The sequence below is a fragment of the Dermacentor andersoni genome, chromosome 11 (genome assembly GCF_023375885.2).
Source record: "Dermacentor andersoni chromosome 11, qqDerAnde1_hic_scaffold, whole genome shotgun sequence".
NCBI classification, from domain to species: Eukaryota; Metazoa; Arthropoda; class Arachnida; order Ixodida; family Ixodidae; genus Dermacentor; species Dermacentor andersoni.
Window position 1 is genome coordinate 66,772,966 of NC_092824.1, and position 127,121 is coordinate 66,900,086.

Here is a 127,121-nt window from a genome sequence, read left to right on the forward strand (position 1 = left end):
CAGCTGGACTGGACATTATGTACCCCGTTATATGAACCAATCATCAGCTTTGAGGCTTGTGACGTCACGTGCAAAACTTTGTTGGCATCACGACACGTGAAGAAGCGACCGCGAGAGAACCGCAATAGGAGCTCGCCACAGTTTTCCTTTTAATTATCAGCGGCGGTCTCATCGTCATCGGTAGCAGCAGCAGTCTATTTTTATGTCCACTGCAGGACGAAGGCCTTTCTTTCCCTGTGATCTCTAATTATCGCTGTCTTGCGCTAGCTGATTCCAACTCTCGCCCGCAAATTTCTTAATTTCATCACCCCACCTAGTTTTCGGCAGACTTCGACTGCGCTTCCCCTGGGTTAGGGTTAGGAAAGCTTTTGCCACAAAAGAGTAAAGTTAGATGCAAGGAACTATAATGTAACAGTGAATTTCCTGATAGTCCAATGCATTCGTATTATGCTAGAAGAGTTTTCATCTCTTCAAACTATACGCCATAAGCTGGCGAACGTGCAGTTCTACCAAACGATAATTACTAGAGACTTAGGCTTGGATTAGTGAATGGGTCTGTGTCGCGATTGGCCTCCTAGAGACCACTACTGACTAAGCCTACGCAAGCACAGAAGGGCCCTCAGGCTTGTCGACTGTGATGCGGAAACTTATTACGAAGTCCATAACTGCTTGGAGGTCATACAGCTCCATATCAGGGCAACCCGTGGTCTCCGCTGGACTCGACGGCGCATCTTCAGTGATACGGCTCCGTACATTCGTATAAACTGGATCGCGTGCCCTGGCCTTGTCGCGGACAGCTTGCCAACCTGGGCCACCAACACCCACCGGCAATGAGAGTCGACTCACTGCCTGCCCCCAGCGTAACTGAAGCTGACATGTTCGACTACGCTGGTGGTCAGTTTGTTATCTCCAAAGGGTGCATAATATTCTTGTACGTCGCGCCTCCGATGTAGCGTATTGCATTGCGCGTATTTTCCCTTGCTCGCCTTCTGTGCACTGTTTGAATCTTGCACTACTTCGATGAGCCTTGATGAGCCGTCCTACCTTTCCACTGAATAAATGGCGATAACAAATGGTCCGTCTGGACGGTTACACTAACATGTCAAAGCACATTGCCGTTTTCTTTTTTAACGTTTCGGGGTTTTACGTGCCAAAACCACTTTCTGATTATGAGGCATCCCGTAGTGGGGGACTCCGGAAATTTAGACCACCTGGGGTTCTTTAACGTGAACTTAAATCTAAGTACACGGTTGTTTTCGCATTTCGCCGTTTTCTTTTTTCAGTACTAACCTGCAAAGACAATTCTAGTGAACATCGCGCTGTCTTCTCGTAAGTTTTTTTTTTTTACTCGGCGTCAGAAAACTTCAAGGGATATTAAATCAGAACACTTAATCTGTTTAGACGAACAACGCGTCTTTGAAAACTTTGTTTTGGTTCATTTAGAAATAATTGCAGACGAAGGCTCCACCGTGCGAGTCCCCCTGAGGGGTCCCGAATTTCGGTCAACCAGCATGACGAATGATGGTCGGTCACTACTTCGAAGGGGTGAGCGTAGAGGTAAGGCCGGAACTTCATGGTGGTCCATACTACAGCGAAGTACTCTTTCTACGAGGTGGAGTAGTTCACCTCTGCGCGTGAAAGAGTACGGCTGGCGTAAGCTGTCATGCGCTCTGTGCCCTCTTGGTGTTGTACCAGGACGGTGCCAAGAACCACGTTGCTGGCGTCGATATGGACTTCAGTATCAGCGTCTTCGCCAGAGTGAGCAAGAACTGATGGTGTGTGCAAAAGCTCCCGTAGCTCTGCGAAAGCCGTGTCCTGCTCTTCGTTCCGGCCAAATGGTACATCTTCTCGTGTGAGGCGAGTCAGAGGTTCGGCAATCGTAGAAAAATTGGCGATGAAGCGGCGATAGCACTCGCAGAGCTCCAGAAAGCGACGGACTGCCTTCTTGTCACGGGGAACAGGAACAGAGGCTAGTGGCCTTGTCAGGGTCAGGCCGAACGCCATCCGCGCCCGCATGGCCGATAAAGTTAAGTTCTTTATAACCGAAGTGGCATTTTTCTGGCTTCATCGTGAGGTTAGCGACCCGGAACGCTTCCAGCACAGTCTTCAGACAATGCAGGTGTTCATCAAAGGTCGCCGAAAACACGACGACGTCATCAAGATAAACCAGGTAAGTATACGTCACGTCAGACCGGTGGGGACAGCGTCCATCATTCCCTGGAATGTCGCAGGCGCAGAGCACAGGCCGAAGGGGGAGCACTTTGAATTCATAGGGGCCATCCGGTGTAACAAAGGCAGCTTTTTCGCAATCTCGTTCATCGACTTCAATCTACCAGTACCTGCTCTTCAGATCTATAGATAAAAAATACTTGGCCCCCCGTCGCAGTGTGTCGAGGAAGCCATTGATGCGGGGCTGTGGATAGACTTCCTTTTTTAGTCACGCTGTTTAGCCTCCAGTAGTTAATGCAGAAACGTAGCGTTCCGTCTTTCTTCTTCAGGAGGACGACTGGTGATGACCAGGGACTTTTCTAAGGCTGTATAACATCGTCCTGAAGCATCTCTTCGACTTGCATATGCATCGCGTCGAGCTCTTTGGTCGAAACTCAGCTAGGCTGTTGTTTTACGGGCTACACGTCGGTATACGTATTGATTCGGTGTTTCGTGATGGGCGTCTGATGCACCTTAGAGGACGAGGCGAAACATTCTCTGAATTGAATGAGCAATTCATGCAGCGCAAAGCGTTGTTGCTTCAGGAGGGTCTACCTTGTCGAGTGATGCAATCGCAGCCCTCGGGTTTCGATTGGAAATCATTGTCCAGTGATGCAGACCTAAAACATTCAGTAATGTCCGTCATGGGGTAGGCGAAAACGATCGCAGCGCGCCAAGAAAGGTGGCGGTACTCATTGCTAAAATACGTCGCAAGCGGCGTAGGACGTTCGCCACGAAGCGTGACGAGGCTGCGAGCCGCGTAGATACCTCGTGTGAGCAAGAGCGACACGTCGCCATCAGCGACTGCCTCGTGGTCAGATAACTTGTCGCAGACGACATCGACGAGGACGCTCAAACGCGGGGGTAACGCGATGTTATCGGCATAAACGTGAAATAGGGCGAGATTGCTGTCGTCGGTTCTGATCAGCTGCTCTCTCTCTCTGTCGAGAAGGTCACGGTGCGCTCCCGAAGGTCGATAATAGCACCATATTCCCATAGAAAGTCGATTCCCAGGATGAGGTCTCGGGAATATTTGCGAAGTACAAGGCAACTGTAAAGAAACGTACGTTCACAGACGTTAACTCTGAGTGTGCGTATAAGCAGGATGACATGTCCGGCGGCAGTACTAATTTGTGTTCCGTACCAAGGCGTAACTACTTTATTCACGTGCGTCGCTAGTTTCCGGCCCGTGATTGAGTAATCAGCCCCTGTGTCCAATAACGCACTGACTTCATTGTGACCGTCGAGCAGCACAGGGCACCACCATCTAAATAGGGGCGGCAACAGTTCCGTTGCTGTCGGCGTCGAATCGTTCCTGGCACGTGCGCTCGTCGATGGCAGGGCTTGCTCGCGTCGACTGTCAGCGGCCTCGTCCCGCGAAGGTCGCTGTCTTTACCGGCGTCGTCACGTATCCTTTGCTTCGCCTATGGCGGTGAACAGCAGCGGGAAAACACCACAGAACAAAAGCGACAGCAGTAGCGACAGCTATGCCTGCAGCTGTGCTATAGAACCAGCAGTTTCCTTTTGCCGCGCTGTGGTCGTCATTGGCACTGTGCAGATCATTCGTTCGAATACACCTACAGTTGTCAGTAAAAATAATCTTATTTTGCCCAGGGTTCGTGCTAATTATGGTAAACAAGCAAATGGATTTTCAGACATAAAATTTTGGAATGATTAACCAGTTCGCATTAAAAGCGCCGAAAATGGCTGCAAAATACACACATCAATTTGTTACTATAAACTACACTCTGTTCCTTTTTCCATGTTTCGCTTTTGTTGGTGCATTGTTTTTTTCTGTGCTAATGGTCTTTTGGTGTTACTAATGATAATTCTGTATATTTACTACTTTTATTAGCTGATACTACACATTTATGCTTTAAAATTCATTATAAATAGAGGTCGCCTTACAGTGCTTCAGTTTGGGGTCCCCTTTTCTATCGTTCCTACCATACACTCTACTGTATTTGAAATCAATAAACTACACTGAACTGCAGTGCTTTGCGGCAGGTCGATAGACGGTGCTTTAAATTTTTTAATATACCCTATTATAAATACGTCTGTGCAACAATTGATTTTCTGGTGTAAAGTAATGGATGTAGAAGATTAGCACTCTTAATTTCCATAGGCGGGCTCATCACCTTCGTAAAGGCACCATGCTTCCAAAGCAAAAAACAAAAGAAAGACGAACACGCCACCGTATTCCATGATGGTTTCATTATAGACGACACGGCACGCATCAACGATGGAAGCTGCGACTGCCCGGCAGGGAAGCTCGCCTAAAACTTCAAGATTGTTTTTCTAAGGAATGTGATGCTTAGGTGAATTAATACTATGGTGGCCTTTGAAACTATGAACTGGCTCGGCAGATGGCTGCAAACCAATTTTTTTCGTCATATCTCGATCAGAGTGCCTCCGTCATGGTTGGAACATACTGCTATCTCAACAATGCTCTCTCTCGAAAAAAAAAAGAAAGAAAGAAAAAAACGATGTAATGCAACACAGATAAGGTTTCAAATACTCGACAAACATGCGCAACTGTGGTTTACACGCATGGTTGCGCCGTTGCGAATTTCTCTTCTTTCAGACCAGGTTCTTTCAAATGCGCATATGCGAGCGGCTTCACGGCAACAGAAACATCAATCGGATTTTTTTTTTTTTTTTGTCTGTCTGGATCAAGGCAGTTACAATAACTTTGGAGCAAAACTCAACCCTATATTCCGTTTCAGCTGCACACAGAGCAGTCGCTGCGCGTATTAAAGGTAAGTGCACGTGCTACCGGCGTCAAAGGAAACGCGAACAGCGGAGCGCGTGGCCAAAGCATAACTGAAGGTATATTACGCGCAGTCGGCCAGTCATCTGCATCAATTACTGTACAGGTTCCCCGAAGGGAGCCTACACAGTCACTCTAGTCATCACCATTGACAGGCACGCACATCCAGTCTGACTCCACTGTAGGTTGATGCTCGCCCTGTACTGCGACATTTTCGTTTCTGTTTTAGTTACCTTTCATTCGAAAGCGAGAAAACAGAAATGAAAGGAAACAGAAGCGAAGCTATCGCAGTATGCGTTGCAAGCACCATCGCACCCTGCAAGTAAGCTGAACGAGTGAATCGGTCTCTAATGACGACCGCTATACAGGCGCTAACTGTACCTTCGGATATCGCAGTATAGGGAAAGCACTATCACACAGAACACTCAAACCTCATGTGCGCGTCTGTCAATGACTTGTCGTAACTTTCACTCATGACTCGGTCACGCACTCCGCTGTTCGCGTTTCAGTTGACGTCGATAGTACACGCAGTAATCCGGCCGTCAGTCGAAATGCGAGGGTAAGTCTGTCATAGTCGGTGCACACAAGTTTAGATTTCTTAGTTTTCACACGGTAAAAAGGACGGCCAGCGAACACCTCGAATCAGATGCGTTTAACAGCCAACACATAGCAGCGAAAATCAAGTTTCTACAGCAGAAACATTCGCGGCGCTGTGCAACTCGACAAATGGTTTCCGCCCTTGAAGAATGTTACAAGCGCTCAGCACGATAAACAATAACGTTTGCTTTACTTTGTTTGTTTGTTTACGTTTGTTTATGTTGTGACATCTACTGATACAAGAACGCGATGGAAGTGCGAAGCAGCAAGAAAGCGCTTACTTGTTTGCCCAAACTTGAGAAGGCCACCAAATAGCGTGCGCAGTGGGACACAGTAGTTTACCAACATGGCGCCAGATCACAGTCGCCAGACGAGAGCATGAAGATGGATCAGTTCACCACAAACGTCGATTCAACAAGCCGCGTTGGAGATCACACGCGCCAAGCGCACGTGACTGTTCACGAACAATGTCGGCCACTGGCTATTTCCTGTGCACTCGTACAGATGGCGCTGCAACAGATATTGTTTGCTTGCTTGCTTGCTTTGCTTTGCTTTGCTTTGCTTTGCTTTGCTTTGCTTGCTTGCTTGCTTGCTTGCTTGCTTGCTTGCTTGCTTGCTTGCTTGCTTGCTTGTTTGTTTGTTTGTTTGTTTGTTTGTTTGTTTGTTTGTTTGTTTGTTTGTTTGTTTCACCCCCACTGAAATTTTCAAGACTGGGAAGAAAGAAATTAGAAGGCAAAATCTGTACGATGACACAAAGGGCAGTGCCTTGCTGTTTGAGACCCGAGCTGGTTGCCTAATGACAATAACATACCGGAGCAAATGTTCGCAACAAGATGACGCATGCGTAAGCTGCAGCTAAAATCCAGAGACCACTCAGCACATAGTAATGTAATGCGACGAAATTCATCCAATGGGACCCGTAGGAAACGTCCTCCTTCCAGATGCGATGGGATTTAAAGCGGACGGAAGCAGTAGCCAGTAAGCAGTCCATATAAAAAATAATTCTGTGGCTTTACGTGCCAAAACCACGATATGATTATGAGGCACGCCGTAGTAGGGGGCTCCGGATGCGTTTCTTTTTTTTTTTTTTTACCACCAGGGGGTTCTTCAACATGCACTTAATGCAAGATACACGGGCGTTTTTGCATTTCGCCCCCCATCCAAATGCGGCCGCCGTGGCCTAGATTTGATCTCACGACCTTTGGCTTACGGCTCACAGGCATCCCCAAAGCACAACGATCTGCTAATGTAATGGTGAATTATATTTACCCCGATTCTTTTATTTGCTTAATATTCGCTGATGTAGCCACTCAATGTCTATCACTGGGTTTCTGGCCAATCCTCCAGCATGAGCGTCTCACAATGTGGGATCCCTACATAAAACACGAAGATATAGTGTCGGCTGGCAGATATCTACATAGCACACCGATGTGTTTCAATACGGGTAGAATGGTTGAATATATTTCACGCATTCTTCGATTTACTTTACTTTACTTTGAGTTTAGACATTCTGTATGTGCCACCGGAGGCGTGCCCGCGTTCTTGGCCAAATTCTCCGGAATGGGTATGTCCCTCTGAGGCACAGGAGGTGCAGAAACCCAAAATGTTGCTTGATGCTTGCCGTATTTTACTGCGCATACACCTGTCATTGCCACATTGTTACACATCGCCATTAGCTGCAAACAATTTAATTAGCCATTTAACTTATTCTTCGCTTCGCATGGATAACAACATTTGCGTTGACTCTGTCAACTTTATTTATCTATTTTTGGTGAGAACCCTCTCCGTTTCAATCATAGCAGGCAACGCTACGAAGGCTAGAAAGACCCGCCGTGGTTGCTCAGTGGCTATGGTGTTGGGCTGCTGAGCACGAGGTCGCGGGATCGAATCCCGGCCACGGCGGCCGCATTTCGATGGGGGCGAAATGCGAAAACACCCGTGTGCTTAGATTTAGGTGCACGTTAAAGAACCCCAGGTGGTCAAAATTTCCGGAGTCCTCCACTACGGCGTGCCTCATAATCAGAAAGTGGTTTTGGCACGTAAAACCCCAAATATTATTATTATTAAGGCTAGAAAGTATTCTCTTATTGCTCGCATTCACGGCAAAAAAAAAAGTAGTTTGTCACACATATGACAGAAGGACATAGCTACGCGCCATGCAGTTCGACGTAACATTAGGTCTCATGCTATTATGTCTCAAATTATGACGCTTTGATTACATAGGAGCATTCGACGATCTCGACCCCATAATCGCCGAGAGAGCGGAGTGATACGTTTCTGCGTTCAGCGGCCACATCGCACCGCTTGCACTCGCGATCAAACATAGTGCGTTGCGCTGGAAGCACGCGTGAGCAAAATAAACAAATAAACAAACAAATAAATAAATAGATAAATAAATAAATAAGAAGAAGCGGTCGACCAAGTGTCGACGCCAAAAAAAGACAAGGTCGAAGTAAATTGTTGTTAAAATGATGCGATGATTAATTGCTAACTATATTTTTCCATTATGTCTCTTTTTCATGTTCGTTATTTACACATTTTGCATTTTATTCGTGCCGTATTTCACGCGCATTTGCGTCGACGTTGTTTCTTTTTTAACGTCGTCACTCAGTTGACCCATTCTTTTTTGACCAATTATAACCAATACCTTTAATTTTACCTACTCTACGACTAATTCTCGCTTTTGTGGGCCTTCTAGATACCAGTGTCTCCCGCAAGCCCTCCTTAGTCCAAGCGAATTTGCTCAATTTCCTTAACGTGTGCCGTAAAGTGGCTTTGCCTCAACATGCATGTTTCTAGAACGGTGCACCCTTTACAGGAGTACAGTTGAATGCGGATATTTTTTTTACAGCGAAGCTGTATATGGCTCAGATCCGTTGTTTCGTGGCGTCTGTGCTCAACAACTATCATCATGTGGGCCGATCCTGGCGATAGTGCAGAAAGGGTCCAAGCTCAATGGCACATACCCCTGTGGGCTCGGGGACCTGTAACGCGCCCTTGAACTGCCCACGTAACACGTGGGACCCAAAGAGGTCCCAAGCACGAGGGTAATAACGTACGTTTTTGAAAAAGAAGTCTTGTACAGCTTTTTCTGAAGGAATTGTTAAAAAAAATTATCGGCGCCAACCGCACGAACACGCTCGTGTCACTGTTCCCGCGTTCGTCGTCGTCATCGTCTTTTTCCGCAGCTGGCTCCGTCGCTGCTCACCATTCCAGCGTAGAGTTTCACTTCTCTTCTGTCGTCGTAATGGGGAGACCGCATTTAAGGGGGTATGAGCCATTGCCTAAGGGGGTATGAGCCATTCATTGTCTTACGTGACGGACACATTTAATATTAGATGTCACAGATCAGGACAATAAGTATGTTTGTACCTTTGTCCAAAACTGTGCGTCATCTCTGTGTCCTGCACTAAACAGCTTCGCTGTACATTCAGCTTCACAGAGTGGAATGGCTCATCTTCTTTTTACTATATCGGCACTGATTGACGATTGTGATGATATATGTTAAGGTTCTGTCTCGCCAATGACAATTTTGTATGCCCACACCTGATTAAGACTTGGTACCCAGGCTCGCAATAGAGCATAAATATATCACCCGGCGTGGTTGCTCAGTGGCTATGTCGTTGGGCTGCTGAGCACGAGGTCGCGGGATCGTATTCCGGCCATGACGGCCGCATTTCAATAGGGGCGAAATGCGAAAACACCCGTGTACTTAGATTTAGCTGCACGTTAAAGAACCCCGGGTGGTCGAAATTTCCAGAGTCCTCCACTACGGCGTGCCTCATAATCGAAAAGTGATTTTGGCACGTAAAACCCCATAATTTAACAGAATAAATAATTTCAAAAATGTCCGACGATTACGATACTCCCTAAGGTGAAACTTTAAAGCAGCTGCATACAGTTGTAATTTTACCTACTCTGCGACTGGTTCTAGCTTGTCTCGTTGAGACCTCCATATCGATACCTTTTTGCGACTCACTACGACACTCTAGAGGCGCGAAATGGCAGCTTTTTTTTTTCTCCGTAAGTGGTTACAAGACACCCAGATCCCAGATACGCCCAGCCCGTGTGAAGCCAGCAAAGTTGATCGTGCCTTCAGTACCTAGTTTGAAGTAATCTGACGTCTACAAGTTGTAGTTTAACAAGTAGTCATTTCGTAGGAAGCGTCGCGAATCAAAACGACAGCGAAACACGCGGAGTGAGACTTTTTTTTACCACACTACACGTAGCGCAGCTTCTCTAGCGTTGCCTGCTCGCTTTTTTTTGTTTGTTTTTTTCGTTCAGGCTCGCTGATGGGCATGCTTTCGACACATGGCGTTAGTGCACTGTGTGAAGGAATCTTAGTGTGCAGCGAAGACTCTGGCGCTAGGTTACGCCTCAGCAGATGCAACAAGTTATCCCTTCCATGAACCCTCATCCACCTTGCGGGCATCAGCGGAACTTATCTGCCGTATTCAGTATTCCTGTGCTTCGAGTTGGTCGATTAATTCATCCTCGCGCTGCAACCTGCTAGCCTCCTGGTTATCTGGTTATCCTGGTTATGTCCGGGGCTCGAGTCCCGGGCCAGGTCAATTTTTTCCAACTGCGAATCTTTTATTTCTGCGAAACCCGTAGGCGTATTTTCTTTAGTTTCATGCTACAGTCGGGTGGATGAGATTTTTTTCTTTCATGCAACGGAATACATGGACTCATTAAAAAAAAATAGAAAAACTACCGTCACTGTAGTGTGTTTAAAATGAAGTATCCTCGAGTGTCCCAAATAAAGTGGGTCGAACATAAACTCAGTATATGCTGGTTTTGCATCGAGGCTGCTCTTTACAAAATAATATGTGGCTTTCTCTCAATCCCAGGGTTTATTTTAAAGTTAAGATAGTGGATTGCATTGCGCCTTGCTATACCAACAGAAGAAACGCCGTGCTATGCTAACATTCATTCGCACCGAGTGTGCCTCTCAGCCGCCCTTTCCGCCCCGGGAAGCTGCACTGTCCAACTCATACCCGGAGAGCCAGAGGTCACAGGGACCCTGGGCCACCGTGCCCTGTACTGAGGGTTTCTCCCTCAGGCCCCACCCTCGGTTAGCACACTAAGAGTCTCCCTTCTCGAAAAATTGAAGAGAGAGATCATTCGCGTTCGACGGAATATTATTTCAATCTTTCGCGGGCAAGCTTCAAATTTTCCCCCGCTTCTTCGTTTTTCCCACTCAACCTAAGCGGTACACGTGAAGCATTATTAGCGTCCCAGCGTACGGCCGTGTCGGCAGAACTCGTGTCTTTTTCCAAGTTTTCAAGCGTTTCGAGGTAGTGGAGAATGACGATAGAAGCTGCCGTTTAACCTTTCAAAACGAAACTAAGTCTTTCAGCTGAAACCGTTTCATGTAAGCGCGAACTGGCCGGGCCACGCAAGCGTAGAGGCGAGCTCTGACAAACCATCTGCGAAGAGTGCGTTGACTCGCTAAACAACCCCGGGCAACGCGCATTCGACTCAAGCCAACATCCAAGCCAAAGTCAGCTCGCCTTCTGACTCAACCACCTTGCATCGAGTCCACGTAAGCAATTCAACAGTGGTACGGAGCAGAAAATCTTCGCCTGTGTGTCGCAAAATCGCGCGCCAGAGAACGACAATAAACGCGGCACTGCTTGAGGTGCTCGCCTAATCACCGGCAACCTGTTTCATGTGAGTACGTTCGGTAGAAGATCAACGATAGCGCGGAGGTGGCCGATTTGCCGCTTCACTGGACCGAGAAGTGTTTTACAGCGACTGCTGTTATCGCTAAAATAATCTATGCTGCAACCTGAACGCATAGCCAATATTAGCAGCCAGACTATCAGAAAATATCTAACGCCATTGAGCGTTGGGTCCTGAGTGTTACATTTAACATTTCTCTTTATTTGCAACAATATCGCTGATGACGTACGTTAGATATAGACAAGTAATTAGCATTAAAAAAAAAACAAAGAACGCATTGGCGATGGCGACGCCAAACGCTGCGTGGGCTCCACTATTGTCGGCGTCAACGTCGCCGGTGACTGTACCTGCAAACGCAAACATAAAATGGTCTGTTGTGAGAAAAGTGCAAGATCAGCGCGCACGATAAATCTGCAATGCTGACGCCGGTGCTCTTCTAGGCAAAAACAAATTCAAGCTTAACCTTTTTTTTTATTATTTACGATATATAGGATAAAACTTGTAGTTAGAGTAAACTCCTTAACTATTTTTGTTTAAGGAGTTGGTTAACTCGTTATTGTGAGTGAACTCCTTAACATTCAGTTAAAAAGTTAAGTAGCCAAGAATTATTCGATTGAGCAAGAGCATGCTTGACCTATACGATAAAGGGGTGCATGGCAAAAACAGTCACGTCGCAATGCGGTTGCATGCATCGCGAGGCAACGATAATTGTTAAAGCGCGCTATGCCTTTCTTTCGCCCACTGTCGTGTCAGAGAGGCGCGCTGGATTATGGTGCCCGTCATTATGTCTGTAAATGCGAAAAAAAGAAAGGCAGCCGTATTCAGCGATTCCACCGGCTCTCAACTCATTTGCTGCGACAGAAGCGTTCTCAGTTATGACCAGCGCCCTGATTTTTTGTACCTGCCTTGCACTGTGAGCACAGTGCAAGATTAGTTTGTACGCTGCTTTACTCGAACGATTATTGATTAGAGAGATAACTGGCGAGAACGCCCTGATGAGCTAGAAGCCCATAAAGCGTGGTTGCCCTTCTGCCAGAAAAAGAAAAGTGCGTAAGATTATCTGCTGCTACGTTGTTAGAACTTCAGAAATGCGTTTGTTGTTGTTGTTGTTGTTGTTGTCGTTGTTGTTGTTGTTGTTGTTGTTGTTGTTGTTGTTGTTGTTGTTGTTGTTGTTGTTGTTGTTGTTGTTGTTGTTGTTGTTGTTGTTGTTGTTGTTGTTGTTGTTGTTGTTGTTGTTGTTGTTGTTGTTGTTGTTGTTGTTGTTGTTGTTGTTGTTGTTGTTGTTGTTGTTGTTGTTGTTGTTGTTGTTGTTGTTGATAGGCACGTAGGGGAGCAGCCAGTAAGCAATTATAGAGAAATTATTTCATTTACCGGATTTTGAGTCCCGGAGTTGAATCCGGTTCGTGTCACTCCAAGAGTGGGACTTGGTCCAACTATCACCATTCCGAGGAGTTAGAGGAATGAAATTATACGGGGATCTGCACTCTCCTGCCGTTCAGTGGAAATGGAATGGAAGACTCCACACCACAACTCTGATCTGTGCACCGAAAATTGTCCCTTTATAAAGTTCAAACTCGGTGAGGTGCGACTTTAAGCTGAGGAGACATGTACGTTCAGACATTAGCACGACATTATTGAGATTTACGGCACATCGAACGGTCGCTCTGATCCTCCGAATACGAGCGGACATATTCCGTCGGCGCTCTGGATTCAAGTAGGAGCTAACTTGAGCCAACCAAACGGCTAGCTGTATTGCGGAGCAAACAGTGATTAAAACTGGGCACTCGCCCCCCTCGAAAATTACCGAACAGTGTACCTCTTCTGTGCTCGATTCACAAACGCGTCCACGGTGATCGCCCATCCCCTCTGCCGCTGAGCCCAGCCACGCAGCCGGTGGTTGCACAATCACTTCAGTCTCAACCGCACCTGCGGTAATACGCTTTGCCAATTCAGACTGCCGGCAGTACACTTAATGCCAATTCTTTTATATTGCTCAGAGCTTTTTCATTGGAGAATTATTTTCTTAACGGCACTGCCGACGTTCAAAATCGCAACACATTTTTTCATCGTTTGTTTGTATCAGTATGGGAGCAGTCTAGTTCTACGCGTTCTTATCCCCCGATTCAAGCTCGCATTCGTCTAAGTCATGCTATATATATATATATATATTCAGTATTAAAATTCGAAATACCCGCCGCGGTGGCTTAGCGGCTATGGTGTTGCGCTGCTATAAGCACCAGGTCGAGGGATCAAATCCCGGCCACGGCGGCCGCATTCCGATGGGGGCGAAATGCAAAAAACGCCCGCGTCCCGTGCATTGGGGGCACCTTAAAGATGCCCTGGTGGTCAAAATCAATCCGTTGTCCCGCGCACTACGGCGCACCTCATAATCAAATCGTGATTTTGGCACGCAAAAGCCCCGGAATTCAATTAAAATTCGAAGCACATTTACAAACGTTTAATCCTGTGTGCAGCCCACGTTTCTCTGCGCTACTTGTACGCTGCTAGTTCTCAGTTTCGTATAACACCTGACACCTCTAAGAACTTAACCTCACTGTACGGTCTAACGCCTTTATAACGAAACGCCTGGAGGCTCGAAAATCCTTCGTTATACGCCGCCCTTCGTTGTAAATAACTCGTATGATGGCACCGCTCGCAAGAGCACCTGCGGAGCACGCCCCAGCAACAGCGAATCCCTGAATTCAAGATGTGGTTAGTGAAAAAAGTGGTGGCTTATGATGTTTTGCGCACATCGGCCGGCAATATACGTGCGACTGCAGCCGACCGAGATGCGACGGGCTCGCAAGTGCTCGACGATGTTCACTTCGTTTCGTAAACTAACACTTGGACAGCCGCAAACGGCCCCTTGACAAGAGCAGGTTTCGTCGGCGTGCTTGAACTTGTAGTTGACAGAGTTCGCCGGTGTTATGTTCCATGGTCAGCTCCTACAGCTCGGTAAACTTAGCACGACCGCCGAGTGGGGGGCAGGAAAACTTTTTTTTCAACTAAAGTGTCGACTAAGCCTAGCACTGTTACCGTTATGTTGTTATCGCTGCATCATTACACACACAATGCGTGCCCCTCTTGCAGCGTTCGGCTGTTCGGGCCTGCTGGGCTTATTTTTTTTTTTTTACTTCTTTTTGCGTCATAGATAATGCGGAGCGAAGTGCATACGGGCCGATCCCTGCGACCGTTCGTTGTAAAACAACAAATCAGCCTTCAGGGATCCCTAAATGTATCCGTTGTACAGGTGCATTAATTGTAGTATAGTATTCGCTGTGGAGGTATGCACAATAGACATTAAGCATTGAAATTTGGCCGCGACGTACGGAATCCTTCGTTATACAGGCAATTTTATTGTAGTGACGTTCGTTAAAATGTGTTCGACCTTGCGTATTTTGTAACTCCCCCCCCCCCCCCCTTCCGTCATTCTATGATATCCTCGAGCCTGTTAGGTAATACGCACTTAAATGAATTAATGAATGAATGAGTGAATGAATGAATGAATGAATTGTTGTCTTACCATTACACGTAATCCAGCGCGACTGCTGACGGATCTTCTAAGCCGCTTATGTTCCTGGGTTCGACTTGGACATCTGGAGGCGCGTCATGCGTGCGAAGAACAAAGGGTTAAATTTCGGCGCCCTTCCGAGCTCGTATACTGCGGCAACGAGCACGTAAACATTTCCCCGGCCACACCTCAGCGTACCACTGCAAACGGTAAGACTAACATGGGCACACGACTGCGCCATACGACTGCATTCATTCGCCAATGAGTGAAACTGGTTTAGGCCGGCAACGTATTCTTTTCGAAAACTTCATTTTAACCCCATATATGGTACAAAAAACAACTGTCGCTTAGAAGCGGATAACGTCTTCCTTTCATTCTTTTTTTTTTATTTCGCGCCGACGCCAGCGCCGTTCGTCGTGTGACGTCACGGATTATAATGCACTCGGGCTACCTGGGGCGAAAAAAATTATTATTTCCACGGTTTTACGACGCAAGAACCACAACATGAATATGAGGCAGGCCGCGTTGGGAGCACTCCGAAGTATAATTCTAACCACCTGCAGAGTCCTTTAAGGCGCACGTAAATCGAAGTACACGAACGCTCCTGCATTTTTTTCCACCCCTCAGACGCGCGGTCACGTGGTTCGGGAATCGATCCCGCGACCTCGGTTGGGCGCAGAAACGGCGCTTTTTGAACGGGACGGGAAGAGACACAAAAAAAAATAATAATACCGCTCGTGCGTTTCGTCTTCCCTAATGTCCCTTATGTCCCCTTCCTAATAACCGTTTCTTCGCGCAGCATGCCGACCGACATTAGCACTACGTCGATTCGTCTGTGTGCGCCTTTCTCGCAGCAAGAAAAAGGTTCCCTAAACTCGCTACATTAAAGCTTTTTGTTCCTTTAGGCTGAAATGCGTTGCTTCTTCGGTAATAACCCGGCGCGGTACACAGTAAGTGGCTATGATGGAGTCGTGCTGCTGAACCCAACGTCACAGGTTCCGTCCCGGCCGCGGCGGCCGCATTTCGATGGGGAGAAATGAGAACGCACTCGTGCAGTTTGATTTAGGTGCTCGTCGCTTGCGAAATTTGTGACGTCATAACGTCACCAGAAAGTAGGCGCGAGTGCCGGTACCAGGCTTTTTTTCACTCCGACATCGGCGCGATCTTTCTTTTTTTTTTCCAAATCTCGTTTTACGTTATTCCGGCTACGCAGTTGCCGTCAGCCTGTCATAGGCGAGCTCGGATGGTAGTCTAAACGGTCACAAAGGGGCGATTTCATCTTAGGAGCGGCAGGCACACACGGAAACAAAAGGTAATTTTCTATCAAAAAAAAGATAAAGAAGGCTCGATTAGTCGGTGTGTTTATCTAATCAGCAAGAATATTGGAACATTTAACCTGTTCTCTGACATTCGTCGTTCCCATTAATCCAGCTTCTGAACAGTCGATTTTTCATCTCGAGATCTCTATTTCTAGGAGTTTGCTCCGCAGTCTTCTCAGAAACACCACGTATGAGCCGAAATAGCGCCCGACCAAAAAACAGCAGTCAGGCAGCCACGATAAACTCGGGAACGTTGGCAAAGAAAGCATCGCTTTACACTCAACTAGGCCCGAGCTGACAGCGCGAACTTCCAAGACGGTGTCGCCAACCGTCTTCCGTTATTGCGTCTTTTTTTTTTCTAGCTTACCAATCACTTCCCAGTAATTATAGCTCGTCTAGCATATTTTAGAAGGGTGATATTACTAACACAGCTTTTAAAAAAATATTTCGTCCCGAGTGCGTCTTCCAACACGTGCGCTCAAGACGTTTCACTCACTCTCTTCGACGCTTTCGGCGTCCTCTGCGAACACGATGGAGACCGGTGGCGTTCCGGAGCCTGACAAAAAAAAAGATGGCCGCAAGAAACAAAAAGATACTTCACAAGGTAATAACTAAATAACACATCGTAGAATTACGTCAACTGTGAGTGATTGCCACAGAATGCCGGCACATTCTCGGTCGTGACAAAGATAGCCACACGTGGGCTCATCACAGCGGGTGACCCGTGGGAACATCACAAGGCCGTGCAATTCGGAGCACGTAAGTTGTAAATGTGTAGGACCGCGCAAGTGAGTATTTGCGGCAAAGCAGGCGCCCGAGCTAGCTTGAGCAAGTGGCAAAACGTCGCAATGTTCTGCCCCCAGGTGACCACCTTTTTTGTCATGACGTCAAAAGAAAACGAAGCGGGGTTTTTTTGTTGTTGTTGTTGAAAGCCTATTAATGGGTCAACTTTCTAATTAAAGGCATTCCGAGGCATCCCAGTATCTTTTTTTCCTTTTTTTTTTTTGCGGTTTCGAGGTCACCAAATGTCGTGTCTGCTCGTTTAAAATGGCTCCCGTTGTGTCAGGGGCGCTATTCTGTTCGTGGTAAAAATTGCGCCGCACCATCAGATTCTGTAATGGCGGCATCCTGAGCCAATCACAGAGGCCGTAGAAGGGCTCTGGGCCAATCCGAGCTGGCGAGATGGCGAGTTTGACTACGTGGCGGAACGTGAGAAGGTTCAGAATAGCACCCCCAGAGCTCTTGCACACGCGGGCGTGCCGGAAGATCGCATGCCACTCACTGTCCCAGAAGTCTCCTTCCGGCATTTCGTGGAATGGAGGAACTCCTCCGCTGCTATTTTCCGCTGAAAGAAAAGAAAGAAAGAGAAACGTGCCATAAACTTAGAATAAAAATGGTGAATAACCACGGGAAAATGAAGGTTCAAGAAAACCCTTCCTGCGCATCAACCAAATGTAAGAAATTTATGATGGAGCTGACGACACAATGGGAGAAAAAAAATAGAGCTTTGTTGAATGCAGGAATATTAACGAAACACGCACACACGCGCACACGTCCGTAACTTGAGCCAAGAATTTTTGAAAAATCGGTAAGCCGCATCTGGGTGAAACCAAAGACGTATTCTCTGTCTTCCTGTGGCGATCTCCAGAGTATCTTTTTTTTCCCCGCTTAATCAGTCAATCATAACTAAGACGAGCTATGAAAAACGTGTTGATATTCACCTCATAGCCAAGCGCGTTTCGTTACGTAGTAGAGGAGGCTCAGAAACAGCCGATCCAGCTTTTGTGGCAATTTACCTCCTGCGTATAGTGCTTCTTTTCCGGCATTTAAAGAAAGCCCGCGAAATATTTAAAAAAAAACACGTGACTGCGTTCATGGGCTATCATATTGCAGCGCTCTCCCACCACGTTTCGAGAGAACGGAGCAGGTGCCTTAGCCTGGCTGTCGCTTATCATAGATGGCGGCATGTCACATTTTGCGCTACCAATCATGAACTTTCCCCTGCGTATCAACTTCATCACTTCCCACATTCCGACCAATTTTCAGCACAGGCTTATAATTCTTTGTTCGCATCGCTGCGAACATCTTTCCAAACGTTTACGTTTTCGAGCTGTTCTGTTGTGTCAACAAAATCTTCCATGTAAAAATGAGGAAAAAGATGAAGAAGGAAAAAAAATGAAAATCTCGAGCACTCACTTGCCGCGTCCTCGATCGGTGGTTGTTCCGCGGATTCGCTTGCTAGCAGAGGCAAAAAGAAAAAAATAGAAAAAAATGCAATGAATCAACAAGACACTTGTTTGCACAGACTACATATGCGACCGGGTCTAGCTGGAAGTTGAGCCTACTCGAAGCCAATTTACGAGCCTACAGCATGTGCAGTGCTCATACGTTAAAGCACGATCGAGGATTCCGAAACTACCGCAATGCAATTTCTTTCCGTTTTACAGATTCACCTGCATTCGCAACAGTGGCTTAACTCAGACTCCATAGCGTACACTCGAGACCACTCCATGCTTTGAAACCGACCACCGAGCGATTACTTTGTAGTTGCGCGTAAAAAGGGGGTCTTTTACTGTTCGCGTTTTTAATTAGAGCGCTCTACGTTAATGTTCCGTGTAATTTATTGCGAACTGTCACTTGTTGCTTACTGCTTCTTTTTTACTACATATGTCCGTTTCATACGCGATATTCGTAAAACATCCGAATAAGACCACCATGTTCGAGCTTGAGCGGCGGCAGCCAGCTACTGAGTGTACGTGCTCGAAGCTTCAAGACTCGGGCGTATCGGGCGTGTCGGGCGTAATAGGTGATGTATGGGTGGATGAGTGGTTAAGCTGTATGGATAGATAACGGACGGAAGGACGGGCCTATATGGTAAACGACATGAGCGATCCCCCTTCGAAACGCAGTGGCAGAAATTGCTAACGAGATCCTTTTAACAAGTTTCGCTTCGTGTTGACCTTTACGCGGGTGTAACATACCATAGAATCGTTAGAACCTTTTACGCAATATGCCACAAATTAATATAAAATTTGATGTTTCCTTCAATACGCGTTTTCCCGTTCTTCGCGCCACCAACTTTCGAGCCACCTTTATTCATTTACTATTCTCCTGTCGTTCTTCAAAGACAAGGACAGTCCCCGGCATATCCCTCGTAACAGATGCCCATACGACCCGTACGATAATCCCGTATGATCACATGGGTTTTTTTCTTTTTTTTTTATGAGAACGTGCGAATTCTTAATACAGGCTGTAATACAATAACGTAGGATTACAAATGTCAGGCACATTGTCACACTTGCATTGGATTACTTTTTTTGCCGGCGACCGTGTTACCCCAGATTTTCACCGTTATGAAGTTGTCGCTCAACGCGAGCCGCACCTGCTGTAGCCGAGTTTGCTTTTCAACACTGTTGTCAATTCTATAGCGAGACAGTCTCGCGTAAACGAAATTCGCGAGCGACGCGAATGGCGTCGTATTTCTCAAGCGTGAGCGAGTCCGAGCAATATTACTTAGGAATGCGCGGTGATCCTACAAGCGTAAGTAGGTGACCGATTTGTCCCGTGAGTTCGGGGGACGTATATTCTCGGACGATCACATTCGGCGATACCATCGCCTTCGCGTGACGTAGTGCTTAAACCAGCAAATCAGCTCGTCCGGTTTTGCTAAACCAGCCGATAAGCTAGCGCGCACCGAAGGTGATATTGCTGAAAGGGACCGTCCGAAAACACGTCCCTAGATTTTGATGACGTACGACCGTCCGTGATCGCTGCTGTCTTCGTTTGAGCGCATTTTCGGTTTCCTTCCGGAACCCGATTATCATCATCATCAGCATGGTTACACCCAGTTCAGGGCAAAGGCCTCTCCCATACTTCTCCAACTACCCCGGTCCTTCCGGAACCCGATTAAGCCCAATGCAAATATAAATTCTTTGTGGTCGCACTTACTGATAGTAACTGTGTTTCTCCTTCACCCATCACTGCACGGTGTTACGTTTCGCCTTCAACGCGCGGTAATGCCGGCGCGGATGCAACGGACGCCGGGGCTTTGTTCAAAACGGCGGACATTTTGGCCCGTCCGACGCCGCCGCGACGCCTACCCGCCAAGCGTGTCCAGGCGTGTTTCAGTGCCACGTGTCTTCGTGTGTGCGTGTGTGTGTGTGTGCCCTCGCTTGTCAAAGCGCGGCAGCCGGGGAGCGGAGTTCCCCGAATGAGGAGCCTGGAGGTCTCTCGGCCCGACAGTTCGCGCCGTCGTGGGCTCCTGCTGCGCCGTCCCGTGACCTTCATCCCGTGACCTTCCCTCCTTCCCTTTTGGACCGCGACGCCGGGAGTATAAGAGCAGCTGCCCCCGGACGCCAAGGGAGAGGCTCCGATTTGTACTGTTGAGTTACGTGCTCTCCCGTCTCTCCACTTCGGTCAACCTGACCGGCCGCTCTTTTGCTATGTTAGAATAAACAAGTTGTTCTGTTACCAGTCTTCTCATGCTTTGCCGGGACCTTCGGATGCTTCCAGTGCCCCAGGCCGCCAGGCCAACGCTACCCTTGGGGCTTGCGACCCATTGGCAATAACGGGCGTCAGCACCGAGACCCCAACAACTCGTGCCAGCGGTACGATTACAACATCTGGTTGCCAGCGGTGAGATCGCGACAACGGAGGCCAGCAGCGAAGAGATGCGGTTGACTGTATGCTGAGCAGCACAACGACCATCCGGGAGCAGCGCAACGAGCCCTGTGTGATGACTGGTTGCCTGCAGCGGAACGACTGCGCTGAAGTCTTGGCTGCGAGGTTTGGTGAGTGCGGGACTTTCTTCTTCTGAGTTTTGCCAGGCTTTTGTTAGTGTTAGAAACAGAGCTGGTAATTGTGGTTGTCGTTGCTACCGGGTTAGTTTGCGGCAAGACAATAGTAGGCAGTAGAGAAAGCAGCATTCAGAGCAGCCATGGATTTGAAGTCGTTGCGCAAACCGAAATTGTTGGAGCTTGCGAGAGAGTTGGGTCTGGATGTCTCAGACAAACTCAGAAAACCAGAACTGCTAAGGGCTATTCTTGAGTTAGAAGCTGAGGATGACGAGCTGTCGGAATGCCTTGAGACCATTGAGGAGAGGGAGACGGCAAAAAGACAGGAGCGCGAACGTAAAGAGCAAAAAGAGAAAGAAAAGGAAGAGCGTGACCGTCAACACGCTTTGGAAATGAAGCGTCTCGAGTTAGAGATGGAACGCGCTCGTAATGGAAGTCAGGCACACGGTGCAGGAGAACGAGTATTGTTCAAAATGACTGACCTGATGCGGCCGTTTAAGCTTGGAGAGGACATTGGTTTGTTCCTGGTTAACTTTGAGCGAACGTGCGAGAAGCAGGGGTTCTCTCGGGAAACGTGGCCACAGCGCTTGCTCACTTTGTTACCCGGCGAGGCGGCCGACGTAGTCGCTCGCTTGGAGAGAGAGGAGGCAGAGGATTTCGACAAAGTGAAATCGAGTCTGCTAAAAAAGTACCGGCTGTCAGCGGAGGCGTTCCGTCGGAAGTTTCGGGAAAATGAGAAAGGCAGAAGTGAGTCATATACAGAGTTTGCGTACAGGCTTATGTCAAACATGCAGGAGTGGCTCAAAGAAGAGAAAGTGTTTGGTGACCACGAGAAAGTTCTGCAGTGTTTCGGGCTAGAACAGTTTTATAGTCGGTTACCTGAGAACGTGCGGTACTGGGTCTTGGATAGGCCAGACGTTAGTACGGTGGCTAGAGCCGCTGAGTTAGCCGAGGAGTTTGTGACGCGTCGGGCTCGCGGAGCTAAGGACGGTCAAAAGGGTGAATTTGGCTCCAAGTTTGAGAGGCCGAAGTTCACACCCATGAGAGCAAAGGGGGATACACGTAGTGCGGATGCGAGTGAAAGCAGTCCGACCGAACGTAAGGAGACGGCGGCAACCGAAGCCGAACGCAGAAAGCGGTTCGAGATGAGGCAAGCGCGCGTTTGTTATACGTGCCAGAAGCCGGGTCACTTTTCGGCGCAGTGTCCAGAAACAAAAACACAAGTCGTGTTTTTGTCTATATGCAGCACTGACGAGAACATGAAGCTTCTCGAGCCTTACATGCGAGACCTCCTCGTGAACGGGAAAGAGTGCCGAGTGCTTCGCGATTCCGCAGCTACAATGGATGTAGTTCACCCCTCTTACGTAGAACCCGATATGTTCACGGGCGAGTGCGCATGGATCAAGCAAGCAGTGGAAGCTCATAGCGTGTGTCTGCCGGTAGCAAAAGTGCTTATTGAAGGACCTTTCGGAGCACTTGAGACGGAGGCCGCAGTGTCATCTATGCTGCCCCCCCAGTACCCGTACCTATTTTCGAACAGGTCCGATCACCTCCTGCGCGAGAAGGGGCTTTTGTTTGGTGAGGCTAGCGTTCAGGCCTTAACCAGATCGAAGGTTCGGGAGCTCGCAGCAAAGGCGGTAGTTGCGGGGCCGACGTTGTTGAACGATGAGAAAGGGTCAGAGGCGCAGCAAGCTAGTATTCAGAGCACGCCCGAACGGGATAAAATTGAGCCTGTAGCGTTAAAGGCACCAGATACTGGAGAGGAAATTCCCGATGCGGGAAAGTTAGAAGAGCTTCCGGTCGAGCTTCCGGGACTAGGCTCAGTGACGAACAGGAAAGACACCGATCAAGTCATTAGTGACTTAATAAGTAAAGCATCGCTGTCGCCTGAGCAGAAAACCGAACTACACCAGCTCTTACAAGAGTTTCAAGGTCTGTTCTCTGAGAGGCCTGGTAGGACTTCTGTCCTTACTCATGACATAGAACTTACCTCCCCAGAGCCAGTACGATCCAAGGCGTACCGGGTGTCACCCCGCCAGAGCGATATTATGGAGGCTGAGGTAAAGAAAATGCTACAGCTCGGTGTTATTGAAGCGGGTGAGAGTGATTATACCTCCCCTTTGATTTTAGTTGAGGTACCGGGCAAGGAACCTCGTCCTTGCGTCGACTACCGCAGGCTTAATTCCATCACTAAGGATCAAATTTATCCGATCCCTAACATCGAGGAGCGCCTTGAGAGAGTGAGTAGCGCTCAGTTTATTTCCACCCTAGATCTTGTCAGGGGTTATTGGCAGGTTCCACTTACAGAAGAGGCTAGTAGGTATGCGGCGTTCATTTCACCCATGGGGACATTCCGTCCTAAAGTTTTGAGTTTTGGTTTGAAGAACGCGCCATACTGCTTTTCAAGCCTCATGGATAAAGTGTTGCGGGGACAGGAAGAATTCGCTTTACCGTATCTAGACGACGTAGCGATATTCTCCGCATCCTGGCCGGAACATATGGCGCACTTGCGGGCAGTGCTAACCCGCCTGCGCGATGCGGGCTTGACAGTCAAGGCTCCCAAGTGCCAGTTAGCACAGGCCGAGGTTGTCTACCTCGGACACGTGATTGGTCGGGGTCGACGCCGCCCATCTGAAATAAAGGTGGCCGCTGTGCGAGACTTCCCGCAACCGCGCACGAAGACCGATATTCGGTCGTTCTTAGGTGTCGCCGGCTACTATCAGAGGTACATCCCCAGGTACTCTGATATCGCGGCTCCCTTGACGGATGCTCTAAGAAAGACAGAGCCGCAAACAGTCGTCTGGGATGAGACGAAGGAAAGAGCTTTTAGCGCCCTAAAGAGCGCCCTAACAAGCCAGCCTGTGCTACGATCGCCCGACTACACAAAAGGGTTCGTTGTTCAGTGTGATGCTAGTGAGCGAGGCATGGGCGTTGTACTGTGCCAACGGGAAAATGGAGAAGTAGAACACCCCGTCCTGTATGCTAGTCGTAAGCTGACCAGTCGTGAGCAGGCGTATAGCGCCACCGAGAAAGAGTGTGCGTGTATCGTGTGGGCCGTTCAGAAATTGTCATGTTACCTAGCTGGCTCGAGGTTTATCATTGAAACGGATCACTGCCCTCTCCAATGGCTGCAGACCATCTCTCCCAAAAATGGCCGCCTCCTGCGCTGGAGCCTCGCTTTGCAACAATATTCCTTTGAGGTGCGATACAAAAAGGGGAGTCTCAACGGTAACGCCGATGGCTTAAGTCGAAGCCCCTAACGTGGGAATCAGCCTCAAAATTGCTTGTTACTGATGTTTTTTTTCCTGAGGCAGGATTTTTTTTAACTTATTGCTTTTGTGTAGTGTTTCAAAGTGATGATGTGCTTTTTAGTGCAATTTTTCCGATTTGTGGACGCGTTCTGAGTGCTGCTAAACTACTGTAAGGAACTAGGCAGCAGTATAAAAGGGGGAAGAGCCTGGCAGGGCTTAGTGAGGGTTGCGCCGTGCTTGCTGACTGAGCGGTTGACTTTTGGCGTGGTTCTAACGCTTGCCGGAAACGAGAACAAAAATGTCAACTCTCCCGAAGTCACTTTGCAGTGTCCTGTGTGCACCTGAACGTGAGAACGAGGCCTTCTCTGTGCGCTGCGCTCAAGAAACGCCCAAGGACGCCCAACTTCGGTTATGAGCATCATCGAGCGACATCCCTCCGGACAGCGGATGCAGTCCCCTGACCATCGGGATCTCCTTCCCCCGGCGGGGCGGTCTGTTACGTTTCGCCTTCAACGCGCGGTAATGCCGGCGCGGATGCAACGGACGCCGGGGCTTTGTTCAAAACGGCGGACATTTTGGCCCGTCCGACGCCGCCGCGACGCCTACCCGCCAAGCGTGTCCAGGCGTGTTTCAGTGCCACGTGTCTTCGTGTGTGCGTGTGTGTGTGTGTGCCCTCGCTTGTCAAAGCGCGGCAGCCGGGGAGCGGAGTTCCCCGAATGAGGAGCCTGGAGGTCTCTCGGCCCGACAGTTCGCGCCGTCGTGGGCTCCTGCTGCGCCGTCCCGTGACCTTCATCCCGTGACCTTCCCTCCTTCCCTTTTGGACCGCGACGCCGGGAGTATAAGAGCAGCTGCCCCCGGACGCCAAGGGAGAGGCTCCGATTTGTACTGTTGAGTTACGTGCTCTCCCGTCTCTCCACTTCGGTCAACCTGACCGGCCGCTCTTTTGCTATGTTAGAATAAACAAGTTGTTCTGTTACCAGTCTTCTCATGCTTTGCCGGGACCTTCGGATGCTTCCAGTGCCCCAGGCCGCCAGGCCAACGCTACCCTTGGGGCTTGCGACCCATTGGCAATAACGGGCGTCAGCACCGAGACCCCAACAACTCGTGCCAGCGGTACGATTCCAACAATGGTGACAATATTTAGGAGGAATCTTTAGCTCGGGGGCTCCTACGTAAACACATGGGAAAAGAGCAACCACTTTTCTCGGCAACCACTGCACCAAATTTTATGAGGTTTGTCGCAGTTAAAAGAAAAATCACTCAAATGACTCTGATAACGAGAAGAAAGAGGGTTAACCGAGGGGCCCGATTTTTTAGTCATATCATAAGAAGCCAACAAACACTGACACCGAGGACAACATAGGGGAAATTACTTGTGCTTAATAAATGAAATAAAGAAACGATAAATTAATGGAAATTAGAGTGGATGAAAAAACAACTTGCCGCAGGTGGGAACCGAACCCACAACCATGCGAAGGTTGTGGGTTCGGTTCCCACCTGCGGCAAGTGAAACCGTAGTATCACCTGATCAGATAGACCAATGTGATGTAGCCTTGAATTGGGTCCTACCGAGCCCGAGTACGACGCCGTTATGCATACTGACGTTGCTGTTCCTTTCGTCGATCATCGTATTCGCGCCGCTCTTCAGGCGTCCTAACTGTGCGTGGCTTGTTTTGGGCAGGAACCGCTGCGTCCTACCTAGCCTGAGCACGACGGCATTGTGTATATTGACGTTGCTGTTCCCGTCGCTGCTCATCGTGTTCACGCTGCTCTTCCGAAGTCCTAACTATGCGTGGCATTTCCACAGCGCTATAAGAACACAAGTGAAATCAGTTGCTATGCTGGTTCTTCTTTTACATATGAAAGTGTAGTAACGTCATCCCCTGCTTCTTGTGCTACATATTTATCTTTCCCGGCAACTGCAGCTTATGCAACCGTAATCTTTACCAGCAAACGCTTGCGGCGAAAGGTAAGCACGAAGGCGACCTTTCTGGCTCTTTTTTTTTTCCCCACGGCCGGCGCCGCCGCTGACGCGGATGCACGGAGGCGAGCGCCATCTGGAGCTGTTGCAACGAACCCAGCGGCTCACGCGGTGCACGCCTCCCGCTTTGACTGTCTCGTTTTTGCTCACGGACACGGCAAATGCGTTGGTGGGTAGATGTATGTACAGCTTCGCTGCAAAGAAAAAAAAAACACTGACGTGGGCTCCATGTACTCACACGAAAAGAAGACCTTCCAGAAGACGAAACCGCCGACGCTGAGGATGATGATGACGAAGACCGCGAGACCCACCACAGTCATCGCCATTTGCATCTGGTCCGCGCCTTCGGCGATCTGCTGCGCGGCGATGCCCGCAGCTCTACGTCACACACCACAAGAGACGAGGCACAACTGTGTAAGCTGAACGTGCAAGAGTAAGTGGGGGGGGGGGGGGGGGGTAGCTACGGGCGAGTGCTCTAAAGACGGTATAATCACCGCTTTTGTTGGACCATTTTTTTCGGGAACCCTCGTACACCTCCACTATATAGAGTTCGAGGTCCTTATTCCCGCAGAGTCAGGGCGACCACGCGACCACGGTACAAATGTCCGTGTTCGTCGATTACTGCGCTCGAAAACCGGACTAGAAGGACACTAAAGCAAAAGTTGGGTTGCATCAGTAAATCGCCCGTTTTACAATAGCAAAAAAAAAGCCACTCTTGCCACGAGAATCAGAGGCTCGCGGCAAGCCAGAAAAGAAAGACGGGTGGCGTAGCCGCGTTCAAGTTCTCGCACTAGTTTTCCGTGACGTCATGGATTTTGACGGTGCTTACTCGGACCACGGTGTTTTTTGTTACCGGTACAGATGGGCTGCGTGGAATTCTAAACGAGTCAAAGGCTGAACTCACACTCTCAGAGAAAAAGGTCGTTGCAAGTACTAACCATATATTAGTAACCGTACGTCACGATATTCACAACCTCAGTAGCAAAGTCACCAACACAATGTAATTATAATTACCAGCAATACAGTGGGACCTATACAGATCATAAGTGCCACTTCTCTGGCACATTACGTATAGAGAAATACTCGGCGAAAGATCGAAACGTCGAAGGCTTTAGTGACATGTATGACGTCGCGCCTTGCGCGGAAATTTCGAAAAACGCATAAAATATTCCTAGTGATCTTGCGCCAATAACATTCCTTCGTGCGTTGATTCAGTGAATTTTGGCGTAATGAAAGTAATCTTTCATACGAGATGGGTTTTTTTTTTTTTTTTTCTGCTTGGTTTAAGACAACACAAAGGAATGCAGCGCATGATAAGATTTAACTTGACCAAGAAGACATTTCCCCACAGATATTGAGGGCGCATTTCGCGAAAGTGCACGATCATAGAGGCGTTGCAACGTCATCAAGAGGACAAAGTACATTTGTACCGTATGGCTTCAATTATGCAATAACAACATACCTTTCAAACTTGTCATTGAAAAAGTTCTTTTAGTGAACATTTCTTGGATAATTGTGTTTATGGCGAAACCCGCGAAACTCTTGATGTCCGCCACTGCTTATGAATCTGGGGCAGCAGAAGTTATCATTAGGACCCTAATCTCTCATTTTAATACAAACAAGTTGTCGCTGAAGCACCTCGCAACACAGGTGGAGCGGCGTAGTAGTTAACCAGTAGTAAAAAACCACTAAGTAAACATCTCTGGTTAGTAACGGCAGTACTGATTATCCCTGGAATTTCTTGGCTCGTACAGAGCTAGTTAGAAGGTAGAAAAGTATACATGGGTAGGTAGTAAACGTACGCACTTACTAGTTACTTACTAGCTTTACGTACAAGAGCACGGGTTCTCGGAGGCCACTCAAAGGGCACACCTTTGACGAGTGTCGTCTGCTATAAGACCGAAGAGGTGCTACAGAAATCCCTTTACGCGGGAGCATAATCGCTTGTCCCGCATTTCGCTCCATACTGGAGAGTATTCGTACAATCACCGATGAAGTACTTCCACTATGCGTGGGCACTAGGAGAGTTATAATGAAAAGTGTGCGAACAATCGAAACTTTCGAGAGCGAATCGAATATTACATTCGGTTCGGTTTTCAAAGCGAACAATCGCTATTTGCTAGCGCGAATGTCTTTCTTCGAATACTTCAAATCGTCAACCGTGCGTGGTAGAACATTATATATTGACACAAAAAGTGTTGTCAATACCAAGATGAAAACATAGCTTTATATTAGCGGCGAAGAGGGTTGTTTAGCAGAGTATAGCTTGCTAAGTGGCACACTTTTTCTCTGCCTTCTTACCATTTTTTTAAACCTTTCGCCACAGTACCTATCGGAGTGGTTGTTCACTATTCGAAAACGATTCTAAAAGTCTTCGACACTCGTCTCGATTTGCTTCTAGCGCTTTTGATTTGTATTCAATACGGTCTCAACCGCAACAGTTATTCTTCCCTCCCTCCCTCCCTCCCTCCCTCCCTCCCTGATTTAAAGCGCTTCCCGCGGGGGAGTACATGGGGGAAAGCGTTCGACGGACGGTGCGCGACCGAAACGTGACTCTTGGCGGTTTCATTGAGCTATTATCATCGCAAACGTGGTATTAAAGTGGACCCACCGCAAGTTGTGGTGGGTTCAGTTCGTGAAATTCTAGCCGAGATCAGCGAGCGATTATGAGTCCTTCATACCTGCCGCTCCTATCCGTGCGAAACTCGGTATATCAACTTATCCTGCCACAAGAGGTGCGCAGGTTAACGCCCATAGATCGACGGATGAAGTGCATCTAGACAGTACGAGTGCTATTCGCGTCCATTAAGTTCCACTAATTAGCCCAGCAAAACAAATACAGGTGCTATCTAGATCACGGCGTCTATGACACGTGTTCCGGTTCCCGAATTGCTTCCGGCGCATGCAATCAGCAAAAGAATAGCCTTCGAGATCTGTTTCTGTTATCCTTAGGAGATCCGTCGTTGGGGGCGCGCATTTGGAGACAGCAGCACCGCTGCGGTCACGGCGTACCCGGATCGGCTGACGGACTTCCTCTGCACCATCATGGAGTCCGGCGGCTTCTTCTTCTTCCCCAGGGCGCCGTCCTTGTCCCCGCCCGCGTCGTCGTCTTCTTCTTCCTCGTCCTCCTTGTGATCCTCGTCCTTCTTATCGTCGTCGCCCTTCTCGTCGCTCTTGTCGTCCTCCTCCTTGCTATCGTCTTCATCGCCCGCCATCTGCAACGACGCAGTAATCATGACCGTTAGAACCGGTCACCGTTTTGTGGTATACGCTGCTGCCACGTATTGCACTAACTAGACCTACTGCGCAAAAGCAGACGACCACGGAAAGAACAGACATGTATATCAAACGTGCGAGTTCTGTTTTTGTAGCCACCTGCCTTGGGCAATAATCTAGTTATTTACTGTCAAGCATCAACTAGGCCTCCAACATGTTCATACCCATGCGCCTGTTTAAACAAATACTTATCTATTTCATTTGTCTGACTGTGTTTGTGTTTGAAGTGCGGAAATAGCATTTCTTTTTCTTCATTATGTTTCACTATGCAGTCGTAAGTTTGTCCGCTAACTATATTGTCCTGCTACCATATATTCGGTAGAGAATACAATAACGCTTTTCTACGCACTTGTACTACTCGACACTGCACTATATCCCATTTTATTGAGTCTGTTGTAACGTGCTTTAAATTTCTTGTGCCCTTCATGCAGAAATTCCCAACGGTATAGGCAGTATGTTTAAATATTTAAGTAAATAAGTAAAACCGCCGCCTAAACACGATTGTATGCAACCTGAAGAACGTCACGCGCGAATCTCGGAGGCCATGGTCAGATATCTGGTGTGTGGGGAGGGTAGATTGGGGAGATAGAGAAGTAGCCGGGCGCTGCAATTTGGCTCGTCAGTAAAGTAACTCAAGACGTGTAATAGGTAAATTAAAAAGTTAATTGACTTACGCTGAGTTACGCTGAGCGTTACTGAGTAAATAAAGTGATAGAACAATTACAAAACAGGGAAAGAAATATTACAGGGAATTACATGCATTTCGCTAAGTACAATTACGGACGGATCACAGAGCGAAAGAAATAAAAGGTGAAGCATACCGTGTGTCTTGACCGCTAGATTCTTTCAGAAAATCTGTTTTAGATGGTGGTGACATACCTCAATAGATAGAAACAGTTATTCAATTTACTCATAAAGCATGCCTCCGAACTCTATTTTTGTTCATTTCCTAATAAGATGTCGATTACAACAAGAAACGAAGGCCAAACTTCTGTTCGTCGAATTTCGCGCCGCAACCCCAGCGTTGGTACGTCAGCGTGACGTCGCGAATTTTTAAAAAAAAAAGATTTCATATTAGCGTGATGTCACGAACTTAAAAAAAGTGAGATTTCACATTAGGGCCACTTTGGTTCAGTAGAAGTTCTCTAAACTTGCAAATTTCAGTCATTAGCTCATCCAGAATACTACGCAGTCAAGCTATATCGACAACTATATACTAGGTCCGAGCAGACGCCGTCAAAAATTCATGAGGTCACGAGGCGCTGATGCGGGAACTTGACGGCGGCGTCGCCACCTTTTTTCGTTTTTGCATCTTTTTCCGGCTGTTCAGAGTAAGACTGACTTCTTTTTCAATATTGTATAAAGGAATATAATAATACAGGTGAACTCACTTTTTTTATTGCTTTGGTGTCCTTCTAACGTGTGTGTGCGCTTTAGCCAACAATATTATAACCAAGCTAAAGCCCACATTATTAAACCATAGGAGAGCATACTTGTTAGTGAGACATTAGAGAATTTCAGACATAAAAACAATCCCTAAAACGAATAATTTTACAGAGCTAACGCACGTACAGTAAAGAGAGGAAACGAGAGACGCAAATAAATACTTTCGCTGAAAATCTAACGAGAAAATTGTTTTGTGACCTGAGTTTATCTATCCCCCCCCCCCCCCCCCCCCAAGAATCGGCCGATATGACTTCGCCGCGGCTTCCCTCGTGCTGCGATCGAGCTCCTCCCGAGCGACGTCCCCTTCGGCTTCGCTCAACCTACCCGAATGGCTTCGCTCGAATCGGAAGCTCTGCGCTTACCTCGCAGTGATCGGCTGGTGTGGGCGAACGTACTCACGACAACGACGAACCTTGTGCTGCTGCACTCGTCGCTTGGGCAAGGCTGGACTTGCTCGTCGTTCCTTTTCTTCTTCTTCTTCTTGTGCCCAGACGCGCGAGGCCGCGTTGCTGTGATTCTTTCACCCCATGGCTCATACCCACCATGGGGGATTAGTCGGCAATACGGTGGGGGAGGAGTCTTTGAGTGTGACACAAACACACACACACACACGCATACACACGCGCGCGCGCACACGCACACACACACACACACGCAACGAACGCACGCACCCACGCACACACACACACACGTTCTCACCCGTTCTTACGGGCATGCGCACGTGGGCATAACCAGCAGTACATGCACGTGCATACTTGCAAATAACAAAAGAAGTGCAGCGGTAAGTATAACTTAAGCACGATAAATGATGTGTACGAAATTATTGTATCGCGATGATTGTACACGAAGTTACAGAATGATATCAATTGCGACATGGCAAAACTAGGAACAAATTGACTTGCCACGGTCTGTCACTTCTGTACAGGAACATACACACATCAAGACATGGCAGAAAGGCACGACATTTTTCCTACGCTCTCGTTGATACCAAACATTAGAAATGCGATTTTCGTAAGTGTGCATCCTTCGTTTCTTCAACTACCTATGCACCGGACCTACAGAACTTTTCCTTGAATTATATATCGCCGCCATTACGCCAACAGGCAATGAAGCCAAGGAAATCATAGTGGTAATTAGCTGTGGTTAAATTTTAAAATGTAGAGAACAATGAGTGATGAACCGCTTTTTAACATGAAATTAGTCTTACAGTTTTTTATTGGAAACAGATACTCTCAAAATCACTTGGACAGGAAATGTTTAGCACACGACTAACAGCCCTTCTAATAAAAGGGCTCTCTTGAGGTTCCACTATCACTGTTATGTGTTGCCTTGTTCCATCATGTTTTTTTAACGAAACCCAATTGCCATCGTCCATGCCCTAATCAGTGTCATCATTTTAGTACCTATTTATTTTACGCCATTTACAGCGACAGTTTTTAGGCCTTTTTACAGCCATGTCACATTTACCATGATAAATCCACTATCCACTGCATTCACGATAAATTGTTAAAATTACCTTTTGGCATGGCGCTCTTTGGTCATACTTGGCCCTTGCGCCATTAAACACCACACATCATCATTAGAGAACAATGAAGGAATAAGCAATGAAAGTGGACGAAAAGATAACTTGTCGCCAGGTAGGGACCGAACCCACACCCTTCACATTGCGGGTGCGATGCACTGTACAGATATATAGTTTAAAGGAAGAGAGTATGGTCTATCAAGACGCTTCTTTCCTCGACGTTTACACACTATCTTCCATTTCGACAATCTTTAGTGGCGTGACCTGCAGTGACCTATCCTACTGCATGTGACATGTACTGAATTCTTCGAGATTTGTCATCTTGCTCTTTCTTTCCTCTTTCGTCCCCTTCTTCCTATTTTCCATTTCTATGTTCCTGTCTCTTCCTTTCTGAAGAGTAGGCAGTTGTTGTGCCCCTTCCGGTGGCGGTTGCCAGCCTGCTCCTCGCTTACCCTTTCCTGTCTAGTGTATATGTGTTTTAGAAATAAATAATTATAATAGACCCGAGGACAGGGCCCTTCCTCCGGTCCACCGGCCCAAGCTTCAAGTAAAGAAACGTCTCAATGGACCATACTCTCTTTAAACTACGCAGTATGTGTAGCACGCAACGACCCGTTGTCTTTATGACTATATATATGTACACACACATACATACATACATACATACATACATACATACATACATACATACATACATACATACATACATACATACATACATACATACATACATACATATATACATATATACATACATACACACATACATAAACGGCGCGATGCGCCACCATCTCGAAGGCCGTGCTTTCGGCGCACTGGGATGTCACCGCTGGTTCCCAAACAAGCAGAACGCGCCGCGCACGAGCTTCTAGAGCACGTGAAAAAAATTCGCGTCCGTTCGATCGAACCAAATTTAGAGCGTGAAATACGAGAACACTCAACAGCCAACATCAAAACAATCTTTAGAAACGAAGGGCGCCGAAAGCGAATGTTGACGTCATGGCCGCCCTTTCATTTGCTGATCATTGGCTGAGGTATTGGCTGAGATATGGTTGAGATAATAATTGCAGCATTCAAAATATGAAAGACAAATAAAAAATTTATAGAATATAATAATTTGTTATTGCAATCTCAGACATCAACATTATTCAAAGCGAAACTAGAGACCGTTCTTTTTCAAATCACCAGAACCAAAAACAAATGGCGCCATTTGTGCGGACATGTTATGATGCGGTAGGTCAGTTTGGCGGCAAAACATAATAAAACGTCAACTGACTCGTGAAAGTCAAACGTCAAGACAGCGTTTGTGAATACGTAGTCCTTCTCTTCCTTCTGTGGTTTAAGGAAGTTTGCTTGCGAGACCGTTGGGTCAACAACATGTGTGTGACCGTGAGCGGCAGCACCCGACCGTGTTTGTGAGCACTGCTTTTGTGATCAACGTGATACCACAGAACGATACCGTTACGTGCATCTGTGCGATGATGCCGCCACGCACTCGGCCCGGAATAAAACAGCCGACGAGCGTCAGGCGAGTAGCAGAGTACACTGCATGAAGTTCCAGTTGTACGTGGTTACACAACAGCAAGAGCAGCACTACAATCGCAACGATCGCAGGGCTGTTCGCTCCCCGAGTGTGAAGCCGACCTGCCGCGCGCACTTCGTTTCCGTGCAGTCCGCATGTTGGGACGGCGTCACTTGGCGTCTAAACGCGTCAGTGTGCTAGGAAGCTCGACTGAAGCTTCCATCGCGCACTGCTGCCAACTGGCAACGCCGACGGTGTCGTAGCGCAATCATGCCTGGAGGCCGCAGCGCTTCTGCGTCGCTGTGCCGCCGCATCGACCAGGACAAGTGTCTTGCGCAAAAGCACGGCAAGTTTCGTAACCTGTACGACCTCTGCTTGTACAAAGGCGACACGCTGCGTGAACATGGAGACTACGAAGCCGCGCTGGCCGAGTTTGATGAGGTACGTGCAATCAACACCAGCGTGATCTTGTCAGCAAGCTGAGCATTCACAAATGCCTTGCCTTACGGTCACCAGGTTGGTGAATCGCAAGCACGGCAAGCTGGAGGCATGTCTTGCCATCTCGTGTTGGTCACAGCCAGGTTTGCGAGAATCGAACAGGTGCGGTCACATAATCGTTATGTGGGATCCCTCCAGCGAGAGTTCAGTTTGCGGCTCATTACTGGACACGAGACAAGTTTTCATCAAACATAGACCCACCCTATGTGCTAACATCACGATAGCAGTGATGCTCGAGCTTGCAACTCTTACATTTTTTATAGTTAGTGTGAATGTGACAGCCAATCACGAGAAAGATTAAGAGTACTCGCCATGCTGGTGTATTTGCATTCCGGTGTAGTTGCGATGGTCAGGGAGAAAAGAAACTGCATAACTGCAGCTTGACTAGCCCCACCGGCTTCATAAACCAGGGAGCAGCAGCAGTGTAGTACATGGAAATTGAGATGATACATACTATGAGAAGTCCTTTAATACTCCAGTTACACGGGCAATTTAAATCGGTCCTGACCAAAATCAACTTTATCGACCACGGTTGGCCCCTTTAGGCAGCTTGCACAAAGCAGCCAATTGCAATCAAGAATGGTATCGCAGTCAGGCTTCATCACAGTCAAAAGTGCCCATGTGACACCGATATGGGTCGCCGATGGTGGCAACTACTTTCACAAAGTAGTGCAGAAAATATTAAAGGCCAATGTTTCTAACATTTCAGTGGTTTGTGCAATCCTGTTTTAATTCTGGTTATCTAGAGAACATCATTTGTCATTATAATTTTGTTACAACAATTTCAATGGCACATGTTGCTTGAACTTTTTTTTAATAGAACCACAAGTATGTACAGTCCCGAACAAAAGTTTGGAGACCGCGGCATCAGCAAAAAAAATATATATATATAAAAATTTCTAGCATGCCTCTGCAGGGTGGAATTGCTTCAGTACATTGCGTTGTTTAAGCACATAAACTGTGCCACTCAATTTCAGCTGGCACGCCCAGGCTTCAAAGAAGACAATAATTTTAGCAGCATCATTGGTCTATAAACTGTCACTCGTGACTGTACATATCAGCATTACATAGTGCTTAGTGTAAAGGTATCCGAATTGCAGCACACACAGATCTAGACATAGGCCATTACTAGCCACATTATTAGTGTCACTAACAGAGCAACTGGTGGATGCTGCTGGTTTGTGCAGGCTTTTCAAGTCTGCGAGGTGCTGCCAGACCAGACACAACTTGACAAAGCCGAAGTGCATCGGCGACGGGGCGAGTGTCTTATGCAGCTGGAACGCTTTAATGAAGCCCATGATAACCTCAAGAGCTACCTAGCATTGGCTGAAAAGGCTGAATCATATGTGGAACAGCAGCGTGCCCTGGCAACACTGGGGCAGTGCTACTTCGTTCAGCACCAGACAGAAGCCAAACCCAGCGAACGGCTCATCAGCAAGGCCAAGAATGCGTATCTCAAGTCGTTGCGCATAGTTGAAGACAACCTTGCAGATACCTTGAGTGAGCCAGAGAGAGTTGTCATGAAAGGCCGCCTGCTACTCAACATGGGCCTCCTTTACGATGCAGTGGAAGACCCCAAAGCTGTTGAGAGCTTTAAGTTTGCGCTTGTACAGTTTATGAAGCACCGCGAGTCCAAACAGGATCTTTGTCGATGTCTCTCAGCACTGGCCAACATCCATCTCAGGCAGGGAAACTCGGAAAATGCACTGTCGCTGGCAGGACGCCTGCTTGACATTGGTAGAGAAGCTAAGCGACCGGATATCAAATGTGAAGCACACCTACTTCGAGGAGCAGCCATGTTGCAGGCAGGAGACCGTGACGAAGCCCGCGTCACCTTCAAGCGTGCCATGCAGCAAAAGAGCCCCATACAAGAGGACCATGAGCGTGCTATTCTTTGCGTTAAGCTTAGTCAGGCACTGAGGACATGGGATTTGGACCTCAAGGAGACAACAGATCCTGCCACACGTGTCAGGCTCCATGAAAAGGCCGGTGATGCTTTGGTGCAGTGCTTGCTACCCCGGCCAGCCCTGAAGGAATACGAAATGGCCGTAGAAGAAGCTCTCTTCTCTCCAGAAGCCATCTCTTCAAAGAAGCTCGCTGATCTCTATGTCTCCCTAGCAGAAACATGCAGTGATGTCCGCGAATATGATTCGGCCCTCAAGTACTATCGCCTAGAACTTTCCCTGAGAGCTGACGAGCCCGACGAGATGGCATCGACAAAGCTGAGCATTGCTCGGATGCTTCAAAAGACATGCGGTAAAAGAGCTCCAGAAGTTCAGGATGCAATTCGGGAAGCTATTACATTGTCTCGAGCAGCAGGAAAGCTCGCTCTGGAGCTTGAGTCCCTAGAGGAGCTGGTCTCTGTGCAGGGCAGCACCGACAGTGATATTCAGGATAGGATAGAACAGCTCCGTGCAGCCGGTGCAGATGACACTGAAAGCTCCACCCAAAGTCAGCAGTCAGGCACTTTGTCTGAAATCGATCTAGAGGACATCTCAGACGCCAGCGACAGTGACCCCGAATTCAGTGACACTGTACGGAGGCCAAGGAAAAAGCTGGAGGAAAAGATCAACACAAAGGGGGAAACAAAGCTCCACAAGGCTTGCATCGACGGTTCTTTGAAAAAAGTAAAAGAGTTGCTTAGGATGGGCCACTCAGTGCACATCCGGGACTACAGCGGGTGGCAGCCTCTGCATGAGGCAGCAAACTACGGGTACCTAGAGATTGTGAAGTGCCTTGTAGAAGCAGGTGCGCATGTAAGTAGCCCCGGAATGAAAGGTGTCACACCACTACATGATGCCTTGGGAAATGGGCATTTCGAGGTTGCATTATATTTACTGGAGAAGGGAGCTCGCCCATCACTGAGGACAGCCGAAGGGGACACTCCACTGGACATTGTTCGTAAATGGAAACACGACAACCAGTCGACAATGAACCCCAGTGAAGAACTATGCCTGCAGAAGGTGGAACTACGGCTCAAAGAGGCGAATGCTACAAGCAGTAATGACGGCTTATTGTTGGGTTCTGCTGGTGAAGATGGTCCGTGGATATCTTCACAGTCCCTGAAACGCGGACAAGTTGGTCCTGCTCTGGTAAGGGAAGCAGACGACTGGCTTGAAGATGACCTTTCAAAACCGCAGCCAAAGTCCAGACGCCCAGCAGAAGCAGAGTTGCCTGCATTGGTGACTGAAATGGATGACTGGCTTGAAGACGACCTTCCAAAGGCGAGGTCTAAAACAAGGTGTCTGACAGAACCAGACTTGCCTGCCACAAGGAAACGAAACCGTTCATCTGAGCAGTCATTCTGCTCAAAAGTCATGCGCCTCGAGGAGGAGGAGGAGGAGGAGGTGAGCATCACTGAGGACAGTGATGGCACAGAAGTCGTCGACGCAGCCGACAGTGTTGAATTCGCAGCACCACCTTCTACAAGTTATCCTGCCTGTAACACTCTCACTGCGTCCTCGGCTTCTCCCAGTGGTGCCATGACTGCACCGTCAGGAAGTAATCTCTTAGTTAGAGTTCGTATCCTCAACACACTTTTTTTGGTTCCATTACCCAAGGGCACAGCTTCTGAAAGGACAGTAGGATGGCTCGCAACAGAAGCTTCAAAACGGTACCAAGATTTCCAAGGCACGCGACCCATACTTAGAATAACACTTCCCGATGGAGCGTTGCTTGATCCGTCGGACTGTATAGACGTATTAATGCACGGGCCACACGCTGAAGTCATCGGACAGGTGGAGTCCTGGGATTTGCCTCCTCTGGCCGAGCGTTACCATTCCGAGTGCGAGCGAAAAAATGTGTCGGCATGCATAAACCTCGCAACCGTTCTAGAGCCCTGTGTTGAGAGTGGAGACTTCACAATGCCGTGCTTCAACATCAAGAACGTGGAGTTCTTCTTTCGTGCCCTAAGACACCAAGACCCGCTTCACACCCTTGACATCTCTGGTACTGTTTTGACCCCCACAGCGGCGACAGCATTGTGCGACTGCCTCACTACACTCCGCTCTCTCAATCGTCTTTCACTCAAGTGTACAGGCTTCAGGCCGAGCTACCTCAGCACTGCCATTCAGACTTTACAGAAGGCACAGGTGGATCTGCCATGCACGGAGCTGGACTTGAGCTACAATCCTATCGGAAGTGATGGAGGCACAGCGCTGGCCTCACTGCTGACGCATTTACCTCAGCTGACAGTTTTGCGAATTGAATGTTGTGATCTCTCTGACCCTGGCTCCTGTCTGCAGGGCTTGAGAACATTAGAAGCTCTTCACATTGGGTTCAACCTTCTGAACAGTGACAGACTCACTGCACTAATGCCAGTGCTAGATGTGAATCCCTTAAAACTTTTGGACCTTTCTGGCTGCTTCACAAATGATGTAGCCAGACTAGGAGAACTGCTGGTTAGTTCCCTGTCAAAGGTTAAGTGCAAGCTTACGGAGATTGGGATCGGTTGCTGTGGTCTGACAGACAGTGACATAGATGCACTGGGATCATTGGGGAGTGGCACTCTGTGCAAACTTGATGTCACAGGAAGCCCTGGTATCAAGCATGAGAGCATTGAGGACCTGTCGCAAAAGCTGTGCGGTGTGAAAATCTGTTCCGATCACAGCGCTTATGATTGTTGTTTATAAAAACAGAAGTGCTTAGAAACATGTGTTTATATTATCAAACTGATGAACTGGTGGGATGTGCTAGTCATAGGTGTTAGGAACTGTAAAAAGGCATGTTGGAAGCAGTGACATGGCATTATGTAAATTCTTTCATTTTCAGCTTTGAAGTGTTCACATCTGCCATTTCAGTGTGACAAGAAAACTTGCAAGAATGGCTGCTTTCTTGATGTCTGCTTAATGTTAAGAAATTTCTCACCCACAAACAACTACCATATCTTTTTCTTTCAGCGGTGACAGTGTATAAAGTGTTACATATAACCTGTGTTGTTATAGAATAATGCGTAAAATAAATTTTTCGCCAGCTCATTTTGATGTGGAAAGGTCTGTTGTCAAGAGCTCGCAGTTAGAGATTATTCATTTTCTGCATGTTTTAGGGTTCCGAAAATTTGTTTAGAATGTACAGCACTTCTTTATGGTGCTTACGTGTAACTGCAAATCGTGTGACTGTAAGCGATGAATCTAAAATTTTGTTTTGCACAAGTTGTACCGCGTGTGCTGCAACCGTAGACCGATTTATTATGCAAGCTCTGTAGATTGTGGATTTTCACCGCTTGCACCTGACAATTATAATATTAAGGCATGGAGCTTTAACCTTTAAGTGAGTTGGGAAACACTGGCAGTATGTAACACACTCAAGGCAGACCAATAGCACCGTAGTTGGCTTAAGAAGATACATTAATGCTCAAAGGGACACTAAAGGCAAATACTAAGCCAACGTGGACTGTTTAAATACCATTCCAGAAACCTGACAACGCTTGTTTCATGCCAAGAAAAGACTTAATTTACGAGAAAAATCCATCTCAAGGGTCTGAATACCTTTTTCGAAATTCAAATCTCCCGCCACCCATTTGGGGGACTGGTGATGTTACATACGCCATCACCACCCTTTGTTGCTGTGGGAGAGTAAAACAATCACCGATAGACGGCGGCACTGAGCCAAGACAGATTTAAAGACAGAGCGGTGGATTTGCCCCTGCTGCTACTTGCAGTTTGTGCGAGTTTTGCAAGCCAGCAAAATCAACGCAGCACTACGCAAGAATGAAACTACTGAAACGCGAAAGTGTGGGCAGCACAGAGTCAAGCAAAAACGGAACGTTTCGACCGCCTGTGTCGTCAGGGGTAATTTCAATTAGTTATTTTTTCCAAAAATGAAATAGAAATGGACACATAGCATTTTATTTCGTCTTATAATACAAGTGTGCTTTTGCAACGAATGGTTGAGTACTAGCGACAGAATTTAACTGAGGAATGCTTTCGTCATCGGGCAAGTACTTAAATGTCCTGGGGGAGTCTCTAACCGTGTCCTGCATTTACCTCAATGGCTTGATTATTAAGGCTCTGTTCGCAATAAAATATTGATGCCTTAGAGATTCTCGAGCACTCATCACTTTAGCTTGACTTAACATTTCCCTTTGGTGTCCCTTTAAACTAGTTCAGACATTAATCAAGCATTGAACTGCTTTTCATCTCTGGACAATGATGAACATGTGCCAATTTCCACTTTCTTTTTTCTTCTTTTTCCTGTGCTAACAATCAAAGTGAAGGCATAACAAGCTACGTCTGAGCCAATGATGAAGCGAAAAAAAAAATGAATTGGATGGTTAGAAAATACACCTCCTGCTTGTATAGCTCAAATATCATAATACTGCTTAAAAAGTGTACATAACTATAGGATACTGCAGTCTTACAAAGCAAGTTCCTCTTTTTGTGTGTTTGTGGCTTTCATATAGCTAACAAACATTGTAAAATCATGAGTCATTGCCGTACACCAATTCTTTGGTGCCTTGTGTTGTGAGGAGAATTTCCATCTGATCTGCTCGCTGCAGTAGAAGCTTTACCATGTAAAAAACATTTAAAAGGACACGAAAAAGAACCATTGGATTAACCTAGAATGTCAAGTTGCTCTTTGGGAAGCTTCAACATTTTCTTCATGCCAACTAACAACTCCGGTGCAGCAAAATATTGCGAGTGAAGAGGCCCTATAGCTGTCTCATAATTCAGATCGCCTGAGATGAACAGAGTCACTTAAACAGTTTTTCCTGCACTGTGCCAGCAATCTAGGTAGTCATGTTCTGTTTGACTTTACTTGCTGCTTTGAGTCGGAGGCTTACATGGAGAAAGCATCGCTCTGCCACAAATACATAGTGCCAACAAAGTTCGGTAAAGGGCTAAGATCACTGAGCTTTTATATAATGAAATCAGCCAAATTATGTTGTCAAGGTGTAGTGGCAACGAAAACTCGAAGCAGGAAGTTCAGCGAATCGTTTATTTGGGCAAACTCATACCCTCGGAACCTAAAGAAATACCGACAAAAATTTTTATCTTGCTTTTTATGGCTTATTAGATAGCAGCTGACTTCGTAACGACGGTATGGCGGCAGAATTTTTCAAACGTGCAATAAATAATTTATAGTACCATCATCAATGCGGCCAGTTCAAAAATGTGTGCCAAAACCAGTACATCTTCACTGCATAGGTTGTACTGACAAGAGCATCTCATTACATCAAAAAAATGAAATTGGAAGTAGTTGTCAGGCAGTGTCACAAACAACTGACGCACGCATCAGTGAGCCTGGTCTAGTAACACCACCCCATGCAGTAGTCGCAAGTCATGTAATGGCTGTCACTGAAAGCTGAGTATGCACCGCATCTGCAATTCTTTCCTTTTTTGCTCTGTACTACTTTGCATTTGACGCGAGGTAAGCTTAGTTTTTCTGCTGCTGCTTCCCTTTGAATGGGCCATGTCCTCGTCGGCTCCTCTTCCCCCTGTTATCTCGTCTTTTGGCGAGGCACTCACGGTGCAGTGGTGACCACTGCATCACCCACATGGCAATGATATCACATAACCACAAGTCCACAACCCCAGTTTTCATGACGCTTTGAGAACCTCCGGTCAACAGCCCACAGCCGCACTGCATTCAGCGCATGTTTTCAGTTTGATGCATGAAACAATGGTATAATTCATGGTTTGTCGTACATTTGTGAAATCGAGACCTCATACCACTACTACAGAGCCAGCGGCTATGTAATGAAGCAAAACGAACGGAACTAAAATTTTATGTTGTTACCCTTTAAATGTTGTAAATGCACTAGCCGTGAACGCATTCATAGGTTGTCAAATCAACTCGATCAGTTATCATGATGTCCCCTGTTCCATAACAGTGTTGTACATTCTAGATTTCCTTGACAAGCCCGCTGAAGTTAGCAATCGCTACACTCTGATAGGGCAATCCCATCTTTGTACACGTGGCTGCAACATTCAAGATGCTCGAACACCTAGTATCGCAAGCACATATTGTGCAGTGACATAGCTGTCACAACGCTTGTCACATTTAAACTGAAAAGAACATGTGGCATTACAGCGGCACCTGGCAAAACAAACTTTCCATGGCCGATTTCCTTCAGCGAAAAATTATTTTTTTGCATTGTTTCTGGTGGCGAACCTATTATTTTAGTCCCAGATGTTGTTTAATCATGCGAGAAATGCAATAAAATATTCAAATACATTACAAAGGAATTATATACTTGCCAAATAAGGAGGATGTTTGCAATACAGAGGGAATTGGAGGAAGGGGAGCAATTCACACTAGTGTTTACACCCACGTGCACAATTGGAATGTCACGGTTCAGTCTAAGTTTGTCTCCCACTGCTAAATGAGGCAGAAGACGCTGATCGCCTTTTCTTCAGCATGTTTCTGAGGGCAAAACGAGAGGGACTCTAGACAATGGAAAATGGCGGCCAAGGAGGACATGGAACATGGAAGTACATGAAACATGCAGGTGCATTTGGTTCGTTCAGAGGAACCAGGATCGCTCTGCAACTTTCAGAAAAGTGGTTAGCCGCAGCTGAATGAAACCAGCGGCATATGGCTTGCCATAATGTGGCGCTCCGTAGAGTAGTTTTCATATTCCGCTGAATTAGTTAATTAACCAAGATGAATTATGCAATTTTTCTAACATTCACTTTAGACTCAATGGAATTTCGTTGTGTTGTAGAGAGGATTCGAAAACAACCGATGCAATTTTTTGTGGCAATGTACATGCTGCGTGGTGATTTTTTTTTTTTTCGCCGTTCAAAGAAATCCCGCGAAATATGAAGTAAAGTCACGTGACTGCGCTTATGCGCTGTCGTATTGCAGCGCTCTTCAACCGCGCTTCGTGCGAAAGGACCGCGCGCGGACCATGGCGAAGTGAGCGGCTCTAGGCATCGGCTTCACAGTGCGTCAGCATCTTTGACGGTGGCACACATAAAGGAAACGCCGTCGTCCCTGATAAGCGATAAGCTCGACGCAAGGTCGAGAGCGCTGCAATGTGATAGCGCACGAGCGAAGTCACATGGTTGTATTTTATATTTCGCGGGCTTCCTTTAAACGCCAAAAAAAATATATATATATATATATATCGCCACAAAGGATTGGATCGATCGTTTCGGAATCCACTCTACAATGCATCGAAACGCACTTGGCCATAAAGTGAATAATAAAAAGTTTGCATAATTCGTCTTAGTTAATGAATTCAGCGGAATATAAAAAACACTCTTAAGGAGCGCCACACGACGGCAAACCATATGCCGCTGGTTTCATTCAGCTGCGGCTAACCACTTCCTTTTTTTACATCCTTGGTTCAAGTTACGTGAAACACCCTGTGTATACCACCAGAAGCCAACAAACACTGACACCAAGGACAACATACGTTGTCCTTGGTATTGTCTCCTATGTTGTCCTTGGTGTCAGTGTTTGTTGGCGTCATTTGTGATATGACTAGTAAAAGTCGGGCCCCTCGGTTAACCCCCTTTCTTCTCGTTTGCCCTGTGTCTATGTAGTATTAAATTTATGCTCCGCAGATATTTTTGGGGGGGGGGGGTACGCTTTCTTCTTTTTGTTAACCTGAGCCGACAGCTCACCGGATTGGCGGTGCCTGATTACACTAGTGATTCTTTCATTTTTGTCACACCTGCTTGGGGCAACCGGCAACGCGTCATCCTTCCTACCCTATTCGCTCTCTATCACAATTAAATTATTTGCTTTTTCCTACAACCATGTGAGTGAGTGAGTGAATAAACTTTTATTGCAGGTCCGGCGAGGACGCGAACTCGTCGCGCACCCGGCTAGTCCCACGTCGGGACTAGCCGGGTCTAGCCCACCGGCCCGGTCGCGGGCACGCTGGACGGCCAGGATTTGCTTTTCTAGAGCGGGGCTACGCAAAAGCGAGTCCCACTCCTCCTTGATGAACTTGGGCTATGTCGACCCACACTCCCACAGCATGTGCGCTAGAGTGGAGGTCTGCCCGCAGGAGGGGCAGGCGTCGTCGCGATACACGTCCTTTAACCCATTCCCTCATTGTGGGCCATGTGCCACGTGTGAGGCTCATCATCACCATCAAGATGGCGTCTTCGAATTGAGCGCGATGATACCGAGCGCGGCCGGTGATATTGCTTAAAAGGTAAATCGTCCCTCTCCAGGGAAGCACAAAAGAATAAATCATGTTGCCCGCGCTGTCCCCATCGCATGGCCAAAACGTGCGATCGTGCGTTGTGACGTCGTGACCGGCTCCGTCGTCCTCGCTTCCCGTGTGAGGCAACCGGCCAGGCGACAGAGTTCAGTGGTGTGACATCGGGCCGAGCAGAGTTGGGATGCCAGCTACGAACGAATGCTTCGGGCTGGCTTGAAGCGATCCCACCGGGACATGCAGCCGACTCCACGCTAGGGAGATGGTACACCGATCTTCGTCTATCAGCATCTACGTTGAACAGCTCTGCCGAATCGCCGGTTAGCTCCAACGTTTCTACTTCTCCGTCATAATGCCAACGCCTGAAAGAACCGACGGAGCTGACGCTTTCCCGATTGTCGCCTTCTCGCTCTCACAAGTGCGTGATCACTTGTCACAACAATAAGGACGCTGCGGCAGACAAACTCGCCCGAGAGACTGCATGCTCGAAACGCGTTGCGTACAGATTCTCGAAGGACGCTTTGTTCTGCGACCACGCGAACGTTCAGACTTGCGCCTATACTCCGTCAGTGTCACGAGTGGAGAGCTCGGCGTGACTTTCGAAAACGCACCCCGGTGATGCGTGTCAGGTCCGCCCAGGCATCCATCGTGTGTGAAGCCAAACACGACAGCGGAGATCATTCGGAATCGCTTATAGGGCGTGTCAGGGAAAGGATATCCCCCCCCCCCCCCCCTATTGCAACGAAGACCAGAAACTTTGGGCGCAGAAGGAGGAGACCAGACGGCCAAGCATGTCCAACGCGACGGCGGTGTACGGGACGTCTGCTCCGTGGTACGAAGCCATCGTGCGGAGCTTCCTCGGTGCCGCGCACTGCGTGAGCGACAGGCTTCCGGACCAGTGGCCCGATTGTCCGCCCTCGCAGACGATCGTGGCGATGGCGGTGTTCGTCTCGGTGGTGTGCTGCTGCGTCTACGGCCTCCTGTGGGATGGTCGGGACGAGCGCCCCGACGTGAGCGTCGACGTCGTGTACACTAGGGTGGACTCGAGGTGGAGCACTGCCGATGACCGCCGCTACGAGCGGTACACCGTGCGCTCCGCGACCCCCGCCGGTGGCAGCCGCTTCAGCTTCCGCCGGATAATCAGGTGGTAGTGTACCTGACGACCGACAGAGGAACAAGTTCGCGGGACAGCACACTTATAGAGGCTAGGAGGTTAGAGAACCTTTCTAGCTTCTTTAGCACACTGATGTTTCGAAGCGTCATTCCCGACAGAGGAAGCTGTTGTTCCGTTTGAATACATATGTGGCCCTCAAGTTGGTCTAATTCTTTATGTCATCAATTTGTAAGCACGTAACTTTGTAATGGCAGATGGTTAACTCAGAAATCTACCTCATTATCCCTGTGAACCACGAACGTCTCTTCGTCTATTATTGATCCAAACGTCAATGTCTTGAAGTCGCATACATGTTACGTCTCACGTATGTGCCGTTTTTATAAGAAAAAGCTTGGCTGTTTATAGGACCTACTATCTACGTGATTGTTAGGCTACCAGACAACGTATTGTGGATGTACATAGGATATCACTCAAGCACCAACAGGTAGGTATATTTTATTGGTGCGCACCGTTTGAACAGTATCACCTAAAGTTCGGCCATATATATATATATATATATATATATATATATATATATATATATAATTGAAAAATGTTTCTTGCAACTGGTAAAATATTAGGGGAAATTTACTTTTGATAAAGGCCGGTGTTCGGCCGGTCACGTCGAAAACAAATTTCGATTTAAATATTAATCAATCATTATTGTTTTTGTTTTTTGCAAAGATTTCCTCACACACACACACACACACACACACATATATATATATATATATATATATATATATATATATATATATATATATATATATATATCATCTGACGGCCAATGTATTTTGTAAGGACCTGACAAAGCTCTTTCGACCACACGAGTAGTCCTCCCAGAAGCTTTTTTTTTTTCAATTTCCCTACTACAAACATGTTTTTTCACTTGCTCAAATTATAGTTCATGACTATCATGTTTGCATCTACTCTTCTATTTCCGCGTTCAACTTACTCTTGAAATGTGAGCTAATTCAATAATATACTTGTACCAGGTGTGAGGCCCTGAAGAATAGGGACTCTGCATGCCCGCGTCGCGGACGTGCGTGAGCACTTATGTGTTCATGCGAAGTATCTGATCTTGCTGTGTGGCGTTCTCCCCATTGCACCTGTCACATAGTGCCTACTGAGGACATAATATTCAACATAGCAAGCAATATGCAAAAGCCCTGATGCGCCAGGCGGTGTCGCGAGTTTTTATTTCTCAGAAATGTTACTGAAATTTTCCGTTCTATTTACGGTCAGTCAAGAACAATATGCTGAACTGTTCCCACACAGTAATGTGAATGTACAAAATCTCATCTTGGTAACGCGCAGTTATAACGCATTTCAGCCTAATATCCAAAAAATTTAACGAATATCCAGCAGAGACATTTATATAACGTCTTTTCAACGTAAAAAAAAGAGGACTTTTTGGCAGTACCATCAATGTTATTTTCACGTAAACTAACGCAACCTCAACCTGTAATGGAGGTGTTGAATCTCCAACTAATACATGTAATGTACCTCCAGGCAATGTTCGTGGTTTATAGAGAGAGTCAGTATGCTTTCAACATGAGCGATTAGATGGCACACCCGCAATATCAATTCTAGCTCAATCTTGCGGCGAGCAGTTTCTTTACAGCGGCTGTTCGGGGCTGAAAGTTCCCTGAAATTGCATGCAACCGAACCAAAGTTTTCTATTTGCAGGAGGGCTGTCGTGCATGGTGCCTGGTGTAGTACCGAAAACGAATTATCTTAAGTATGGAAATCCGTTTACCGATTATAGGATACGCGTGTGGCTTTAATAGAACCAAGGATTTCTATTCTCCCTTGATAACATTCTAAGCGCAAATAGCTGCTTAAACGCGAAAATACGTAATCGATGTCACATTGAGTTACTGGCACTGCGATTCTGGCGCGAAATTCAAGAAATGGAACTTCCGCTGGTTAATAACTGTTTTTCGGCAAATAAAAGATAATATGAAGAAAATTTTATTTGTTATTCGATCTTTCTGTCTTTTTAAAGAAGAATCGCTTCAGCGTCCACAACAAATATTCGACGCGGTGCAATCAATGTCGACGGTTATTTGCCGCGCCGTTATTCCTCACTTTGATCCACCTGAGGCACCTTGCGCGATATATATATGGCCTTTCTTGCAAATAGAAAACTTGGGTTCAGCTACAATTTCAGTGACCTTTCGAGGCGATATCTTATGTCGCAAAAATCATGCATCACTTTGCGCTCTTCTTTGAGGTGTACTTTGGCGCACAGAGACCACCACTCTAATTAACATGTGTTATTCCTGGTAGTTTTATTCCCTGTGCACATTAACACTTACGTGAGGGCATCGTACTAAAAGGAAAAGTAAAATGTACCGAAAGGAAACAACAAACTGCGCCGGGTGTTATATTAAGTTCGCTCGAATATGATGGCTTACACAATAAAAGGTAAAAGACACTGCATAGTGAAAATGTACACCTTTAATTTTTTAGTACAAAAAGAAAATAATTCCTTTTCGGTGCGCCGAAAAATTGGCAGTGGCCTAGCTCGGCTATGCCAGGATATACATAGTGAAAGCTAAGGATTGCATGGTTAGCCTTCGTTAATCTTGATTGCAAGTCCAGGTTAGTCTGGTTGTCTAGCTATGTTGCGGCGTTTCGCCAGTCTTTCGGCGCACTGTTCGTCTGTTTCCTGGGCGATTCCTTTTCTCTTCGTCTCGTTCCGATATCGATTCCAGGCATCCTCCTGCTTTAATATCAGAATTGTCGCCGTCCATACTGCCGCCTCAACTGTGGTTGCGGCGCACGCGAGCTCTCCTTTTCAAACCTCCGACATGTTATCAGGCATATGCGACGCAGCTGGCGAAGCGAGCGGAGGCGAACGCAACGACGAGGAACGCGGTGTGACGTCATGTGCCTCCTAGGAGCACGGCCACAGCGAAATCGCAAGTTCGCGGCCAGTAAAGCTTTCGCTTTAAAAGCGCCTAAAAGGAACCCACTGCCCCCCCGCAGTGGGTTGAAGCCATTGCGTGGAAACAAGATGGCGTCGCGGCGGTGACGGCCGCCGCCATGATGCCCGAACCGCGCCGGCAGTGACCGTGTAAACAGGATTACTCCCATCCGCTGTGACAACCTACATATATCCGAAAAGGATGGCGTCAACGATGCGTCACTTCGAGGCACACGATATGCCCGTCGCACGTGTTGGTAGCGCGGTGACATTGTGAACACTTCTGTACCATGTACCCTGACCGTCGCGGTCTCATCGGGCGGACTTGGCCTTCCACATTCACACATGTATACGCACCGTCGGCTCTTTCACGAGCACAAACTGAATCTAGCGGTAAGTAGCGTTCGACGTGGTACATGCACTATATGGCTACTCGCCGAACTTCATTTATGCATCCGACGTCGCTACCTGCAGGTCCGGACCCTGCAACAGTCGCAGCGTCGACTTGCGCACGAGAACTGTGCCGCAACGCTCGTCTAGCGAGTTGTATGTCCGCACGCCGTCTACGCGTTCGGGCACGTATTCATTGCGTGAGCCGCGAGCTGAGCGCGCAGAGCAAGCCCGTCGCGCAGACATGTCTAGCGGGGACGCCGAGACATCCCGCGACGAAGACGCGGCATCACACTTGCTGCGCGCCCTGCGCAACGTGCTCCCCGAGAATTGGCCCTCGTCGCAAGCGATCGTGGCGATAGTCGTGTTTGTCACCGTGGTCTGCTCGTTCATTTACGGCCTGCTCCGGGACCCGCCGGGAGATTCGGCGCAGCTCGTCTACTTGAGGTTGTCGTCCAGGTCCAGCAGCCCAGAGAGACGGCAAGCCGGCTTTGTCGAGCTGGAAGCGCGCGTCCGTACCCCTGTTGTGGTACAGACACCCGGACCAAGATGAGCGAAGCCCTAATATGCAATGTGCAAGTCGCTGCCCGACCGATTCGTTAGTTCAAGTGCCAATGAAAACAGCTGTGCCTTGAGAGACGTCGTCGTAGTGTGCTCCCGATTAATTCGGACCACCTGGGGCTCTCTGGTGCACACTGATATTCTCAATACACGAACGCTTTTGTGTCTGGCCCCCAATCAGAACGCAGCTGTCACTTATGCAAATCAAACCAGCGAACTCAACCTTAGTGTAAGGGAATGCTAGCTGCGAGGCTACAGCGTCGGCTAGGTTTCATTATCGCACAAGGAGTACGTCCTTTCACCTTGCACTGTTGTCCTTGTTTTTATAAAAATCATTTGACATGTCTAGCGCATTGAAATGTTGCTGTTGACTAGTGCTAAAATTTGGCTGCACATGAAATTTGCAGAGTATCACATATTTTTTTTTCCTCGATGTATGCATGAAAGGCATTTGCAATAGCACATGCTGAAACAAGACAGAAGTTGACAAGAAGGTCGAGGCTTGAAGTGAATAACTGTTTGAACAAAGAATGCCACTGGAGACAGCATTTCGACAAGGGGCTCAAGATGTTGGCTCCTATCTCGTCTTTTGCACTTCTACGATCTCAGCGGCAATGCTGCGCGAAGTCCTGTTGAGATGCATCCTACCAGGAGTTGAAACCTATGCTGACTGCTGTAAATAACGCCAAAATACTGTGCAATGCTTCACTACTGCATCACCATAGACAACGTGCACTTTCAATTTACTCTAGACAAAACAGGCAGGCCCTGCATCAAAACATGACATCAAACACAATGCATCATGGAATGCTACCTCTCTCTGAAATTTGAGCACAAATGAGCTGACACTCTGGCTGGATATGCGCCACCAATAGCTGGATTCCTTAGTTCAGAAGTTTTAACGCAGCCTTTTTCAATGAGAACTACAATTTGGCAAAAAAAAGAATTGTCGCCTGCACCACTGTTACCAAAGTATGGCAGGAAACTGCCTGAGCTCAGCATATTCCAGACAGGACTTGAGTACACGAGCACTTGCTTGAAAGTACTAGTAAAGCTGGAGCACCTGCCTGGCATTCGTCAAAAAAAAAAAAAGATACTTATAATAAAAGTGCATGTACTATGCTTGAATGAGAAAAGTGGATAGCTGTGCATGATACTAATGGAATTTGACAACATGACAGAATTTTACAATGTCCAGATTGAACAGCACTCACAGTAAACTTGGCAAGTATACTAAGAACCCACTAAAATCCGTGCATGCATGTCAGTGTTAGCCGGCAACAGTATCGGTAGGACAGTAGCACTATGCTAAAGCACTCTTAACACCCTTCTGAATTTTCTGCTGCTTTAATTGGGCACAATTTCTGTGGCAGCCCTCTTGAATGGCGACGGACAGTGACCTACACATAGCAGAAATGGTGGACAGCTATCCGGCATGGTGCTGGCATGCTGTATGGAACAGCAGACGTGATGACCAATCACCGAGCCGCATTGCCACCTAATCTACACAAGCTAGTTCATCTATACAGTCGGGTCGCTGGAATATGATTAATTCTTGGTGCCACGGGTGTCCACATGTACTGTTGTGCGTCATTGCACGCTTCTGGACAGCAGGGAAAGTACAAGTATTGCAAGAGCTCCCAGGCTGAAGTGCTCGTGCCTGTGGCTGGACGTGCTAGTTGGTACCGATATACTTTGTGTGTATAGGCCTAGCATAAGCCTAGGCTTGTCCTAGATCAGACCAGTGTTAGCAACCAGTGCTGCTGCACAACTCTCTCTGATCTGCTCTGGTGCAGAGCACTCCAGCCTGAGAGATATAGCGGCACGTATAGGTACACCCTTTGGAAGTTTCTCCTAGCATCAAGCGAGCAGTAGAATGACTTGGAAGGGCCACTACATCTTGTAGTGCTTACTTCATTGCTACAAATAGCAAACCTATGTACGTGGCTGTTACAAATGCCAACACATTGCTCCATATTGGTATAGCCTGTCTGGTAATCCGCTCGGTGGCAGTGAACATTTTTAAATACCTTGATGTCTATTTCACTTCAGGCTTATCTTGGAATAAACTTATAGGCTGTGTAACAGGTAAAGCCAATGGCATGTTAAATTCCATTAAACTTAGTTTGAAATCTGCCCCCCAAAACCCTTAAAGGAGCTCTGTATGTCGCTAATGTATGACCGGTCCGTGACTATGCCTGTAAAATATGGGTCCCAATGACCAAACACCAATTTATAAACCTAAACGCATACAAAACCATGCTGCATGCTTTGTCAGTTGCAATTATAAAATTAATTCTAGTATAACTAACATTAAGAGTTAACTAGGTTGGAAAGCTGTTCAGCAATGTGAAGAACATTTGTCATTAAATTTTTCCGTTCCATTACATTTGTTATGAAACAAATTTCTACATGACAAGTCGATACTACATATCGCATAGAAATGACCGTGCTAAAAAGGCTTGAGAAACAATACGTCGTACTGAGGTACGTGCACATTCCTTTTATTCTATTTTACAATTTAAGAGCGCAATCAGCTGGAATTGTGGATGTTTCCGCAAATATATTTTCCTCATCCTTGCAAGATGTAGTATGCTTCAGTTGAATGTACACATGATAGCTGTGCCAGTTTCCTTCCACGTTTTCATTTTGGTCATTCTTTCGACCGCCCTACGATAACTTCCAATTGCGCAATGCAGGTTCTTGGACAAATGAAAAACTAAACATTTAAGTGTGAAAACAACAGTTAACATCAAGGCCCCTATGCACAAAACTGTTCATAAAAAGTATCTTCAATGGCCAGTGCTAGGGTAGCCACCAGTTGAGAGAGTGATTGATATGTGATAAGACTATTCACCTTGGTGATAGCCAATCATGATCAGCAGCTATGGAAGATAAGTTTTGCAAATACAAAAGTGTAGATACAGTATCATGGCACTGCACGCGACATAAAGACAGATGAGATCAGAGAACAGGAAAATATGACTTTCACATCTTGCAGCTCAAGTGAACATTTAAAAGCTGTGCCCAAAGAAAAAGAAAGCAGATCATAAGGAGTAATAATTACTTTATTAGCTCTAATATATGATATAAATAAGAAATAAAGGTGGTTATTGCAGTACACGAAGTAGTCACTGGCGTGTAAAAAAGCACTGTGGGTTGAAGGGCACGCTGCCCCATGAGTGGCACATTGCATAAGAAAAGCATTTGCATAATGAATGAAAGGCACCACCATCGCCTGCAAGCGCAAACAACCGAAAAACATTTCACTCCTCGCACACAAATCACTTGAGCCTTTGGCCGTGAGGAGAGGAGCAGAAGCCACACACGAACGTGCATTAAATGCCATCTTGTTGAACGTGATCCCTCCCAGCCGTTCCTGAACCCTCCCAGCTGTAGCAACAGTTTGTGCCTGTTTCGTGTACAGTGTGGCCCATAGTTAAAGGGAATGCCAGACTAGTACTTCGGGATTGATTACAGCTCACTTATGACATGAAGGCCTTGGCAATAATTTCTTACCATTATAAGTCTACCAATGTGCCATATCAAGCACTTTTCCTTCTTATGGGGTTCATGATGTGTTCAAGTAACCTTGGTTTGAATATTAGTATGACGTGTTCCCTCCAAGAGTAAATTGTGCTGTGCGTGTCTACATGAAAAGGCGTTATCTGTATTTAGAATTCATAGGTAAATTCAGTCAATGACCACATTATGGTCTAGGTGTCCTTAAAACAAATGAAGTGAACTGCACTGTCAAAACTTATGCTAACTGCGCAATAGCTCCAATTTCTGCAGTGCATGAAGACCCAGCTAGCTTAACAGCTAACCATCCGGCTACTCCAGTATGGTTCCTCGGAACTAAGCCTTGAGAAAATTTTGCACTTTGCATACCATTGTATCAATGCGATCAAGCCATACCAAACCCATGAGTAAAATTCATTTGATGTAAATGTGGATGATGTGTTCTTCAGTGAACACTGGACACACCCTGCACGATTCAGGAGGCACACTTGAAACACCGATCCATGCATCTCAACTGCAACACCGCTTGCACGAACTGCTTAAAATGTCCGCCAAATGTGCCGTAAATGACGGTGGGCAGGTTGCAAACACGCACCAGCTGGACAACACACCAAGAACAATTCACTGTGACAGATAGTGATAGCACAAAGAGACGTCACAGAAAGCTGTGCCAGAATAATGCAACTCTCTCCTACTCCATTTATCATCATGGATTGCAGCAAGTCATCGATCTCAAAAAGTAACAATAACATGGTTTCACAGTGGAATCTCATTAATTCAAACCTGCTTAATTTGAACTTCCAGTTTATTCGAACTGACGTAGTGGTCTTGTCAAAACTATGTGCACATCAATGTGTGAAAACGCCCGGTGATTCGAACACGTAAGCGTTTCGGACACACTGCGCACCAACTCACGCTATGGCGCTTCTGGCCCGGCAGTGCGGCCACATATCGGCTGATGCTCCCACCTAAAGTTGCAAGCACCGTACTATGGCGCACATAACCTGCATCAAAAATTTTAAAGTGTGACAGTAAAGTTCGGGTGTGGGTTACATGCAAATTTTGCCTCGAGGTGCAGCTTCACAGCAGCAAATATTTTTCCTAGACATGCGGCTTCACGGCAGCATGTGTCACGCTGCAGTGAAGCCACACTTTTGGAATTCACCACTCGTGTAAGCTCAGCGCACATGCACCGCAAGCTCTGCACACAAGTCCTCCATTCAATTACCTTGCTTTAATTCGAACTACGTTTAGTTCAAACCGATTTTCATGCCCCTTCGAGTTCGAATTATCGAGAACCGACTGTGCAAACCTAAGGCAAAAGGGTCAAAAACATAATCGCACTGACAGAAGTGGAACAGAATCGTGGCATTATTCGGGCACAGCTTTTCACACTTGAACGTCCACTGCCTCTGGTGGTGCGAGATGGCTCCATATGATTGACACAAAGAATGCAATGATGTTCAGGGCCACAGTCGTAGAAAAAAGCTAGGGGCTTTTGGGCTAGAAAATTCTCTTGCTAAACAAGCTAGTACTTGTTTTTTCTTTGAACCTTATCCTATCACCAGTTGATTAGCACATACTCATGTAATTGATGCTAGCAAAATCACCCTAAATTGCTCTTATTAAGCACCTGGACATAACAATGCATGGCAAAGCTTGTCTGTGCAAAAAGAGTTTTGCAGGGACTTTGAAACACTAGTACTTTCACGTTGCAGTCATTACACGGGACAACACTGTGCAAAACTATAAATACCAAAATGCTAAGTACAACAAGCTTGTTACTGAAAACTGAGATAACAGCATTGTCTGTTAGAAACACTTTATAAAGTGACGCAACGTACCCAGGCGGGAAGTGGAACTAGAAAGCTGTCTAGCTTTGATATCACCACTTCAAGTTAAGAAAAAAAACATTTTGCTCACACATATTTTGGATGTTTTGGATGGGCAGTGACATAGCTTAGGACACTAACACAGGCTTCCTAGCAAACACTGCACTCGACAAATCGGTACCATTTTGGATCACCAGAGGCAACGGAACAACCCGCATATCTTTAAAATGAGTACACATGACAATGTAAAAGGTTCAAAATAAAATATGTTCCAAAGTCATATGGCACAACCGTGTGCGAGAGAGAGAGAGGAGCACCTCAGAATCTCTCCAGTTCCTTCGAGCAACGCAACGTGTACAAATGCTCAATGTTAAAAACATGGAACAAACACCGGTCTCTTTTTAAAAAAAGTAAGCTTGTTAAAAACTGGGTTAATAAGAAAAGATAACAAATGCATGATTTGCACATGGCCCAGCTTAGACAAACTTGGAGCATGCAAGCAGGGCAGGACGTGACTTCTGGACGCAAGCAAGGTGAGACACAAGTTGAGAACAGCTGCTGTTAACAAAAGAGATCGACAGACAATGCATGGGACACCTTGCGGCAACTATGTTGCACAGAAATGCCACGAGCGTTCATTTAAAATCTTGAAGGACTACTTAATTTATGGACTGTTTCAGGTATAGCTACATGTAGAAGTGCGTTAGGACTACTTCCGTAATAGCCCAGGTGTACCAGAATATACAAGTCACTGACTTGCTTTCAGCATTGTGGAAACATTTTACTGTGGGATAACTCCCGCAGAGAAAATTAAAAGACAAATTGTCAGTGCTATGTAGCCCAGTGAAAGGCCTTATTATCATTATTGGCCTTTGTTGTTCCAACTCGTGGAAGACACATTGGTAGTCACTGAAGTAAAGTTGTCAGTAGTATAATGTCATCCAAAAATAGACTATGCTAGCACACTCGTCTTCAGTATGCAAAGAGGACCAATCCCATCGTAGTATAAAAATCATTTGCACGACAACTCATCTGGTTCTGTGCATGCTTAAATCGAAAATCCATTCCAAGAAACTCTTGCACAAATATACGCTAAGGTTATGAGAGAGCCATGTGTAGTAACTACACTCGTATCGCACAATCTACAATCTAGGTGAGCTTAATTGTAAGTTTAGCGCGACATTTGCCAAGAAAGAAAAAGCTTTTCTTTTTTTTTTCCAGCAGCCAAGCAAGCACCAGCTAAGTGTTCGGTGGCAGATACCCTGTCTCAGATATGTTTTCATTGCCGAGTGGAGTGCACTAACTGCTAAGAAAACTTAATATCATTTAGCACAACATACTTAGACCACCTCATCACGGAAATCTTAAAAAGACACGAGGAAAGTGCTCAAGAGGAAAGAACAAGCTCTTCCACAATAGTCACCAACTAAAAATGTGGTTACACTTCGAACTTGAAAATGCAGCCAAAATTTTCAAATGAAATGTAGAGACCGTTATTGTGCGTATGACATAATACAATTCGAACTGGTAAGTGGGCTTGCCCTGCCTCGAGTTGAAGAGATAAAGCTGATTAGCAGGGTCAATAAAAACTCTCGCTGCACCAACAATGAGGTCAACACTACTAAGAACAAAGACTACACTACTTAAATGTAAACAATAACATAAGCGCAACAATGCAAAGACCAATTGATAACAAGAAACACCAAAGGAGAGATGCTAAAACAAAGGACTGCTAACGAGGTGCACCCAGAACAGCACTCTAGGGGTCGACGCAGAACTTTTCGCAGTGGCTGAGTCATTCCCCGTTTCTATTGCCGCACGACAATCACCTGCGACCAGGAACGATCGTGGCTCGCAGAACTCCACAGCTGCAATACCTGGCCTCGTTGCAGCAGCTTTCTCTTGACGCTGCTGCATGTTTTGCGGTAATTCATGCAAAGCAGCATTATCAAAGGGATGCACAGCAGAGGGATGATCGAAGGCTCTGCATTTGTGCTCTGTCGTGATCTGGCATCTCCGTCTGCAGTGCAATCAACAAAAGACGTCTTAGGAGTCTCATTCAGAAAGTGATTCGAAGGCTTAAGCATAATAGGTGCAATCATAGGCGGACATAGAACACCTCATGTACGCTGCCTTAACTGTCAGTGGCGCTGGCTAACATTCCCGGAGCTAACCCTTCACACAAGTACCCAAGAAAGTGGCCGGGTGGATGGCCCCATGGCAGCTTAATAGGTAGAGCACCAAACGTGTAATGTGGAGATGTGGGTTTGGTCCCCACCTGTGGCAAGTTATCTTTTCATCCACTTTCGTTTTCCTTTACCCTTATTAGTTCAAAGAACAAATTGAAATTCATGACGTCGCACAGATGTACCAGTGCAGGGGTTATGGCACATAATTTAAGATAGGCAAGTTTGAATTTCACCTTCTCTAGTAATCAACCTCTTATCATAAAGTTATAGAGAATAGAGTTTTGAAAGAATCGTGTATCAGTTTCAACTGATTTAGTGATTTTCTTTGGTGTCCTTTTTGGCCCGTGGATGCCAGTCCCGAGCTGTATCACAAACATTGTTTCACAAATGCACAGACCGCGCAGGCACTGATGCGTTCTGGCGGTGGCGGCGTGCTGTCACAGTATCAACGCACGTGCGTGGCCCGCGCATGAAGGTTTGAAGTTTTCTATAAATGCAAGAGATGCAGACTACGCTTAGCTGGGAAAAAAAAAAGAGAAAGCCAAGTCAATGCTCCCTCATGCGCCCCTTAATTGGCTATGCTACAATATTCTGCTACAATATTCACATTTCACATCAATCATCTAATCCAAGCAATGCCTTTCTTAGAGCTACAACTTTTCAGCACTTGTAGTGCATGCTTTAGTTTTCTGTCACATTACTTCTGGCCACATCAGATGTGACCACCAAAGCAGCCAAGCTCAGCTGACTTCAGCACTGTCCACGCATAACAAAGCCACTCAGCAAGCAAGCAGTGAACCTAATCTGAAAGCCAGTCAGAAGACCCTGGTAAACCAATGTCCTACCTAATACTGGTACCAGGGCTGCTTGCGGATCCAGCGGACACGCAGTCCAGAGTCTGTGCGGATCTTGATGGAGGCTGCCTCGCAGGCACGCACAGTCTCCTTGACCGACTGCATCAGGTTTTGGGCATTGCCAACCAACATGTCCGTCGCCTCCTGATCCTCCTCCGTGCCTGTGCGGGTGCGGACACCAAACAGAAGTTCATCTCTTCCAGTCCTGTGGCTTCATTTCAAGCTATGCTAGCTTGGTTCATGCACTCATAAACTTTTTTTTTAAAAAGAATGTGCACCCTTTAGGGTGCTATCCTGTCCCGCTACAATAGTCCTCATTCGTCTAATGCCCCATTTCTTGAATGTGTACTTGGTATTTTCCTGAAGGGTACATTATGAACATGCATAGTGTATCTGGCAACACTGCACGCATCCACAATCACGAGACATGCACCTCCTGAATGCTATGCACACACATGGTCATGGGACACACATCCTGGGACACAGTGTGCGTGTCTGTGCTACACCCTTAACGGTGTCAACAATGTCGCACGTCTAATACCCTGGTCACATGGGGCACTTTTGATCACTATTGAGCCCAGATTGAGATGCAATTATTCTATTGTGATTGGCTCCTTTGCATAGGATGCAATAGGGAGTCAATCGTGGTTGTGGAATTCGGACTAGACAGTGATCGAAAGTGCCCTGTGTGATCAAGGTACAGAAGCGCAGTCTTTGAATGATGCTTGAATCATAAACGTGTGGCACAATGTGCACAAGAAAAGGAAAAGGAGGATGGGACAGAGCACCGGCCTGTTGTTCACTCTGCGCTCTGTCCTGTCCTCTTTTTCGTTTCTTGTGCGTCTTGCACGGTGCATTTATAATTCAAGCATAAACCAACTAGTCCGCAAGAAATTAGTTTTGAACGATGCCACCTGCGTTAGTAATGTACATCTCCTGCCTGACAAGGCTCGAAAGAACCTCAGAGTACTAGCACAAGATTAGTAACAGTAGTTTGAGAGAACAGGTCGTTGAGCTGACTGGTCCATACTTGCAAGCCTAAACAAGCACGCACTTTGCACAAATGTCTGTTTCACTTTTGTTGCCCTGCAAAATGTACACTTGTTTAAACTAGCAACTGCAGTTCGATTCCTGTGCCTGTGAGGACCGTCCCCTGTGGCATAGCACACTGGTTGGCTGTGGCAGGAGAAGTGGTTGGGCCAGTTTCATTGATGTAAGAAGTTGCCAACATGCTGCCAGTGATGCAGTGATGCATTCAACAATGCCTTCCGTAGCCTTTGAGATTGAGTGATGCACCTTGGTCTCAAGTAGTGTTCTCCCACAACACCGCCACAATGTGAACAGTCACGACAGTTGAGAGATAGCCACAGCCATAATAATAACAATTTCTTTTTTTAAATGCTGTTCATCTTTGACTGCAAGCACTAGGTATTCAGAAAACTTATTCGCACATAAAAAAAAAAAAAGATTAATTCTGGGGTTTTACATGCCAGAACCGTGATATCATTATGAGGCATGTCGTAGTGGGTGGCTCCGGATTAATTCTGCTCACCTGGGGTTTTTTATACAAAGCAGGGCACATGAGTGCTTTCGTATTTTGCCCTCACCGAAATGCGGTTGCCATGGCCACAACTTGATGCTGTACCTTCTGGCTTAGCAGGGCAATGCTATAGCCACTACACCCCCACGGCGGGTAAAACTTATTCAAATAATTCGTCTGATTCAAACATAAGGCATTCCGGATTACAGCAAGAGAACTGAATTTATACAGCTTTTGGCACACTGCAACTCTCTATCACCAGGGTAAAAAGTGTGTTTGGCGTGTAAGCCTCTTTGATAATTAATAACAGTTCAATCACTTCCACTGGCCAGGTCAATCTGTGTGCACCACTCGGACAGAGTCTTCGCTGCACTGAAATCATTATACAGACCGAGGGAATAACGACAGTTAATTTAGAAGTACTAGCTAGAATGTCTCTACATCACATATATACTTCTACAGCTGAAACAAAATTAAGGCTCCACAAACTCAATGTTCAAATGATATTGTCAGCTATACTAGTGGGCTCCAGATTCACTCTGACCACCTGGGTTTCTTCAACAAACACCTAGGTTGGTATATGTGACCATTCTTGCATTCCACCGCCATGGGAATGCGGTCATTGTGCCGAGAATCAAGTCTGCATCTAAATGTTTAGCAGCAGAATGCCATAGCTGATCAACCACTATGGCAAGTCTTTGCCAAAGATCAGCTAATCTGCAGCACCATCTACATTCTTCTTAAACAACTTGCTATTCCTTTTTACGCTTTGCCTAAAGAAAGGATACGGTGTAGCACAATGAAACAAAAACACAATTGAAGTGAAAGAATATTAGCGAACAAATGAACAAGCCACACACAGTGCAAGAAACCATGCCATGTGACAAGGAAGCAGCAGTGTTCACAAAGGAACAAGCAGAGTGAACCACAACACAGCATCAAGAGCAATTTGGTTCACACAGCGTCATTCCATTCCATTCCAGCCAGTGACGTGCATTTGTGCGAGTGCAGGTGCAAAGCACAAGAGAATGAAATAAAAACGTGTTGCCCAAAAACGTGCTGCCAAACGAAGCAACATGCCGAAGCGTGTTTGCCAGTTCTTGAAGCGAACACAAAAACACTACTTACTCCATCTTTTTACTGCTTTTTTTTTTTTCAAGAAATGGAAGAAAGATGAACAGAGGAAAAAATGAGCAAGGAACTCGAAATTTGCATACAGGAAATAAGGAAAGAAAAATTTCCTGACTTGAACACAATACAATGCGCGTGTTAACAAACACAAGGAAACTGAATCAAGGAAGATGTGACACATACTTAGGGACACGATATTGTATGAGGTTTATGTCACTGTCTGTAGGGTAAAGTGAGAAACTTGCAGCAACATTTGAGGGACATTACCGAGAAATGTTAGGCTTGGCTGGATTGGTAGACTGTGCTTCTGCTATTGCAAGGGCAGTCAAACTATGCTATAAATGAAGTATCCAACACGAAAATACCTTCGTTATACCTTATATTCGTTATAAAGGTAAGAGCCGATATCAGCAGCAAAAAAAATTTTTTTGAGTTGATTTACTTTGTTGTATCTGTTGTCATTATACTGAGGTTCAACTGTACTAGATAAGTTTCATTATGAGTAAAAGTTTGGTATGCCAGAGAGAAAGGGTACAGAAACTTTTCTCGGCTATGAAGTGAGATCTATGGAATCAAAGTGTGCCTGTGGTACCACTGCTGGATGTAGCTCTGCAATTTCGTTTGTGTTTTCTTACATTGAAAATAATAAACATTATTGATTAGCTTTTTTACAGCACATATTTTAAAAGGATACGTAACGTTCAACAGTCAGCTACTGATATTTTAATGCTCTTCTTTCTTTGCCCTTATTCGGTTTTCACACACGCAAGGCTGCCACACGTATTACACAAAATTTCTGAAAGGCAAAATGAGGCCAACTTTTCCTGGCGAGTGTTTGTTGTCGTTTGCTGTCCTGCCTATCAGCTCTTCCGAGACTGACGACCAACTTCAGCTACAAATTGCTGTCGAAGCGCTCAAGGGGAGTGTGTGTAATGTTTATGCAGAAACCAGGGGAACTCATCCAGGAATCAAAACCATCAGATAAGTTGATACATGTGGGATGACTATGGATACTGATTAGCTTCACAAATTCACGTCGAATTAACTGCATCTGCTTTCACTAAAGGAGCAGAGCTATGCAAGATCAGAGGTATCGAAACTGAAACAGGTGCCAAGCATGGTCGGCCTACATTGCGTACGAATATGTGTGCAGAAGCTCCAACCCCCGTAGCCTCTGCTTCGTAGCCAAGAAAAGTTGTCCGCAATTATGACTTAAGGTGCCTCTACCAGCTCCCTGTGATGTCATAGGTTTTTGGCAAGGTCTGCTAGGGGCTAATCATTAGTGTACCAGTAAATTACAAGTCTTGCAATCATGAGCATGAGCTAGGATTCCTCCAATTTCACGAATACATCCTGCTGTCATTCTTCTAAGTTGCAACGTGTAAAACTCTACATCGTATCCCAACACTACTGCTGGCGTTCCTTGAATGTACATACACAGCATTACATACCTCACTGCTAGCAAGAACAAGCTAACATAAAGATATTAAATAAGGGACATGGTGAAAACATAGAACCAATGCCAAAGACAGTTAACGAGCACACACACATGCATGCAAATACTATGTGGAAGTACTACTGTTAAGATGGTCGAAACATTCAACAAGTCCAGTACATAAGCTGATGCCACTGTAGGACAAAGATTCAAGCAACTGTGTTATACACTGTGCCGTCTTCACTGGGTACGGGGCACTCAGTATCAGTCACAGAAAATCACAGCATCCAGAGATGGCTCCTCAGGACATCTAAGCACGACTGAAGATGGCCGCACTTTACACTGTGCTCCTCAATGGGAAAACTAGGCATGTCAATAAACCTGTCACATTTTTCCTGCATCCAGTCTTTTGTTCTGTTTCGCTACTAAAATTTTAGTTACTTTTTCGCCGCCACAAAGTACGGAGACAACCTTTACATGACCATGTTTGAATGGCACCGATGGCATGACCTGTATACAGGGGATGTGACTTTTGGTGACTGAATGAATGCACTACAGACACTCCATACTAACACCCACGTCATGTGGGCTAATTTAGTATGTTAAGACTTTAACCACTAAACGTCACTAACCTTGCCTGATCAACAGTGGCCACACAAGATGTCTCCGAGGCCAATGTTTTGGCAAGGGGACTTGCTTTTCAACTTGAGCCCAACGTTGCCTTAACGAAGACAAGACCCCTTGTCGAAATGTTGGCTCCAGTGACATTCCTTGGTAAACCACCAATTCTTCCTAGGGATCTCTGTCTTGCTTGGATTATTAACCTTGCCACATGAGATATGCATGACGTGCCACTAGTGACATAAAAGCATCTTTCTATTCTAGCAACCTCACCTGCAGAGAAAGGGAGATCAAAATGCTCGATGGCAATTAATGGTACATTGAAGAGGTTCCTACCACACTACAACGTGGTCAGCAGCGATGCAAAGGTCCCTCGACACGGGAGCCAGAGAGAGCACACCTGAGCTGAAAGCTGCTCCCAGAGCAAATGGAGGAGCTGTGTGATTGAGATATTGTTAGATCTCGGATGTGCTCCCAGCTTGAAGATGAGAGTGCCCCCAATCGCTCTCAATAAACCAGGCGAATGCATTCTGAGTGCCCGACCAGCTTAATGTTAGCCACCCTGGGTGAGTGCTCTAGAGCGCTTGAAAGTGACCAGTCCAATGTATCAATGAAAAGGAGCACCACTTGGGAAGAAGACATCATAACAAATAGAAGAAGGACATGGCAGCACAGATGCTGCCGTCTTTATTTGGAGTCTTTTCCTTACTTCTTGTGAGAGCCTGCATTTGATTAGTCTGTCAAGCCATGTGACCACAGCATCACCACAATTTAGTTCCACACTTTTTTCACACACACACACACACACACTCCAGAACAATGCACACTGTGCCTCTGACAGACAATAGTCTGGGGGCCAACGTCAAAACCGTGCACCAAACAGGAGAACATGCGGAGCTTTTACCGCAGATAATCTCGCTCCCATCTGGCGTCGGTATGGGCTCTGTGGGAAACAAGCATTGTACTCAACAAGAGATGCCATGAGGTCTTAGACATGACTGACCCACAGATTTCAATGCACAAAAGCCACGTCTTGGTTATGAGGAATGCCGTACTGTCGGGCTCCGGACATATTCCAACACGAAGAAATTATTAAGATGCACAAATGTTCCAGCACAAGGGTCTCTATGCACTTTATGACCACCCGAATTCAGCTCAAGGCAATACTTCTTGGTTACTGTCAACTGCATAAGCGCTGTATTGTGTGTGACCCCTTTTAAGTGCCAGCCGCACCGGCCAGGAAGGTTCACAGCACTCTCCTCCGTGAGTCAGAGAACGGAGAGATAGTCATGAGCAACATGGCCTCCAAGATAACATGCATTCCCTTAAGCCGCATCTTGGCAGCAGCTGCTACACCAGCTCATCAGAGGCAACAAAAGGACGTCAGCTAACAGGAGAATGCCAATCTTGGAGGACACACTACACATAGTCTCTGCTGTCTGCCATGTGGTGGTGCATGCGTCGAATCTTCCCAGTATGCGTAGCAGGCAACAGAATTGGCTCAAACTTCTGTGGAGCTCCAAGGTGCAGCTTGCAAATTGACCAAGTAATCTAGTAAAAATTGGTCCAAACAGCCGAGGATTGCACAGGACCCTGCTTCCACGACTTGAACTGGTGGTACCAACCCAAGTAACTGCTGAGTAAGGCCAATGTTCTACTTGGCACTATCCTGACCTTCACCAGCCAAGCCAGGCTGCACAAAATTATCTGATGTACCAGCTATTGCGCTGCCCCCAAAACCCCCTATTTCAAACCCTGTGTGCTCGCATGACTTGACAGGAGTAGATTCCACAACCTGCTATTCTTTTAATAAAGGCACATTTGCTACCATCATAGTACTATGGTATATATATGAAACATGTCAATGACTATGGCAGCACACTGGAGTCACTGAGAAACTAGCATGCCAGGACCTTATTCTGGGTTGATTGCATCAAGTCATGGTAGTTACTGTGCTCATGCTGACAGTACCAATAATAGCATGTGCAATGGTTGAATAACAGAAGGGTTAACTGATGAGGCAACCTTTGACAGTTGTTGACGAAGGTGTGTGAAAGAACTCTCTGAACTCTTGCAATGATTTCGATGGTTTGACTTCCATGAGCCAGAAACATTCCAGTATAGAAGCACTGACAACTACAGCAAACAATAAGAAACTTTCACAATAAACCGAAGCATGCTTTGAATTATCAACAGATTCAAACATAGGCCCAAATGCACTCATCACTTAAAGGGACTACCAAGGCAAATATTTAGGCACACTAAGGTGACAGGTTTCCGAGATGACCAAAGCATCACTTTTGCTGTGAAGAGAGTCTCCATAAGCAGAAAGACTGCAAATGCAACCAACGAAAATACGGTACCCGTAACATTTCCCATTTGTAATTGGTTAATTACAGTCAATAAATACTCATAAAAATGTTGATTAAACCACATTTCAATAAGAAGGAAATGTAGTTTGGTTATGTTTCTAGAGAGATTCATTGGTGCTACATCTTCACAATGCTCCATAGGTGCTTTCTACAGGAGTGTGCCGCCCTTCCATTTGCATGACACTAACTGAAGGCAGGCAATTGCACTCAGTGAAGCATGACATTTAATTTCACTAGCGGCGCAATGTAATAACATTGAATTGCAAAATATCATGCAGCCCCTTGGGTCACAATTTTCACTGCAACTGAGTCAGATCTAGGTGTGCACGAGCATTGCAAGATTTCCAGAAGGGCAATCAGAAAATGTAGATTCACTAAGACCCGAAGTCTCAAACCTCCCTTTCCTCAGACAAGTTCATACCTTACATGAAGAGCTCCGTACGCTTCCTTGCCAAGAAGTCTCGATGGAGAAAGCAAGTGCATTCTGAAAGCTACATTTCACATGTCCTCATGAAAGGAGTGCTTCCAAAACGTAAGGAATGGATGACACTCATCTGGGTTTGAGGGTACCCATCAAAAGTTTTAATGCACGTTCGTCAAGCAGACTTAAAAATGAAGTATCAATGTATGGACATGTGGGATACTGTTTGCCTGATATGTAAAACTGCCATAGACTAAGTGTGAAGTGTGGCACTCTGTCCGGCAACAGCGGCACCCAGTATCGGAACAGCTGTTTCGTGAAACGCTATTTCTTTCTTCGCCTCGAACTTTACCTCGCCTCGCCAGTAACACCTCGCCAGCGGAGGTGAGCATCATGTGGGCAAATGATGAGGTGAAGCACTTGTCCAAGGCCAGGAGCAGGGACAGAAAGGATGAAGGTAGCTTCGGGGTTACCTTACCAGGAGGAAGTGCCAAGGACGCCTTCATTAAAGGCCTCTAATAAGAAAGCTTTCGGAATCGATGTAAGGCAGCCTAACCACAACGAATGTTTTCTAAGTTAAGGAAGGTTTCAGAATCTGGGCCTCGATGTTAGCCTCTACTGTCCCATTAAGCCACGGTTCATTTAACAGAACCCTAACATGGAGATCCAACATGCTCAACAAACTAGTGCTTTGTTGAAAGACTTAGGAGTCTACACCATTTCCAGGAGACACATGCAAGGAGGGCACTCACCCTGGGCCCCAAGCATGGTGGCCTTGACGGTGGACAGTATTCTCAGCTGGGTTCCGATTGTCGGTATGCGCTCGCACACTTGCAGAATGTTCTGTGGACAGACAGCCAAACAAGGCAAAGAGTTGACGGGAACATGAAGGCCTCAAGTGATCCGACAGCAGGCAAACAAGGGAAGCTTCAGCCTGAAGGAAATGCTTACGGCAAGGGGTGTTTTGTCTTTGTGAGGTCTGACAGGCCCTGATGTCAGGGTCTCCCTCGTTTGCCCGCCGTCGATCACAGCAGGCAGTGAGGTCACACCAGAATAAGATATTATTCAAGTAAGCTCTGCAGGAATCCGCAAGGTAGATGGCGTAAGATATAACTGGCATTCACTCAACCTGAGGAGAGGGCTACAAGAGGATCAATTTCGGTCTCTTCGAAGAGCAAACTTTGCAATTTGGGAAAATTTCATTCTGATCAAGGCATTGAATGAAAATAAATGACTGCTTTTCTGGAGCAGTCGCTCTAACATGTGAGCCAACCAGGACAGGAAACCGCACAAGGCCTAAGTCGGTTGACAACTTGATCAGCGCTTTAAGCAACAAACTCCTTACCATAAAATCCAGCATATGCCGCTAAACCTCAATATAGCAAACTTCAATATAATTCTCACTATAACGAAGCATTTAACTTTTAAAAATTCTTGTCTATAGAACACCATGTATTTCAAACCTCAATATAAAGGAGTGTGTGTACACACAATTTCAATATTCACGACATTTCACTGCCACTGCGAAGGAATACCAACGCAATAAGAGGAAACTGGAGCAGTCGCAGATGGTCGAAGGGTTGAATTACATGTGGTTGCTTGCGAACACACCTCTCAAATCATGCGCCGCGCAACAGTGAACAGCTGCCGAAGCGGAGCAGCATAGTAACAAGACTGTCTCGCTGCAATATTCCATAATGTTCCTTACAATGATCCTATCGCGCCCCTCACGTCGTATGCTGCGAGCGTGAGGGAAAGTGCAAAAGGGTGAGCCAAAAAGGAAAGTGTCTTGATGTGTGCCATACTCCCACGTGGGCTAGCAGTGGGGAGTTCAAGGGGTATGGGTGGGGCGGGTGAGAACTCGTATCCTCTCCTATCCTGGCCAATGGCTACACAAGGTTGTCAGCCCGGCTGATCATTTGCATAGCCCGCACACACTATTACGGAGGTCATCTGCAGCGGGTACAAAGTCAAGATGGCCGCGGCTTCATGTGCGCTGTCTTACTGCAAATTTAGTGCTGGAGGATACGCAATCTCCATTGTTGGAGACGTGTTGAAGCGAGAGGCGGACGAAGCGTTCGCTCCCCCTCTAACTGCGCTCTTCATGATAGTGTCGTCTCACTGCGGCCGACACGATCAGCCATGATGACAGAATGGACGCGAAAGCTTCACCTTGTAGATACTGTCAACCCGGCATGAAACCATATTTTTGGTTGCAGATTCTCAAAAAAAAGAAAAAAAAAAGTAAGATTTTTTTTCCAATTGAACTTGTTTTTTACGATTGATCAATAATTCATTAAATTTTGCGGTCCCTTTTGTGTGTGCACGTAAAAATCCATCGGCAACTGTACTCACTCGCATAAGAGATTGAATTTCAATATAACAAAGTAAAGTACAGACTTTACTGACTTCGTTATATTGAGGTTTAACTGTAATACAAGGTTCCTTTCCAGATGTCGCCATGTTCAGTTTACTTCTCATACTATATTTGGGCAGCAAACTTCTTAGGTGTTTAAGTGTTTCTTTTTTTGGCCCTACTTGATGAACAACCGAGTATATTTTAGTCATATCATGGGCAGACATATCTTATTTTCAATTTTGCATACTTGGAATCACTCCTCATGTTATAGTATTTGGCTTTATACAAAAACAAGACACGTTACAGTTCTCAAAAAAAAAAGAAAAAAGGGAAAAATGATGGGGAAGAAAAGAAAAGAGGAGGGGGGTTCCAGAAATTTGCAAAGTAGAGAAAGCTAGTGAACTGCCTGACTGCAGATTGTGAATTTCAACACCTCTTTATAGTTGCATTAGTTATTGCTGCCAGTGCCTTGCATTCTGTGCAAAACTGTTTCTATTACTCCTCTGACGGCGACCCATCATTTCTGCAGAAAGGCTTTGTTTATGAATGTGGTGATGACATTGTCACACTAGACCTTAAACTGACGCGTGTTATTTGCCACTCACCGTCCTCATGCGCTTGTCGGTGCACATGCGAGCAAGCTCCTTGGCAAGGCGAGTCACCTCTTCAGAAGCTTCGGCAATCTGCTTGGCGCAGGCGATCAGGTCTTTTTTGGTGCCCCCTTCGCCCCTGCCAAGCGAACAAGCATAGAGCACAATAAACTACTGACGCCTGAAGAATGCATGGCCACCGACATGTTGCACATAAGAGGCAGGCCACAGTACACTATCCTTTGAACTATGTACCTTTCTGCTGTTTACCAACATAGATCTTCGACACCTTCCGTGGGCATTCGACACCGAATGCCCACGGACACAGCCAGCCAAATTTAGCGGGACAAATTGACAAGGGCAAGTAGCGGGACTGCGCTAAAACAGAAGTCCACAGGTTTTCAACACCTGCTTTCCCCTGTATATAACCACAATTTTACAAGTTTGCCTCAAGTTCTACGAAAAATTATAAGTGTTAGTCTTGAGGCATCATGTGCCTTTCTTTTATCTAAAAATGTAAAAACGGTTTCTGCACATCGAAACAACTTAAAAAACATGCTCTTTTCCCCGGCATGGTAAAGTGATAATGATAAGGCATGTGACTGAAATTTTGCCTGGGCTGCAGGGTTGCTGCTGTGATTATCACGCACGTGATAACACTGGATTTACAAATGACCTGATCATGCTGGCAACGCACGAACAAAATTTTAGCATGCTAAAGCCAACTTGAATGTAGGCAGCCTTATTTCTAGAAAGCGAATTTATAGTGAATGCTGAATCCATCAGAAAGGACTGAGTAGTGCAGAAGCAGTGATTAGTGGTGCAGATTCGGGATTCTTAAGGGCCATCATTCGGCTCTCTTCAACCACAACTAGATGACAGCAGACCAAAATTGAATAAATAACAAGCACACAAATGTTTACCAACAAAGCAGACACTCGCAGAGGCCAGGGTGAAAATTTGCAAGCATGAAAAATTGGTCCCTTGACGCACAGACAAGTGTACAATCGCTGTGATGATTTGAGATGTCGCTGCAGCTTTCACACATTTAGGGCCATGGCACTATGTGGTGAAAGGAGCAGCTCACCTGACCAGCTGGCTGAGCCGTGCCATGAGGATAGCCATTCTCTTGGCGGCCGCAATGATTTCATTGTCCTTGCTCGACCACTGGCGAACCTCCTGGTGCAAGCCGTGTGCTGCTATCTGCAGAGATGCAAATGCGCTCTGTTACAGCTTGCAGGCGGCGCCGTGTTGGGAGATGCTAGACTTTCTTTGTGGCCCCTGGCATTTAAATTTCACATGCATCCACGCAAACGTCTTGTGCCTCCTTAGGTGCACATTCCCTGCATGTCAAGTACGTAATGTTGGCAACCGATTTGTCCCGATTACAGCAACTGGTGACAGATGGCTCTAGTGCTCCGCTACAACTATGCCACCTCGTGACAGGAGTGACATGCTTCAGGACATCTGGGCACACAGATGTCGCATCGTCAGTTATGTGTGAGACAGACTGCGTAAATGATCGGCTGTGTGAGTACAATCACATTGTCTGTGGTAGACTGCAGGGCAGCTTGATATTTAGTGGAGGAACCGCCTCTAACTGACAGATGTGTGGTGACTGAGAGGTGTCTCAATCAATTGACCAAGGGAATTTTCGAGGCAAAAGAAATATTTGTTCTCAGTGAGGAGCTGGCCAGTGTACCCTCAACTGGGCTATAGAAAAATTTAATTTTCTTTGACAGGTGTATGTAGCAAAGGATGATGATCATGGTATCTTAATCGTGGCGTACCCAAAGTCCCAGTCACTCAAGCTCCCATGCCATCTGTCAGGCACTGAGCACACTATTCTCCAAGGCAAAAGCACAAGATCACTACTTGAACAGCAGCTAGCCAGGAATCATACAAGCCACATGTGGGACAGAATTAACTAATACATAGCAGCTTCCAGAAGCACAATGCTATCAGCCAAATCTCGGCACAACACTGCGTACGGCTCACCATGATGGGCTGGTTTGGTTGAGGAGGTGGGAAGCGTTCTTCAAACTCATCATCAGTTTCACATGGTGGTGGTGGCCTCGGGGGAGCCCTGTCCCCAGATCCTGGCAGTGGGGGTCTCGGTGGGGCCTCCTCTGAAATGTGTCGAAACGACGTAGGTCTTCAGTGTGGTGCCAATGTTCACACTATCATTCCCAGGTACTTTCGTGCCCTAATGAGCTTTTTCTTTTGGAACAATTGGGTAGCCAACAATTTACACTTGTAGATCCTTTTCAGTAAGTCTAACGGTAGTTGTTTCTCACGTCTCTGTGTGTACACAGACAGGAAGGAGATGAAAGCTTGTAAGCTGCTAGTGAAAGAGTTTCGGTTTCATAAGCACTGAAGGTAAGTCATCCTGTAGGGTATACCAATGCTCTTTCTGTGGTGCAAAAAAAAAAAAAGGAAGAATAAACACTGGGGAGTGTTAACACCACTGGCAATTTTACCACTCACTCAAAATCTGCCAAGAACACTCACACTGTGAGGTGTCTTTAAATATAAGCTAGAGCTGGAAATTTTAGAAACTCAAAACTTGCAACACGCAGACAACCAAATTTATTCTGTTCCAATAAGCACTTCTTCATAGCACTCTTTGTCTTTACTTTTTTGCCAAGAATACACTTGACTTTTCCACAGTACACTTCTTTTACTCAAACTAAAGTGGACACGATGTTGAGGTCCCCACTTTTCTCGCTGCACACCCATCGTGGAAGCCCGGGACGGATATGCTAAATTTGCACTCGTGACAGTACTAGACAGTGACAAATGCAGTGAAATGTAACAGATCAAGTCATAAAAAGAGTGCGCATTTTGACCCCGAGACGTTAACTACGTTTCAGTAAGATACAGCTTACACACTCATGAAGGAAGGGTGAACCAATGAAAAATTTACACTGGAGACGTCAGAAGAGGAGACAAAGGCAGAGCCTCAGCCTAGCACCACGGTGCTCACTAGGATGACGGCATCAATTTTAATTGCACAAGCACGCAGTCGTCACGACAAACCCTTATAAGAAAGAGCTCCCTTACCAGTACCGGTGCAATTGCATAAGTGCAGAAATTAAACAGTCCGACGTTTAGTGTAGTAACCACCACGTGAAGCCACAGAAAACACGCTTTGTTCACTTAATAAACTGCACACGAATTTGAGTGACCGGTAACTGTTCAATTTATGAATATTTCTTTAGAGTGTGTGCTGTGACAAGGATTCCTTCACAGCACACAGTGCGTTAACACCGTCTGTCAAAACACATGCCAATCCATAAATATGAACGACGATTTTGCGCAAAATGAAAAAAAAAAAAAGAAAACTCATTAATTTTAGAAGCAGTTGTCTTTGCATTGTCATCGAAAGAGGTGCCAAACTATGGTGAAGAGGTGGTACTACCATCACCAACTGGTTGTGCTTCACTTCTGGCTCCTCAGCAGATCGAAAGCAAAATGTGCAACCGCGCTCCTTTTGAGAGCATACGCAGTAACTACAGTGGACACATCATCCATCACCGAGACACCTGTAACGTACACTGTACCGCTCAGCTATGCATGTAGGCAGAATCACTCCTCTGAAATGTTTGTTCCTTCATGGGAAAGAGTAAGCCTGTTGCACCAACCACAAACTAAGGAAAGGCATGAAACAGGCTCAAGCTCGAACCTTTTTCTCCTCGCGTGATGCCATAAAAATAAAGCACATAGTATACAGCAAAACAGCAGACAGAAAGAATGAATCAAGCACATCAACATGGTCCGTGCACATCACCGCCTTTGCAGAAATGAACAAAGCACCTGGAGACATTCCAACATTCACATTCAAGACATTCCGACATTCACATTCTCAAGCACAGTCATATGCACAATGTGCAGTGTGCCATGACTTGAACCATATATGCGATCTACACATCACACTCAAGGCCAAGCACAAAGCCAACTCAAGACAAGCCTTTCTATGCTCATCAACAACCACTGCAAGAATGCCACAAACGCAACTCTATGTTGTCATAGCTCGAGTGCATAAAACAGCAGGCATCGATTCCTCTCATGCTTGGATGCACATGCGCACTCAGGCAGCCTCTTGCAACTGGCGTAAAAAAGTTGACGCTGAAGCTTATGGAAATGGCTTCAGCATCAGGTCTGAAGAAACACCACAGAAAACTTCCATGAGCCCTTGCAATGAATGCGTGGGCACCGCAAAACACGCTGTAGTGCTAAGAAAGGTTAAATACCAATTCTTGAATCAAACGCAAGCAAAATCCAGGCCAGTCAGCATCAAACCCAATCCAAAGTTGGAAACCAAGACGCTCGAGAAGTGAGGCCGGGGCCACCTTTAGTTCTCTGGCAAGACTTTTGAAAACTAAGTAAGTGGCACGCAAGGGAAAACTCATTCTCAAAGCTGTTGAGGAAAGAATGAGGCAGCCATTCAGCAATCAGGAGGCCAACTCCTGCACGGAATCGCAAGAAAAACCATTCCCGCTGGTCCCACCTGGGTAGCTGTGTTCTTGCAACTGCCTGGGAATGGCTGTCTTCTGAATGGGCGGCTCCACCACCACTTCTGTTCGAGCGAGGAACAAATCAAGCCAGCCACGGTCAAGTCATCGACAGAGCCCAACTTGCACTTTGGTGTATATCAGCACACAAGTGCTGTTTGTGTCACTGCCACGTAGTGGGAGGGACAAAATTCCTTGTGTACATTCTTCCTAAATGCTCGATTCGTCCTTAGCTATATCTTAAAATGGGGAGGGGGGAGGTCCCCCCCCCCCAAGACATCTTGTTCGCAGGAAAGAGCTCTCTCTTTGCTCTATAATGTTTCCATGCACCAAACCTAATACAAGCCACTGCCAACTTCTTTTTGAAGATGAGGTATTCTTTGCTGACCTCACACAGGCTTGGCGTATTTGGGTATCTTGTAACCACTTCTTTTAAAAAAAAAAAAAAAAAACAGCCCTTTTGCATCTACAGAGCATCGTAGCAAGTCGCACAATGTATCGAAGTGTAGGTCCCAACTAGACAAGAAGCAAGAAATAATTGCAGAGTCGGTAAGATTAATGGTGCAACCAGTATTGGCACCAGTATAGTCGAAAATTAACTACATTGCACAATAGACTGTACTAGCTCCGGGATCAGCCCACCTGGCCTCTTGGTCAAAAAAAGAAAGGGTCAGCCAAGTGTCGACGCTAAAGAAGAGAAGGTCAACGTAATTGCATGTGAAGTACGGCACGAATAAGGTACAAAATGAGTGAATAAGGAACATTAAAAAGAGACAGAAAGCGACAGAATAGAAAGATATAATCAACATTTTCTCATCTAAACATTTGGATCACCATGTACATTGACCTTGTCTTTACCATCAACACTTGGTTGACCCCTTTGTTTTTTATATGGTAATGTAAACTAACCATGGGTGGATGACACTACTCATTTTCAAGCTAACCATGGGTGGATGACACTACTCATTTTCAACATTCAAAGGCCTTTAAGGTCTTGACATTGACTTTTTCGCTACTTTTTCAGCTTCACACATTGAGGACACAATCATTGTTGACAATGCTCACATGGCTGCTGTTGGTTATTCCATCAACACAGAATTCACTTAAAGGGCCTAGAAACACGAACGTGACACGAGTATTAAGGTAGCACACATGACACTTTGTTCACAAAAGAGAACAAAAAATAAAAGAACAATAACGATAAATCACACAAAATGGGAGGAGCGGGAAATATGGTGTTCATATCTGAGCACCACAGTTAGAAAAAACTTGCAGGCGCCAATTGCCAATACTCAAGCGAAGAGCAACGCATCCAATTGTAAAATGGCAAGAAGGGTAACCCAAACCAGGCATTAAATTCGTCATCACGCAACTGGCTGATCGGGATCACACACCACCGTTAAGGCACACACACCTGAGATGGTATTGGCATTCACTGAAGATGTGTCACACAACTTGGAGCGGCAAATGGATCAGCAAACGAAGCTTGGAAAAACAGCCTCGCATTAAGGGGAAGGAAGAGGTTTGCAAAGCCTGTACAGTTACGTCTGTCTGTGGAGGAAATTATGTTTGTGCTTCTATGTTTCTTCTGTGCCAATGACCAGAGAAAGTGCAAAAGGAGCATCGCCCTGGTCGATAAGGGAGGCAATGCCTTACAGAAAGTAAATCAATGTGTGCTAAGGAGACGCAAAGTAACAATAGGCAAGGTAGAACGATGAACCTGTGGTTAGGAGAGGAGTATGCTCTCTTTCAAGAAGCAGGTCATCTTGCCTCTTAGCTCAGCTGCAAGTATGAATAACCTGCACAAGCAGAGGATGTCTAAAACTGCCAGGGTGCAAACGCCGATTCATGCAAAGCTGTCGACGAACACGTTTAGGCATTGGGAGTGTTACGCGAGCAACGTCAACGGGTGGGGAGGAGGCATGTTGATTCCCTCTTCCATGTTTTGTTTGCTTTTTTTTTTTTTTTTTGCTTCTTTCGTGCCGCAAATGCAACCAAGCATTAAGGGGTTGCTTCAAGCAGTCCAGGCCAACTTGTGGATGCCTATACCTCTCTTGGGAGGAGGGCGCTTCTCAGCCGGTGGCACTTCGATCTTGACGTCAAACATTTCATTAAAGTCGGGAACCCTGACGTCGTGAGACCGCACGGTTGGCTTGGCTGAAGAGAGGCCACAGACGTACAGAAGGGAGAAGGTGGATAAATGCATAGTTAAGTGGATATTGGAAATATTTAAAAATAAGAAAGAGAAAAAGGTTCATGGAAGATGGTCCAAACAGTGTTTTTTAACAGCGGCCCACTTTAAGGAAAAGACAACACTCACCCTCTACACAACTTTAAAAATTATTTTTTGCTTGTGTCGCTACTAAAAGAATGGTAGTAGTTAGTTCAGTGCTGAAGGAAATAAAACATGAACAAACTTCGAGGCTCACTTTACTCCAATGATGTCATTGAACTTGCGGTATGATTAACTATTCTGTTGCCATGGAAACCGTAAACCAGCAGCTACAGCTGTTGCACAACTCTTCATTGCACAAGGAACTCGTCATCTTTGAAATATGTTTAGGTTTCACACCAATCAGGGATGACTACAATACAACCGGGTATCATTATTTGCCCTATTATCTTACAGAGGTTTAATTGGCAAAAGGTAGCAAAACATATCCACATCTCTGCAGCAGCTTGCGTCTTTAACGATGAGATGTGCATATGATATTTTTTATTTCTTTTCTTTGGGGCGGGAGGGGGGGGGGGAAACCAGGCAAGTAATGATATCTGGTGCTTTATCAAACAATGTGGACCAAAAAGAAAGCACTTTTGCTTAGAAATTTGAGTGGGAACAGAGCAGCTGTAAGTGGAAAATCCTCTTTCAAGGTTGTCAGAATAAAAAGGCAAGTCAAAGTAAACATCACTAGAAATGAGAGGATGCAGCATAATCATGCCATCATAGTGAAGTCCAATTGGCTGACATGTACAGACGCAGCACACCTATTTAAGCCTTGTAATGTGATGCCATAACGCACCATGAAGCAGTCTTAGGGCTTCATTCAGAACAGTGACACAGTACAGCACAATTCAGTACAGAAACAGAATATCTGAGCAGTCTCACAACGCAGCCTAGTATTCACATTTACAGCCTCTACTAGTATATGTGAACAACATTGTGATGTTCGGTTTTACTGACTAGACTGACTAGACTGACGGTTTTACTGACTATTTACAGGCTGCTCGTAAATCGAACGTTTTCTGAGATTCCGTAGTCAGTAAACTTTTGTGGCCGAGTGTACTGTGGATAAGCTGACTTTAAAAATCAGCCGGCTTTGTGCAGCACATATTAGACCCTTGCCCATTTTTCTTGCTAAACAATCGGGTATGCGTTAGAGTACTACTTTGTTTAGGAGCTTTAATGCCATTTCTGAATTGGTTTTCTACTTTGGACGCATGGAAAGTGGGCGCGCAGGTGATTCAGGGGCGCATTAGAATCTGGAAAATACTGCCAAATGAATCAGTGGTGTGTTTTGGTGTTCTTTTTTCTTTTTGCATCTTGTTTGATGCAACGCACTGGATAATTGGATCAATGTTATCTGTCCCATCAGGGTCGAATTAACGGAAGTCTACTGTACACCAGTAGGCAACGACATTGTGATAAACGAAACAAGGCTGCCAGGTACGACATGAGAATACTCCCTGAAACCACCACAAAGCAAAGGGTTAAGCAGCAGACGCATGGTACGTTGCAGTGTTCAATTTAAGGCACATAAAATATGGTTGCTCCAGCTGTTGGAGCTTGTTGGAACGTTCTGGAAACTTATCGGGTGTGGTTGTTGGCACCAGTTTATGCCGGACCAGATCCTAAATCGTACTGTGAAAATACATGCAACTTACATTTCTGCCCATAAGTGAACTTGCGCAAGAGTGCATTTCGTGGTGGGGAGAGGGTTGCCTACGCGATTATTTGTTCTTGTATTTTTCAGTAGCTGCACTTATGTCCCTCTGTATTCACTTATGTACTCCTATACTTTTTTTTGCAACGTCTCTCTCGCCGTAACTTTCCTCTCCCCTTTCCTGTATTTTTAGCACGGCTGCGGGGAAGTTCAGGTGTCCAATGAAAAGCGAGACACTTAGGATGGCCGCAGCCCTTCCTTTCCTTGCTACTATACTTTTGCTACTATACTTCATACTACTATACTAATTGCTACTATACTTCACTAGTACCACGTGTCTCCAGCTTTACATTTGCACATTTATAACACTTCTGCAACTCAAAACTGGGAGGACACTGCACATCCTGAGCACAGTCAAGCCTGTTAGCGAAAACTGCCATTCACGTGACTCTCGAGGGATGAAATCACGTGATAAGATGGAATACGATGGGGCCACTCTGGCTTTACCGTTCGCTTGCAGTCCCATGAGGTGCGGGAGCAGCTCCTCCTCGGGCGTCACTGTCACAGCCTGCCGCACCTGTCCGACCGCATTGATGAGCTGCAGAGAAAACACAGAGTATGCTGCATCAACCAAGAGCGACAAGCTAGACATCTAATTTAAGCTGAATTAAAGTTGATCACTTTCCAAGCGGCCCTGAGGAGCGCAAGGCTATGATGATGCCTGCTGAATATATAGGAAGGGTCTGTGGTGTTGGTGCATGTTCCATTTCACATATCATATTTACTCGATTCTAATGCACACTTATTTTTCAAGGAGAACTTGCTAAAAAATATGCATACACATTAAATTCATGTACTAAACTAAATCTACACAAGTGACGAGCTATCATCATTGAGAACAAATCACCATTACTCTTTCTCTCTGTTGTAATAAAAAACTAGTAAGCGAACAATCAAGGGCATCGAAATTGTAATTTCCTGAAGTATGAAAATTGGAGCACCTGTTACGATCGAAGACATTGCATTTTTCAGTCCAGAACACAAAAGTTAGGTGCACATGAAAGCATGTTATAATCGAGTAAATACGGTGCTTCCAATATGTATGTATGTTTGTATTATTAAATACTTGTTAATTGCATGCAGTGCCTGGGAGTGCCTGCTTTCTCCTTATCTTACTCTCTTGGTGCTTTGTTCAAGAACAACACAAAGCAACTCGCTCAGTGTTCAATTCCTTTCAGAGGGTAAATTCGGGTCTATCTTTCTGTCTGTATGCAAGGCAGAGAGAATTACAGTGAAAAAAAAAAACCAGGCAACGTGCAGCTGATGGGAACCAAACCCAGAACCGCAACTAATGTGCATTCAAGAGCAATGTGAACATGTTTCGACATGTGTTAGGCCCAACTGACCGCTTTGTTAGTCTCCCTCCAGCGGGACTGGGCCACAGGGTCCGAGATACGGGTGGCGACCTGCTTGGCATTCTGGATCATGGGGGTCACAGCTGAAATTTCACAGGAACACAAAACTTCAAACAGACAGTAAAAAAAAACATAATAATAATAATAATAATAAAACAACAAGAAGATAGAGCTCATCATACGGAGATTCAAAATATGCCCTAGCTTTGATTGCAAGATAAAGAACACTGGTTTTAAAGCTCAAATAAGCTATTTCCCAACAGAACATGCATACGCACCATAGCATACAGTGCGAACAAGAGGATGAACAAAGATGCAACAACTCCACGGTACTTAACACACAACTTGTGGCACCTTTCTCACCACTACAAAACAATTATATTTCCATCAAAACTACTTTCAATGAACACTTCTTTAATTAATTATTTATAAGCATGGACAAAAATACTACCATGCAACTATTTAAAGGCCAAGTGCAACAAAATTTCCCTTTGCCTAAATTGGTTATGTTTATGTAGTGCATACTATTGCAGCAGTTTTGGGTTGATAAGTGCTCAAGTTTCCTATTAACGGCCTTTACATAACATGAAAGAGCGTAAGTTTGGGCATGTTGGTATTCCATAACTTTTACGGTTTTAGCGCACAAAAAGGGACGAGAGACAGAAGCACGACGCGGACACAGCTGTTGGACACAGCTGTAGGAAGTTAGCGCCGTGTCCGCGTCGTACTTCTGTCTCTCATCCCTTTTCGTGCACTAAAACCGTAAAAATTTACATAACACCTAAGCAGGTGACATGTGCACCTAGAGGTTAGTGGATATGACACAAATAAACAGCACATTGCCTCCGGGGCTTTCAGCACGCCACGAATGCCACCTAATCTTAGAGATCGTGTCAAGAAGCCTCCCCGATTCTCAATCATTTGTGCCAATAACCAATATCAATAATGCCCATTATTGTAAGTTGTGATGCATCCACTTGCATGTCAAACAAAATTTTGCACTGGTGATAGAATCACGCACTGATGACTGCACCTCCCAAGTACGTCAAAGTGCATTTAACTACGGTACCGCATGTTTCGTCCTTTCACCTGCTTTGAAAACGCGAGAAGGAGGCGTGCATCAAGGCTCATTCTCCGAAGCACAGCGTACGGTGCACGGTGTGCGATAGAAATTTTATCACGCTGAGACTTTATGTGGAACATTACGGTGATGGCGACGGCAAAAATTCACAGGGGGTGTCCAAGAATTGCTATCGCAATAATACAGTTTTACGGCCGTAAAAAATTACAAACATGCCATGAGCCCAATGTTTTTTTCAGAGTGTAATCGATCTAGCTTGAATATGGCAACATCGGCAGTAAAAACGCACTCCATGTCACCAGCATTAAATGGCATGGCACCGTCTAACAGGTAACAATGAAAACACATTCGTGGCTCTCGGTGACATATCAGGCCTGACAAAGGCACAACAAACAACTTGTGTCAACAATAAGAACAAAACGTCGACAATACTTTGTCCTCTGTGTCAAATGAGACGAAGCAAAGACTGATTTAACCATTTATTGATTGATGTCACGAGGATGGAACGCAAATAACAAGAACGAAGTCACATCGAAGCGAGCGGCCTGGTCGCAGCTATGTTATTAAGCAATCAAGGTGAACGGCAGAGGCTGCCGAATAGACTTCTGGGCAGCAAGCAAAATTTTCTGGCAGGCCAAAAACTCGTATCACGACTAGAGAAGGCAACAGATCACCCTCTGCGACGGCCGAACCGGTCGCTTGCCACTGTCGCTTGAAAATCGCTTATGTGCGGTTGAGCCTTTAAGGTGGAAATAAATAAAAATCATCCACTCACTGCCTTGGAGGCAGTCGGCGGCCTGATTGACCCGGCCAATGAAGATGGGGTCCTCGGAGTTGTCGGACTCCTGCTTGGCCACCATGAGGACACGGTTGGCCAGCCGGGCAATACTCGACGTGTTGTCCACCATCTGCTGGGGCAGCTGCCGGGCCATGGCGTCCTCGCACAGCTCAGTGTGCTTCAAGATCATGTCCTCTGCGCAACGGAAGTGGTCCCATCACTCAACAGGGCTCACAAGCTGCGTGAAGAACTAAATGAAAAGTGCCTGCTATTGGTTAGGAACAAATAGAATGGAGTAAAAAAGAATCCCTACGCTCTATACCATTCGTGATCTAGTGCACCTTTATCAGTCACATGATGCACCTGCCAAATCCTGTGTAGGAGAGACACGTAAATGCCTCCTCCGGTTAAATTGCTGGCTCATTCGCACTCGAACTTTGCACAAATGTAGCATTTCACAGTGTATGTTATTTTCTTGACTACCATGCTAGGACGCAGCAGCACCTGCTTGTTTGATACAGAACAAATCGCAACTTCAGATCATCTGCTGCGATGCAGGACCCAAAACTAACTGTTTCAGTGAAAGGAATGGTGGCTGCTTGTCATTGTGAAGGTGAAACACAAGAGCATGACATGCCTCACCAGAACGGTGACAGGTGGTAGCACTGTTCGCCTCACCTAGAAAATATATATGTTCCTCCTCCCCTTCCTGCTAAAATAAAGTTGCTACCACCACCACCTCTATATGCTTTGTGGGAATTGGCACTGATGATGCACATTTCCAATTTATTCGAAATCAACAATGCAATTGCTGCACTCAAACACAGCAGTAAACAAGACACACTGCAATATCCCACATCTGCGCAACGACCGAGAAAGAACAAGTCAGCAGTTTGGCTAGACAAGGCGCTTATACATTCCTCCTCGGCATTCCATAATAGTACTACAATAGGGTAGTGGCATTTCACTAGCAACAACACAAGCCAAAAGGCGTGTCTCCATGAAGCAAAGCAACAACAGCAGTGAGCACAATGGTGGCTGCTTGTCATTGTGAAGGTGAAACACAAGAGCATGACATGCCTCACCAGAACGGTGACAGGTGGTAGCACTGTTCGCCTCACCTAGAAAATATATATGTTCCTCCTCCCCTTCCTGCTAAAATAAAGTTGCTACCACCACCACCTCTATATGCTTTGTGGGAATTGGCACTGATGATGCACATTTCCAATTTATTCGAAATCAACAATGCAATTGCTGCACTCAAACACAGCAGTAAACAAGACACACTGCAATATCCCACATCTGCGCAACGACCGAGAAAGAACAAGTCAGCAGTTTGGCTAGACAAGGCGCTTATACATTCCTCCTCGGCATTCCATAATAGTACTACAATAGGGTAGTGGCATTTCACTAGCAACAACACAAGCCAAAAGGCGTGTCTCCATGAAGCAAAGCAACAACAGCAGTGAGCACAATCAGCAACTGTCGAATCAAAATCGCACTGCTCAAGTCTGACCATGGTATTGTATATTCCAGAGCAGTCTATACTGCATGCTGAAGGTTTAGGAATGTCTTTCAGCATTATCAACATGCCTACGCTCTCATAATGCTGGTCCAATCTTGTAATCTAAGCGATGGCAATGTTCGCAAAGTTTTCGATACAGCAAGGGCATCTTGCACAAGAATTCTAACAGGATGACAGTGATACCTCAGTGCAAGCAATCACAGGTCAAAAGTAAAAGAGTACAAGCATGGTAATAGCTAAAATTAGAGCCAACACTAGCCATTTCATCTGCAGGAGACAGCAGTAAGACCCAATGTGTTTTTCCTTGCACTGAGTTCACATAAATGAAGCAGCTCAACTTGCCTGTGACCTTGACAAAGTTCGCCGTGTCCGTGGCCTCGTCAGCCAGGTTCCGCATGTGCATCATGCTCTCCGAGTACTGCTTGTGGAGATTTTCGAAATGCTCATCCGCAGCCTGCAACACGCATAGTCCAATGGGCATGACTCGGCAATCTTTCCAAGCGAGACAAGAATTCCTTCGACTGTGGGAACTACAGCTTGTCAGTTAATTATAAGAGATACTAATAGGCTTCAAGAGTGGTATCAACAAACATGAGCAGCAATCCATACTTTGCAGTAGTGCTTTGACCGTTAGGGCTGAATTGATACATATGAGCCAGTTGGCAGTGGTCAGGAGGTGCATATGCCAGATGTTTGGGCAAAGACCAAGCAATTTTTAAAAGGGCAGTGCAGAAAGGAGGTACGCTTTTTCAGAGGCACACTATCAGCACTCGTAAACAACACAAATTGCGTGCAAATCATTATTTAGCTATTTTATTAACTTTACTTAAGTTATACTGTCACCAACCGATAAGTCGGACTCAACGGGGACCACTGAAACGTCCGAATGATCAGAGTCCGAAATACCAGATTCACCAAAAATAAGTGGCTTTATTCATCACAAATTGCGAAAAAAGGCGTTTCATATTTTCAGATTGTCGCTTCTGGAGGTGCCTTTATTTCATGTGACTATAGCGCAAGATGCATCGGTGTCTGTGAGCGACAGCCTGCTTGGCACTGTGCGAAGAATGCCATCTTTCATGTGACTATAGCGCAAGCTGCATCGGTGTCTTGGAGCAACCGTCATTCTTGGCACAGAGCGAAGTGCATTATCCTATTACTGTACGGAAACACTGATGCCAGTCGATGCATCCGGTAGTCACACGAAATATCACGAGAACGAAGTTATCTTCAAAAGTCATCGTTCGAGAATACAGCCCAAGTTTGTCAACTAGTGTTGCTGCAAACACATGCGCTGGCCCTTGGACTAAACATTTTGTGGCTTTGATTTTCTAGGAATGACTTTCACGCTATTCTTTGTCACGCTTTTTGCACTTCGTTAGTGGTCAGAGCAACACTCCGCATGCGTCATCAACTGGATGATGATAGTGACACAGAATCAAGCGGAAACCATTGCTACAAAATCGCGGCCCTCATCTCAACTAATGTCATGTTGGTGCTACAGATGGACGAAAGTACGTTCAATGCGTACACAAATTCTCATCGGCAACAACTAGATCGACTAGGCCCACTAGCTTCGGCTTCACGGAGCACTCGCGACATGGTTGACAACCAAGCTGGCGACGTCTAAAAACAGAGTCTGAATTATCGCACAATGTACGGTGAGCTGCCCAAACTTTTGGTTGTCCTTGTACATTAGTTCTATGGGGACTAGTGGCGGTACCACAGGGCTGTTAGAATTATTAAGCATGTTCTAATTGTCGGTGTCTGAATAATCGGTCATTGACTGTAACTGGTGGTGCCCTTTTCAACGTATCTATATATAAATGTTCAACTGTGCATAGATACCTTGTTGTCTGGGTAGGTCATGCGGATACGCCCAGCATTCACTAACTGCGGAGTCAAACTCTCCACCTGAAATGGAAAAACAAAATTTTTTTTAAGGAATTCTCACCTAGCTACGCATGAAACTGCACTAGATATGACACACCACATGTAACAGCACATTTTTGCACATTTGCTACCTGTCACAGCAAAGCCACGGTCGGTCCACAAAATCGACTAATAAGTTTACAATCTAACACAGCAATGAAAAGGGATATTACAATTCTGTAAACAGCACTTAGTACATATAAATGGACGAAGTTTATGCGTCATTTTCTTGAAACGTAGAGACTTTCTAGAATTTAAAAAAAATTTAAGGCCATAAATCAAAGTTCTGCCTAACAGACTCACTGGAACTTTGTTTTTCAGAACTTTGTTTCAGAACTTTGTTTTAGAACTTTGTTTTGAAACTTTTTTTTTCATGTGCAACAAATTTTATCAAAATCAATCCAGTGGTTGTTACATGAGAGCATTTGTGCGTTTTGTGTGTATTTGAATAAGGCAATCAAAGTTGGCCCCAAGCTAAGACTGCCCCCCTTTAAGAGGAAGCCTTAGCTTGAGAGCTCCTACCTAAATATACGGGAAAAGAGAAATCATTTTTCTCGGCAACTACTGCACCAAATTTAATTAGGCTTGTTGCATTTAAAAGAAAAAGTTAAAATCTAGTGTCTGATGGTTGCGAATGTTTGATTTAAGGAGCCAATTTTTAAAATAACAATTGGCACAAATTGTTAATTTTCAGAAAATGAAACAATCAAGTTTGCAACTCTGTAACTCAGCAATTAAAAACAATATCGCAAATCTGTAAATTGAACCTGATAGTACATCAAAATCGGACAAGATTTATATACTATACATAGCTCTCAAGTAAACCACTAATGTGCAAGTAGAAATTTTGCAAAACTTTTGTAAACAAATTCACATAAGACATAAATTGATCATTATATCAATGATCAACTTTATTTGATTTGATTTTTAAACTTTGACCATTCAAACGTACACCTCTAAACCGTAATGTATATGTGCTTTCCAATAAAGCCAACACACCACATCCCTGTATGTCTTTCCCAGTTTCAATCTCGGAAAGGCCCTTTGACAGTTACATTAGTTTCACAAGCCTACCATGTTCATAACTTAGTGAATGTTTAAGTATCGTAGAGATTTGTCACTCCGCTGCCTGTGTCTCAGAACAACGGTGGGTTCAGAAGCATTATTACAGCATGTCCTACCAAGGCCTGTCACCTCGTCACAACCTTAAAGAAAATTGCTTCTACATTGACCCAAAAGTTAGAAAGCTGCACTGTCAATAAGGCAATAAGGGTGAGTGAAGCAATGATCAAATGGAGCCTCGCCTGAGCTGCTGAGGACAAGAGCGCCTCGGCAAGCTTCTTGTTTGACGCGCCGCCGAGAGCAACGTTTCGTGCCGTGCGAGCTGCCTTCTGCGAGAACTCTGTCAGATTGCGAGCCTTGTCCTGGAAGTTCGCTTCTCTGTTGGGTGTGCCTGTGAAAGGTGAAAACATGTCAGCAAAATCATCGAGACTGCCCATTGTGGCGAATAAACAGATTTTTTTTTAGTCATTGCAATAGAACAGTCTAGTTATTAGTTCTAGTCAAGATTAAGAAAAAGAAAGAAGTTAGGCAGGTTATGCAGAGCATAGAGGAGATAACCGGAGGTCTTTTAGAGTAGACAGAACAAGAAGAATGGAGCCGATGACTACACCAAATTCTGTGGACTGTAAAATTAGAAAATCTGAAGGCTTAGCGCAGACATTCTGCATGCATGCTCGCAAAATGTGTTTCTAGAAGGGTTGGGAAAGGAGGGCCAACATGCATTCTCAAAAACTTTGTCCTTAGCACAAACTTCTTGCGGGACATATGCAGACTTTATTAACGATGGCCTAACTTTAGACGAAGCACACAAGCAGCAGCAAACTGACCAGTGAGACTTTTTCAGTGACTTTGCTGTCGCTCATTTTACCTGCTTCAAGAACTATATCGAATAAACCTGTTCAAAGAAAGTGCCCTTGTGATATATAATGTCTTGCACCACCCATCTTTGAACACCTTTAAAATTTTGGGGGGATTAGAATTTGTTTTTCATTAAACATGACACAACATTCTCAGAGTCATAGAACTAGCTTAATTTCGTAAACCATACAGAAAATTTGGGAGACCTGGCAGGTATGGAATAACCACGGTCATAAACGAGTGCCTGTCCCATTTGCCTCGCCTCTCTTACTTTCCTGCATTTTTTTTTTTTTGCTCTACCCAATGTTTGCAATGCATTTCCAACTAGCCTAACAGTCAGCCGTGCTATTCTCGGAGCCGAAGTCCTCAAAATCATGCAACACAGCAGCAGGCTCACCCTCCGGAGCGTGCACAGCCTCGGTGAACAGTTTCAACGGAGTGGTGATGTCGATGAAATCCTCGACCACCTGCATGCAACAACATCGTCAAGGTGATTACAATGCTCAAAGGTAAGCCTGTACCTTTGCTTGGGATTTGCCTATGAGGCTAATAACATTTGTTCTCGAAGAACCTGTCCGTTATTAAAGACACTGTTGCAATAGAACATCACAGTAACTCCACATATGGTAAATTCCTTGTTGTAATAAACAATGCCATTGGTTCCAATCGAATTCTCATGATTCCTATGTAAGAATGGAAAACATGACATAGCAAACTGCAGAAGTATAAGAATTCATTGTTACAAACATCATCTGCTTGAGCAGCCCACATCACCACCAAAACAAACCCTTTTAAAGCAATCACATGGACAAAAGACTAACTGTGTGTAGTTACCAATGAGTCACTAATTCTGCAACAGACTCCTAGAGGAACTTTGCATCAACCTTCACCACGACTCCTCGCCAACTATGACCTTTTACCAACTGAGGCAGTTGAATTACGGATTCGTGCAGTCACCAACCCCTGCTACTGTTATTCTATATATGCTCATGACTATGATCACCCAGTATACTGCTCACACTCTTATAGTGCCCACTGTTTCCTTGCATTGGCATTAGCCATGCATCTGACTTCGTCGTCTTGCCAACATCCCCATAGAGTGATGAAGTGCCTCATGCAGCGTGAAAACAAAGAATGTGTTGACCCTACAACGACGTACAAGTCGTCAAAAAAAGGCAGTGCCCAAGCATAGCGATCAACTATCACTTGGCTTCGTCAATTTACCTTTGCAATTTATTTTACTTGACGTATTTGTCACCTATGGCCATACATAGTATATAAGCACTTGAATAAAAATTTCACTGTGAGCATAACACATGCGTTATCTACTTGCTTTGCCTCTTTTCTTTTGCCTGTGCTACAACACACTGCCCAAGCATAGCTATGGCCGCCCTTACCCTGTTGACGAGGGCCTTCTGAATCTTGTGCTTCAGTTCGAGCAACTTGGACGAGATGAGTCGGGCAGTCTGCAACGCCTCGGGAGAGTTGCCCTGTTCACCACAAACGAGATCAAAGGCGAACACATCAACAGAGATAAACACGAGTTTAACAATGTTCGTATAAGGATCACTATTCTGCAAAGAAGTGCAAAAGAGAAGGACCGAAAATAGAACACCAAGACAAGGACAAAGCAGCTTGTGTTAATGAAGAGTACAAGGTGAAGAGGAAGAAAACAGAAGGACCAGGCAAGAAGGACTGGGCAACACTTCAGCAAAAAGCCTAAACTTCACATTTCCTTTGGAACACCGAAGTCACCTGTCTCTTTACTGCAACCACCCCCCAGTGTCTTCCTTCCATCCACATAACACCATCTGTATTACAAGCATTCCTGAGGAGCACTTGTTTTCCCAGTGGCCAATCACGTGCCCAAGTCATCAGTCACACAACATTCAAGACAAGCACAAAACGAAGACAAGAAAGAAAACTGCCCAATCGTCCAGTTGAAGCTCTCCCCCTCATTTTCATTCTGTGCTTGTTTTGCTAAACGTGAACGCTTGCCAACGCACCCAACAGCGTGCCTTGCTACGACAACGTCAAATGCACAAGCACACACACCTGGCCTCGCCTGCACAGGTCCTTGAGCTTGCGTGTGAGCGAGTCAATCTCGTTGCACAGCTGGACGATCTCGGCTCGCTGCGGCATCGGGCAGCTCTCCGCGGTCCGCCGGCCTTCCTCCACCGTCAGCTGGATGGCATGCTCGCCTGAAAGATGGAATAAAACAACACTGAAGTACGGGCTATGTCTGATTCATGCGTGCTTCGCAGCACCAGGGCCACAAAGTTTAGGCAGTGCCGGTGAAGCACAAACGTGGTGTCGCCGGTGCCAATAAAGAACTCTGCTCCCATTTTTAATCAAGTGCTGAGGTACAGGCCGTGTCGTCTGCTTGGCCAAATCGCTAAGTGGCCTGGCACGTGTGGCTTCTTTTTCGGCTCTGTGCAAGCTCCTCGTGGCTTTCAGGGTACTTCCACGGCACTGCGCCATGAACAAAGTTGCTTTTTTTGGTCCGGCAGCGACAGTCCGGACAATCAAACAAATACAATGGGAGCAGGCAAACACACAGTTACAGTAGAGCCTGCAATAAGTTTCAAAGTACCGGTGACTTGGCTCTGCTGAAGCAAATCGAATGGACCCATAAAGATAAGGCTACGTTGATTTCTTAGAGGTAGGTAGCTCACACAACAAGCAACAATACAATAAGGGTGATATTGCAAGAATCATTTGCTACAAGCAGTTGATGACAACAGTTTCTTTTCTGGCGGCGTGAACAACTGTCTTTCCTATAATGCTAACAAGTAAACCTTTCACACAGCCTTCATTGTCAGAGGTACACACATTCATAATTTTCTGGTAGAAGCAGCAGCCTGCCTGAACCACCAATGCTGTGCGTAAACAGCAAAAAAGGACTACTGATAACGATAGACCAGTTTTATTAATGGCAGGGTAGCTTTTCTGAGATGACTTATGCCCAAAACATTGCAATCAACATACTGACTAATGCTTGAATATGTGCACAGCTGTTCATTCTTTTAATACAGTGCGTGCATGCGAAGCACACAAGATTGTTTGGTGTTCAGTAAGCAACATGCGTTCAACTCTCAGCTGCTGTTTTAGTGACGAGGATTCCCACCACATTTTGGGCGACCAGTCATATTCACAGATTTAAAAGGGGTATAGAATATAGTGCTGCGATATGTACAGTAAGTACACGCCACTGTCTTTTAAAAACTGACACTCTCAAAGTTAGAAGTAACCCAAAAAAAACAGAGATGCACTAAGGCTGGCAATTAGCAGACTTGGTACTTCTGCTATGATGCTAGCAACAGACCCCTTTTGCAAATTATTACACTCCAAAGGTTTTCTGATCATGCTCACGATATGGTGGACAGTATGTTGCTGAAATGGTCGATCCTTTGCAGCTTTTGTGTTGTTCATTCTTTATTGCGTTCAATATGATGAAATGCAATGCACAAAAGGCGGTTATAATATCTGAGCTGCACATTATTCAAAATTTATGTATCTGGCTGCCCCATTTTGGGTAATGGGGCATTGTGAAAAAGCCAGCTGACATTTCTGACTTGCAATTTTCTTGCGTTAAATAAAGGTCGCAACTCTTTAAACCCAAGAAAAAATAATGGCAAGTGTCAGATTGTCCTAAACAATTTACTAAAATATTTGTTTCTGCAAACCAGTTTCTGTTTTGGGGCTTAGGGAGGTGGATGAGTTCCGACGTCACGATAGACTGACTCACTCCGATGCCAAGATCGGTGTGGCTATCCTACCCAAATGTGGTCAGAATAAAAGCATACAACATGCTTGTTTATTAAAGCGATAGCTTTCTTTGGCTCTTTCCGATGCGTTTGTGATTGGAGTATCTGGTGTCCATGTCATTTCTCCTTGGCCATGCATCTTGCGCAGGCATTCCACTGTCTTGATAGTCTTTGTTATACTGGTGACGTTATACCATCATGTCAAACCATCGACACACTTATCGTCACGCCGACATTCCATCGTTGTCGCAACCCCACCATTGTTCCACCACCGTTGTCACGCTATCATCGTACTATTACCATCATGCTGCTATCACACCATCGTTGCTGTCACACTGTCATCGTCGTGCTGTCTTCATCGTCACGCTGTTGTCATTGAGCTGCTGTCACGCTCTCATCATGCTGCCGCTGCTGTCAAACTGTCATTATTGTTTCATTGTCATCACAGTCATCTTGTCATTGTTGCACACTAGTATCGCACACAACTAATCTCAGAAGTTCTACACCACAAAGCTATCACTTTTCGACACTCAAACCTGCCACGTTTTATTTTAATTTGAGCAGCACCGTCATACCTGGTCATTATTGCTTTATCAGCAAATTTTAGTGTAATGACATCATGATGGTGTCTATGATGCCAGGCATATAAAGACCCAACCTAAGTATCAAATTAAATTATCCTAAAAGCAGGGTTCTCATGAGAAATTTTTGAGAGGCGGACATCTTGTCAGTTGGGGAGAGGGTTAGACAAGCAATGAAGCCACCCTTCTCTTTCTTATTTTTTTCGATACGACCATTTTGCCATTTTGCCATTTTGAATTGTAAATGCACCAATTTCGCATTTTGGACACACATTAACGAAACCAACACAAGCCAGCTACGTGTGCTATCACAATCCCCAAACTTCACCAGGACAAAAAAAATTCACAGGTCACTGCTATCAAAATGTACACGAAACACGTGCCAGAAAAGGAATTATTCTGCGTCGGCCAATAGGAACACTTCCTGTGTCCACATGGCAGCGGTAACGAATCGTGATGATAGTTTTGTTTTTCATTTTTCATTCACTTCTTTTGCTATTATCTGTGCATAACGAAACATGCTGCTGTGGCTATCTAAAGCTCAGATCTCTCACTTGACAATGGTTCCAAATGGCTGCTTTGCATCAACGGAAACTCGGTGCAATGGCATCTCCCGACACCTGATTTTCTACTCGATTCTTGTCTACAGCTCACTAGAAAAATGCAATTACCTCAGCTTCCACGTCACTTTTCTCTAGAATATTTCCCCACGTGATAAAAGAACACTCGAGAATCGTGCAAAAAAAGAAAGAGACTAGGAAATTTTTACCAGTCAACTGGAGAGGTGGGCGGTGAACACGGAGTAGTAGGTGGCATTTCTACCGCTGCTCACCATGGGGAGAACCCTGCCTAAAACTGTTTCCCAACCTCCATAATCGCCAAGTGTCGTCCTTCTAAGTGCCAAAAGCACATCGAACTTTGAAAGAGTGCTCCAGTGCTCCTTTAAAAGGGTTTGTCAAATGGGTTTAGCAGTGAATGGACCAAGGGACTGCTGTGTCACCCACCGAGGCCACGGTCGGACACACCAGGGTTGACCAGCCACTTAAGCGCCTGTTCCACGCGGCCACCCACGGTGTGTGCCAGCTGCTGGATGCCGCTACGCTCCACATTGGTGATGGCCTGGCCAATGAGGTTGTTCAACTCGCGCAACTTGAGACCAACACCGCGAGCCAGCGACTGTGCCTGGGGCGATGCACCCTGCGTGGAAGGATGACACAGCAGGATCGGTAACCAGCACATGGTGAAAAACTTTGCATGCTGCAAGGTTGGCTCCCCTGACACCCCACCCAGCAGTGGCTCACCAGTAGTGCACTCATTGTCAGTTTCAGGTGGAACCATAGGTGTGAACAGGGTTGCCCATTAGGGGGGGGCCTAGGCCCACTGAAGTCCTCTCCCCACCATCTCGATGGTGTGACTTTTGTCAAACAAACCCACCTAATCCCCATGCAATCACCACACCCGCAGTTGCTGCACCGAGCACCGAGTTGCTGCGCATTCAAGGATGAGAGACGTTGAGACAGTGACAAATGAAAAAAAAAATTTAATAATTTTTTAAGGAACTAAGGAAGGTGCACTGAAGTTGATTGAAGCTATACGCTCTCGGCACTTTCCATCCGGCGCACAGCAACTGTAGCGGAAAGGCAGGCAAGTAGTTTTGGTTGGGAAAAATAAAACTTTTTTTGCCAGTGGTCCATTTGCGGTTTGCATGCACCCCCCTCACTGACCCGGGGGGGGGGGTCAATAAGCACAATTTAACGCGCGATTGTGGGCACATTTTAACGGCGACACCCAATGTGGTCTCGAACTGTTTCAAAGCAGCAGAGACAGCGGTGACCCCTCATTTCCTGACGTCACACAGTCATGCCAAAATGGCAGACACTGTTTGTGGCAGTGGTTTAGGGGCAGCATTTTCAAGCTGAAATTTTGAGTTAAATGAGCGCCAAGAGCCCAGTTTCTTTGTGTGTGCATGACCATATTGGGCCCTCCACTCTCAGTTACGATAATAAACGGAGAACACTTGAACGACCACGTCATGGTCCCTTTAGTGTGCACCTAAATCAAACTACACAAGCATTTTTGCATCCCGTCTCCATTGGAATGCAGCTACCGCACACGGGAGCCAAGCCTGTGACATTACGCTCAGCTACAAATAAATGCGCACCTGATGTCTAAGATAAAGAGCAAAAAGAAAATAGGGAAATGGTTGTGACACTAACCTTGCCCTCCTGGCGCAGTTCACACAGGGCGTTGGTCATAGACTCGAGGTCGCCACAGAGCTTGCGGATAGCGTCACCATCGGCAGGCAAAGACCGGTCGGCAACCCGCTTGGCATAGTCAAGGATGTGCCGCAGCGACTTCTCACCAACTCCGCCGGTGACAGCCATTGGGTCCTCTAGCCAGTCATGCGCAGACTGGATCTTGCCCGCAATTGCATTCTGAGGACACAACAGATAACAGGGCGGTGGAAACATTTAACTCTTGTCTGAACGGGCGCAGACGGTCACTGGGTGTAATGAAACAACATTCTCACAACACAGTGAGATGCATGGTATTTAGATTTAAGCATTACCAAACGTGACAATGTTTGTTGGCAAAACAAATTTTCTGGCAAACTCGAGGGGTGGGATGTGTACCTTCAATTTAACTATTTACGGACAAAGATACAATTACTGCAAAGCAATTCGCAACCAAGAATTTTGATGGTCGGACTTCGAGGCCAACTGCAATTAAATTTTGTCTTGGTTATGCTGGTTGAAAATTACTGGTGGTATATCCTATTGAAGCAGTCTTGGCAAAGCTGCAGGGCTGGCAACTAACTCTGTCTTATTAACAGCCTTTCAATAGTGCCTCAACAGAGGACATGGGCAACCGGCTGTAAGCATTGATGCTGATCCCAGAATTGAGCACAAATGTTGATCTGAATGCCTTGCCCAGGGAGGAGCCGTATCTCAATGTCTGAAGTCCTGCATCTCTCCCAATGAGTGCATTAGCATTAAGTGACACTCTTAATGCATTAGCATTAGGAGTGTCAAAGTGGAAAAAAAGTGTATGTGTGCAAAGTGTAGGAAGCCGGTCATGTGGTAGAGGTAGAGGGGGAATGGGAGAGCTTACAAGAGCATGTATGTGTGCCAAATAAAACGCATCTATAACAATATTCAAGTGTAAAGAAAACCCCATTGTTGTAACCCATAACTGTTATAATAGAGTTGCATGAAAAAAGCAGAAGGGGCAAAAATCCAAACGTTTTAATTAGACAGAGAAGTACAGTCAAGCCCACTTATGGCATTACTGGTTTTAACAATACTCGGATATGATAGTGAGCAGCCTTGGCACTGTGAACATTTGTGTGTATTCTGTGATAAAATAAACCGCACGCTACAATGTTCCTGTGCTACGTTACTGGCTACAACAATTGGATCCGGCTACTGGGTGTCTGCGGCACAAAGAAAAGGAAAGCGAAATCCAGGTGAAGATAAAGAAATGCGAGCCGCTTCGTTACAACTACCTTTGTGCCATGCACCCCACGCGGCACGCCTTCGCCGCCCCTCCCGTCTCCCTTCCACCCATCCGGCGCGAGCGAGAGGGTGAAAGGGCACGGGAGAGGCGTGCGCGAGGTCGGCGATGCAATCAGGGTTCTCACACCTGCCACTGTAAACTCAAACAAAATATTACTTCCAAACAGCACCTACATTTGTATAAGAGCGCAGGTTCCACAAGCAGGAGCTGCAAAGGCCCTTTATTTGCAGACACTAGCTAAACCTAGGGTCACTAAATGGATAAATAAGGTGACTTTAGCCCGACCAATTTAGCGTCAGTGTCCACACTGATGTCAGAGCAAGCATACGACTGTTGCTGCAGCAAATCTTGAAGGTGCGATGGTTACTTCAGCGAAAAAGAAAAAAAAAAGGAAAAAGGTAAAGAAAATCTGAATTTTGATAGCCAATGTGGGGGTCAAAGCATTATGCAAGTAAATAAGGTATTTTGTATATTTCAGGTTTGTTTTTTTTACTCACAGTGCTAATACTAAAAATAGCAAATTATTACTTTCATTCGTGTTTCTTTCGGTGCTTCTTTTTGAAGTTGCACATAAGAATTCTCATAAATGCTCAGAAATTATTTTTGCTTTACTTTCACTCAAAACACCAGTGATCAGGCTACAATTTTATATATCTTGGTATACGTTGCGACTACTACATCTTAATATAAAACGTTAAAATAAAGAAGCACCGAAAATGAGCACATTTCTAGCACTAAGGAAACAGTCTACATGGCCACCCTTACAAACCTGTGCCTTCTTCATGACGGTGAGGTTGTCAGCGTCCCACTCCTCCTCGTCGTAGGTGGTGAGCTGGAGCACACGGATGATCTCGTTGATCTCCTCCGTCATGCGCAGCGCCAGGTAGTTGCGGTTCTCTGCCGCCTCCTCGACACCCTTGCCCGCTGCATCAGGTTGCCCACCAACACGCGCAGCTGCTCAAGCTCACCCCTTTTATCAGCTCAAAATGAAGCTAGATGTGAACACAAGAATGACAATGTGACAGATTGTGTGTTGAGCAGCAGAAGAAATTAAATCTGGGTTAGTGCGCAGCACGCTCTTCTGATGATCAAGGCACCAAAATACAGAGACAAGGAAGAGTTCTAGCCTGTCCGTAAACGCATTACAAATTATGGAATACCGGTATATAAGAGGGAGAAGCAGGTGTAGAAGTGCTGGTGGTGTCATGTTGTGATGCTCACGTCAAGCATTACAAGGCAGTGCTACCAGTTCTACTGCTGTTATCAACGTCTCTCATATTCCGGTTATGAGAAGGGAGTGGTGGACTAAGCAGAACGAGAACTCCAGGCGAGGTGAGGCAAGGTGCGGTTCTCAGAGGTTGTGCGTGTGGTTGACTGTAATTGGCAGGGGAATGATGAAATGGCACAAGTGCGGTAATGAGAGAGGAATAAAGACGTGGGTGGCGCGAAGTGCAGTGTGATGTGTGGTATGCGCGGATGGACGGCATGGTGGGAGAGTCACAGAGTGCAGTAATAAAGTGAACGTTTGCGACGGATGTGTCGGCATGTCATCGTTCGTGACACGTTATTCCATAAACTGCAATACATTTACGGGTATGCTTTAATCAAGAAAGAGACAAGCACTGTGTCTGTCCATCTCTTCACTACCGGTGTTTTGATGGTTTTGTGTTAAGTATATTTTAAAACCATGTTGTTTAACACAGAACAGGTTTTCCTCTTCCATGTGATCTATTATATATTTACAGATTACATGTTCTAACAGCTTGCAGGCAGTGCATGTAATTGAAGTACGCCGCTAATTTTTACATTTAATTTGCTGCCTTCTTTGAAAACTGGAACTACCCTGGCCACTAACCAGTTATCATTTAAGGCACCCGTGCCTAGCAGTTCCCTGAAAATCTCAACTAAGAATTCTACAACTCGTCCACTGTAGCACTTAAGGAATTCATTTGGTATATTATCGGGCCCTGATGATTTCTTACAGTTTAAGATCAACAACAATTATAGCATGCCTTCTTTAGAAATCTGAAGTTTGTCCTCACACTTGTCGCACGGTTCTGGAATCGGACAGCCAATCATACCAGGCGAGAACACTGGGCAGAAGAAATAATTAAATTCCACTGTCTATCAAGACTGGTTTACCACATATCCTGTTATCCACAAGGACTGCCGTTATCTCTGGTTTTGAGCCGGTCAAGTACCTCCAAGCCTGTCCAGGCTATTTCGCATGTAGTCGATTAAAGTGGATGAAAAAAAAAATTTGGTCGGGCTGTTTTAAGTTCTTCACAAACCTTCATGCTAAGAGAATAAATAGTGCCGCTGTTTCTTGGGGTCGCTTGCCATGTGCGCCGTAGTCGGCGTTTCAAATGAATGATGGTTCCAGTGATCCACGGGTTTGCTTTCTTCACTCGTTTCTGTCCCACAGGTACGAATTGTGATATACAATCAGCCACAGTTGACTTAAGATACGTCCAAAGGCACTGCACATCATTTCCCCTTCGAATCATGTCCAGAGCGAGCTCTAAGTGATTGAGGATAGACGTGTCGTCTGCTCTGTGAAAATTTAGGACATGTGTACTGAAATGTTTTACCAGGACCTTATCGGCGATCTTAAGAACCGCTGCCATGGCTTCATGGTCCGATATTCCCTCTTCTACATACACTTAATACTGAAAGCTATTGTCCAATAAAAAAGATCAAGTATCAAATGACTCTGACCCTGTATTCGTGTTGGCTCATTTATCACTTGAATTAGACTATGTTTCACCAACGTTTCTAGTATAGTCTCAACTTGCAACCCTATCGCACCCTTTGCATAGCTCTTCTGCCTCATTAGGTACAACCAACTTAACCAATTCCAAGTTCTAGTGCATTTTAACACTTCTGCATTATCACTGGTTAAACAGAAAAATACATTCACAAAAGGCCCTATGAGACACGACAAGCGAGTCATGTAGTACGCCTATGTGCAGAGAGTTGCCACATGTGCGTACACTGTGCCAGGATCTGGACGAAGATCTTCATGCTGCAGATGAGGATGGGCGCCAGGACCTTGACCGAGTCGAGGCAGCGAATCAAGATCTCCCGGTGCACCTGGTGGGTCAGTTCCTTCTCCCGGGCATCCACGTCACGCGACACTTTAGTAAGGCACGGGCTCATGTCCTGCGTTCAAACAGGTGCGGCATCACTGTCACGAGCAGTGCTTTTGTCACAACTGCCAACGTCACAAGCAGCTGCCCCCAAAAAATCAATGCTTTCAGGAACTTCATAAAGCATGTGTGCTCACAAGATTGTATTTGGCCACTCGCTCAAGCTTGTAGCCCAGTGTCAGGAAACTAGGGCAGCCACCTGTCCCCCTTTGAACCAGGAGGGCCAGTTTTCTTGCTGACACTGCCAGATGCTACTTTCACCTCCTGTTTAACATTAATTTGCCAGTTTTACCGGCCTCTCCAGTTGAACAACTGAACAACCTGCATGAGAGAGCACCCACCAGGTAGGAAATACAGAGAGAGTTTAACTTTAACCTCTCTAACAGTCATTTTCTTAAAGTTTTGCATTTCAAGTTGTAAAAACACTGGCATTTCAATTAGTTGAACTGCCACATGTGATGCCCAGTTCACCCGAGTAAATCAAACAGTGCATGTCGCATCTGAAGAGAGAATGAATGTAAGACAGACAAGCTGTCAAAGCTAATTAAGTGCTTTTTTATGCATGTGTATAAAAACAATGACGAGATGATCGACACAATGCAAGCCTGACAACTCGGGATGCTTTAATCTAGTGGTCTGGAACTGTAGATAACATCACATGGTGCAAATGCAAGGCCCACTTGACTCAAACTGCTTCACTTCAGTTAACTTAGACTATGTACAGTATACTCATTGACACCGTGTGAACATACAGAACGTGTAATGAACACGTACCTTGACGAACTGAACGAGGTCTTCCATGGACTCGATCACCTCAGACACTGCCAGGTAGTCCAACACTTTCTTGCACTCGCGGATGATCTTGCGCACCTCGGACTCATCGAAGCAGAGCAGAAGGGCAGATGTTCCTTGCAGGATGCCTAAGGATAACGTAAAAAAAAAGGATACACTTGTGAGACGACTACAATAAAAGGTGTGGTCAATTGGCATTTACCCATAACATGAACCATGCAACAATAGCAGTGAAAAAAGGATGCCTGGCATTGTTTGAAGTGTTGCTCTTTGTCCAGTGACAATGCTATGCTATTGGCTTTGCGCAAAACAGACTCCAAAATCAGAGCACAGCTGAAGTCTTGAGCATGGAAAGATGATAGACTTAGCCAAGCTAGACCTATATTACCCTATATTAAACAAAGCCTACATTCAAAGTGGCCTTTAGAATTGTGAATGATCAAACAGTTGCTCAGTGCCTGGTTATGTCAGTTACCTTCGTGCTACATCATGCTTTTGACGTTCTCTGCTCTCGATATTGTGTTGCGCTCGAGTTCCCGACAAAAGATGCCATCCACTACACCAAGCATTGTTTGCTTCCCACATTTATACAGTTACTGTAATTAGCACATTGACAGCTACTGCCAGTGGCAAGTTAAAAAATAAAGGAAAACTCTTCCTAAGAAAAAGCAAGAAATACGACACACCTGCCCTTCATGCCTCTGCACTTAAAAAAGTTGTTCCCTCACAGATTGCACAAGTACAAAGAAGAGGCATCCCGATGGTTAAGCAACAATGAGCATGCTGCAGTCATGCATCATATTGACACGTGTACTTATCTTTATCGGGCAACTACGTTTCGCCGCTTAACTGTAATCACACAGCGAGGGACGCGCCTGCATGTATCCGACGTTTCTGGAAAGTTATCGACGCTTCTATCCGCGTGTCTGTTGTCGCCGAACCTTGTGTTATCAGATTTCATCGCGTGACACGAATGGTGTCGAACTTTGTGGAAGACACGCGGGTCCCATCAGTTCATCTGGAACATTCGACGACTGATCTATAAAAGCCGACGCGCTTGACCCGCTAATCAGATTTCCGACGATCGCCGACTGTGTTCGCCGCTTTCGTTGTGCTATAAGTGTAGCCTGTTTTGTGGGCACAAGTTCGCCCAATAAAAGTTAGTTTTCTCGTTCACAGTATTGCTACTGTGTTCTTCTACGTCACCACCACGTGACATCTGGTGGAGGTGCTTTTCGTCCATGTACAGGACGCCCCCGACAAGCCGTGATCCCAGCCCAGACCACAAACAGAACACCAACGTAGTCCCGGACCACCGAGCAAGCCGCCGTCTTCAACAGCTGCCCCCGGAGCACGGACTTCTACCTGAGAAGACCAAGAAGATTGTGGCCAAGGCAACCGCAATGGCAGCCCCAGCGTCCCCCATCGTGCTGCAGCAGCCCAGGGAACCACCAACGTTCCGCGGTTCCACATTTGAGGACCCGGAAACCTGGCTGGAAACGTATGAGAGGGTCGCTACGTTTAACAACTGGGCAAGCGACGACAAGCTACGACATGTCTATTTCGCATTGGAGGACGCCGCCAAGACGTGGTTCGAGAATCGAGAAGCCACCTTGATGACGTGGGACCTCTTCCGAAGCGGCTTCCTGCAAACATTTCAAAGCGTCGTGTGCAAAGAGCGAGCCCAAGCTCTACTGGAGACAAGAGCGCAGCTGCCGAATGAGACGATAGCGATTTTCACTGAGGAAATGAGCCGTCTGTTCCGCCACGCCGACCCAGAAATGTCCGAGGAGAAGAAAGTACGTCTACTGATGCGTGGTGTAAAGGAGGAACTTTTCGCCGGTATGGTAAGAAGCCCACCGAAGACCGTCGACGAGTTTCTTCGTGAGGCGACGAGCATCGAGAAGACACTGGAATTGCGGAACCGGCAATTTGACCGACGCACCAAGCCAACAAGCTACTCCGGAATTCAATCACTGGCCACGGACGATTTATGCGAGACCATCAGGGCCATCGTGCGCGAAGAACTGCGCAAGGTCTTGCCATCGTCGCAGCCTCAAGTGGCCTCGATCGCCGACATCGTGAAAGAAGAGGTGCACCGATCGCTAGGAGTTCCTGAGGTGCAACCACAATTACCGCAGCCCCAGCCAGAAGCGATGACTTACGCCGCCGTCGCACGCCGTCAAGCTCCCCCTCCGCGACAACGCCAGGGCCCTGTAACGCCACAATTCCGTCGTCCACCGCCGCCGCCGCCAGCACGCCCACCCGTCGCCCAGCGCACCTACGCGAGGAAGACGGATATTTGGCGCGCCCCCGATCACCGCCCGCTCTGCTACCACTGCGGTGAAGCCGGCCACGTGTACCGCCGATGCACATACCGGGAGATGGGACTGCGAGGTTTCGCCGTTAACGCGCCGCGGCCACAGATTGGCGAACGACCTCGCGATATCGCCGACTACCTCGCCGCCACTCAGTGGAGCCCTCGACGAGCTTCCCGTTCGCCGTCACCAGGCCGCTACCTGTCGCCGCAGCGCCGACCATACACTGGCCCAGCCCGCGGCCGGTCCGTCAGCCCATATCCGGAAAACTAAAAGCAGCAACCGATGGAGGTGCGGTTGCTGTTCGTCGAACTGACGAAGATCCTCCGCCGCCGACGAAGCAACCATCTCGACGACCTAATGACGACACGCCGCCGCCCCGACGAAGTCAGGAAGCCAAGACTACACCGACGAAAGACGACTTGACGACGCGACGTTCAAGCTTCAGTTCAACACGACGCAGCCGTGATCCGACGCCAAGACCCAACTGCAACGCCAGACAAAGAACCACCGACCTCGACGTGCTTCTCGACGGCCACGCAGTTACCGCCTTAGTGGACACAGGGGCTGATTACTCCGTCATGAGTGGACACATCGCCGCCCAGTTGAAGAAGGTTAAGACTGCATGGGAAGGCCCTCAAATTCGCACCGCTGGAGGACACCTCATCACGCCAACTGGAATCTGCACGGCAAGAATTACCATTCATGACCGGACTTACCCTGCCACCTTCGTTATCCTGCAACGGTGTTCACGAGACGTCATTCTCGGCATGGACTTCCTGAACCAACACGGCGCAATCATCGACCTGAAGTCGCAGTCAATAACGCTGTCGGAAGATCAAGCGATACCATCGGAGAGCCCTTGTAGTCGGCACGCCTTGAGTGTGCTCGAAGATCAAGTGAGCATCCCGCCTCGCTCCAGCATCGTTATTTCGGTCGGCACCGAAGCACCCGCTGACGTAGAAGGCGTCATCGAAGGCGACCAACGTCTACTACTCGACCGTGAAATTTGCGTCGCAAGAGGGATCGCTCGACTGCATGGAGGAAACACGAGAGTGTTGCTGACAAACTTCAGCCAGGAGTTCAAGCACATCAACAAGGGCATGACGATCGCATTCATCGAGGAAATTCAGGAAACCAGCGATGCCTTTGTCCTCTCGGATTCTGTTGCATCTACCCCGACGACCGCAGTTCCCGAGCCAGACTTCAACATAAATCCAAGTCTCCCCGTGATTAAGCAGCAACAGCTCAGAAGTCTGCTTCGACGATACAAAGACTGCTTTTCGACGTCATCAAGGATTCGACAAACACCAGTCGCAAAGCATCGCATAATCACCGAAGAGAGCGCTCAACCACTACGCCAGAGCCCTTACCGAGTTTCGACGCGAGAACGCGAAGCTATAAGACAACAAGTCGACGAAATGCTGCACGACGACATCATCCAGCCGTCGAAAAGCCCGTGGGCGTCTCCAGTTGTTTTAGTGAAGAAAAAGGACGGAACCCTACGTTTCTGCGTCGATTATCGTCGACTGAACAAAATCACGAAGAAAGACGTATACCCCCTCCCACGGATAGACGACGCATTAGATCGGCTCTGCAATGCTAAATACTTCTCCTCGATGGACCTCAAGTCTGGCTACTGGCAAATAGAAGTCGACGAAAGGGATCGCGAAAAGACCGCCTTCATCACGCCAGACGGCCTCTATGAATTCAAGGTTATGCCATTTGGACTGTGCTCGGCGCCTGCAACGTTCCAGCACGTGATGGACACGGTTTTAGCAGGATTGAAGTGGCAGACCTGTCTTGTTTACTTGGATGACGTCGTCGTCTTCGCCGGAAATTTCGACGATCACCTTAAGCGGCTTGCGACAGTATTAGAGGCCATCAAGTCATCAGGGCTCACCCTGAAGCCGGAAAAGTGTCGCTTCGCTTACGATGAGCTTCTATTCCTAGGCCATGTCATCAGCAAATCTGGAGTGCGCCCCGACCCGCAAAAGACAGCTGCCATCGCAAAGTTCCCGCAGCCAATCGACAAGAAGGCAGTGCGCAGATTCCTTGGCATGTGTGCCTACTATAGGCGCTTTGTCAAGGACTTTTCGCGCATCGCGGAGCCGCTAACACATCTAACGAAATCTGATGTCGAGTTCAATTGGGAAACGCCGCAGGCCGACGCATTTCAAGAACTCAAACGACGCATGCAGTCGCCGCCGGTACTTGCACACTTCGACGAGGACGCCGATACTGAAATCCACACTGACGCCAGTAGCCTAGGCCTCGGTGCCGTCCTAGTCCAGAGGAAAGAAGGACTTGAACGGGTGATATCGTATGCTAGCCGGTCGCTGTCAAAAGCGGAAAGCAATTATTCTACGACTGAAAAGGAATGCCTCGCCATCATTTGGGCTACAGCTAAATTCCGCCCTTACCTCTATGGCAGGCCATTCAAAGTCGTCAGCGACCACCACGCGTTGTGTTGGCTAGCTAACTTAAAGGACCCTTCAGGACGGCTGGCGCGGTGGAGCCTCAGACTACAAGAATATGACGTAACGGTAATATACAAGTCCGGAAGAAAACACTCCGACGCCGACTGCTTATCACGCGCCCCAATCGATCCCCCGCCGCAAGACGACGTGGACGACGACGCCTTCCTTGGGATAATAAGCGCGGAAGACTTCACTAAACAGCAACGAGCAGACCCGGAGCTAAAAGGCCTCGTCGAGTATTTGAAAGGGAAAACCCACCTTATCCCTAGGGCATTTAAGCGCGTGTTGTCTTCGTTCACGCTACGAAACAACCTGCTCGTGAAGAAGAACTTCTCACCAGTCCACGCTAGCTACCTTCTTGTGGTGCCGTCAGCGCTCCGTCCAGAAATACTGCACGCCCTACACGACGATCCAACCGCTGGGCACCTCGGATTCTCCCGGACGCTGTCGAGGATACAGGAAAAGTATTACTGGCCGCGTCTGACCGCCGACGTCGCCCGTTACGTCAAGACATGCAGAGACTGTCAACGACGCAAGACACCACCGACAAGGCCAGCAGGATTACTACAGCCGATCGAACCTCCTCGTCGACCATTCCAGCAGATTGGGATGGATTTGTTGGGGCCGTTTCCGATGTCAACATCCAGGAATAAGTGGATCATCGTGGCGACGGACTATCTCACCCGCTTTGCTGAAACCAAAGCTCTACCAAAAGGCAGCGCAGCCGAAGTGGCGAAATTTTTCGTCGAGAACATCCTGCTGCGACATGGTGCCCCAGAAGTCCTCATCACCGACAGAGGAACTGCTTTTACAGCAGAGCTCACCCAAACCATTCTGCAGTACAGCCAGACGAGCCACAGGAGGACAACTGCCTACCATCCGCAAACGAATGGTCTCACGGAGCGCCTGAACAAGACCCTCGCCGACATGCTAGCAATGTACGTCGACGTCGAGCACAAGACGTGGGACGCGGTCCTGCCGTATGTCACCTTCGCCTACAACACGGCGGTGCAAGAAACAACACAGATCACGCCATTCAAGTTGGTTTACGGCAGGAACCCGACGACGACGCTCGACGCCATGCTGCCGCACGTCACTGACGAGGAGAATCTTGACGTCGCTACCTATCTCCAGTGCGCCGAAGAAGCCCGACGGCTCTTCTACGTCACCACCACGTGACAATATCCTCTAACAGCCAAGACTGGCTAAAGCAGAGATGAAGAGGATAGCTCACTGCAGAAATCTGCAGCTTGAAAAGGAAAGAGTAGAGGAATTTCCCTGGTTGTCCTTTTAAAGAATCTCATTGCTAAACCCATGCCAGAAGATGCAGTACGGGAGACTGCACTGCGGAGTTAATTTCTTATGCACAGCTGAAATAATTTCAGATGCGTCCCTCACACCTTACGAACAAGAAAGCACCCCCAGCAGGGTGAGCTGTAGAGCTGTTTCATGGCAACGGCTGAGCATGGCAAAAGTGGGGAACACAGATACAAAGCATAAGAAAATAGAAGCAGAAGCAGACAAGGTGATTTGATGGTGCATGGCTATACATTCTGTTCCAGAGGCACTTGACCTGTCACCGATTACACAACTGCAATAGACTAGAATGACTGCAAACAGGCATTATATTTGACATGACGGATCTGATCTGGCAACCTATGTTTCTCAATTCACCATCACTATGCTCTTTCGCTTCTCCTGCACCAAAGAATTTTGTCCGCTAAAGGGCTTGTTTCAAGTTTTTCAAGCTTCGTCACTTCCCAGACTGTCCCTTCTACATCAGAGTAAGCGACGCTCACCCCGAGCACCCTCAATCAGCTTCTTGCGGGCGGGCTGCGAGTAGGGGTCGGCCTTGAGCATGGCTGAGGCCTCCTCGAGAAGCTTGGAGGACTGCTCGACGCGCTGCAGGGCAGCAGGCATGTCCTGCCGCAGGATCTGGTCGTCGCTGCTGTTGATCGTCTCACGCCCAACCTGATGTGACAGTACCCGATTAAAGCATTCACTAACATGTTGGCAAGTATTGTAAGCGAGCTAGTTGATATGAGTTCACATCTGTGCTTACTGCAAACAATGCCTTCTCTTACTGAACAGACGAAATAATGAAATGCCTAAATGACTGAAAGAACCACAAATGACAAATGATTGGAACAAATTAACAAAATATTGCGTACTGTTGATGGAACACCTCAGTGTAACTGTTCGCCTCGTATACATTTGTAGTTATCACTACCAACAAATTTATAGACTTATAGATAATGTACTACCTTTGCCTGATGTAAATTGTACTGAAATTTCCTCTATAAGTGCCCTGTCTTCTTTTTACAACTAGCGTCAAACGCTTCGTAGCTGTCTAATGGTCATACGTTTAATATTTTCTAGTGCTTAGGGTCTCCACGAACTATAGCTATTGTCACATTTTGTTAAGTTTTGTATTGCCCCTGCTGCTTGGTCCTTATGACCCGCAGTATTAGAAAAAAAAAAATGGAAGCGCACCTTGATGAGGTTGGAGACGGCCATGCTGACAGCCTTGACGGGGCGCTCGAGATCGGGCATGGCGTTGCCATCTTCGGCTTCTTCATGGAGGATCACCAGACGGGACACCTGGCAGAGCATGAACCAGCAATTTTCATTGAAAAAACAAATAAAAACAATATTTGCTCCTCTGCTGCTTATCTGCACTAAAGACTAGTGCACTACACAACCTCGCCACTTCATAGCAATTGTGTCAGAGCAACTTCTCCCGTTTGGATACTGCATATCGTTAAGCACACCATGGGCAATCCCTCTAATTCATACAGCATTGTTTTGTACCATCAAGCGTTCATGATACATTGACCTGCTACCAATTCAACATTTGTTTATCTAACCTTCATTTTAACTTGAATTTGCAAAGGCTTGTTAAACTTGGTGCTTATTCTTTAAAGACTGCTGTTTCAAAACCTGATGATTTGAACCAATTTTGCAGTACTGTTAAAACCAACAGAAACAAAGTAGGTTAGGTTGAGCTTATACATTTATTCATTTGCAACCTTCAAGACATAATCGCATTTCTCCAAAGCAGATGTAAACAGCACTTATGTGCTATCATGGACAAATGAAATGCAAACAAGTTTTGGATGACTACAATGCATTCTTTTGTTTTGACTTTAGGTACTTCAAATGACTATGGAATGATTTTGGCTAACACACTTTGCTGAAGGTATACATCACCGTTGGTGACCAGATACGCAGCCGAGCTCATTCTTCTCAAGTTACTGTGAATGGCTTAATATTGGCCAGGGCTTAAGTTTCACACTTTTTGTCAAGTGCCTACAATTTACAGAAAACTAGGCCCACAAATATTTCATGGATCCCATTTTATTTTCAGCATGCCCTTCTAGGGTAACAATTATCTACTGAAATTTAAGAGTCATGAATTTATTTTGAAGCTTTATAAAAAATTATTTTTATTTTATAAAAAATAAAAATAAGAACTGAAGTCACGAAAGTGAGGTGCTAATTTACAGTACTGCCCGTAGGAGGTGTTCTACTTCATGTGTTTTCATTCCTGTTTCACTTGTCCACAAGAGCCCAGCACAGCTCACTGTTGAAGGGAAGACGCAAGCATAGAACAAGGGACAACTTCCTTAAGCAGGCATGGAAGCACCCAGCTTTGAGCCAGTAGGTGGTACTGATTCCTTGCATAATGCATCAACGTACTTAGACTAGCACGCACCGCTGAAGCACCTATGAAATCGAGAGCCACTCGTCCTTGGTTGTTTTCTCTCAACAGTGGACCAAGCCGCACAGCAGGTACAAAGTAGAAACAGGAACAACTTGCTAAAATTCGGGTGGGAACAGTGTTAAGGACTCGAACAAGGTGAGGGCACATAAAAAACGACATTTCGCACTGAGGGTGCTGCACCTTTTATGTCCACTCATTTTGCCTTTGTCCTTACCACTGCTCCCACCTGAATATGAATAATCAGCTAGCCGTTGCTTTCCCACTAACTTGCCAAAAATCCGTGTCGTTAGCAGTGCCAAACTGATCATTGTTCTTTTATATTTTCAGACTTGTGTACTAAGAAGTATCTACAAAATCCAAGAGCCACTAGGTAAACTCAGTAGGCATCAAGGATCTCAAACAGGGTTGTAACATACAAGTCATCACACCCTTCCCCAAATTGCAGGCCAAGCAGTGTAAGAGAAGGTAAGAGTGAGCAATAATGCAAAGACAGTAAGGCCCATTACAACTTTCTTGCCCATGCCAGCAAGAAAGCTTCATGCATAAAGTGCCCAATGAAGCTGTGTAACAAACTCAGTAGGCCCCAAGCGCGCCCCACAGTAGAATCTGAGACATTTTTTTTTTTTAACTATGCCTTCAACAGGTGTGTAAAATGTGCAATTTTGTGCTCTTTTACCCTAGCGTTTCATGCTTTCCTCCAGCGACAACCCAACCAACGCACAAGCCAGCCCTCCTCACCGACCCTTAAGGAAGTCGTGCAGGGCCTTACAGTTCGGTATCCCGCATAAGCAACACTGAGGAAGTGTGCCGCCCTCTTGGAGTGTGCAAGCGTCTTTCTGCGAAGACCCCCACGCTTTTCAATAGGTACTTTCCGTGATCTCTTGCGCTGAAAGCCAGGTGACAAATGTCCTCAACACACAAACATTACATCACCAAGATTCCCAAAATGCGCTGTTTGAAATCGTAGTAGTAGTAGTAGTAGTAGTAGTAGTAGTAGTAGTAGTAGTAGTAGTATAAGTAGTAGTAGTAGTAGTAGTAGTAGTAGTAGTAGTAGTAGTAGTAGTAGTAGTAGTAGTAGTAGTAGTAGTAGTAGTAGCTTATTATGTTAAAAATGAGAAGAAGAAGGAATGAAAGGCCTCGAGCACCTCAACTGCCCCGCTTCCCAGTGAACACCTGAACTGTCCCATGGCCACAAGAAAGATGCAGGATAAGAGAAAAAATAGGGGTGATGAGGAAAGTTGCAATGAGATAGCCACAGCAAATAGAAAAATATATATCTGCAAATACACAACTACAAAATTCATGACAGCCAAATCTCATAGCTATACCAGAACACCCAAGTTATCAATGCTAACCCAACAATATTTGCCGTTGACCAATAGTGTGTACGTTTTCTTTCGCCACCAGCATGTACAAATTACAGAAAAAGATGTGGCATTCATAGACAGACTACAAGACAAAAGATATATGAACAGGACAGATACACTAACTACTAATTTTTATTCAGAGCCATACAATATATATGAGACAGGCAATGAGCAATGTATACAGATACAATGTTGGACGAAAACCAAGTAGCCAAGCTTGGCACTGTGATGTCTTTATTTTAAATGTTCCACTTTGAAACAGTATACAATTAATTACCAAGCAAGTACCAAAAGGTACCATAAAAAGAACTTCTTTTGCGGTTCAATTGAATCTTGAAGAAATGTGTACTGATTATTGACATTCTTTTACCGAGACACTTTGTCCTCGCAATTTTTCAGATGTTCTGTTGTGTTATTGATTCTTAATTTTCGACGATGAGCAAAATGAGAACAAGGTAAAAGCGGGAGCCAACGTTTCAACAAGTGGACTTGTCTTTTTCAAGGCAACATATGCTTTCCTTGGCACAGCATATATAGGTAGGGTTCTTCTAAAGGGGAGAAAGGGTAAGGCAGGTGAGTGTGGCAGTGAGCGAAGGTGTGTTAGTGGCAAGGGTGTAGAATTGAGAATAAAGGAGTGCTGTGCATAAGGCCGGTGACACATGGAAGACTCGAAAAAGCGAAAAAAAGGAAGACTAGACGGAGTTGTCACACGTCCAATTTTATTGCCAACACGATGACAGTCTTCTGAAGTGAACAATTTCACGGTACTATTAAAAGAGAAACGTCTTTACATGTTTAATGTGCCTTCATGAATAGTGAAATGTAAAAAGTGTACTATGATGCTGTTAGCTTGAGTTTGTTGCTGTCCGTTACAATGTTGGAACCAACAATATCAACTTCGGCCATTGCATGTCAAATCCAAAGCCCAGAAGCAATGTAACAGAATTACGTCTTCTCACATGTTCAAATTACAATCCGAATAAAGCTATATCATATCACCTGCAGCTCATGTGTTTTTCGTACTTTGCAAATTTTCTGATGCAATTTACTTTGGAAACTTCTGTTACTTCGATAAGCCACTTGCACTTGGCGGAAGACCACTAGAAGAATGAGGAGTATATTCACTCCCTCATGCATGTATGTGTGCATAATGTGTGCACACAATGCATCTGTTCTTGATGCATCGGCACTCTGCCCATTGCATCTGTCACACAGCGTGCTATGAATGTAATAGGCATTATAGCAAACACTGTGCAAAAGGACCTGATATATGTTCGTAAAATGTACGCAGCATGTCCCCATGATGTCCCTTGCGGACAAGCAAGGTATGTCCGCAGGACACAGAAAATGCAACCGAACAATTGTGCAAGGGACATCTGCAGAACATATTCAGTACATCCCTAGGATATCCATGTCCTGGCAGCGGATGTCCATAGGATATCTATAGGACGTCATTGTTGTCCTATAGAACACTGAGATGGCACCTGCCACATCGAAGCCGTTGAAATGCCGACCTGGGGAAGTTCATGGAGTACAACTCTTGACAGAAGTGTTGCAGTTGAAAGTTTTGTATAAATTATTTTTCACATAACCAACCAAATTGTGTTCATGAACAAATACTTCAGTTATACTGCACTGTGCAAGCTTTGACATCGAACATACACATTTCTGAGTTGAATGAATTCTGGCGAACACAATAAATAATGAATGACATTAAGGTAAAGGATGTTAGGTTGGCCCGTGTGGCATCATGCAAATAAGGCATTAAAATATAAGGTATTATCAAGTTAAATGTCATTTTTAGCACATGTGGCATGGGTATAATAAAGTTTTGCTTGATTAGACTGATTGATTGACTCACTGATTAAAGTTACAGCGCAACTTGTATCTGGAAACTCCCTGAAAACCTTGAACACAAGACACTGCCTCAGTTAAAGGGCTCTGCCTCACAAAGCCACCTGCCCAAGCATGTTGTATGCACTTGTCGCTCAGTGAACTAGTTGAGCACCTTGAACAATATGGCCATAAAACATTCATCACCTCATTCCATAAGTCGACACTCCCACATATCTCCCATTGAAGAGGGCCTGCCACAACCCCAATGTAGGAAAGAGAAAGAGCGGGTGGAAAGGAGGCAAACAAACTTTCGACTTCTCCCCCCCCCCCCCCCCCAATGACAAGTACGATAAAAAAAACGAAAATATAAGGCAAGCCGCGCACACGGGCCGTAATCTGAGACGCGCCATTCTAATATTAGCGCGCCCAGCGCGGGAACCGTGACCCAGCTAAGCAGATGGCGCCTCCAACGCAGACCGCTTTTTTTCTTTTCAAGATGGCGGCGAGTTGCGGTTCGTCTGCTACTGCCGCATTGCCTCCTATGACTGCCGCTAGCTGTTTCAGGCTTTTTTTTCTTTTCTTTCCTTTTTCCGAATCTAGCTTTTTTGTTCGTATCTTTTGCTATTGCTGGGGCCACACCTCTTCGAGGCAGCACACCTTCCGCCTCCGCTACGAATGGCAGCATAGATAAGCGAAGCAGACTGGTGTATCCTTCTCTCTAAATGAGAAGGGAAACAAGCCAGACGAGGTTTATCAACTCAAACTAGCGCGGGAGCCGGACTGTTATGCAACTAAAGGCAACTTCTTTTAAAAGTCTGGTTTGCTTCTAAATTCAAGGCCAATGTCTCGCAACAACTACTGCAGCGATCACGTCATGCAGCGATCACGTCAAGGACTACAGTAATTCCCTGGCTACGTGCGCTCAGGTTCGATATGGCAATAACCACATCTGCATATCTCAGAAAAAAAAAAAATGTTTGACATTCGATTTTCAAAGTGCTTGGCAGGACTTCGGGACGGCTTTCAGAAAGCGCAGAAAACTGCTTGATTAGCAGCGCAGTCCACAAAGAACTTAAATGATCCTTCCGAAGCTTTAGTCATTATGGCTATATGACCAAACTGAGTATTTTAAGGTGGCAGGGCGTGTACGGTAGTTCCGAAACGGTACCAAGGTTTCGTTCCATGCTATGCAGGGAAATAAATCCGAACCGCGGAGCTTTTCAGTTCACTCTCGCCGTATCCGTCTGTGCGCTAGCTACCATTATTTTTTTTTTTTTTCTGAACTGAAAGCATGGAGTGATGCTACAGAGGCAGCACCAAAGGGAATTTTACTGGGCGAATAACCTAAAAAGGAGTTCACGAGCGGCTTCCCAATGACAAACTCCTACGAACACTGCCGCCAGTGCGTGGCGACATCCTGCGAATTGGTTTTTATATTATCGCCTGCTCGCTTCTGTGTCGTCACGTCGTTGAGTGGATGTTGCCGACGCTTTTTCGAGTCTTCCATGTGGGCGGAGAAATGATCAAGTGGAGAATTCCGCCCGCGTAGAGCGCGCACCTACGCTACACTCTTGCAATATACGTGCCTCGCCTGAATAAGCAATTAACGCTCCTGGGGCACTCAGCTCGCCTATCTGTTGCTAATCGAGTCGAACGCGCTGCGTTTTTAGTCGGTCATTACCATCAAAACGTATGAGGCAACAGGGTATTTTTGCCGAGCGAAGTGCAACACGAGAACACGGTGTCATATACGCCGCGCAATCGAGACGCTGTGGCGAAAAGAACGACAAAGTGTGTATGTGTGTGGGGGGTGGGGGGTTAAAGATAGCAACAAAAGAGGGCGGACTGCAAATAAATAACAAAATCTCTTGCGCACAGGTCTCGTCACACACCTGTCACCGACGCGTCACCCAAGCGTGAAGGTAGACCCTGTTACCCGAAGGAGAGATTCATCGACATGACATGTGCTTGTTAGCCCGATAGTGCGCGTGATTTTACGTCCAGTCCAGGTTTCTATATGGACGAATATAAACCCCGAAACGTTCGATTAGACAACAAATTCGATTTTGCGTTAACTGTTCTCGACGATGTCGTCTGAATCGGTTTCTCGAAGCCGCGACAGCAGACGACGCTTCCCGTCCAACGCATCGATGATATCATCGAACGGCGAGGTATCCTCGCAAACGCTCCTTTTATGATTCGACAGGGCAGAACTAAACCTTAGGAGCGCTGTTATCGCTTTGTTCCAGCTGACTCAGCTTTAGCACTGCCGCGCGACAACATACGCGGTGACATAAGCCCCCTCTTGAGTGGCGCCGTCAAAAGACAAGCGGTTGAGTCAACTGTAGAAACGTCCAGCCAGCCTGACAAGGCCACGTGATATCAGTGTAGCGTGTTCGCAAAGCACATTTTGAGGACGCTGAACAAAATGACAGAACAGACAGGTGTGATCCAATCTTGGAAGCGAACAAGTTCTGGCACACGTACGGCTGCAGCGAGAAAACTAAGAACGCGGAGCTTGCACTATGTGCGATACCCGACACCGCCGCTTATGTAATAAATCCTCTTGACAGCGCCTCGGCGGCACATACAATCAAAGCGGAGAAACCTCGAAACAAGGGCGTTTTCGTCCTTGCTCGCTCGGCAGGGTGATACGTTCTTCCAATGTCATTCACACCACAAGAGCCGGAGCACTGCTTCGCATCAAACCTCTCGAACAATGGTGCACTTATGCTTCGGGCGTGCCACATCCAACACAGGCATGCCTTTCTTCACCGACCCCCTCTCCTGGTTCCGCCGGCACGGCATGATGCGCGTCCGTGCGCCGGTTTAGGAACCACACTGCACGCGCCGAACGTAACAAGCTACGCGTGAACCTGGCAGCAGCCTCGGCCGAACCGGGGCAAGACTCTACTCGACACACCTGGCCCGCCGGAAAAGCGCAACGCGTGGGTTGACAGCAAATCACCGGAGCAGACGCCGTCCTCAGAGTCGTCCCGCCGCCCCTCGCAGCCATTTCGCAGGCAAACACGGACCGTGCTTACCTGCTGCGCGACGGGCTCGAGGATGCTCTCGATGGTCTTGGTGTGAAACACCGGCATGTTCGGCTGCGATTACCGGCGCTGTCGCGCTCACCGGACTCCCGTCGTCAAGGTGTGTCGGGTTATCTCTCAGTCGACGACGCGAGGCGGACGTCGAACGAGCGTTGGAAGAAAGCGGTCTTCTAAAAATCCTTCACTCGTCTAGCGCCGAAATAATAGCGCCTTCCGAGCGCCGAGCATAAACACACACGCCCAACCGCTTGCTGCTCCCCGCAAAACAAGCAAGCCAGATAGCGCCTATTTCGGCAAGGCCGACCGGGGCGTCCTCTAGAGGCCGCGAGGCGCGGACAGCCCGAAGCCGCCGAAGCCTTTCGACCGCGCGTATGCCTCCCTTCAAAATGATCACGGAAACAACGCTTGTTTTGATCACGCCCACTGATTTTTTGAGTTCCTCTAGAGAATGTGTAACGAGTACTAGCTTCTACACGTCGCTGTTGTGTCGCGTTTCTGAGTCATCTGTGCTTGAAAACGGGCTTTTAGAAAGTGGTTTGAGCCGGGCGCGCAGGAGTGAAACTGAAACTGCTGAAACGTCCTCGAACGAGAAAGCGAAAGTGACCCACTTCTCCTTTCGCGGAGGATCGTGGGCGGTGCGCCGAATGGGAATGAATGGAAAAGCGCGCTCCCTTGCGCGTATTCCGCGTCGACGTCGTGCAGTTGGACCGTGCGGGTTTAGCCTGCAAAGCCTGTTCACCATGTTCACGCAGTAGCATCGGTAGCGTATAGCGTCACCTGCCGCGAGCACGTGGTATATAACATGAACCAATCACGAGCCAAAGCGATAACACGAAAGTGACCATAGGGCCATATGGCATTGATAACGTTGCTTTTGTGTTGCAGTACGGCACGGTGATTTTTGAGCCTATTATGTGCGCTGAACATCGCGAAACAATTTTGACCATAAATTAACTTGTCAAAGTCGGGCCAAAGGAGCGCTCGCGATATCAGCTATTCACGATCTGCAAGACATTGGACGTTGGCCAGATGTGTTTTAAAGCTTGATATTCGCAGAGTTAAAAAAAATGATCAAAGTAAGCTTATAAGGTTGGCATACAACGCTAATTCCCATTTAAATGAATAAATCGGCAGATATTAAGGGATAATGTCAGGCTCAATCAACCCAGTTCTATCCGATCAGCCCAGGGCGCGTATTTTCACAAAAGTTTCTTACTTCTTCGTAAAGGAAAGCTTCAGGCGATCCAGATGTTGGAAATATATTATAGTGAAGGTGGCCAGTCAAAGTGCCCTTACGAACAAAACACTTTGTGAATTTAAGTCCCCAGATCATATTCGGCGGAAAAATTGATCAGTAGCAAATGTTTTGTTATGCATACATTTTGTTCAGTTATACATACATCTTGGTTTGTCCTATGAGAAGGAAACTTGGCATAGGACAAACCAAGATGCATGCACTGAAAGGTGAGCAGGGTAATATCATCAGCAATCTCAAAAATACAATAAAAGCAGCGAAAGAATTCTATACTGACCTGTACAGTACCCAGAGGACTCGGGAGTACTGTATTCGAAACAATAATGAACAGCATACAGAAACTCCTCCTATAACTAGAAATGAGGTCAGAAGGGCCTTGCAAGGCATGAAACGGGGGAAAGCAGCAGGAGATGATGGAACAACAGTCGATTTGTAACAGTTGATAATCAAAGATGGAGGAGACATAATGCTAGGAAAATTGGCGGCTCTCTATAGGAAATGTATATCGACTGCAAGGGTCCCAGAAAACTGGAAGAATGCAAATATTATACTAATGCACAAAAAGGAAGACGTTAAAGAACTAAAAAATTATAGGCCCATTCGCTTTACCAAAATATTTACCAAAATAATCTCCAATAGAATAAGGGCAACACTAGACTTTAGTCCACCAAGGGAACAGGCTGGCTTCAGAAAAGGATGCTCTACAATGGATCACATCCATGTCATTAATCAGGTTATCGAGAAATCCGCAGAGTACAATAAGTCTCTCTATATGGCTTTCATAGATTACGAAAAAGCATTTGATTCAGTAGAGATACCAGCAGTCATAGAGACATCGCGTAATTGGGGAATACAGACCACTTACATAAATACCCTCGAAAATGTCCACAGAGATTCCACAGCCACCTTAATTCTACACAAGAAAAGTAGGAAGATACATATAAAGAAAGGGGTCAGACAAGGAGATGCAATCTCTCCAATGCTATTCACTATATGCTTGGAAGAAGTATTCAAGCTATATTAAACTGGGAAGGTTTACGAGTAAGGATCGACGGCGAATACCTCAGCAACCTTCGGTTTGCCAATGACATTGTTCTATTAAGCAACACTGTGGACGAGTTACAACAAATTATTGAGGACCTTAACAGGGAGAGTGTAAGAGTGGGGCTGAAGATTAATATGCAGAAGACAAAGATTATGATAAATAACTGGGCAAGGGAACAAGAGTTCAAGATCGCCAGTCAGCCTCTAGAATCTGTGAAGGAGTACGTTTACCTAGGTCAACTAATCACTGGAAACCCTGACCATGAGAAGGAATTTCACAGAATAAAAATGGTTGGGTCGCATACGGCAGATATTGTGAGCTCCTGACTGTGAGCTTATCGATATCATTGAAAAGGAAAGTATACAATCAGTGCAGTTTATTGGTGCTGACATATGGGGCAGAGACTTGGAGACTGACAAAGAAGCTTGAGAACAAGTTAAGGACCGTGCAAAGAGCGATGGAATAAAGAATGCTAGGCATAACTTTAAGAGACAGAAAGCGAGCGGTTTGGATCAGAGAGCAAACGGCTATAGACGATATTCTACTAAACATCATGAGAAAAAAATGGCGCCGGGCAGGTCATGTAATGCGCAGATTGGATAACCGTTGGACCATTAGGGTGACAGAATGGGTACCTAGAGAAGGGAAGCGCAGTAGAGGACGGCAGAAGACTAGGTGGTGCGACGAAATTAGGAAATTAGCGGGTGCTAGTTGGAATTGTTGGTGCAGGACAGGGGTAATTGGAGACTACAGGAAGAAGCCTTCGTCCTGCAGTGGACATAGATAGGCTGATGATGATGATGAGTTACGCAGAGTAAACACGGGCACAACCCTGACAACTGTGAAACTGGCGCTCTTTTTCCAAAGGGAAGGCTTCTTGTCATAGCGGACCAGACCGATCTACAGGTTGCCGTTCGATGTTGAAAAGCAAGCAGACATCTTCCACCTCGCATAGGAGTGCAAACTGGGTGCACAGTGGATGTAGCGGGTAACCACCACTGATGCAGGATTATGAAAGGCCACACAGCCCTCCGTGCCGCAAGTTTTGTGTAATGGAAGAGGTCAAGAGGGGAGCCACAGCACAGAATAAGGATCGACCTTGGACTGTCATAAAGAATCTTTCTGTGGGACGTCCTTTGTTCATGCAATTTTAACTTAATTGCCCTACGCTACTTCCCATTCTCTCTCCCATTTCATCGCAGAGCATCACCACCAAGAGGGCAGGCCATACCAGTGTGTTATAAACATGCACCAACCTGGGACTGAAAAAAAGCTTCAATTTAAGAATCACGCTGCGAAAGCAGGATGTCATTTCTCTGCACCTACTTCAATTTGTGCAATTAAAAGCCACTACGCAGCTAGGTAGTGCTTCTTTATTTCAAGTAATATAGGTCTCCAACTAACGAGAAATTGTTTGATGGTCACCAATTTCAAATGCTTACAAGTGTGTTATTAATATGTCTGTCCCGTGACACAGTACGTTGAAAACCGTACTAGTGGTGCTGCTACTTCTAAGGTTGTGGGAAGATGGTGTGTTTTTACAAAAGAGGTAGTGTAGTCGAGCCAAAAGTGCAAATAGTGCATGGATGAAAAGCTTCAGAAAAGGTAGCCAGCCTAAAAAAAAAGAAGGAAAAAATTTTTTTTTTCTCTCTCTCTTTTCAGTTTCACTCTGGAGTCAAAAGAATCATAACGGCATAGTTTCAATTTAAGCAAAAATAACTTTTGTTTTTCCAGTTTTTGGTTTAGTTCTGGCTCGATACTATATTGTCAATATTTTTTTCACATCACGATGAAAAGCAAATTTCGCCGACAAATTATACGTATGATGACGTGACCCATTAAGAACGTTAACAGTATGCACATTTTTTCTGGTTGCGCTCACACGACATCTGCAGTAATCACAGAAACGGAGTGAGCTAGCCATGTTTATCATGATGTCATGATTCATCGATCACACCTCATGGGTGCTGAAACTGGTTCAAAACAAGTGTTACAGTGAATTACTGAGGGAACGTTAATTGCCGTTATTCTCTCTATTGTTTAGAGGGTTTGTACTTTCACCTAACATTAAAAAAAAGGTAAGTCGAAACTGTCGCACCAATATTTTCCTTTAAGATCATTTCTGTAGGAGCAGTGGTTATTTTCCAGTTGAGGCCAGTGTTTTGCCAATATCTTTTGCTTTCCATGTAACAGTGGAAAGAAAGCGGTTGACTTCCACTTCCAAAATTAAATATGCCTGCTGCATCTTTTTTTTGGATGTAAACAGCCACTGCCATTAAAGGTGCCATGTACGACAACACAATGCCTATGTAAATTATAATTGCAAATCTGTAAGGTCACCACAGGTTTAACACATAACAAATACACAAAAACACATAATCACCATCCTATTTTATGTTCACAGAAGCACGACAGCCTCTCCCACAAACCCTCAATTGCAGACTTTACGTGAAACAACTCCATGTCGTGTGCCTGCAAATTTTCTAATCTCGTCACAGCCCCCAATCATCTACTATCGTCGGTTACCTTCTCCTTCCCTTGGCACCCAACATGTTACTCTAACATACAAGGACACATAAAGGTCAAATCAAGGCACTGCTGCTTTGACTATAGCACTGTAGGCTCACACAGGACTAAGATTTTTGGTGTTGGCACTATCACTACAAAAGGGCAGCTTTAGCCTAGTCATAACCTCTGAAGTAATTATGTGAATGGGGAATGCAAATGTATCCTAAAGGTCATGTGACTGCGTCAAGCACCGCAAGATTTCTGCTTGCATTGCCCCAGTTTTGTCAAAATGATGCACCTTAACTTGCAACTCCAGCTAGGAGAGCCCAGAAATGTCACACAAGGCCAAATCAGGCGAGTATAATGAGCAGCAAGGGTGCAGACTGGCAACCGTGGCGCATCTAGTGATGAAGTCCATATAATGGCGAACGAGTGCTAGATAATGAAAAGTCCCGATGAATAGACGATTAATAGCCCCGCAAACGCAAAAAAAAATCGCAGTTGTACATGGTGCTGACCATTTCCTCTGCACAAGCGAATTGCTTATGAACCAGTCTCACGTCAATGAATAAGGTGAACATAAACCCATTGCCTTAAGAGCTCAGTGCTCCGAACGAACGTGCAATCCAACTCTGCATGCATGGATCATGTTTTTTTGTCCCAAGCGTGAGCTTTGCATGAAATTAGGTAAATACCCCCTATTCCTGTTTTATGCAGGTCTACTTCAATAACCCCCCAAAGCATTTCAGACATGGCATATAAACTCACACGTGAAACAGTGCAGTTATCCAATGCAAGTCCCCAGCTTAGTTGGTGCTTAGATCTGCCATTGTAGTGAGAGACTACTACGACTGCCATTTAACATGGTAGTTTGCAGTGCACCATGTCTGTATCCCACTTGTACCACACCTTACATTGTCTGTCATTCGACAACTTTGTTCACAGATATGTCTGTCCCACATCGTATGACAAATATAGCACTTTTAATTTACCATTGACGTGTCTGTAGCCAAATATGAATCAAGGTGTCCGATAGGTAGAATGGTGGCTTTGCATTTGGAAAATAACAGCTGAGAGCAGTTCAAGACATTTTTATTCCGAAGTTCATAGTCACTCAATGCTCACACATACCACCGCACATTTTGCCCTTCTATAGTTTCGATGCGAACACTTTAAATAGCCATTCGAATAAATAGTGATAACACAGGTGGACCGGTTACATTTCATCAGCTGATGAGTGTTGACCGAAAAAAAAAAGAGTAAAGAAAAAACAAGAACAAAGGAATAACAACGGTCCAACAAACATAGCCAATCAGGTAGGTGGGATGGATATGGTTTTGCGATGAGGTATGAGGTAAGGGACACAATACAAAGCAAATGCAAACAAAACAATCACTCAACAATCCTTCTCACGCGCAGGTCCACGCTACGTTTCTTGCGCTGGATAAACTATGTACCACATGGCAAGCTGAAGTTTACAAAGAAGCTCGAAGCAAAAAAACTGGTGGATATGCAAGAAAACATAGGGAACAGAGAAGGTCTCCCTTTCTGTTCAGTTTAATCACTTTTCTATGTTTATTCAAGAAAATATAGAACGCTAGTTATTATTAAGTTTTCCGTGCATTAAAAAGCAAACAACAGAAAAACAAGCACAGTTGCTAGAACAGTCGCAGACATAAAAAAAAGAAAGCAAGGAAGGTGTGAAACTTATCTTTTTAGTTCAATCAAATTTCAAGACAATTTTGTTTTACCTGTCCAAGCTTTCCAATGTAAATGTTATGCATACTTAGCTTTCCTGTAATTATAGCATAATGTCAAAGTTTGTCTTAATTAGCTTAAGCAGTGGTATTTACACAATGCCACAAATGCTGTATCGTAGTCCCATTCGCAGCTTCTACAGTAGAGCAGCAGATTGGCTGGAGATAAGATGCAGATAAGCAGATTGGGTTATGGCACAGATTTTCCTCATGCTTGCGGTGTGACTACAAGCCAACCACGACTATGTTGGTGCATACCTTCATGTTGGCCAAACGTGATATTGTGAGCAGAGAACGACACTGGACAAAATTATATGTTAAGAGGCAGTGAAATGCCATGCTCTTAGAAGCACTCTCAAAACAAATTAAAATAAATGGCAGCAAACACAGATTTGAATCCCAAGTTTTTAGCATTCAAGCTCCTTCGCAACTGCAAGCAGGCAAATTGGCAGCCTCTGTCCTGAGGGTGGGTAGGTTTCTAATCAAACGCATGACAAAGAGGGCAAGGAAAGGACAAAGCAATCAACACGCGGAAGGGCGCAAATTAATGCCACAAAGTAATACGGCCACACGCTCCAAAGATACACATGTGCACATACGTGCACTGGGGATAGAGGAAAGGGAAGAAAGAAGTATGTCAGCGAGAAACACCACACACAACAGTTCACAGGCAAGCAGGCACGCGCACAAACGTCTTTCCATCATTTGCCGTAGTCTTGCAGTGGCAGCTTCGGTCGCTGCCCGGTCATGTTGCGACGGGCATGCTGCGGACACCGAGAGCACACAGCGTGCGACGGACACGAGTCAAACCAATCACGAGTCCAAAGCCAGTGGCCAACTGTTCCGGAGACAGTCTGGCTCGCCAACACCAGACGACCACACAGACACTGCACTGCACAGCTCGAGACGAATGGGTCGCACGAGTCTCTCGAAGCAAACCACAGTTGGTCATTCTCTCCGTCACCTGGTGTGTTCTTTGTCATCTTTGTTTCTGATGTTGCATAGCGTTCGTAGATACATAAGCACACGCTTGGAAGGTTTTATAGAAGGGGGAAAAAAGGAAAAGAGTCAGCGAGGGGGCGATTGCAAACATGTCCATGGGCAACGGAAAGTCACGTCACCAACCCACCGCACTGTCGACGGTTATCTGCGCAATATATCCTGTACATGATATTTCTTCGACGTACAGTGTCGAAAAGACAGAATTGCCACAAGCATGTGAACACATGCAAACCAATGCGCACAAGAGTTTCACGCATACTCGGCTATGATGACGATGGCGATGATCACGACGGCAATGTCGCTGAGAGACATGAAATGCACATGTGCGCACACTCTCTTCTTGCACAAGCAGTTTATATATATTTATATATATATATATAGCATACGCTCAACAGAACATGAAACGACACAAAATAGTACAAAATGAAGCCACAAACAAAACATGCATTGCTTGGTCCTCACTGGCTTTGCAAATTAAGAATTCAGGAAAACGTTGTCCACAAGAAGATGAAAGCCCAAACCACACGAACCATTGCACACACGTCAGACTATGCTTCCGCATCACCTTGAATGTCTTGAGGTCCCTATTTGTCCGACGAATTAAGAAACGAATGCATCAGTGGGCACTCTTTGCACACAAGATTGGAGCAAATGTGCACTCCTGCCAAAAAAAGTGTAAACTGCAACTATGTGATCCCGAGACATGCAGCTAAGTCAGCTGCTGCACCTGTCTCAACCACACAAGTGACCGAAACAGCAGCAGCTGCCCAAGCTCTTTACCCAAATCTATACACCTATGGTGGGCGCGCACAGTAACAGGCATGAACTTGCTCATGTATGTAGTATGTAGCACAGAACTTCAGAGCTTCCCATTTCATGCATTTCCAGCACTCAACAAGACACAGAAAAACCAAGAAAAGACAACAGGACAGGGAGGACAGAGCGTCCTCCCTGTCCTGTTGTCTTTTCTTTTCATGGTTTTCCCAATTCCCCTTAAGCACTGGAAATGCACGAAAGTTTTACCCGTGTACTTAGATTTAGGTGCACGTTAAAGAACCCCAGGCGGTCCAAATTATTCTGGAGTCCCACAACTACGGCGTGCCTCATAATCAGATCGTGGTTTTGGCACATAAAACCCTATAATGAAAAAAAGTATGCATGAAATATCAAAATTCCAACTAGCCCAGCTTTCTGCCATAATATCAGCGCTGTCCTTCATGTCTTTCTTTAAGTTTGTTGTAGTTTTTGCTCTGTAGTTCCAAGTATGAATTACCAACACGCCCAGCACAGATTCTTTTGGTTCTGTATGCTTGAATCTTATGACAAGCACAATGCGATTAAGAGATGCATATGGTGAAGCAGACATTTAGTCAGACGTATGCAAGACAATTCGTGCAGTTTGGACCTAAATGTCAACCTAGTTCCATTGTACCACAAGCAGAGATTGCTCTCTTGAAACTTCCTAAAATCAGTGTTGCATATCCTACACTTCACAGTCAATGCAATGCCATCTGCCAAACTTAGCCGGAGAAAATTGTTGTAAAGTATACAGTGCTGGTTGCATTTCTTAATCACCGGCATATCTAGTTCACCATGAAAAATCCTTTCGGCGACATGCTCACGCAGACTAAAAGAAGTCACATTCCAAAGTTGCAAACTGGCATTAACAATCAGAAGAGGCCGACGTCCTCAAGCACAATTCCACAGCATGTCACACCACAGCGGCAAAAGAATGGACGTTTCTTCGGAGTCGGTACAAAACCCTGCCAAAGACAAATGTGCTTCTTTGGTACAGTTCAAGAACTGTTACACTTGGACGACTCAAAAGCGCGAGCCTTGTAGAATTGAATTTCATCTACAGAAAAAAAATATTTATGTCTTATGTGCAATGGCAATGTGCCAATACAAAATAATAAAACTTGGGGGAGGAATTGTAGTTATGAACAGACATTTTTCATTACTGGATGATCTACAGTGGATTTAAATTATCTAGCAAACCTTTTAACTGAAGTTTGTGAACCAGTTACCACTGCAAGTCCTAAGTTCACTTGCTGACCACCAGGGTGGAGCTTGCAAATGCAAAAGCCGAGTGCTCCGAACAGAATTATACCTTCCAGTCAGCTACAACTAGCATTCTCAGAGGAAATAACTGAGTTTTTATGTCTGTTTTGTCCACCTATGGCTGAAGCGCTTGTCTGCTGTTATGCCAGAACATAGAGATCAGCTCATGATATTCAAGTCAACACCATTTCCACCACACTACAGTTGTACAGTAAAGCAGAGAAAAGCTTCAATGATGCTTGCATGTTTCACAACCACAGCAGTCCTTTTGGTTCACCTTTTTCCTTGCCCGATAGAGGTAGATTATTGACTGGCATTGTTGGAGGCCCGCCTCACTTTTTGCTATGATCACGGAATGACATTGACACTTATTTCAAAGATCTACACATAAGGAAATGTTTCACTCCCGTAAACAAACTTAAATGGAAACCTCACTCACACAAACAGCAACAAATTGTGACAACAACAGTGGGGACATCACGTGAATCAACGAAGGTTTTCACGACAGAATGCCAAATAAGACACTACACAAAGCAGGATGGACTGCCTTGTAACTCCCTTCTCTGGCATCTCGTAACACAAGCCAAACAAATCAAAAGGCCAGCACCAAACCAGTGGCAAGAAGCAGAACTTCTTGCAAATAGGAGCCAAAGGCTTCATGAGAACAGCAGAGTTGTTTACACATCTTTGGCAAGAGAGACAAAGCCATTGCGTGCTAGACTGCAACTCTCCTCAGAATCATCAAGGCAGCTTTTTGTTGAATCCGTACTACTAGAACCCCATGGCATCATTTTTGCTGTTATGTTTTGCAATGCTGAAATGAGACAACTTGAAATAGTAGGCAAGCTTGTGTGTGCCTTGTGTGAATGAAAAAAAAAAAAAAAAAATGTGGCCGCGGTAAACCACACAGAAAGGACACGCGAATGGAGCCTCAACTACATGTATACCGAGGCAAACGCAAGAATATGTACGAAGAACACACGAAAGCACATCAGGCACTTCGGCAGGGGGTTGTATGCTTTTCACACCCGTGGGCTCTTTCGTGAACGTGACTCAAGTTGTCCAAGTGCCTGATTTGAGTCCATGTGCGTGTTGTTCTCCGTATACAGGCTGTTTCAGCGAACACTAAAAAATCTTTAAAAGTTGCCTGTAGCAGTTATCGCAATTCTAGTTCATGAGCTGGTCTACTTGAAGCAGCAGACAATATTTGCACAAAAAATTGAGATGCAAAATCGTCTAATTTATAAGAACTCACTAATTAAGATTTTAACTAATTACCTTATGGCCCATATTGCAATTCAAAAATTGTAGTCATGGAGTTCACAAGGCGGATCCACTTGGAACGAATTTTCAAGATGACACCAGTTTCGAGATATAGATTCCCAAACTTTCCGGAGAAATGCATTGGCGTTCCAGTTAATTTGTTAACAAAACATCATTTCATGCACTGAAGCACACAAGTAACTGGAACGCCAATGCATTCCTCTGCAAAGTTCGGGAATTTATATCTCAAAACCGGTGTTGTCCCGAGAATTCGTTCCAAGTGGATTCGCCTTGCGAAGTCCACTGCTAGAATTTGTAAATTTCAATATGGGTCATACGATAATTAGCTAAAAGTTAATTAGTCGATTTAGCATTTCAATTTCTCATGCAAGTGGTGTCTGCCGCTTCGGGTAGACCGGCTCATAAACTAGAATTGACCTATCTGCCACAGGCAACCTCTAAAAAATTTTGAAAGTGTTCACCGAAACACCCTGTATTTGTATGCATTCACTTCGTTATACGTGCATTCTATGCAAGCCAATGCCTTGCATCTTCCTTCTCTCTGTGGCTCATTTTCAAAGTGTTGTTTGCTCATAAGCGACTTGTTTTACCCTCCAAGATTTTTCAGTGCCACAAGTCTGACTTAACTGACCGATTCACGGGGTTTAGCATCCCAAACCAACACTGGGGCTAACAGAGGCACCACAGCGGAGGGGTTCTGCATCAGACTATGTGGATTTCTTTAAGGTGCACCGTAGTCCAACTACACGAGCGTTTTTGTATACTGCGCCCATCGAAATGTGACTGCCACGATCAGTAATCAAAGCCACAACCTCATGCTCAGCCACAGCCACTAAGCTGCTATGACAAGTGCAGCCAGAAGCTTCGTCAATGCAGCACGATGCAGCAAGGACTCGGCAACATCAGTACTCTCAGTGGCTTTGTTTCTTTTAGCAAAGGCTGCACGCTCTGTTACAGAACTCTAAAAGCCAAGCGTGCATTGCTGGAACTCATATCATTTAAGGGACACGCATCATTTCTCGCTAAATGCTAATACAAAGTGATTTACTAACAAACACGGCACTGCTGCATGACCTTTAGTGAATCTGATGATGCATGAGGGATAACGAAAAGATGCAGTAGGGGCGATAATGCCAATAAGATAGGAAACACATCTAAATTTAAATTTTCGAGAAGGGTTACACGAGGTGTGCACCTTGTCGCAGCATGATAGTGCATTGAAGTTCTTTTTCATCATAGTCACCCGGATCTATATTAGACTGCCTTGACTTGTCTTAGTCTGACAGTATGCTTAACTGCATGAAAATAGACAATTAAATGATGACCGGCACACTGGTCAACAATTCAGTTTCATTGTCACTGCTGGCACGGTGACCTCGCCACACTAACTTGCCTACTAACAGTAGCTGTGTAGTTGCAATGCATGCTACGAACAAGCAGAATGGTTTCCTTCGAACAAATCCGTTTTCCGTGTACTTTTTTTCCCCTGACCAAGCTACAGAACTAGAAAAAACACCATTCATGCGTGTTGCATCACTCTAACAGCAGTGTAAGAAAACAAGAAACACACAAACGAGATTGGTTTATAAATCAAAGCAGGGCTTTGAAATACGAAGAGACACACGATATGTATCTACAAGAGTCAGGCTCGAGACATCGCATAATTTCAACAGGTCGCTCTAGTTGACCAGCCAACAACCGAGCCAATCTGACCACTTCAACAGGGCTCCTAAAGAGAACGGAACACTCAATGCTTTTCAGGAGGAGCGTGAGATCCTTGAAAAAGAAAATATATGTGTGATGCTCAAAACTTGAGAAGGCATCGTCGTCACATGGAAGCTCCAGTCCGTCTTTGGCATAGCTCATTGTGAGGTAGGCAACAGCGGCAGCTCCGCAAAAGGCATTGTCGTTCCGTCCGTTCAAGAGTTGTGCTGAGAGACTCGCGTGCGACGGTTTCAAAACAAGACTGAGACAATAAAAGGCAAAACGGCTGCTGAAGAATCGAGCACCGATAGCTTTGGGGAAATTACGAGGACACAGGGTCATCGTAGCTGTTGCAGTAGGGCTAGCAAAGCAGTACTGTTCGTTAAGCATGCCTTAAGGACTGCATTGACCCTTTATGTGCCAAGGATGTCTTAATCAAATGAATTATCCAAACGGGTTTTATAGAAATCCTAAAGGTAAGAAACTTCCATGAGAGTTTAAACTGCAGTCTACCGAACTGTGTCAGTCTTCCTTGTTAGAGATAACCCCAATTCAAGGCAATCAAAAAAGCTAACACTGAAGTTGATCAAAAGTTCATTTTGGGCAGGGGACGAAAAACTTTGCAGATTTATGTTGAACTTACTTGAATGATTAATCTGTCTTAAGCTTCCAGCACTTCCGAGTTGCCAATAGGTGTTGGACTTCCTTCTACACACTAGCCTTCTGGCTAGCCAAGATGTTAGGGCAACTGCTTCGGAAAGGCAGACATCCTGGGTTCGATACCCAAACCAAAACAACTTCTTTGACTGCAGAGTTGGCTTTTCAAGAAAACTGGAGTGTGCCCTTCTGTAGCGTACTGCTATATTCAGCAGTATGGCGAAGTTTCACTAAATAAGTTATGCCAGAGAATGTTTTGCACCAACTGCCCAAAGCGAGCCCAGCTTGTCTGTGCAAACCACCGCTACTCTGGAATGCCATTATCAAGGTGTGCTTATCTGCAATGTTGTTTTTTGGACGTGGTACCAAGGTACTCATAGTATGTGATAGATGGTCCTTTTTTTTCTTTTTTTTTCTTCTTCTTCTTTTTTTTTTTTGCTCTTTTCAGAGATAAGTTGCACAGCTGGTACCGTCATATCATGTATACTACTCGTAATATGCAATCACTTTCCTATTCAAGGCTGTAATTAATGAAAACATAACTTTCACAGCTTCTCGCTTTTCTTTTTTCCCTCACATGTTGAGCGGCAGTTAGTTGATTGCAGAGTCACTGACTATAGCCCATACAAACAGGGTCAATAAATAAGGCAGAACTTAACGCACAGTCAGTTTGTGTAACCTGCATCAGAAGTTAGTCAAGTGTAAAAACGAAGACTCCTCATTGAAAAATACAGTCTAGGGGTACAAAACTTGCAGCTAAAGGCACAGTATGCTGCTAGATACAATGCTGACCTATGGCTTCTCAGGTTGTTGTTTGGACCTACTTGTTAGCTAAGAAAAAAAAAAAAAGGAAAGTTGTGGCTTTCACAGTTCAACACAAGGCACTTAAAACGCATGACAAGAAACCCACAAGAACCTGTGCCATAAACAAAGCATTCTAAGAATACTTGGGGTACCATAACACATTTTGATAACAGCACACGAAAAGGAGAAGTGCAGAAAAAGTGAAGCAGCAATGGTCATGGCAGAATCAACAAGTACCTAATAAAGGGCAGAAGGCATTCAAAATCGGACACACAAAGTGATGTTACAATGTAACAACTGAACAAGAATACGGGATCAGGGAACGAAGAACAGTCGTTTTCATTGGAGATCTACTTGAACTACCACACAATGTTTCAAACAGTCTGTTTTGCTTTTCATTGAAGGGATGCACAGCACTTTGTGCCATAACATGCCAGTCCTCAAGGTTGCCTTCCAGATGCCTGTGAGGCAGTGTTGGTAACTTGATAGTTGCTAAATTTAACAAGTTCATATTAACCTTATGACAATTCTGCATTTTATTGGGAGATCTGTGTGATTTTTTTCTAGTGACTGCTGTACTGACGTAAATAGTCACTAAATTGTGCTGGTAAAATTCCTCGGACTTGCAAGTTTAACTCCTCACCACAATTTTATCCCTAGAGCGCCGTGCCAGAGGTGCATATCCTCCATATGCGCCTCCATTTGTTCCTAGATTCAAGGACATACTGAAGAGGCTTATTGGAGAGCCACCTGTGTCCATCAAAGCTGCTTTTCTTGGCGAAGCACAATCCTGAGATCTGATAATGTTTTAGAAAATCGGGAGTTGTTTTCCCACAATCGCATTCCAACCGTTGCCTAGCCACCACTGAAGGTGATCTAAAGCCATGGCCTAAGAACTAATATGGAAGACATTCTAGAACAACTGACACATAAAGAGACAGAATTTCAAGCACTCCTTCATTACGATCACTTAGTGAGTTGTTGCTAAAGCTCGAGTGCCTTGTATCATGACCTAGC

At 45.8% G+C, this 127,121-nt stretch overlaps 3 protein-coding genes across 5 annotated transcripts; 1 reads left to right on the plus strand and 2 right to left on the minus strand.

Moving 5' to 3' along the window:
• Positions 1-11,419: 11,419 nt before the first annotated feature.
• On the minus strand, positions 11,420-29,341 carry LOC140214281 (uncharacterized). Its single transcript, XM_072285649.1, has 7 exons — positions 29,128-29,341; positions 26,354-26,493; positions 18,287-18,328; positions 17,373-17,435; positions 16,587-16,646; positions 14,784-14,856; positions 11,420-11,607 (listed from the first exon to the last, which is right to left on the minus strand). Exons 1-6 carry the CDS (start codon positions 29,328-29,330, stop codon positions 14,786-14,788), a joined length of 579 nt encoding a protein of 192 aa, XP_072141750.1. The 5' UTR covers positions 29,331-29,341; the 3' UTR covers positions 11,420-11,607; positions 14,784-14,785.
• Positions 29,342-33,572: 4,231 nt separating this feature from the next.
• Positions 33,573-39,355, plus strand: LOC126518360 (tonsoku-like protein). The gene is made up of 2 exons (XM_050168217.3): positions 33,573-34,322; positions 35,567-39,355. Exons 1-2 carry the CDS (start codon positions 34,152-34,154, stop codon positions 39,008-39,010), a joined length of 3,615 nt encoding a protein of 1,204 aa, XP_050024174.2. The 5' UTR covers positions 33,573-34,151; the 3' UTR covers positions 39,011-39,355.
• Positions 39,356-52,582: 13,227 nt separating this feature from the next.
• Vinc (vinculin) lies at positions 52,583-112,365 on the minus strand. Of its 3 annotated transcripts, XM_072285282.1 has the most exons (25): positions 112,019-112,365; positions 104,541-104,648; positions 103,847-104,018; positions 97,232-97,377; positions 96,302-96,470; positions 94,078-94,232; positions 92,009-92,227; positions 90,797-90,989; positions 87,500-87,645; positions 86,842-86,934; positions 85,842-85,911; positions 84,829-84,977; positions 83,441-83,506; positions 81,935-82,046; positions 80,065-80,262; positions 78,200-78,291; positions 77,301-77,391; positions 72,909-72,977; positions 70,397-70,527; positions 69,486-69,601; positions 68,414-68,537; positions 66,202-66,292; positions 63,561-63,599; positions 57,921-58,090; positions 52,583-56,906 (listed from the first exon to the last, which is right to left on the minus strand). In XM_072285282.1, the coding sequence occupies exons 1-24, from the start codon at positions 112,073-112,075 to the stop codon at positions 57,921-57,923; spliced, it is 2,976 nt and encodes a 991-aa protein (XP_072141383.1). In that variant the 5' UTR covers positions 112,076-112,365; the 3' UTR covers positions 52,583-56,906. The 3 variants fall into 3 exon arrangements, with proteins under 3 accessions (XP_072141383.1, XP_072141385.1, XP_072141384.1); XM_072285284.1 differs by lacking the exon at positions 72,909-72,977 and having other exon boundaries at positions 112,019-112,362; XM_072285283.1 differs by lacking the exon at positions 63,561-63,599 and having other exon boundaries at positions 112,019-112,362.
• Between the last annotated feature and the right edge of the window lie 14,756 nt (positions 112,366-127,121).

Bases quoted from the DNA above. Each gene is read 5' to 3' on its own strand.
- LOC126518360 (XM_050168217.3), top strand. From the start codon at position 34,152: ATGCCTGGAGGCCGCAGCGCTTCTGCGTCGCTGTGCCGCCGCATCGAC. The intron at 34,323-35,566 runs GTACGTGCAATC...TGGTTTGTGCAG, and splicing joins CGCTGGCCGAGTTTGATGAG to GCTTTTCAAGTCTGCGAGGT.
- Vinc (XM_072285282.1), bottom strand. From the start codon at position 112,075: ATGCCGGTGTTTCACACCAAGACCATCGAGAGCATCCTCGAGCCCGTC. The intron at 97,378-103,846 runs GTGAGCGTCGCT...CGTTATCCTTAG, and splicing joins GCTGATTGAGGGTGCTCGGG to GCATCCTGCAAGGAACATCT. The intron at 84,978-85,841 runs GTGAGCCTGCTG...CACCTTTCACAG, and splicing joins GGCTGTGCACGCTCCGGAGG to GCACACCCAACAGAGAAGCG.
- LOC140214281 (XM_072285649.1), bottom strand. From the start codon at position 29,330: ATGGCGGGCGATGAAGACGATAGCAAGGAGGAGGACGACAAGAGCGAC. The intron at 18,329-26,353 runs GTGAGTACATGG...TGCCTCTGCTAG, and splicing joins CTGGAAGGTCTTCTTTTCGT to CAAGCGAATCCGCGGAACAA. The intron at 14,857-16,586 runs GTGAGTGAAACG...ACGCGCCTCCAG, and splicing joins CGCCGAAAGCGTCGAAGAGA to ATGTCCAAGTCGAACCCAGG.